General features: G+C 41.2%; 1 protein-coding gene across 4 annotated transcripts; it reads right to left on the bottom strand.

Moving 5' to 3' along the window:
- Positions 1-26,328: 26,328 nt before the first annotated feature.
- On the bottom strand, positions 26,329-94,671 carry LOC132008096 (glycerophosphocholine phosphodiesterase GPCPD1). Of its 4 annotated transcripts, none has more exons than XM_059386479.1 (20): positions 94,606-94,671; positions 74,843-74,919; positions 71,609-71,705; positions 67,357-67,441; positions 61,511-61,586; positions 59,564-59,605; positions 57,645-57,768; positions 53,505-53,736; positions 51,812-51,974; positions 51,356-51,488; positions 50,509-50,563; positions 47,411-47,503; positions 44,358-44,435; positions 43,629-43,668; positions 41,224-41,285; positions 38,636-38,701; positions 36,831-36,967; positions 36,197-36,332; positions 35,510-35,670; positions 26,329-29,751 (listed from the first exon to the last, which is right to left on the bottom strand). In XM_059386479.1, exons 2-20 carry the CDS (start codon positions 74,889-74,891, stop codon positions 29,562-29,564), a joined length of 2,019 nt encoding a protein of 672 aa, XP_059242462.1. In that variant the 5' UTR covers positions 74,892-74,919; positions 94,606-94,671; the 3' UTR covers positions 26,329-29,561. The 4 variants fall into 4 exon arrangements, with proteins under 4 accessions (XP_059242462.1, XP_059242461.1, XP_059242463.1 ...); XM_059386478.1 differs by lacking the exon at positions 94,606-94,671 and adding an exon at positions 80,157-80,355; XM_059386480.1 differs by lacking the exons at positions 38,636-38,701; positions 94,606-94,671 and adding an exon at positions 80,157-80,355.
- Positions 94,672-144,179: the final 49,508 nt, after the last annotated feature.

Below are 144,179 nucleotides of genomic sequence, written 5' to 3'. Positions count from 1 at the left end.
TCTACCCCTGACAGTCCCTCTGCGAGTCTGACCACTCGTTGCCCACAGCACAGTCAAGCACCCGCTGGGCAGAGTCAGCGAGAAGCACAGGCTCAGCTCTGAGGACAACCTGCTGCCCGGGGTGTGTGCAGTTCCCTCCCAGTGTGCCTCGAGTCCGTTTTGGCAAGCGTATCAATCGCCATCAGCGGGTTAATGGAAATTGCCATGAGTCTGGTTCCCTAGGGGACAGGAAAGCCCGTGAGCTTAAGCCTGTTGAAACTGCAGGGCCAGAGCTCAGGTGGGCTGAGTGGGGGTGGGGAGCTGGGCATCCTAGAGCAAAGCCAGGGAGGTGGGGGGAGACCAGGTACTGGATGCAGGAGAAGCAGCCCCTAGAGCCCAAGTGGGTGCCCATCTGCCCTGTGCAGCAGCCCTGGGTCGTGCTTCAGGCCTTACCTGTCACTGAAGACCTTCAGAGGAGTGGGCAGCGCAGGAGGTCCTGGAGGAAGGTGCTGGGGACCCCAGGGGCCCTGGGAGTGGGCAGAGCCTGGTGAGCGGGTCCTTCAGTCCCTTCACCTCCTCTGAGCCTCTCTGCCCCAGCTGCAGGGGCCGGTGTGGCTGACTCTTGTGGCCATGGGCCCTCGAGGAGCTGTCTGTCTGTCCTTGTCCATGCAGAGCACAGGGGTGTCGGGGGAGGGGGTGGGTCCCCTGTCCTGGTGCCCAGGGAGCCTGTCAGCCTCTCAGCCTCTCCGGTGGCCTCAGTCTGCTCTTGGGCTGCGGGGAGGAGAGCAGGGCTGTGTCTGAATGTGGGCACGTCTCAGTGGGTCTGTTATCCGTGTGCTCGTACACTTGTGTGGTGGGGGGAGGGGCGAGCTTAGCAAACACACCCCCTGAGCTGAGGGCCCGGATGATTCTTCAGCTCAGCCTCCTAAGTTTATGGCCCTGGCACTGGACCTACCATGCCCCGCGGCACACAGGGCCTCCGACCATCCTGGTTGTGCTGTTGCCCACCTCCCCCTCCCCCCCAACTCTGCCCAAAGACATTTCAAAGGGATCTCCCTGCCCACGGGACAGAGCCTCAATTCTCTGTGGCCAGGTCACCAGTGACCAGCAGGGGTCTGCCCTGCCCGCAGGGCCCTCTGTGCTCTGAACCCCTTCCGACCCACCGCTGTCCTGTGTGGGGGGCTTCCTGGGCACCTGTCCCTTCTCGGAGCCCAGGATAGGAACTACAGGCTCATGACTTCTTCCCACGCAGAAATATTCCCACCGCGCCTGCTTTGCCAAGGACGACGTGGAAGCACAGAGAAGCACAGAAAATGCTCAGGGCCACGGGGTGCCTCCATGCAGGAGCTGCTGTTGGAACCCAGCAGTCTGGCCCCGAGTGGACTCTCCCCAACCCTTCCCTTCTGTGTGGACTCTTGAAGCCACTTCAGGAGCGGAGAGAGCTCGTCTGGGTCATGTCTTTACTTCGGATAAACCTGGCAGCTGGGGCGAGGGCCTGATAGAAACACCCAGAATGGAGACTTCTCCCTCTGTCCTCCTATTCATCACCCTCCCACCCACCCGAGCCTCAGTGCACCCCCAGATCCCATGCTCAGCCCAGAGCTTCCATGTTGGGCCTGTGTGATCACGGGAGTTCCCAGAGCTGGAGGGAGGCCTTTCCCCACCCACAGTCCCCACTGGGTTGGTTTTTTGGCAGCTGGAAGAACCCATCAACGTGAGCATGTTTTCTGAGCCCACATCCTCCTCTGGTAGCTCCAAGGCCAAAGGGAACAGGCTCTGGCTGAAGCCGGAGGAGTTCGGGGAGGAAGCTCTGGGGAAGCTGTCGGAGCCCTGTGGCCTCACTGGACACTTGGACGGGCCTGTGACGTGGGCTGTCAGAGAAGAAGCAGCATCCTGCTGGGCACCATGCCAGCCCTGGGGCCCCTGAAGGATCAGCGGGGAGATGGGGTCCATCCCCCCGCCGGGACAGTCCCTCCAGGAAGAGGGGGCTCAGTGACTCAGCAGGGCATGGCCCTCAAATTCATGACGCCCCGATGGAGGGCCTACTCCTTACATCAACGCAGAGAGAGCCAGAGGTTCCAAGAGGGGTCTTGTCAGCTGCCCAGGTAGCTGTCGTCGTGTCAGAACAAGCACGTGGCCCGGGGTACCGCGGCCTCTCAGCCCACCCTCCAAGGGCACATTCTGGCCGACAGCACAGTGGGGTACTACAGGCTGCACTTGAGCTCAGCACGGGGGGCCCTCCCCATCCAGGCCACAGCTCCCAGGCCACCCTCCCCTGGACCCATGGGAATGAATTTGGTAGAGGTAAAATCAGGGTTCGCACCATTGTCTGCCACACAAAGCATGGTGGGTGCTGTTCCCCCCCCCCCCCCCACAAGTCAGATCCTGGGACCTGCCCTAATGCCTGTGTCCGAGCTCCTGCTCCCGCCCCCTCCCAGGTCCCAGTCTGTGCACAGAGTATTCTCAGCGAGGCCTGTCCTGAGGCCACAGGAGGGAGTCTGGCCCCTGGAAGTGGGCTTGAGCCCAGAGGGCTCTCCTCCTGCCCAGCCCTGCACGCTGTCCCCTCTCACAGCCACATGGAGACTTCCCCATCCTCACCTCCTCCACTCACCGCAAGCAGCAAGGTTTAAGCACTTCTCCAGGCCCAGGGCCGGCTGTATACACTGTGTGCCTGCGTGGCCTGACCCTACTGACTATGGGTCGCCGCCCCTGACCCCGAACATTCCAGTAACTGCCCTCCTGGCTGAGCCTAGACCAACGAACAATCCTGACCCACGGAGGAGTCTGAGGGAGGCTCTGTCGGTTTAACTGATTCCGTCTCCAGGGAACCAACTGCCGGACGGTGCTGATTGGCTGAGCGGCATGGCCCAGCCGGCCAACTGGTCACTGTTAGGGTCGGTTATCAAAGGAATGAGACTGAGACAAGGTGACAGTTATTTAAAACTTTATTCTATGCCAAGCATTAGAAGTCAGACTGATTGGCCAAGGGAATGAGACTGAAACAAAGTTAAGTTATGCAAAGCTTTATTCTATGCCAAGCATTAGAAGCATTAGAAATAAGATTGACCGGCCAGGGCTGCTTCAGAAGAGAGCGACCCCTCCCAGCCTCACAGACTAATTTTTATAGAGCAAAAGCCTGGCCACACATAGGCAGCAATGAGATTGTAACGCTGTAGAGTCATGTTAGGCCACGTGCAGGTGGCCAATTGAATTACAATTTGCCCTATAGTAGCTGTTTGATCCAACCTATTACTCTGGTCAGAACTGGTGCTCAAGTTTGGCGCCCAAAAGGCGGGGTTTACATTCTCTGGTGGTTAGGGAGAGAGTAAGTATGTGTGCTTTTTACTGATTGGATGTCTCCACCTGGCCCGACTCGTCCTTGTATTATGGGCTCTTGTTATTAGGAACTGGCTGACCATATTTTACTAGCTTCCCAGACTTGCTTCTAAGTAAGTTTCTCTGGTGGTGGGGTAGGGGAAGGGGGGGTCAGGGTTCCGTTTAAGTTTTACTGCACAAACATTAAAATGGCTTTTAACCGAGATGGAGTCTCTCTGGTTAAATAGGCCCTTACAGTCACCAGCTCCTGCCGGAGGGACAGACCCTGGGAGCCTGGAGGGCCTGAGAGATGGTGGTGGGACAGGAGAGAGAGGAGGCTGGGCAGGAATGCCTGGGGGCTGACCACAGGCTCTTTGAGTCACTTTCCTACTGATCTCCCTTTTCTGTTTGTTTACAGACTTATCCAGATATATTTTACATACCATACCGATCACTCTTTTTTTTTTTAAGATTTTATTTATTTGAAAGACAGAGATCACAAGCAGGCAGAGAGGCAGGCAGAGAGAGGAGGAAGCAGGCCCCCCGCTAAGCAGAGAGCCTGACGCGGGGCTTGATCCCAGGACCCTAAGATCATGACCTGAGCTGAAGGCAGAGGCTTTAACCCACTGAGCCACCCAGGTGCCCCCCTTTCACTCATTTTAAATCTACACTGGTTTTTAGTGTATTCAGAGTCATATATCCATCGCCACAAGTTAACCTTAGGACATTTTTATCATCCCAAAGAGAAACTGTACTTGTTAGCAGTCCCCTCTACTCACCACCGTCCCCCAGTCCTAGACAACTACTAACCTACTATTCTCTAGAGATTTGCCAATTTGGACACTGCATGTACACAGGATGATACAATATGTAGTTTTTTTGCAACGAACTTCTTTCACTTAGTATATTTTCAAAGTCCGTCCTTATTAAATCATGTATCAAAACTGCATTCCAGGGGCACCTAAGAGGCTCAATCGATTAAGGGTCAGACTCAGGACCTGATCTCAGGGTCATGAGATGGAGCCTCGAATGGGACTCGTGCTGGAGCCTGCTTGAGAGTCTCTCTCTCCCTCTCCCTCTGCGCTGGCCCCCGGCTCGCAAGCACTGTCACACTCTCTCAAAAACAAGAACAACTTCATTCTTTTATTGCTGAAACACAGTCTATTGTACATAGAAACCACACGGTACTCACCCACTCATAAGCAGTTTCATGCATAAGAGGCAAAAAGGGAAATAATACAAATTCTCATTCATGTATGAATTTTAACTGGTTTTTGTCTTTTTATTGCATTGTAAGAGTCCCTTGTGCATCCTAGATAAAAGTCTTTTATCAGAAAAAAGTCTCTTATCAGATATATAATTTGCAAATATTTGTCTCCATCCTGTGAGGTGTATTTTCACTTTCTTGGTGGTATCCTCTGAAGTACAAAATTTTAAATTTTCATGAAATCCAATTTATTTTTTCCTTAGTCACTTGTGCTTTGGGCATCAAATCATTGCCTCACCCAAAGTCACAAAGATTTACTCCTATGTTTCCTTCTAGAAGTTTAACAGTGTAGCCCTTACACTTAAGTCTTTGATCCATTTTGAACTACTGCTTGTATATGGTGTGAGATAGGGATCCAGGTTTATTATTTTGCCCATGGCTACCAGTTGTTCCAGCACCCTTTGCTGGAAAGACTATCCTTTCCCCATTGAATTGCTTTGGCATCTTTCTCGAAAAGCAATTCACCATAAATATAAGGGTTTCTTTTTGGATTTTTGATTCTATTCCATTGGTCTACACGTCTATCCTTAATGCTAATGCTACACTGTCTTGATTACTGTAGCTTCGTAATAAGTTTTGCAACCAGGAAATGTGAATCCTCCAACTTGGCTGTTCTTTCACCAGATTGTTTTGGCAATTCTGGGTCCCTTGATTTTCTGCATGAATTTTAGGATCAGCTTGTCAACCTCTGTAAGGAGACCAGCTGCGGTTCTGGTAGGCATTGTGCTGAATCTATAGGTCAACCTGGGGAGTTATGCTTGTCAGGGTTCACAAGACAAACAGAATAAGGTATATATATATGTGTGTGTGTGTGTGTGTGCACAGGCAGGTGGGGGCACAGAGGCACCCATGCCATTCTGTGTCTCTGGATGTCCACACGCACAACATAGCCGACACCGCGATGTGTCCCTGGGACATGAGTCCCGGTGACCTGTTTCATCACTGAAAGCTGCACACTGAGGTGGAGCCTTAGACTGCCACCACTCTCCTTGCTGAGAGCTCCTTGGGGTTCTGTCTGGCACCCTGCGGTGATCAATAACATGCCAGGAAAGGCAGGTGCCAAGCACTGTAAGGAGCAGGTCCTCTGAAACCGCAGCCACCCCCCCCAACCAAAGATCCTCACAAGGCCATAACATGGGGACCCCACATGAGAATCCTGCCCTCGCTGGCGGCTGGTACTGCTGAGAGGGGCGTCTCCTAGGGTCTTTTGCCTGGAACTTAAGGTTAGGGCCCTGCTGTAACCATGCTGTCATCCTAGTCGCCCATGAAGCCCACCCGGGAGCCTTTCCCCAGTTCTTGCCCCTGGAATCTCACCTCCCCAGCCCCCAAGACAAGTGTTTGGCATTGTGGAGTGAACATCAGGGGTTGTAAACCTCCTCCAGGCTAATGCAATGAGCAGCTGAGGTTGAAACCCTCTGTTCCAATCCTTCATCCTTCTAGCAAGTACCCCTCATTTTCACGTGGGACCTCCTTCATCAAAACACCTGTTGGGGCGCCTGGGTGGCTCAGTGGGTTAAGCGGCTGCCTTCGGCTCAGGTTATGATCTCGGGGTCCTGGGATCGAGTCCCGCATCGGGCTCTCTGCTCAGCGGGGAGCCTGCTTCCTCCTCTCTCTCTCTGCCTGCCTCTCTGCCTACTTGTGATCTCTCTCTGTCAAATAAATTTAAAAAAATAAAATAAATTTAAAAACAAAAAAACCACCTGTTGCCGGGGCACCTCGGTGGCTCAGTAGGTTAAGCCTCTGCCTTTGACTCAGGTTATGATCCCAGGGTCCGGGGATTGAACCCCACATAGGGCTTTCTGCTCAGCAGGGAGCCTGCTTCCCCCCTCTCTCTCTGCCTGCTTGTCATCTCTCTCTGTCAAGTAAATAAATAAAAATCTTTTAAAACCCCCACAAAAATCCATTGCCACCATAGTGAACAACTGTCCTGGTGTGCCTGGACACAGAAGCCCTGGGTCCCAGGGACTATGGGGGCATGGCCTAGTGGCTTACCCACTCAGCTCCTCTGCAGGGCCACCCTCGAATCCTCCCTGCTGCCTGGCGGCAGGAATGCCAGTCACCTTCCTAGAGGCGGGCAGCAAAGGCTTGCCCCCGGTGAGGGGGACAAAAGTGCCGGTCCCTGATTGAAAGACAGAACAGATAGCACAGTGCAATTCACACTCTACCGCATGCCAGGATTAGATGGAAGTTCAGTCTCACTGCACCCAACGGTGCAACAGCCCTGGTCCCTCCCTCGGTTCCTCCTGGGACCAGACTCCAAGAAGTCCTGTGTTCATAAGTCCTGTACACAGGCTCCGCTTATAGGATCCCACGTAGGACACTGGGAGGTGGGGGGAGACAATGCAGAAAAGTTACTATGCTAAGCCAGAGCTATGGGAAGGTGGTGGTGTCATTGAGGCTCGGGGAAAGAGGGGCCAAGGAGAACAGAGACGTCCACCCAGGGCGCCCTGTCCAGGGGTGGGGGTCAGATGAGGCTGGGAGACACAGTAACTGTGGGGAGAAGGCTTAGGACAGAGTGGTGGGTTCTGAGATCAGGTGGAATTGGGCTGAAACTATTCAGAATTTGTATCTGGCATCTCAAGAAATTTGCCTGTGAACAGAAGAGGGACTGGCAAATGGGTAAGAGAAGGATAATGGCCAGAAATAAGTTCCTAAACAGAGAACATAACCAGAGAGAGAGAGAAATCCAACACTTCCCAGGCAATCCTGCAGATTCCTTTTGGACTCTGGGCCTCTTCCTAAGTGTTCATGTGATTTTAAGGTTGTGCGTGTTTGAATGCTTTTACTGCAATAATTCTGATTTAGTTTGTGTTTTTATTAATTCACTTAGCAGGCGTTTGTTGAGAACCTGCTGTGTGCCTTACACATTTCTGAACCCCGAACAACGGCTTTGAAGAGGCAGATGAAATCCCTGCCCCCTCGAACTTACATATGGAGAAGGCAGGGGTGGGGGGGGGAGGGGGAGCAGCAACAAATAAACACAGAGGGTGATATGGGAGGGGCATTGCTGAGATTGAAAACACCTTGATGGAGGAGGAAGGGGAAAGTCCTCGTGAGCAGCCTTACAACCACCTGCCACTGTCAGCCGGCTGAAAAGGGAGGGGTCAGTGGGAACGCAAAAATGAATGTATTTGCAGGGAAGGAGAATGCGAGGAACTCATTGACCCTGGGTTGGGTACAACCACTTTGGAAGAGAGTTCAGCCTCATCCAGTGACGTTGAGCATGTAACTTTGACCCTGCAATCGCACCACTAGATAAAACTTCGCACCTCTGTCCTGGAGGACAGGTAACTCTTGTACAAAGGAGTGAAACTAAGAATAATAACTAAGAACAATCCCAACTGTACACGAACAGAAGAATTGTGGTAGAGCCACCGCCATGGAACCCTTAATAGAGGTAAAAACGTGCAGACAAGGAATCCAGAAAACAACATGAGGGAAAGAGACACACAAAATGCTCCATTCTTTGCAAATGTGGCTCAGTGGGTTAAGCCTCTGCCTTCGGCTCCGGTCATGGTCTCAGGGTCCTGGGATCAAGTCCAGGATTGACCAAGATCAGGCTCTCTGCTCAGTGGGGAGCCTGCTTCCCCCCCTTCTCTGCCTACTTGTGATCTCTCTCTCTTGCTCGCTTAAATAAATAAATAAAATGTTTTAAAATAAATGTGCAAAAAGAATTGTCATCCATCTACAAAAAAAGGCAATCAATTGAGAACCACGATTCTGGGTACTGGTTTCCAAGGATGTGGTTGATGGTGAGCGCCCAGAGGCTGGTTTCCAGAGCCAAGGGACAGTCACCCCGAGGGATAGTCACACAAAGGAGATTCTGTGATTTGTTCTCTTTCTGCTTCATGTATGCAATTTATGTTCTTTCCAGTTTGGCTACTACATTTCATTTTTAAAGATGGAGTAAAAGACCTATACATGGAAACCTTCATTTCAATGAAATTTATGAGTCTGGGCCACAGTGTTCAGTCTTCCTCTGGACAGACTCCCTGCTAAAAACTGATTTGGGAAAAGCTTCTTCCATTCAATAATACGTAGGATAAGAGCTGGACCGAAGGACGACAGTAATAACAACCACGACAACAACAAACTGTGAAAGAATTGGGAAGAAAAGAAAAGCCAAACAAGGCCTACTGAGAACATGCCCCAGAATGTTCGAGCAGAGACGACTATGACCCAGATTGTTGCCACCAATTACCATGCAGGCCTGGTGAGATCTAACAGCTCCCGGAACAGAAGGGGAGACAGCAGGGCGCCGAGAAGCGGAGCTGTCAGAGCTGGGGGCATGGGGAGAGGGAAGGAATAGGACAGAAGATCTTTGCAGCTCAGCTCAAAGAGCAAAAAACCGCTTTCTGGAGGGGGGCAGGCAATGGGGACAGGTCAGGGGAGGAGGTTTCCTGAAATAAAAGCTCTTTGAAGTTCTTCATTCGATCTATGTGAATAAATAAGTTTGATTAAAAAAAAAAAGGAAATAATAGAAAGCCCCTTTCTTGGCCATCAGCCAGTGCTGACCCAGAGACCCTGTGCCCTGCGGGAGTCTCAGGCATCTGCTGGCAAAGTCCCTTCCTCGACAATCGCACCAACATCAAGGTCTTCCATAAACAGAGCCTCTCCTACCTGCCGTAGTATGTCCTTCTCAGGCTGATCCTACTGCTGGCCCCCAAGGACCTGGAAACATCTAGGTGCCCTCAGCCAAACCTCTACCCATATTCCCCAAATTAAGCTGCTGAGACACTGTTTCCTGTGCTCCCTGTTGCTGCCACCCTGGTCCCCAGGTCCAGAGCCCCAGGCCGTAGTGCCTCCCCTGTCCTTTTTTGAGTCTCTTTGCAAAGCCTGATCACTCACCTGGGGGTTCTGTTCCTCTGTGTTCCTGTTCATGGCATCTGAACACCTGGTCTAGCAACCTGTAGCTGCTCTCCTGGAACCTCAGGATTTTTTTTTTCTCACGCAAACCTGGGGTGTATCATTGACTTCACTGTGGACAGAAGGGGGTGAAGTGAGGAGAGAGAACGAGGACCTGGAAGTGGGGAAGAGCCGTCACTGGGGGGCCCCTCTGAGACTGGGTGTTGGGCTGGGGCCAGCAGAGAGGCAATTCCCAGTGTCAACTAACTCCAAGAGGGGGGGGCAGGGAGGTCATGAGGGTCCCTTGGTGACCCCTACCTTCCTACCGGGGGGGAGGGAGGATTGGTTCAGGAAGACACAGGAAGTTACAGAAGGGAATAAAAAGGCTAGTCGCCCAACAACCAAACTAGAAATTCATAACAGAAAGATAATGAGAAACTCTCCAACACACTTGAGAAATAAACCACACATTCTGAATAATCTAGGCATCAAAAAGGAACTCCCGGGAAATTTCAAAAATAGAGGAAAATGAATAAAAATGTCTCGCCATCTGTTCTCCTACAGTAGAACAACTTTGAATAACTTCATGGGCAAAGTGACCCACTTCGTGAAAGTCATTTCTTGTGTGTGCAGTTATGGGTCTTGATGTGACACATGTGCTTAGGAGTGTATGTAACCCTCAGAATGGATAGAATTCAAGTCACCAAAATGCAGCAGAGACATGTTCCCTTAACTACCACAAGATGGCAGCACATGCACATAGCATTTAAAGAGCTTTCCCCTATGCCTTACCTCGCAATTAAACGATCCAGCAACACCCCTGCCCTCCGGAAAACCCTACACTTAAAAAAGTTTACAACGAAGCATATTTTAATGATAATGTGCTGCAAATGCATGAAGAATTTCTTTAGGTGGATAAGAATGACCATAGATCATGTAGTTAGACTTCACCTTTTGGTAAAGAATATGTATCTTGCACCTGAAGCCAGAAATGAACAATATTTGATAAAAGGATTTCTTAAGCACAGGTTTCCTCTTTGGATTCATGGCTTGAGACTGGCTGTGCTGGACAATTTTCCTACATCTCATTTGTTGAGTATTTAGTCAGTTGCTGGGCAAATTGCCAATACTCTACATGCATTATGCTTAAACTGTACCGCAGCTGTTTCAAGTGGCGATTACGGATAGCCTACTAAGGACTGGACCGGTTAGGAACTTTGGTAACGATGCAGAGCTAGCGACGCCCGAGGTGGCTCTAAACCCAAGCGGACGGACTCCCGGCGCTCCCCAGTACACGAGGGATCCTCTAGGTGGCGCTCATGTCTGAGTTTTTACTGAGTGATGATTCCCTGAAGCGTAAGGGGTCTTTCTCCTTTCATCAAGAATATTTTGTACTAATACCGATTGGGGATAACCCTCGTTTGGAAACGCAAGAATAGGAACTAGCAACTTATTGTCAAAAAAAGTTTCATGGGGCACCTGGGTGGTTCAGTCGGTTAAGCTTCTGACTCGATCTCAGCTCAGGTCTTGGTTTCAAGGGTCTTGAGTTCATGTCCCACGTTGAGCATGAAGCCTATTAAAAAAAAAAAAAAAAAGTCTTCATAACAGTACATGGGCACCCGATGGGTTATCTTCCACTTCCATAATTGTAGGACTAAAATTACATCAAGACCCAAAGTGCCATCTGTTGGCAAGAAGACTCACGGGAGTGGCAGATCTCAGGTAAGCATAGATGGCTGATTTCGCATAGCCCACATCCAGACGCATGGCTCCTTTGGTGATGGGCAGGGAACATTGAGGAGGCTTGACATGAATGCTTAGACCTTTTCTGGAAACTCTGGCAAGTTAGCCTTTCTCAGTTCCTATTTATGACCATGGGTGGAGGGGACCAAGATCATCCACAACCGGTAGCACTTAAGTAATTGGATGGTGAATGCATGAAAAGACAGGCAGGCAGGCATTCGGGATTCAGTCAATAGGAAATCACAAGTCCTTGTCTTTTTACTGTTGTGTGTATTGAAAATGCCAAATCCATCAAATGCTCAGCACTGTGATTATGGCTAACAAACCATTTTATCTACTTGAGTGTTGCTAAGAAACTGGGTCTTTAATGTTCTCACCATAAGAAAGAAATATAATAATTAGAACTATTCTGGTAATCATTTGGGGATATGTAAGTGTATCCCACCAGCATGTGATCTACCTAAAACTCACACAGTGCTAGATATCAATTATTTCTCAATTTCTTTAAAAAAAAGGAAAATGCCAGATCCTATCAGAACATATTTGGCCTAGCGGTTTCCTAAAACTAATGTCTCTGATTTTTTGATATGCATACTTTTGGCATATGTGACTTACATAAGTTATGTAAAGCCTTCATGTTAACCCCATAAGTTGGGCATTATGTCTTTCTTCAAATCAGGAAAACGTGGCAGCGGGTAACTTTCCTCAGTGGTCTATCTGGGGGAGAAAATGAATTTAGCTAAGTGGAAGTCTTTTGTACTTTTTGAAGGAGAGTAAACTACCGTCTAGGAGAATCAGGGACGAAGTTCAGATTGGATTTGGGTCAGCTCTGCAGACCCACTGAGGGTGGCCAGGGGTGACTATGGTGGCAGCCAGGCAGACGTGCCCTCCTCCAGCACTTTCAGCTGTGTGGGTGCAGGTGCAGACTTGGAGGTGTGGGGGACAGAGTCAGAGGGGTGTGGTGAAGCATATCTTGAAGGCACAGTTGAGCAAAGGACTCTGACAATGGACCATCCATTTAAAGCTGGGCAAGACAGGAGGGGGCTGTAGTTGAAGACGAATCAATGCACAGGTGGTTTGGTTGTGTGGAAGGCACACAAAGGCGTGAGCCATGATAGGAGAGCAGGATGCATGACATCTCGAGTTCTAAAGGGGTGTCGACAGTGGACAGACCAGGTCTAGGGTCTGACCATGGGAACAAATGGCTAAGCAGACAAGACCATTCGTGGAGAACTGAAAGCCCTTCTATTGGAAATAGTATTCAGAGATACTGATATTTCCAAGGATCGTGACTGGAGAGTGTTAAAGAAAGTGGCAGTGAGCCAGGAAGTGAGGTCTATGAGGAAAAGTGGCATCTACCCAGGCTTTGTGGTATTTCCAGGGAGAATGTCCCAGGAAAGCAGTGATGAGTGTGGAGGAAGATGTCCATCCACCTTCGGGCTCACAGATACACAAAAAGTCTAGAAAAGACCCAGCTCTTGAGAGCAGCAGGAAAAGTGAGGTTTCCCTTAGATGGACAAAGTCCAATATGGCAGCCGCCAGCCACTCGTGGCTAGAGAGCACTTTGAAATGAGGAACTGAATATTTAATTGCACTTCATTCCAATTAAGCTAAAAATTGAAATGCTGTAAATTATTCTTTCTGTTAAACATAGCCTTCATGTTTTGGTAGGACTTCATGACACTTTAACCATCAAAAAAACCAAAGCAAAATATACCCTAAGTGCAAAATGCGCACCAGATTTCAGACAGTATGAAAAAAAGATACAAAGTACCTCATTAATATTTTTATGCTTTTTGCTTGTTGGAATATATTGAGCTACATAAAATGGGTTTTTGTATGTCTGTTGTGTTTGATGAAATATATTATAAAAATTAATTTTACCTGCTTTTTTATGATAAGAGTATACTCGACATACAATGTTATATTAGTTTTACCTGCCTTTTTTCTGTTTATTTTAATGTGACAACTGGAAAATTGAGAATTACATATGCGGCTCACATTACATTTTTCTTGGGCAGTGCTGGCTTAGAGAACCATGATGAAGGGGACAGCTAGAGAAGAGGTAGAAGACGCAGGGTACTTAGCTGACCTCTGACGAAACGTTCCAGAAGACATGGTGGGTCAGGGTTGGAAGAGGCTGCCAGAAAGTGTCAGAAAGGCCAATGCGTAGGTCACATGAGGATGAGTGTTTCAGGACTGAGGACTCTCCAGGGAGTCCTGAGATGCTTGTGGTGCCAGGAGAAAGTAGATACCAAGGTCAAAAGAGGTAAGTCTTGATTTTCTCAACATAGATATGCATGGTGAAGTCATGACCTTGGAGGTGAAGGGGGTGATCCAGTTCTAGTCAGGGACTCCCATTCACTCTGTCAAAGGAGGCAGGGAAAACAAAAATATTTTGAAGGAAGCATCCAACAGGATTTACTGATGGATCGGCTATGGGGCACAAACTGTAAGAGATGTCAAGGGTGACTCTAAGATTTGGCCTGAGCAACTGAAAGAATAGAGTTGCCTTCAGTTGAAAAGGGGAGACTGCAGGTCGGTTATTGGGGGTGGTCGTCGACATCATGACTTCATATGGGGTATGGAAGGCTCAAGGACCCTGTTGAACTCTCAAGTAGAAATCTTGAAGGGGCAATTGGTTATAGGGGTCTGTGGTTCATAGGAGAGATAACGCTAGAAATATTCTGAGATCAAAGAATTCTAGATCAATCCAGTCATCGCCCCATAACTTGCTGAATAACCACAATATAAATAAGTCCCAATTCATTTTGTAAGGTGACTTTTTTTTTAACAGATGTAACTTCCTTTGACATATGGCCCAATCCTGTATTACCTCACAGCTGATAGAAAGTACAAGGTCCAGAAGCCAGATTTGTATTTCTACATTTTATAACATAGAGAATCTAGAGCTTCTCATCAAGAACTTTCTACCCTCTGCTTGCCCTGCTCACAAGTTGCTCCCATCTCCTTGCAAACTCTCCCTACACGCTTGGAATTTTGCTACAAAAAAATAAAATATTGGGTAAGAATTTGGGGGGTTGAACCAGCCACATCACCTGAGCTGAAGAAAGCCATTCCCTCTGTGTTAGGCCAACTGGTAAACAAGAAATCCTCCTGTTCCAACCCTCAGCATCGAGGTTCCCATACAGAAATTAACCAATAGTATACACTGAAAAACAAAAACACAGTTTAGAAACAAGAAAGTTGCATCAGACAAATCTGTCTTCCCTTTTGCAGTTCCTTGTCTACCTAAAACAAAACACCAGTCAACCCTTGTTTATCACCATTTAACCACGAGTTGGTTCCGCCTTCCCCTTTCTTCCCTCAGAGCCTCCCATCCCCCACTTCCTATGCAACCAATACTGCAGATGCCTCTTCACATGGACATAACCAGAAAGGCATTTAAAATTGGCTCCCGGGGCGCCTGGGTGGCTCAGTCATTAAGTGTCTGCCTTCGGCTCAGGTCATGATCCCAGCGTCTTGGGATCAAGCCCTCATCGGGCTCCCTGCTTCTCTCTTTCCCACTCCCCCTCTTTGTGTTCCCTCTCTCGCTGTCTCTGTCAAATAAATAAATAAATAAAAATCTTGGGTGGGGGGGAGGAGCAGTGCCAAACCAAAGAGAGGATAAAGAACCCCAGAAATCCAGAGCTGGAAGCTGGTTATTTCAATGAACTGATTTCACCCATAAGGAAACCAAAGCCCAGAAAGGTGAACTGACTTGCTCAAGTTTAGAGCTGGTCAGTTTCTCAAAATAGAGGATCATAGGGGAAATGGAGGGAAAAATAAAAGAAGATGAAATCATCGAGGGAGACAAACCATAAGAGACTCTTAATCATAGGAAACAAACAGGGTTGCTGGAGGGGAGGGGTGTGGGGGGATGGGGTAACTGGGTGATGGACGTTAAGGAGGGCACGTGATGTAATGAGTTCTGGGTATTATATAAGACTGATGAATCACAGAACTCTACCTCTGAAACTAATAAGACAGTACATGTTAATTTAAATTTAAAAAAAAAACTGGTCAGTTTCTGCCTTCTCTTAACTTTTTGTTAAAGAAAATTTCAAGTGTATACAAAAGTAGACAGAATAGTATAATGAAGGATGTCTTGGTGGCTCAGTGGGTTAAACATCTGCCTTTGGTTCAGGTCATGATCCCAAGGTCCTGGGATTGAGCCCCACATCTGGCTCCCTGCTCAGCAGGGAGCCTGCTTCTCCCTTTGCCCCTCCCCCGACTCGTGCTCTCCCTCTCTCTGACAAATAATAATAATAAAAAAATAGTATAATGAACTCCTAGATACTCATCACTCAGCTACAGTTATCAGCATTTTGTCGTGTTGTTTTATCTATCTCGCCTTCTGTTGGTACTGATTGTCTCAAAGCAAATGGGAGATACATCATTTTTCTTGTGCACTTTAGCATGCTTCTCGAACTCAGGTAAAAATACTTAAAAAATAAAAATAAAACCTGGGCATTTGGGTAGCTCAGTTGGTTGAGCGACTGACTCTTAATTTCAGGCTGGGTCATGATCTCAAGGTCATGGGATGGAGCCCAGCCTTGGGCTCTGTCCTTAGTGCTGTCTCATTGAGAGTCTCTCTCTCTGTCCCTCTGACCCTCCCCTGGCTCATGCTCTCTCCTTCAGATAAATAAATAAATAAACAAAATCTTTTAAAAAATGTAAAAACCCCAGACCATTAAACTTTCAAGAAAATTAATGATGATTCCTTTCATATCACCTAACATCTGCCCATATTCATTTCCCCATTTATCTCAAAGTTGTCTTAAAAGTTGGGTTGTTTGAATCAGGATTAAAAGGGTCCACACATTGCATCTGGTTGTATGTCTCTGAGGTCCCTTTTGGTCTACGGCAGTCTTCTCTTTCTTTTGGCTTTAATGCCACTGATTTCTGAGAGAGAGTGACGCATTCTAGAAGGTTCCATGTTCTAGGTTTGATTTTTTTTTTTTAATTTCCTGGGGTGTCCTCCATATCCCATGGTGCTCTCCATTACCTGTATGTCCTGTGCACTGCACGTCAGGTGTAGAGGCTGGTTCAGATTCAGATTCAGCTTTGGAGGCAAGAAAAATTGAGAGTAGGCCAGTGGAGAATTTGCTGGTGCAAATTGGGGGTCATATAATAGCTTCCAGCTACCTCTGGTTGTGCTAAGACCCTTGGGCAGGCGCAGGTGGCGCTGACCTGATCCCTCCACGGAAAAGCTCCGCATCCGCTTCCATGCGTGATTCCAACATCTTGCGATGATCTCCGTCCGCACTCATTGTTTCATGGTGCTTGAGGTTGGTGGGCTTTTGGACTCTATCATTCTTTTTGCTTCTATTAGCTGCTAAAATGGAAGACTTCCTTAGCAACTACTAGGTTTTCCTGAAATGCAGCTGATTCAATAAAGATAGGATAAATGCTCGATTCTGTCCATTTATTTATCAACTGTCAGAGAACTGGGTTGTGCCCTTGAAACGTCTAATGGTGACCAGGGCAGGATTTTCTGTTGTTTCATTTTGTTCCCCTATCATTATGACGTTTCTGTCCATTATAGATACTATATGCATGTCGGTGCTAAAACTGTTCAGTCTTAGGCGAGTGAAAGTCCTTTCAGATTGGCTCGTGTGTCCCTTTGACTTCATTCCATTAGCCTTTGACTTTCCTTGCTTCTGACTTAGTGAGATGCCCATGCATGTCTCCCTCATGCCCTGCCCAAGACCTGTTAACATCTATTTTCTGCTGGTTGAGACATTCCATTGCCTCTCTTTATACCCCCTATTCCTTTGGGCTGGTCTGCGCCTTTCCTCTGGCTAACGGTCATGGTCATTAAATACTGGTCTTAGACACCTCCATGCTCAGCAAGATACCTTGAGAGTTGTACAAAACTCTGTGAGTTTTGTATGGCTCGTTTCTTTAAGGCCTTGGAAGCCCTTTGCATGCCCAGATCTCATGCTTTGCTTTGCTTTTAGTTTTGTTTTTGGTTTTAATATGGCTGCTTCATAACCACCGAGGCAGAAACAGAGAGGAAGCGGAAGAAATCAGAACATTCTGGAGGTTTAGCTCAGCCCTTGGAAGAATCCAGTGTCGATTCGGGCATTGCTTTGTCTATCCCCTCCTCTCCGAGCACCGATGCCCTTGGCGCAAGGTGGATAAGCTCCTCTGAGGCAGGTTCTGGAATCCAACATCCAAAGAATAACTTTCTACCTCCTGTTGTTCACTTCTGACTCTTCCTCCATTTCTGAGGATTAGAGACAAGGGACAGACAGCAGAGGTAGGAGCAGCAGGAGCAGGAGGGACTGAGGCTCAGAGCTGATGTGGGGAATCAGGGAGGATGAGGGAGAGAGGGGAGGCCACAGAGGGCCAGCGGAGGCCTGAAGGTGGAGTAAAATTACCCAGTGCCTACATACTGGCTTAAAGTCCACTTGAACAAACTGTGTTTGTTTATTTAGCATGACGAATAACTTGTAAAACAATTTTGTCCTGAGATTGCTCAGGATGATGATGACATCCTTTGTCATTTGTGTATCAAAATATTCATGCCTCCAAATGGGATCAGACCATCACCCGCTCCATTCACTGTAATGGGTGGGGGCGGGGTGTGACCAGCTCCCCATGCAGGGATGGTGGGCTCGGCGTAGAGGAATGGGTGGAGCTCGGAGTTAGGCAGAGGGGGTGCCCCTGTGGCCCCTGACTGCCCAGAAGCCAGGACGGGAACATTCCAGTTGTGAGTCAGCCCGGGGCGGGTTATCAGTGAGGCCTGCTGTGGGGATGTGCGTGTTGCCGTCAGACCGTCTAGAAAACATCTGGCCCCAGACTGATAAGTTCTTTTCTCATTCCCTCCCACTGCCTTCCTATAGCCCTCACCCAGCTTTGGAGGAAAGCCCAGAACTTGTTGTGACACCATGGATGAAGCTGGCTAGATGATGGGGTCAGAACAAGCCAATGAGTGTTTGCAACAAACATGCATTTAATTTTAATATTAGCGTTAGCAGTCATCTCATTGAGGAGGGTCCTTGGTGACCATCCCGTCTCACGGTGAGCCCGGGAGCCCTCACCACCCCTAACACAGCTCCACTTTAAACTTATTTGACGGTGAAGGCCTCTTAAAATACAGATGAAATGTAGGGGCGCCTGGGTGGCTCAGTCAGTTAAGAGTCTGCTTTTGGCTCAGGTCATGATCTCAGGGGCCTGGGATCGAGTTCCACACTGGGCTCCCTGCTCAGCAGAGCCTGCTTCTTCTCCCTTTGCTGTTCCCCCTGCTTGTGTGCTCTCTCTCTCTAATAAATAAATACATAAAATCTTTAAAAAATAGGGACGCCTGGGTGGCTCAGTGGGTTAAGCAGCTGCCTTCGGCTCAGGTCATGATCCCATCGTCCTGGGATCGAGTCCCACATCGGGCTCCTTGCTCAGCAGGGAGCCTGCTTCTCCCTCTGCCTCTGCCTGCCATTCTGTCTGCCTGTGCTCGCTCTCTCTCCCTCTCTCTCTCTGATAAATAAATAACATCTTTAAAAAAAAAATATATAGATGATATGTGTTTACACTGTGATGCCTGTCATTGTAGGAAATCAGTAAAGGTTTATACAACAACTGGACGAGCAATGTCTCCCCTTGGGAGAAGCAGTTACTGGTGACAGTCCTCCTGATACCAGGACAGTGTCCCTGGACCCACCTCCCCATGTCCCCTTCGGTGTTTTAGGAAAGCCCACGCAGTACTGTTCTCCCCACCCACATGGCTTCCAAGTGCCTGCAGCCTAGTCTCAGGGGTTCGGACACAAGGGACCCAGAGAAATGGGCGGTCCCCTCCCTTCCCTTGTTGCCCTCCCCAGAGCTTGCTCCTGGCTTTCATGCCATGGCGTGACATCACCACTCCAGTGGAGATCTGTCCTGATGCCCAGGGCCATCCTCCTGCTCCCAGGAGGGGAAGCCACTCCTTCCAGGCTCCAGAGCCCGGAGTGGCCTAGAGGGTCCCAGGCTGATGTTGACTCTGTTCTCTCTCAGGGATTCTTGTGGCCTTTATTTTATTTTTTTAGTCTGTTAAACTAATTGAAAAGAAACTCTTTTCTCTTTGATGGGCTTTCACACCCTCCTCTGTTCTGTGTTTCCCTGGGCTCTTGTTCCCCACACTGTCTTGCACACCTGTATTCTGGAAGGCAGGACAAGGCCCAGATATCCTGTGCCCCAAAAGACTCCTCCTGCCCTCTTTGCTGATGAGACACATTCCCCAGCACCTGCAACTGGAAACTGACCCACTCTTAGGTACAGGACTGATTGGAGGCAAACCTTTCTATAGCTGTGTTTCCAAAAAAAGACTATACAGATAAGTGGTTTTTTAAGTTAACTATATTTCTATATTTCTGATTCCTTTATTTCTTTATTATTTATTCCTTGATTGCTGATTTCTAGATTACTGAGTCCCCAGAATTTCTGATAGGCTGTTGGTCAGAATTTCTGCAGGAGGAGAGTAGGAATGTCTCCCTAAGCTTTCACCTGCAGAGCCCCGTGTAGCACATCCAACATCCTACCTTTGGCTTCAGAATACCATTGTACACACTATGGAAACGTTATCCTGAAGTTTTTGCATTTTTGAAATAGGCCTATGACTCTAATAAACTGCTAAGTGTTGGAATTTCTGACTGTAACAAAATGCAAAGGAACTTTCCTGGCTCATTTGAGTGTGTGTGTGTGTGTTTGCACGTGCGCACACACTCGCAACATTGTGGCAGGCAGATGCTTTAACCCACTGAGCCAGGTGCCCCTGTCTCCTTATTTTAGTATGCTTTTTAAAACTCCCAAGCAAGCTGGTGCTTTGCAGAATCACATCCTGGTCCCTACTTTCCAGGAAAAGGTCCTCTGGGTTCTTTCTGCCCGAGGGAATCACCGAAGCCAGAGGGGAGAAAAAAGCTGGTTATCTTGGGCAAAGGCCCTCTGTGATTGCCGCCGCTAGCAAACACTCTTTGTAAGCCAGCGGGCCGACCCAGACAAACCTGAGCAACATCACCTCCTGCATGAATGTGATGGGTCCTCTTGAGAATCAAGGTATACTTTGCCACCTTACAGCAACACTGTGATCTAGAATCCGTTCTAACAACCTTTCTTGGGAGATCCGGCTTATCTTCCAAACACCACTAGTTTTATTTAGATGGAGCTAGGATACGAAGAATGTTTTTAAGACAAGAACTTTCAATCAATATACTGAACATGCCACTGCCCCAAATTTCCCTAAGTCTTTGTATAACCCATTTCTCCCTCCCCACTTCACCCCCATTCCTCTGCCATCACTGATTTGCTGTTTTCATATTCTAGAATTTTATGTAAGTGGATTTACATGGTATGAACTTTTGCCTTGCTTCTTATACTCAGTAAAATTTTCAGGATTCATCTATGTTGTATTAATAGTTTGTTCTTTTCTATTGGTGGAGAGCATTCTGTTGAGTGGATATACCACAATTTTTATATCCATTCGCTTTTTAACGGACACATAGGTTGTTTCCGATTTGGGACTCTCACAGCTATGCTGTGATATACATTCAAGGCTTTATGTGGGCGCAGGCTTTCACTTCTTGTGATAAACAGGAGGGAATGGCTGGCTGTATGCTAAGTACATATTAAAGAAACCATGAAAACGGCTCAAATATGAGGTCACAGGAAAATCCAGTCATTGCTCATTCTCATTTTACAGGTCGTACGAGATTTTAATGTTCCAGCTCCCTAGCCCACTAATTAACGAAGTGCCACCTGTTCATGTTTAATAACTCTCAATAGGAAACCCTTCCTGACAATATAAACCCTGTCCCAATGCTTTCCATCTTCTCTTCTTGGTTGTCTTTGGCAGGAAGCAGCCACCATTTACCATTCTCATCTTCAGAATATTAGAAATTTTTTGCAGAGACAATATATTCAGCTCAGTTCACTTCCTATAGATATTAACTGACATTAGTACAAAACAATTTCACCTGCTAGAAAAGTATTAAATATTTAAATATTACTGTACTGCTGGGCCCCTGGCCATTTGAGATTTTCAAGAGACTGTTATGACCTCTGATTGATGTTAGGCTGATTTTGGCTTTTCTTAGTTCTCAGAAATTAAAAATATCTGAGTCTCCCTGCTACCAAAACAAGAATTTCATTAGTGAAGGAAGTTCTTCATGTATGCTATAAACATTAAGGCAGCTAAATCTGTCATCAGAGGCCCAGGCTCCTGTCCTTGAGGACATGCAGGACCTTGGTCTCTCCAATTCACAACTCATAAGAAAGTTTGACAGCTCCTTAAGAACTAGAACCAGCCAGGGAAAAAAGTGACTTCAGAAGGTTTTTCTGAGGCAAAAATAGAGACAAATCTTTTTTTGGGGTGAAGGTGGTTTCTTCTTTACCTTTGGTGTTGGGTAATGAAATATATCTCCTGTATGCGTATGGGATCTGCTCACTTAATGGATGAAGTGGTGTGAACATCGTGCCGTGATGGGCACTCATAGGACAGAAGGCAAGTGTGCATGTATCAGGCACGGCGATAAGCCTCTCTGACATGCGGTCAGACAGCGTCAGGGTGTTCTTTATGTCCTGGACTCAGACAGACAAGTGACAAGGCAAGCAACTGTTAAGGGAACAGCTGTTGGCTGTTCTGGGAATTTAGGGCAGGGGGTGGGGGAAGGCACTGCACTGTCACTCGGGAGTTCAGAAAAGGCTTCAGGCCATTGAGCTGGTCTTGCAGGAAAAGGCAAAATAATAATAATAATAATAATAATAATAATAAAACAGATACCACGAAGAGTGTTTAAGTGCCTTCTGAGACACCAAGTAGAGAGGTGTGACAGGAGACTAGTGCTGGATGGCCAGAGACAAGGCTGGGAGGTGACAGGGGAAGCAGGGCACCCATGAAAATAGAGAAGTCACTCTGGCCACACTGTTCACCAGGCAGCAACAGCACAGGCTGGGGCGCTGATCCACCAAGACACTTGCCTGGCTAACTGAGATGTGGCCTACCCCGTTGTTCATCTATCCACATGCCAAGTACACGGAGTGTCTGACCTGCATGAAGAAACTGCAAACTGCCATCCTGAAAAGCAGAGTACGTAAAAATTTTTATCTAAACAATTACACACACATCTGTAAGGCTACGTGGTCCACCAGTCAAGCTTCCCTGGGTGTTAAACAACACAATTTTCCTCTAATAGTAGAAGAAAGGAGTTTACTAGAGGGATGTAGGGGACCTCACAGAAGTGAAGGGAAGGCCCGAGCGCAGGTCCAAAGGAGCAAGCAGGAAGATCCTATGGGCTTCACTGCAGGAACTAAAGTCGCTCTAGAAGGGAAACACTCTAAGTACTTATTCTATCCTTTGGCTGTTCTGATTAATATACAGTGACCCAAGACCGTCGAGGGTCCCGTTGGCCTGGCTCCGTTCATGCACCTAGTCCTTGGCCGGGGGAAGGAGGACGTGTGATTTTACGCGCCCCCAAAGACTGTACCCAACAGGGGAGAGAGCACATCCGCCACCCTCCCCAAAGTACTGCTCCCAAAAGTAGGAGTTGGGCACTGGGCAGCTAGACAACCCTAACCCTCACCACACACACCACACACATTAGCTCTGGCACCCTCTGGGAAGGAGGAACCTATACCACGGCACTCTGCGATGGCGGGAATTTTTAACACTGTATGATGACTTGGTGAGTTTGTGCCAAAACAAAACAAAACACCAAACAAATCTTTTCTCCAAAAATACAGGGAAAATGGGCAAACCACTGGCTCAATTCCCAGGTCCCTGGGATCACGACCTGAACTGAAGGCAGCCACTTCACTGAGCCACCCAGGTGCCCCCTATCTTGCATTTTTTAAAACATGTAATACCTCAACTAAATAATAAGCACGTTGAAGACAGAAGCTGCTTTATTCTCCTGACCAAGCCCTTGGCAAATATTTGGTCATGGTTATCCCTTAAAGAATTACAACATAAGGGAATTCAGTTAAATCAGACTAGCTAAAAACTAAAAAATAAGGTTCATACTTTACATGGTGCACGCTTCCATTATTATAGAAAAACAGCTCCTTATACAGATTTTTTTTCTTTTTCAAAAAGTAGTTCTTGTTCCCCTTCCACTAAAACATATTTTTCCAAGGTCAAGTCTATTATTCTGCTGTTATAGAATCAGTACTGTTTTTAGTACTGCGATAGATTCAACTCAAGGAGCAAGAAAAGGTACAAAATAAATCCAAATTAGGTAGAGTTTTACACACTAAATTTAAGAGCAGTAATTAATGAAATAGTAAAAACATTGCTCAATACCACTAAAGCCTAGTTTAAAAAAAAAGATGTTTGGCAATCTAATCAAGGATAACTTCCTACTTCATGTCAAAGAAAATATTAAAAACAAAAAAGTGATTGTATCTCAGAAGATTTTACATATATATGATATCCAGTATTTGTATGTGTGTATATGTATTACATGTTATATAATATATACACCACACGAATACAGACTACATACAACACATGGTTGTATGTAGACAAGTAATTTTTTTAAAATCTAGGAAAACTGCCTGCTTTCCCCCCCAAATATAAATTTAATAAAAAAGTAGAGAACACAAACAGGCTATGACTAAAGAAGAAACTGTGAGGGCTGAAAAGAAACACTTGAAAATATGCAGTTTTATAGCAGTGCTTATCAAACCATCAACAGAGGATACTAACATTATACACACTGTTCCACATGACAGAAAACCCTGAAAGGCTAACTCAAATGACTTTATAAAGCGATCCTGATGGTCTCTAAAACTAGACATAAATAGCAGAAGAAAACTAAGTCAATCTCATTTATGAATATAGATAAATCCTAGATGAATCAGCCAATCACTGTCAAAAGAACAAGAGGTTTTATACCAATTATTGAAGGGTAATGCAACATTAGAAAACATACCAGCATCATTCACTTCATGAAAAATTAACAGATTAAGTCAAAAGCTATGATTGCTTTCTAACTCCTCACTCACTCACTGAATAAATTCCACACCTACCCCTTGGGGGGAGAGAGGGGTTGGGAAGCGAAGAAGAGATTCTTTAGCAAATCAAGAAGAAATTTCCTTAATTTGATAGAAACCCCAGAAGCCATCATACTATTTCCCATTACAGTCAGTAAAGAAACAAGGATGCCTACAATTGTTTTTAGTTACTGAAATAAGACAAGATAAAGAAAAAGCTGTTATTTTAAAAATTAGAAAAATGTACTTGCAGATATGATTAACTAGAAAATCCCAGATACTTAAATAACAAAATATTTTGACTGAATTCAGCAGAGTAGCTACAGATGAGAGCAATAAGCAAAAACTGTGTATTATTGAAGAAGGTATGTAAAGAAAATGGGAATTAAAACTCATTAGTTCTTTTAAACGTAAGAAAAAAGTATACAACATGTAAATGGAAGAACTCATTTTCCTAGAAGATGTAAAAAATTCTGAAAAAAATTAGGAGGATAAGTTGGAGGCACACTCTGTGTTCCGGAAAAACCCTATTTTTAAAACATTAATCCTTCCCACATATTAATCTAGAAAATCAATCCAACACTGTTCAAAAAAATCCCAAGGGGATGTTTCTGGCACAAAAGATGATTCTATGCTATTAAGCAAAAGAATACATGGACGATTTCTTTTTTAATTGAAAAGAAACAGGCAACTGACCTCTCACATATCATAAAATAAAGTTCCATGAGCGCTCTCTTATGGTAACTTGTGATTAGTGTAATACTCCGGAGTGTCACTGACTGTGACATGGATCACTGGAGGAAGTGGGACAGGAACAGTTTCACAGGAAGGAAGAAGAGCGTTTGGGTGGTACACACATGTGAGGTGCCCATCACACCTCCAAGTGAAGATGCGGACACAGAGCTAGATGTGTGAATCTGAGCTTAACAGGAGAAATCTAGGCTGCAGAGACACACATTTGAAACCATGGGACAGACTTTTGCTATACACTTTTAAGCTTTCTTCCTGTGACATTACGTTAGTTTAGCTTTGCACATGTGCAAGTTAAGTTTCAGAAACTCACTTAACCCATCCGCATTTCTGTTTTTGGTCTGAGCAGGTAAGATGGATGCTTGGACCAATTTAGTAGAGGATTAGATAAACTCATCTTTGTATTTCTTTTATTATTCCTGTACCAATACTACTTTCCTCATTATTTTAAAGTACATTTCTCTGGGTGCGGTGCATAAGCGATGAATTTTGGAACACTGAAAAAAATTAAATAAAATTAAAAAAATAAAGTACATTTCTCTCATTTTCCTTTAAAATCCATTAAAAACAAAATCCTCTCCATTATCGGGATGGTTCCTTCATTCTTTCAACACTCCACAACTACTACCCTGGCCTCTGAGTTTACAAAAGCCGTACCCCAAAGAGGCTTCACAACTACCCTGACCTCCATCCACCCCACTCCGCAAGGGCTCAAGAGCCTTGCTTTAACCTATTATCTCTTCCCCTTGTCTCCAACACAAAGAAAATATAAAACACTCTTAATCATATGCTCTCTTGCATTTTAAAGATTTCAAATCCATTTCTCAAACTATATAAACTCACAGATTATATTTGAATAGACTTCCACTCAGGAACAACAAAATAATCAATGTTCTTCATATGTGCGTTTTGCTTCCTACCCCCAAAATACACAATCCAAACCTAACATGCAAAAGGAGTGAATTATATCCAAATCTAAATTAACAGGCCTCCACTGCCAACCTGGAGTACCAAACCAGTAGAAACGTGAAACAGAATGTGGTCAGCTGTGAAGAGGAAGTGCCAAGGCACAAAGGGCAGTGCCGCTCCACCAGGGCTAATGAGACAGCCGGCCCACAGGTCACCTGAGTCCGACCCGAGGCAGCACATCTCGCACTCCCAGACCACCAGCTGCGGGATTTAGGTGTATCAGCCCAGGGAGGGCCAGCCAGGCCTGCGGGAGAAACCAGACCTCACCTTCCATTGGGTCCCACAGTTGTCCTCATTCAGCACGGAGCAGAAAATTGGTTTACGGTAACCTGTCTGTGACCTTAAACAACTGGGGCAGAGAGGGAACTCCATGAGTGTACATGCAGACACACATGCACACGCATGCACACGAGCACACACACTCCAGACGACATAGCCAAGCAGGCCATACAAAACTGTATGCAGACTGTGAAACAATCTGAGTGAGGAAACTAGGATCGTTGCCACCGCCATTTATTTGTCTAGTTCATACCTAAGGAGAGAACATGATAGCAGTGCTAGAAATGCAAAGAAGTCCCTGCCCTTAAGGGGCTTACAATCTTAGGGAAATAGAACAGGCACATAAAAAGACCGTAAGAAAGCACATGCTAACAAATGCCACAAGAATTCAGAAGGCAGCGTAGTTTAAGAACAAGGGGTTAGGAATCACAAAACCCAGTTTTAGTCCCAACCTGGTCAGTCAGTTAACTTCCCTGGGTTTAGTAGCCCAGCTGCAAAATGAAGTCGTGAGATTGAGAGGCCATAAGCATTTGTTTGCATCATGATTCTGATCAAAAGCTGAGCCAAGTTTTATGGAGGTGGTGGCACCTGAGCTGGACACAGAGGGAAGACAGAGAAGGCATTTCGGACAAGGAAAGCGGTACTGAGGTAGGTGTAAGCGTGGGGTTTGGAGGGGCGAAAACACAAGGGACGGTGGGAGTGGTGAGGTAATGGGTGGCTGTGGTAGCCCTTAGGCACTACCGACACAGGAATGAACTGTATTCCTCAAATTTACATCTAGTCAGTTACAGTACATAATTCCAGAGGGTAGAAAACACCAGAGAACAACGGCGGCATTTTATCGAACATTGCACTCGATTTCCAGAAAATATAAAATGATTTTAACATTATACCTCTACATTTAAAATTGACATCAACAAACTGTTCCAACTGTCAAAAAATGTAAACCAAAGTTTACATTCTTAGTAAACATAATTAAATCTCTTAATTCAAAAGGACATTTGATACAAATTATATTATCCCAACAATTCCAACATTTATTCTCTACCGTGTTACACACACTGTGGAAATAGCGAGTAAGACGAATTCCCTGCCCTGGAAAACGCCCGCAGCCTGGTAGGTGAGCCGAACAACGCCATCTACTTAGAATGTGCTAGGACACAAGGCATGATCAAGGTACAAGCATACGGCTATGGAGTAAGAGATGGATTCACACCCTTCTGCATAACTTCCAGCAAGAACTTCAGAGAGGCTGATGGCTCAGGAGAAAGGAGTGAGTGTGGCAGGGAGTGTCTGTGGGGAGGAGAGGGCTTCCAGGCAGAGGACACATGGCCACAGACAGGGCATAGTGTAGGAGCATGGCATGGCCAGGGCCTACCATGGGTATAATGTGGCCGGAGCAGAGTGTACAGGGCAACAGTTAGTGATAAGGAAGCCTAGACTCAGTCCTATAGCAATGGGGAGCTACTGCTATGCTTTAACTGTCTGCTAACCCTGGTTTGCAAGGTTGGGAAGGGACAGGAAAGAAAGGGAGCAGTGAGGTTCTGTCTGGGGCATAAGCAGTCCTTGTAAGTTCTTTGCAGCAAATTACACTGCTCAGGAAACTCCTCCCCCTCCCCATCACCTCTCCTCTCCTTTAATGATCTGTGAGTTTTCAACATGGAAGCTGTATTGCCAGTGGATGGAAAGGCAGAGGGGAAGAGAGCAAACAAACAAGATCAGAAACGTACACCTATGGCTAATCAAGTTACCATAAGGTAATGGTCACTGTATTGTACAAAGGTCTACAAAGAAAATGAATTCCTTTTTAGTAGTTTTCTAAAACTGCCTAACTCACACCAAAGCATGGGAAAATCTCGTTCAACATGAGAAAAGTATATAGAACACTTGCAGAAGACTGCATTTCCTAAACTCTTTTCCATTAAATAATGGTGTTATAGCCCAACACCACAGGAGTTCAAAGCCTGTCTTCACACAATTAAGACTAAACCACAATTGCATTGTTTGGCTTTAAAAAAAAAAAAAGATACAACGTGTAATTCCAAGTCTTAGGTTCTCAGCTAGTACTAAAATATGAAAATGCATGAATAAGTTGCCTAGTGAAGAACATGCAGTAAAAAGTAGATGCAAATAAACCATCACTTTAGGGTAGGATTCCAATTCTTAAATTCCAATTTCTCATAATAATAGTATAGAATCAATTCTATAAAAGTAATACCTTCTTGAAATTTTGTTTTATAAGGAAGAAAATAAATCTGTATATTTTATTTAACATACATTCTTAAGTTACAGTTATGCCAAAACAATCAGCATGTAATGAAAGAAACCTTAGTATAATCCTAAAAACACGCATATACATTTAGAAGGCTCTTCTAAAATTTCTAAATAAATTACATGCTTCATATACATTAACCAATAAAGAATACCAATATGAGAATTCAGGACATTTATTTTTCTGCATGGAGATTTAACTACTGTACAACACACACACAACAAACCCACAAAGCAACGGTGTGTAATAGGTAGTGAGAGACACTTAAAATAAGCATACTGAAAATGCCTACAAACAGGCTTTTTTCTTTTTTTTTAGCGACAAAATATTTTCAGTCCTTGACACCTTCTCACACTCACCTAGCACCACAGATGCAAGGACTTACAGTAAACGCGTACAATCTCATGCTTACAACCTAAAGCATGCACTCAATAGGATTTATACATTATGATCTACTCTATTAACTATGTAGACATACTTCTACTATTTTATACATTAAATTACCCTGCAGCATTTTAACATTTATGCAAAACAATTTTTTGAAAGACTTATGAAACAAGTTTTCAAGGATCACCTCCAGGCTGTTTACACAGGCATTGGTTTGGTTAAGTGGGAGAATGGCAGCAGCCTCATGGTTCATACTGAATGGAAATGTTGTCTGTGCATGTCAATCCATGTAAAAAATACATATGTACATCGATGGCACAAAGATTTGTGCAGTTGGAATCACCAGTGCAAATGCATGCATTTGAGGTACTTATTTTTTCCATGGTCAGGTATAATTATGCATAGTCATGTTCCCCAAGTGCTAAGTGTTTCAGACCTGATCAAATGAAAGCTGTAAGAACTGTAAATATATTTATATAGTTAATTTCAAAGCACTATGCTTTTAATGAACACCTGTTTAACATTATATGTTTATATATTTCGTTTAATATGTTTGCCAACCAATAAATTTTCTCATTGGAAAGAGACTGACTGGTAATTATACCTGGCCAAGTGATTTAAATAGCATACTTGAAATTCGAGCAAGAAGTGTAGTGAAAAGAGTAAAATACTTCATTATTGCTTCAGTGGACTGAGAAACCTAGAAGGCGTAGATAAGACGATGCTCGACGATGAAAAGGGAATACCCAGAACAGTGGTGCATGCCCCCAAATGGCCTCTGTCCAATAAGAACTAAGCACTCTCAATATTATCGATGCCGTTGGCATCCACATGAATATCAGGCTCCCCACACAGAGATGAGGGAACAAAGCGGCTAACAGTGGGACACAAACAGCTCTTAAGCTCTGGCAATTCTTGCTTCAGGCGTTCCAACTGCTCCACTTGGAATATATTTGGCTGTTCAGGCATCCAATCATATATCCTATGATGAAACAAACACAAAACACAAAAAATAGTATAATTTTATGGTTTACGTAAGATCCGCCTGCCTTAACCTTTTCAGGGCAATCTGATTACAGAATGCCTGGAATATCCATTGTACAAGAGCCCACCTCCCTTTTAAAAGATGAAAGTTATCAGGTTCAGTTTAAAAATAACTTCTCTTCCATCTTTCCAACAACAAAGAATAGCAGCATTTCCTTTTTGTGCCCATAATGAAAAAGAACAGATTACAAAGCAACTGAATCAGAAAATGAAATAAACCTGTAGTTTACTAGTGATTGATTCGTCAGGTATCTTCTCTCCAAGCCAAGCACCCGGCAATGCCGCATTTTACCGATGGGAAGCCATTAAGAGGCAGGGTTGGAATTCATACCCAGGTGTGACTTCAAAGCACTGAAGATCTGGACTGTGAGAACTGTCCTAAAGTTGTGCAGCCTAGGCCAAGGTACCTCTAGTTGAAAGGCCAGAAAAAGTCCCATGTGACAACAGCAGCACTGCACTGCCCATCAGCAGAGAGAGGATGGCCTTTCAGGCCTAAATGTGAGGGCCAGGCAACTCATGCTACAACAGAGGTCGTTGTGACATCATAGTAGGAAAGAATTTCTAAGAGAGTGAGAAGTGACCTCTGGGTCAAGATATCAGACCAAAATCAGAAGCAACTATGCATTCTCTGTATATCCCATTAAAAAGAAAATAAAAGGATTTAAAAAGAATCCATGCGTATGGGGGGAAAAAAAAAGAGACATACAGCAACAAAATTTTGGAAGCTGGAAAACAGATGCATAAATAATAACAAAGTGTTTCAGTTAGCAGAACATAAAAGGCCACAAGCCAGTAGTGGAAAACATGAAAAGGCTGAGTTAAAAGCAGCACCAGATTCCCCTAGAACTGGGGAAAGAGGGGGGTGGCAACTAAAACAGGGAGGATGAGTAAAGGCTCTTGAGCAGCATTAAGCATCTCCCTTCCTTCTAACTTCCTGCCATGAAGGCTGCCTGGCACCCCGCTCCCCCACTTAGGTTGATTTGATTTCGAGAGCTTAACAGAAAACCTCTTGGAATGGAGGACTGGAGGACTAGAAGACCAGGTGAGGGTTTGGGCGTTTTACAAAAGCCACCAGCACCAGGGGAATTAGAGACAGTCCATACATATAACACATGCAAAATTCAGAGACATGCCCTCCCTTCCCCAGCTCTCTTCCCTTACCTGAATCCCAAGAACCCTGGGAGCCAGATCTGGGTCCTCTAGGTAGTTTATATAGACTCTTCTGTGAGGAATCTGGTCAGCCAAAAAGTAAAGTTCTGAATCTACTGACAGCAGAACTATGACCAAACAGGCCACCCAGATCACCCCTCAGTGAACTCCAAGTTAACAAGCCCCATTCACACATTCAGGAGCCTCCAACAAGTATTTAGATCCCAGTTTCTTACCATGAGAAGGAACCAAGGATTTCCCAACAACTGAGGAAAGCTTCTAACATGTAAGATAGTGAGTCAAAGAGAAAAAAATTCCAAAGACACAAAAGAAGTCCTTGATGCCTTCACAGAAATAGTTCACTGAACCAAAACAGGATGTTATATGTAGAAGAAAAAAGCATTCAGAGAAAAAAGACAGTTCTTAAAATTGAAGACAGAAAAAACGCAATAGAATGGTGGATGATAAGGTTGGCAAAATCTTTCCAAGTAGAGCAAAAAGACAAAGATAGGAAATAGAAAACATAAGAATTAGAAGTCTGGTCCAAGAGTGAATAGTATGTAAACTAAAGGATTTCTATAACGAGCGGGAGAGAGGGAGAACCCAGAAAAACAGAAGAGACAAAAATCAAACGATAATTCACAAAATCTCTGTGTCTTCAAAGACACATATCAACAGATTAAATGGGCTGCTGTGTGCCCAGCACAAGGGATGGAAGGAGACCCACACCAAGATCCATCTCTATGAAATTTTATAACACTAGTGACAAAAAGATGACTCTGTAAGCTTCCAGATAGGAAACAAAGAAATCACATGTGCAGGAACAAGTCAACATAGTTCACACTCCTCAATAGTAACACCGAAACTGTGAATGTGACAGAAATGCTTTTAAAATTCTAAAAGAAAATTATTCCTAACACGAAATTTTATGCCCAGCCAAAATACTTCCAGGCACACAAGACCAAACATTTACTTCCATGTCTTCCTTTCTCAAGAAGATACTAAAGGATGTGTTCCATAAAAATGACAGGAAAGGGGAAAGATCAGGACTACAGTTGATGGGAGCTCTGACACAGGAGCAGTAGGGGAGCAGTCTTCACTCAGTATGACAGCAGTACCCAAAGAAGTCAGTGAGTCTAGGAGCAGTCTGAGTAAAAGGGAAGGCGTGTGTGGGACTACCATCACTCCAAGAGGGCCAATGCCACTGGACCAGCATTGTACCCTAAGGACAGAGCGCCCTACCAGGCCTGATTCCGAATCCTACTTACACATGGCTTAACCATGTGTTGATGATAATAAACTGTCAGGCAGACAGTTTGTTATGCACTGGCCTCCTCCTGAGAACTGGTAGCAGGCTACAATGGGTACAGAACCAAGGGATACAGAACCATCCACTCGACAGGACCATAATCCTTACATACTCTTCCAATACATGACCCACAGACACCTTACAATGGAATGGGTTGGTTGCAAAACAACTTTGAAAGTTAAGACTAGCATTTAAAAACATGAAGGCCAGTGGCAAAATGGACTAGCATTTCAAAAGTACACATACAAACAGAAAATGTCCGAGGGCCATTATTTTTAAAATTCTGTTTCAGGTACTTACTTGTAGATATACCTATCAATGTGTGCACCTTGTCATAATGTAGAATGCATTTCTAGCTGGGTTGGGTCAAGAAGGTTTGAAAGTCATTGGCCTAGAGAAACTCTACATGTTTTCTAGAAGGCCTGGTTCAACAATGTTTACAGCAAACACTGCAAAAGCAAAAACCTGGCAACTCCCTAAATGTTCTCATAAAGAATAAATTGTAATAGAGACATAGCCATGAGTATTATATAACCACAAAGATGAACAAATTATAGGTATATACAACAAATAGATTAATTTTAAGAATATTACCACAAGTGAGAAAAAAGTACAAATAAAGTTTAAAGATAGTATATTATTTAGTGATAGAAACAGAATTTAAAATTTTTACAAAGAGAATAATAATCTGATAAGCAGTTTTATCTGAGGGAGGAGATAAGGAATTGGATTAGGGAGAGGTATATGGGAGACCTCAAATCTAATGATAACATTCTTTACTTTAAATGGGGGTGTTTGCTACTGGATTTATTTTTTAATCATTTGAGCACAGTAATTTTTTTAATAAAAAGAGGAAACACTGCCTAATTACTGAGGCAGTATTTTCCCCGTACCAAAATGAGACAACAACCAGTTGAGAAAGGTAAATTTAAAGGTCATCTTACTCTTTATCACAAATGCAAAAATTCCAAATATCAGCATCAAAACATAATGTACCATAAAACCATGATTAAATGTAAAATCTATATGGTACTGACTTTGGAAAGAAGAGAAAAAATCAGTTTTGATCAACTAAAACACCCACTCTCATCAACAATTTCCCCAACGTAAAAGAGATCAAAGGCTCCAAAATCATGATCGTTCAAAACCCTCCCTGTTATGTCTAGATTTGACAATAAGAAAAATAATAGCATAACCACATTATGTGCCAAAAGAAATAGCTAAAAAAAAAACCATTAGGGTGGGGCACTTGGGTGGCTCATTTGGTTAAGCGTGATTTTGGCTTAGGTCATAACCTCGGGTCATGAGACAGGTTCCACACACTGGACAAGAGTTTGCTTAAGACGTCCTCTCCCTATGCCCCCCAACTCCATGCCTGCATGTGATGCACACTCTCTCTCTCTCAGTAAAAAACATTCAGGCACAAGAACTCAGCTAAAAACAATGAAAAGGATAGGCATAGGGAACTGCTGGTTTTTATTGTAAACCTTGCATATACACACACTTCTTTAATTAAAACATTTAAAAAACCCCCAAACTTTTGCAGGTAAACACAACCCTAACAGACCGTAGCAGAAGCCCTGTCCTAGGCTATTTCCTCAACGGCTTCCACACCTTTGACACAGTCCTGCCCTGAGTCACACTATTGCTTCTGCCTAAAACTCAAATCCTGTCAAAGCAAACGGCCACTCTCAAAATCCAAATCCAGGCTTCCTCTTTGAAATTATTCTTACTGACCCAGGCCAGAAAGAGCTCACTTTCTTCAGGGCCTTTAATATCGCAAAGCATCTTCCTGTTCTCCATTACACATCACAATTTGGTTCCAACCAAGTAAGGCCCTTCAAAGGATCTGTCTCACAAACTGTTTTCTTGCCTGAATATACTTGCAATCATTCCTTCCTCTTCCTCCAAGAAAAATATTCAAAAATTTTGCTAAAGCCAGCACTTCTTTCAAATGGTTACTGCAAAAATTTTATCTTCTTTTAATTAGTTGGAAGGGTCTATCATAAGTGATATTAACTACACAGGACAAACAGTAAAGTGAACTAAATTCAGGGAAAGTATTTTTAAAAGCAGGCCTGTAAGAATTTCATCACTTATTCTTTATATGATGTTGCTCAAGTATTACAAAGCCTGCTAATCCCTTAACAGACTAAATGACATCCCTCCTAACCCAAACTTTCTTTATATTAAGAAATCTTTTAATCTCTCAGATCAGTGGCTCTCAAATTTCTATCATAAACACCTAGGGAACTTATTAAAAAAGGAAAAAACTTTTGTTCAACAAATATTTGAGCCCCTACTGCATGTCACACATTGTTCTAACTTTTGGAGATACAGAAGTGAACAAAACAGGCAAAGAGCCTGTCCTCGTGGAGCTTATGTTTGTGTGGGTATGTTGGGGTAGGAGATGGAGGAAGAAAGATGTCAATCAGCTCACGTGGGGCCTTGAAAGGACCTTGGATTTTACTCTAGGTGACAAAGAGAACTGTGGCAGTAACAGGATCTGACTTCAGTTAGAACAGGCTCCCCTCTGGCTGCCGCGCTGGGAACAGAGAGCAAGGAGGCGTAGATAAAGGAGTGGATGGTAAGCAGACAGACTTCAATAAGCCACATGAGAAATGAGCTTGTCTTAGCAGACAGTGATAGTAGTAAATATGGTGAGTGCATACATTCAGGTTATATTCTGAAGACAGAATCAAAAAGATTCTGTCCGACTGGTTTTAGAGTATGAGTTTAAGATGAGAGCCACAAAAGACTCCCAGGATTTGGAATGAGAAACCAGAAAGACAGAGTTGTCATTTATATTGAAATCGGGAAGTCTATAGAAAGGTTAGGTATTTATAGCTGGATATAAAAGTTTAGGCAGTCAGGGGAAAGACAAAAAGGTTGGAGGTTAAAAAAAAAAAAAAATTTAAAGAATAAAGGTATGAAAAGACACAGAACTGGATGAGATCCCCAAGAAAGTTGGTGCGGAGAGGTATGGGGGAGATAGCCCCCCAACCCTCAAGAGGACACTACATCTGATATAGAGCCCAGTTATCCAAATGTTTAATAAGCTTCCCACATGGCTGTGTTACACTCCAGAGTTTGAAAAATCCCACTGACAAATGTTAAGATAAACCTCAAGCTGAACTACAGAATTTTAACTTAACTAAGTTTAATATTATTTTTAATTTTATAAAACAACTATTTTTTTTCTAACAATCCATAGAAACTTTTCATGAAAAACAAATACCTATCATAAATTAGACCATTAACTCCAAGTTCCTTCAGTTTCTTTCTGTTTTCGGGATCATTGGTATCATCACCCCAGCAGAATATGACTAGTCCCTTAGCTTTTGCCTCCTGAATATAGGACGGGTTTCTGAGCAGGTCTTCAGTATGAGCATTGATCCCCTAAAAGAAGAAAAATTAGTTACTCATGAAAAAATAACTTACTAACTGCAAATGCTAAATGGTCATAATCTACATCAGTGTTCCCCAAAGTAGAGTGAGTAGAGAAAAAAAAGTTAGAACTTTAAATTTCGGAAAATAAATTGGAAGAAAAACTTCTAACATAATTTTTTCAGTCCAGCCATTTTAGATGATTCATAAAATACACTCAGAAATCTACAAAAACTCACCAAAACCCAATATTAAATGTCAACCGAACTAACCTTAAAAAAAAAAAAAGACTGAAAGAAAAAAAAAAACCTATAAAAATTTACTTGACCTAGGCCAGAAAGAAAATATTTTGTTGCTCATTTAACTGCTTTTCAGTCTGAGATCTAATATCCTTATTTAAGCTCTCAGCTTGTTATAAGAGTGTCAAAACTAACCAATTAGATGTGTAAAATAACATGAAAACATATTTACTACTGCTCTCAGACATTTCTTTAAAAAAAAAAAAGTAAAAGAAAAAAAAAAAGCAAGCATAACTTACTAGGAGGTTTTCAAACTGTGCAAAGCTCATTGCAATGGGGGTTGTCCGAGATCTGAGGTCCATGAGTTCAGGGTAAATATCAGATTTTCCTTGAGTCAGAAATAATATAGGGTATTTGTTCTGCTTCTGCCGAACCCTAAAAAAGACAATTTAAAAATACTTTTCTCATCAGAGAGATAATTCTAATATATTGTTTTAGAATTTTAGGAAACTCTAAAAATATAAAGAAACCACCTCCCCCAAAAGAGCATAATCCCATTATTGAGATATAATCACCATTAACGTGTATTACACCTGTCAATCAGAAAGAAAGATTTTAAACCATTCTATACAAGAGCTGAAAGATTCTCAGAATGGGCAATAAGAAAGCCTTTGAAGGCTTATGAGTTCATAAGGAAGATGTTACATGCCTATAAAATGAAACACAGGGTGTGAGGTACTAGGATCCAGTGGGTGTAGAGTCCATTGGAGGAGTTGGGAGGGCATCCTATACCTAAAGGGATGTGAAAACATATGTAACCTAAGAGGTCAAGTCAAGGGTGAAGTCTGGGCAACCTTCCTACCTTCAACCACAATCTTTGTACCCTAAATCCCAGCTACTATCTAAGGGTGAAAAAACTGAATTATTACTCACATTGTGCAAATATCTGCATCAAATGAAGAAAACACTATTCTCCTCTTCCCAGAATTTTCTAAGACAGTTTTCAAAATTATATCCAAAAACAGATTCATGTCAAAATACGTTGATAAGTTACCATCCCACATTCCATCCTATGTAGAAGAAATAGGAAAACAAAAGTCATTAGATACCCTAGAATCATAGTGCCAGAAAAAATTCTTGAGATCACCTAATCTAACTCTTATTTTACCTGTGGAAATCAAAGGCCTTAGAAGATTAAGTAACTTGCCCAAGACCACACAGCTACTTAGTGATTGTGCAGCTGTCGTAATTCAGGTAAAGACACATATACAAAGTGATTATACCATCAATAAACTTTTGCTTTAATAAAGTTAACAAAATAAAAGCTAAAACTCTGGAACTCTGCACTCTAATAAAATATTAGAATAAATTAATATTAAAAATATTAAAAATATTTTTATATGGGGTGCCTGGATGGCTCAGTCGGTTAAACATCTGACTTTGGCTCAGGTCATGATCTCAGGGTGCTAGGATGGAGCCCTGCATCAGGCTCTCTGCTCAGCGGGGAGTCTGCTTCTCCCAAACTATCCCCACCCATGTTCATACTCTATCTCAAATAAATAAATAACATCTTTTTAAAAAACAAAATATTTAGGTAACTTTTTTTTTTTTTTAAAGTAGGCTTCATACCCAGTGTGGAGCCCCGAAAAGGCTTATAGTCATGGCCCAGAGATCAAGATCCGAGTTGAGATCAAGAGTTGGATGCTCAACCAACTGAGCCTCCCAGGTGCCCCCCACAACAAAATCCAGGTAATTACTAATCACTAAATTAAAAGCTTCATTCTTTGGCTCTTAAAGTCATATGAAGTACCCTTAACAAATAATAAAAATATTCTCTAAATACAGCTGAGACACTAAGAGCCCTGCTGATATTCAAATATTAGATGTTTTATATACCAGTCATTAAAATAATCCTAAAAGCTCAGAAAACTAAAAATCACCTATTAAGAAAAATCACTTACAATGTTAACTGGGACCAGTTATCATAAACAGCTACTTAGAAAGCAAGATTTGAGGGCAGTTATAGAGTATTCTGACAAAGGAAATCCAGGATATTGCTCTGACTGCCTAGTCACACCTGAATTAAACCCTTTCAGCAACCCCCAGGCCCAAGAACCCTCTTCCCATGCATCCCAACCATTTATACATATCCCCATTGATATATTCAACAGTTAATTGTTTTTTTCAACTATACTGTAAGTTCCAAGAAGGTAAGGTTTATTATTTGTTCACAACTTGAACCCAGCACCCACAAAATGCCTCACTTTCAATATAAACTTTTGAACAAAAAAAAGACTAAATCTGGGAATGATTTATAACACACCTACGGAAATTTCTTTTCTTGGTTAACTATTACTATCTACTACTGCCACCTAACAGGACACTGCTTAGGGAATTATTTAAAATATATATTTAGATGGAGAATAAGAAAACAAAAACTAATCAGTTATAAAGTTAACAGCCCAGTTTTCACATTCATTTTATAAGTGTATTCAGAATAATCCATATTAATGTTCACACAAGACACATGTAAACTGAAATTTACACTATGATACATTCATCATTACTTTTAAGTACTCATATATAGTATAAGGATAAAGGATGCTTTATTGAAAAGGCCCAATAATGTTGGGAGAAGCCACAGTAAGATTTCAGCTTTACTTTTCCATTAAAACAAGGAGATGGGAATAAATGCATTTAAAGAAATGAGGGGGAGAGAGGAAGAGGGCATTACTTACCCTCTGTTGGCAGATCCATTTTATTTCTATGTTAAACCCTACATCTTCTGGCAAAGACTCTAAAACCTAGAGTTTTATTTGTTGGAGGTGAATTTTGTTTTGTTTTTGGTGAGATGAACAGAATAAGAGAAGAAAAAAAAGGAAAAGAGAATTATTACAAAATGCTACCTATAGTAAAACATATCACTAAGTATGGATAAAATGTTTTGTGCCTCCAGCAGAAACCACTATCTTTTCTCATACCCAAACTGACATCCTGGTTGATGATTAAGTCAAATAAGAAAGTCGACAGAAATTAAACAACAAAAGCAGCAATTTCGGGCAGTGTCAGTGATGGCAGATGCACTACCATCAAAAGGTGTATCTTTTACCTCAAATGCTTCCGCCAGCATAGCTCTGGGGTCTACACCAACCCACTGCATGGAAAGTACAGCACCTAAAACTGTGTACTCAATTTCATGTGGAGCTTTTTGACTTTGTTCTCTGATACCTTTAGCCTTATTTTATTTAATGTACCTATCACGTTTTTACTGGACTAATGCAACATTAGAAAAATAAGGACAATAGTATATGTTAGTGTTGAGAGTGCTAAACATCAAATTTACTAAGATTCTCCTTTAAATCGAGACTTTTAGGGGCACCCAGGTGCCTCAGTCTGTTAAGCATCCGACTCCTGATTTCAGCTCAGATCAAGACCTTAGGGTTGTGAAATTGAGCCCTGAGTAGGGCTCTATGCTGAGCCTGAGCCTGCTTAAGATTCTCTTCCTCCCTCTGCTCTTCCTCCCCCAACCCACCTTGAGCACTCTCTTTACCTCTCTTAAAAATAAACAGATTTTGGGGTGCCTGGGTGGCTCAGTGGGTAAAGCCGCTGCCTTCGGCTCAGGTCATGATCTCAGAGTCCTGGGATCGAGTCCCACATCGGGCTCTCTGCTCGGCAGGGAGCCTGCTTCCCCCCCTCTCTCTGCCTGCCTCTCTGCCTACTTGTGCTCTCTCTGTGTGTCAAATAAATTAAAAAGATAAATAAATAAATACACAGATTTTATTTGGTCTTTTTGGTTTTAAAATTTCTGTGATTAAATTATAGTGACAGTGCCAAAGTACATGAACAAAAGTGTGTTTAAGGTATTTGGCTAAGTAAATGTTAAACCGTTAATACACTTTTTTTTTTTTTTTTAAGATTTTGTTTATTTATTTGACCGACACAGATCACAAGCAGGTAGAGAGGCGGGCTGAGAGAGCGGGGGGAAGCAGGCTCCCCGCCGAGCAGAGCCCAATGTGTGGCTTGATCCCAGGACCCTGGGATCATGACCAGAGCCGAAGGCAGATGCTTTAACCCACTAAGCCACCCAGGCTCCCCAATACACATTTTTTTAAAAAGTTGTTTTTAATCACAAGTCTAGGAATCAAGAGATTTTTCAGAACCAAATGATTTCACATTTTTGAACCAGAAGGAATGATGTTACTTGGCTGGGCATCATAAAAATCTGGAAAATTATTCCAATCATGTTTTACGAGCTCTCTTACAGCTTCTTTTCTGTTGTGTAAATAATCATGATGAACTGTTGCCTAAGACATCTAGTGTACCTGACATCACCAGAAAAAGGCAATGGAGAAGAAAAGAAGTTAGAGATGGAGCCAGTAGGAAAGAAAGCAGACCCAGCATGAGCAAGGAGAGCCTGGCATCCACAGGGACTTGATTGATACTGGTCAGCGGATTCCTGTATGAATTGTGTCTAGTTTTAAAATCTTTGTAATAGTATTTGTTATACTTTTTCAAGTGAATTCTTGAAATTTGTGTCTCATTTTGAGTAATGAGGGTAGTTATTTTCTTTGGCTGGAGAATCTCATTTCTCTCTAAAAGCTAAGGAACAGTTTGTTTGTTTTCCAAGTTTTTATTTAATTAAGTAAGCTCTACACCACCCAAATGGGGCTCGAACTCACAATCCCAAAATCAAGAAATCACATGCTCCTCTGATTGAGTCAGCCAGGTGCCCCAGGGCAGTTTTAAATATTGTAAAAATGGGACGCCTGGGTGGCTCAGCTGGTTGGACAACTGCCTTCGGCTCAGGTCATGATCCCGGGGTCCCGGGATAGAGTCCTGCATCGGGCTCCCAGCTCCACGGGGAGTCTGCTTCTCTCTCTGACCTTCTCCTCACTCATGCTCTCTCTCACTGTCTCTCTCTCAAATAAATAAAATCTTTAAAAAAATAAATAAATAAATGAATGAATGAATGAATGAATAAATATTGTAAAAATGCTCTCTTACCATCACCAGTCCCTCCCACCCCTTCTTCTGTGCCCTCTATTTCTTGTTTATATACAGAAATATGTGAATTTCCCATTCTTATCAAATTAACCCATTGAGATGAAGATTTTTATTCATTTGGGCAGAGAAATTAATCTTAAAAAAAAGTAGCATACATACACCATACAAAAATATATCTTCTCTAAAAAGAATTAATGACAAGTTTATATAAATGCTATCTTTTGACACAGTCTTTTTAGTGCCCATCTAAGAAACCAAATAACTGATTCGGTTACAACAGAATTAATGAGACAGCCTTTGCTAGTTTCCCTAAGGAACTTACCATCTTAAGAGAAGGAAACGGCTGATTTTCAGAAAAAGAATTTTCTTCCTCAACCACAGATTCTGAAAATTAAAATTATAAAAACTCAGTAGATAGGATACTATTTTATCACTAAGATCTTATCCTAAACTCTCAGGACAAAAAAAAAAAAAAAAAGAGAGAGAGAGAGAGATGTAAAGGTAATTATGAGATTCCTTCATATGCAGTATTTTTGAAGGAAATAAGCATCCTTTATGAAAACTAGTTTACCACATTTCATAGTAACACCAAGTTTGAGGCCCCAACAGTTGAGTACTTTCTTACAGACACTGTAATACTACTTTTTACAAAGTAGTCACCAGCAGTAATTCATTATTTCTCAATGGAATTAAAAGCTGTGTCCTGGGGCACCTGGGTGGCTCAGTGGGTTAAAGCCTCTGCTTTTGGCTCAGGTCATGATCCCAGGGTCCTGGGATCGAGCCCCGCATCAGGCTTTCTGCTCAGCAGGGAGCCTGCTTCCTCCTCTCTCTCTGCCTGCCTCTCTGCATACTTGTGATCTCTGTCTGTCAAATGGATAAATAAAATCTTTTAAAAATAAAAAAATATTAAAAAAATAAATAAATAAAATAAAAGCTGTGTCCTTGTGCTAAGGCTTCTTTTTGAAATATTAAAATCAGCTCAGAAGTTAGAAATTAAGAGAATATAAAGAAAAGTTAAAACTGTGCTTTTGTTACACTACCATTTAATTAAAAATAGATTATATCTCAAGACACCTAAGAATTTTTTTCCAAGAGGGAAAAAAATAATTGATATCAATTTTTTTTCTTTTGTTAAGAAAAAAAAGCCCTGTGTATTACAAAGACTAAAGTCATATAAAAATTTCCAAGTAAATAAGTAAGAGTAAAAATAATAAATAACATTCATTTTGTTATTAACAGTCGTGAAATAGCTACAAAGCCTACAAAGTCCTATCAGTGCTCTGGGGATAACCCCTGGAGTCTTTAACACTTTACAATATCTTCACAAAGTCATTCCAACCACCCTGTTACCACAATTGCAGATAAATATCTAACGAGCACCTACTACATACAGAGCATTATAAGTGTCTTGGGAAATACAAAAACATGTTTTCCACCCTAGAGAGATTTATATTCTAGTTGAAGAGACAGGACATATATAGAATAAAGTGTTAAAAAAAAGGAGGAGCCATTCACAGTTGCCAAACTGTGGAAAGAACCAAGATGCCCTTCGACAAACGAACGGATGAAGAAGATATGGTCCAAATTGCAATGGAGTCCATATATACAATGGAGTATTATGCCTCCATCAGAAAAAATAAATACCCAATTTTTATATCAATGTGGATGGGACTGGAAGAGATCATGCTGAGTGAAATAAGTCAAGCAGAGGGTCAATTATCATATGGTTTCACCTATTTGTGGAGCATAAGGAATAACACAGAGGACATGGGGAGATGGGAAAGGAGAAGTGAGTTGGGGGAAATTGGAGGGGAAGATGATCCATGAGAGACTGTGGACTCTGAGAAACAAACTGAGGGTTTTGGAAGGGAGGGGGGTGGGAGGTTGGGTGAGCCTGGTGGTGGGTATTACGGAGGGCACATATTGCATGGAACACTGGGTATGGTGCATAAAGAATGAATTCTGGAACACTGAAAAGAAATTTAAAAAAAATTTAAAATTAAAAAAAAAAAAAAGGAGTCATTAAACCTCAAATGAATGGCACAAACTATGAAGTTCTATGAGAGTGCCAAGTAAAGTACAATCACAAAGGGATTTTATAGGCAGGACAAGTTTCAGGGAAACTGAGGAACAAAGTGGTTAAAGTAAAGTAACCTGCCCAAGGTCACAGCTGGTAAATGTCAGAGTTGGATTCAAACTCCTGGCTCTAGGGCCAGCTTTCATACTTTATATATCGTCCACTTTGTTCTTGGGTTAAGAATCTTTGGAAAAGGGGGGCCTGGGTGGCTCAGATGGTTAAGCCTCAGCTTTTGGCTCGGGTCATGATCCCAGGGTCCTGCTTGGCAGGGAGCCTGCTTCTTCCTCTCTCTCTACTGCTCCCCCTGCTCATGCTCTCTCTCTGTCAAATAAATAAAATCTTTAAAAATATATATTGGGGGAAAAAAAGAACATTTAGAAAAAATGATAGGTACAAAATTACAGAGAGCTTTGATCATCAAGCTAAGAAAACTCCTAAAAGTAAAAACTCGTAATTATTAAAAACATGACATAAATGCATCTGAAAATGAATATATGTAAAGACTTCATGTCTATAAAATGATTTAGACAGCCCAATATTATATTCATTAAAATGACCAAGGGTATGTTAAAAGAAAAAGAAAAAAAGAAGGAAATACCATATACATGTTAACTATGAAATGAAAATGGTGCCTCCATATTGGTACATACCTTTCAGATCTTTAGATTTTAGAGCAGTCACATGAGCGAGCTAGAAAACACACACACACAAACATAAAATGCAAGAAAAAAAGCCTTAGTTTATGAAGATATGGTTAACAGAACTATAACTTGAAAAGCTAGTAAGAAAACCATAAAATGTAGACTTAATCAGTTTAGTAAGAATAATCACTAATCACTACATATATTTTACATGTGCACACATACATCTAAGATCATGATCAAATACCCAAATAGGGAAGAATATAAAAATTCTTAAGAAACTCTTTATACTCAACCAACCATTTATATAGGTATCTAGTGAAAACAGGAAGAGTAATCGTATAAAATTACATGGTATAAAAAACATACATACAAAGATCCTAGTAATGGAAGTATAAAAACCAAGGAGAGCATAAAAGGTCAACTGTAACAGTTCTATAAAGAAGAGCTAATGCACACCAGAGGCAACCTAGGACTGGATGAGAAGGGTCAGCCCCTATGGTCTACACACAGACTTACAGCCTAGCCTCTTCACATATGCAAAATCAGTGGGGTCTGTGGAAACTGTTAAAGACAGATGGAGTAGCACAAACCCATTCTTCCTACTAGAACAGAGAACCAAGCATACAGTCTACTGATGCTGAATATATAGTCATCTCCATGCAGAAAGAGAACATAAACAAGGTATAAATCATTCTAAAACTAAAAGATCATTTTCATTTTATGTATCATTACTACCTTTAACAACTGGAGTTGGTCAAATGTTAATTCCTTTACTGGAATTTCAAATAATTCAACTGGATCAGCATCAAATTTCTAAAAAGAAAATAAAGAGAAAAATAGGCCTCAAATTATTACTGAATATTTAACCCTAGACAGGCCTAACATCCCAACATAGTGAATGATGAGAACAAATGTTCAGAGCCCACAGCAAGCCCATGCAGGGGAGCCCCCCTTAAAAAACAAACATCCAAAGGGGCATGTGTACTCGAATGTTTATAGCAGCAATGTCCACAATAGCCAAACTATGGAAAGAACCTAGATGTCCATCAACAGATGAATGGATCAAGAAGATGTGGTATATATACACAATGGAATACTATGCAGCCATCAAAAGAAATGAAATCTTGCCATTTGCGACAACATGGATGGAACTAGAGCGTATCATGCTTAGAGAAATAAGTCAAGCGGAGAAAGACAACTATCATATGATCTCCCTGATATGAGGAAGTGGTGATGCAACACGGGGGCTTAAGTGGGTACGAGAAGAATAAATGAAAGAAGATGGGATTGGGAGGGAGACAAACCATAAGTGACTCTTAATCTCACAAAACAAACTGAGGGTTGCTGGGGGGAGGGGGTTTGGGAGAAAGGGGTGGTATTATGGACATTGGGGAGGGTGTGTGTTTTGGTGAGTGCTGTGAAGTGTGTAAACCTGGTGATTCACAGACCTGTACCCCTGGGGATAAAAATATATGTTTATAAAAAATAAAAAATTATATTAAAAAAAAAAAAGAAAAAACAAACAAACAAACAAACAAACAAACAAAACACCTTCCAGCTCTTAAATTCTGGTTTTTGTTTTTGATGTAGGTGGGAGCGCCTGGAAGAAAAAAGCAGCTGGGAGGAGGCTAGGGCCCTGCAAACATATGATCCAGGAATCAGTCATTTCCCTACTTCCTGTCATACTGCTGACATTGTGACATATGCATATCCATGCTACATGACCAGGCAATCAACATGTACAAGTACTATACAAAGATTAATTTCTGTCAATAAGTTTCTAAACTTTTCTAAACCTTTTAAACTTAAGTTTGGTTTAAAAACAGCCACATTTTTTCAATGGTCGTGGAAAAAAAAAAAGTCTGTTTGACTTAAGTAGAAATACTTAACAGGAACTCTAATCTATTACAAATGTTTTCCCCATGAAAAAACCCGTTTTATGAGTTTACTACCATATCAAACATCACACTATTTAGGCACCCCTACCTTAAGGAAATGCATTAATGGACCACCAATAAATCATCAATCCAACAAATATGCTAAAATCTACTACATTTATATTCATCCACATACATATGGTATAAACCTGTACATATGGCTCTTCTAGAAGACACACAAGAAACTGTTAAGAGTAAGGGAGTGTGACCAAAGACAAAGGGGAAAGGAAGACTTATTTTTCATTTCATAATCTTCTTCAGTTTTATAATGTACATGAATTGATTTTGTTAAGGAAAATAGCAGCTTGAAAATTAAAACTAAAAATACATATAATTTTTTACTTTCATTCTCTAACTCATCCAGATTCAACTTAAAAACAAGATAAAGTCTGGTGAAAACAGGATCAGTAACACTTTTCCATTAACTCTCATAGGTTTTTTGAAATTACAGCTTGATTCATTAACCTCAATCTTGGTTATAAAGATCTTTCTGCTCCATTCCTTCCTGTCCACTTTTGCATTGATTTTTTTCCCAGGGCAAAACAATCTCCTCTTTTTCTACTAAGTTATTTTACCTCTATTATCTAAATAGGTGTATCTCCTTCCCTTTCCTAAGACTATGGACAAGAAGGGTCAGACCCTATGGTCTACCAAGAAGGACTTACAGCCTAGCCCCTTCACATATGCAAAAACAGGGGGGTCCACTTCTAGAAATGAAAGCATGCTTTTTCATACATCATAGCAATCCAAACCCCCATGACTGATTCAAATCCATGAGCAGGCAGGCACCTTACCATGTACACTACAACAATCATGCCTGGTAAAGTATTGTATGTTGGCAAACTAGCCTTAACATTAAATCACCTCAACAGAAAATAATACCCAACAGTTTAATAGAAAATGCCAAATAAACCTAGAAAGTTCTTAAGAAATCACTTGGTTACTTTATACACTAAAGTTTAAGTATTACACAATTATGTTTGAACAATAATTTTAAATTTTTAAATCTCCTTCTGGACTTTCTCCTCCATTGTGCCATTCTCCATTCTATCTCTACTCTGGGCCAGGCTTACTGTACCTTTGGCCACATTACCACTCCCCCTGCCTCTCTGTCCTCTTCAATTCCCCTGACATCAGGTACTTACATCTAGAGGTTTAGTTCTGAACATTTCCCTTCCTGACTCAAAAGTCTGTCACGTTCCCCTAGCTCCTAAATCTACACCCCTTTCCTAAGGCCCTCTTCCATTTGCTTGAAAGTGCTTTTCCACTGTGGTTCTTCTCTTCTGGCCAAATCATACTAACCTATTAATCTGAGGACAAGCTTGAGGCAAAACTAGAAGGGAGGCTAGAAAACAGACACTGTGACAGCTTCCTCTCTTGCTTTACTACAGGGAGAGTGGCAGACTGATACAGAAGCCACCTGGAAGGTTCCTTTGTTAGACAGTAAAAGAAAACAAATCAGCAATACAGAGACACTGCTCCAGGCAATTATTATTCTTATCTCTTTACTCAATGTTACAGGAACTTGACAGAGGAAAGAACTGGCATTAATTGCCCCCAAAAATGAATTGGTCAACTCTAATAAATAACTGTATGCATATATGTAAAATAAACTTCCTAGCCTTTAAACCTATCTAACGGTAAGAGTTTAAAAGGAAGGAATTTGGGGGCAACAGGGTGGCTCAGTCAATTGAGTGACCAACTCTTGATTTCAGCTCAGGTCATGATCTCAGGGTTGTGAGAGCAAACCCCGTGTCAGGCTCTGCACTGGGCACAGAGCTTAAGATTCTCTCTCCCTGTCCTCCCTCTCCGAAAAAATAAATAAAATAAAATGAAGGAATTTCAACATACCTTTTTCATTGTCAAACAACAGGTGAGATCATGATACACCACAGGCACAAAATCTTTTGAAAGATGTACATCAAATTCTACAAAGGCTGCACCCTAGAAGAAATAAAGGAAATGAGTACTTGAAAAACATTATCTAGCCCACAATACATCTAAAACTACAAGGACATTAGAAATTTACTGTTCACTATAAACTCACAGACCTGTACATAAAACAAAAAACTTCCTCATGAATTATGTTATGCTTTAAGCTTTTCTAAAAAGTAGTTTCTTCTCTTACAATGTTTTTATCATTCTTCACTGTAATAGCACAGCAATTTTTTTTTCTGGCAAAAACATGGGCACACTGATCCATCTGAACACACTCTAGGGCCACTCTATGGCAGTAGCCAGCCTGTCACCTTTGCTACTACTATAAGCATAAACAGAGCCTGCCGGAACAGGGAGCGGGGTCACCTTATGCCTTATTGCCCCTAAGTACCATAGGCAGCAGACCTTCAAAGATGAGGAGGTTAAAGGAAGAAGCCACTGTCTCAGCTCTGCACCCTGGTGCACTTGGGCGGCACACCTTACAGCCTTTCCTTGCAAAACCCCAGAAGCAGAGTAAAGAGGAAATGACAGGTGCTGCTGAAAAGACAGAAAGAAGCAAGGGGGTCAAGAATGGTGCCGCACAAGCCCAATCTCCTGACAGAGTGTCAAAAGGAAGGAGGATGATGACACGGAGTTAAGGGTGCATTCTTCCAAGTCAGAACCATTCTGACACAGGAATTAATCCAAATAAAGCTGAGAACATAAACTGACCCACAAAGGTGTGCATTCACGGAAAGAAAGCTGGCTGGGATCAAAGGAAACTAGGTCTGAGCATTCTGTACGTTACTGCAGCCTAGAGAAGTGCTTGTGTAAGGATGGATGATATGCTTCCACCCGTCCCCAAGCTTTAGGTCACGAAAAGGGTGTCCAACTTTTGAGGTCACATGGATCACAGACCAGAATCAAAGGAGCCTATTTCCTTGATGACTTCTGAAGCAGGAAATAAGTTTAGCTCCTTCCAGTGCTATAAACAAGACAGTAACACAAAGCATTTCTACTAGAGAACAAAACCTGCAATCCTTAAACAAATTATAGCTCTGTAGTTTAAATGTTTAACTTTACAGGATTACCACCCTTTAGGAAGGTAATTTTACTAAGAGATAAAATCTGATCCCTAGATCCATGTGTAAGCTTTAAGGAGTAAGATAATAACACAAAGAACCCCTTTAAGGATATGTTTTTAGTATTAAAATAAACAAGCCATTAATAACCAGCATATGGCATTCTAAAATGCGATCTATATGACTTATGAAGGATCTCAACAGAACATGGAAGAAAAAAAGCTTAATGAAATTTTCTCTCGAAAAGCACAGAGGGATGCATGGATGGCTCAGTCAATTAAGTAACCGACTCTTGATTTTGGCTCAGGTCATGATCTCAAGGATGTGAGACTAAGCCCTGTGTCAGACTCTGTGCTAGGCGTGGAGTCTGCTTAAGATTCTCTCCTTCCGCTCCCTCTCCCAACCTTCCTCTCTTTAAAAAAAAAAAAAAAAAAAAAAAAAGCATGGAGACACTGCAAGTTCGTTAACATGATCTTCATGTGTTTACAGAATAAATCAATGTATAGAATAGTTATTAGCTACCATGAAAACCAGTTCCAAATAATGAAGTAGAGCCCAACACTCATAGATTTAATATCCTTTCAACAAAAAGGCAAAGAAATCCACTATTCATATTTTTAAACACTAAAATAATTAATGTAAAATGTCATGAATTATAAAATGCTTCATATACCACTAGAAAGAGGAAAAAATGCTGCCCATGATACCAGGATGCAAGGCTAAGAAAGTAGTAAAACCCTTACCAATTGTAGAGATGCTTTAATATGAAAAAAGTATGTCTTGGAATAGATGTTTGCTCATATAAGTGATAAGATTAAACATCACACTAATCAAGTTTATTTGCTGAACTATTTTATAAAGAGGCAAAAGCTTAAGGCATGCGGAGCACACTGTGGAAAAAATGAAAATAAAAGAATGAGTTGTTCCTCCATTTCCTCCCTAGTTTAACTTCAGGGCATGAAGCTTTTCAGTCAGGTACAAGGCAGCAGGGGGAGACCTGGAAATCTCAGGTTCTTGATTAAAAATGTCAAGTTGGGGGCGGCTGGGTGGCTCAGTGGGTTAAGCCTCTGCCTTCAACTCAGGTCATAATCCCAGGGTCCTGGGATGGAGCCCTGCATCGAGCTCTCCGCTCAGCAGGCAGCTGGCCTCCACTTCTCTCTCTGCCTGCCTCTCTGCCTACTTGTGATCTCTGTCTGTCAAATAAATAAATAAAATCTTAAAAAAATAATAAAAATGTCAAGTTGTAGTTGCTGAAAAAAACTAAAAGCTAAAAAATAGACTCTAACCTTTAATAAATGGTTAAAAGGAATTAAGAAATTTAATATAATCAAGTTGGTATGCAGGAGATAAACTGACAGACTTAAGTGTTATATAAAACCACCATCAAATCCTTCTGTAATCATTATTTCCAAAGTATCTGAATGAGACAATATTCAGTTAATGAAAACCAGTGCTTAATGGGGAATGTTTTTCTTGTCCCAATCACTCAAAATTTGTAAACTCAGGGGCTCCTGGGTGGCTCAGTCGGTTGAATGTTTGCCTACACCAGGGATCATGATCTCTGGGTTCTGGGATTGAGGCCCACATTGGGCTTCCTGCTGAGTGGGGAGCCTGCTTTTCTCTCTCTCTCTGTCCCTCCCCCTGCTTATGCTCTCTTGCTCTCTCTCAATAAATAAAATCTTTTAAAACAAACAACAAAAAAACCCTTGTAATCTCAAACAAAGATGCTAATGATTCTATAGTTTTCATCACAATCCTAATCAAGAATCTAAAAACAAATGCTCAAAGATACTTTACCTTCGCTTAGAATCATATTCAGAAGAATGCATTTTTAACCTACTTAACCTTTATAAGCTTTTAATGGAACAGACTACCCAGGCCCACATTTCTCTACTTTGCTACCTTTGGACCAACAGTCCCAAGTTTTCAAAAAAAGAGAGGGTCACTTACATGACTAGCAGCATTTCTTAAAGAAGCAATAGTATTTTCTTGAACTTTAGCAAGCCTGAAAGAGAAGAAATAGCTGACATCAGGCTCTGTGCTTGGAGTCGGAGGGATAAGTCTGTTTGTCCCTCCCTGTGCTCTTGCTGTCTCTCTCTAATAAATAAGTAAAATCTTAAAAAAATAAAAATAAGGAAGCCAACTATGTCTCTAACAATGGAACCAGTTCAAAATTCTCTATTCTGAAGCTACTTCTGCCATCCCCAAATTAAGACTGTGACCATCACTTGGTGATGCATTTATTCCATAAAAACAAGCTCTAATGACAAGTACGTATAAGCCAAATATAAACATATCCCACAGCCACACATACCTCCCCCAGTAAGGTGGCCAGTCAAGGAAAACCACCTTTTGCAGTTGCATAAAGTAGAACACAAAGACTTGCTCCTTGCAATGGTGCCTCAGAGGATTTAATCCTGGCAGACCGGGAGAACTGGAAAGGCTGAGACCCGGCAGGACAGCAGTATGGAAATGATACCAAGAAGTACGGGTGAGGAAACTGAGACCCAGAAAGGGGAGCACGCGAAAAGTTGGGACCACAACACACACACTGAGATTCAGATTGCTTCCTGCATCGAGCTTTTCCTCCTGGCTTTCTGTTTTAATGTCCCTCTTTGCATCAGTTTAGTAGATTTTAGACAGACTGTCCAGAGTCTTATGAGAGAGTTTCTACTTAATTTGAATTACATTAAATCCCAGGTAATAAAGGATCCCTGACCTTCAGTGGGCCAACCCAACGGAGCCTTATCATGCACAAGCTACCAAGCACTAGATGCTGCTCAAATATTCAACCTACTGAGCAGTTGTTGTCGAATTCCCTGCACCTCGGTGTCCAACGTCCAATGGTGTTCTCGGCTTCCAATACTTGGAAAATGAAGATTTCATGTCACAACTGTATCCTGGTAATGGCTTAATAATTATATAGTCAACTTCCATAGAAAAAAGGGGGAGAAATAAAGATAAAGCCGATTAAAAAGGCCACAATGAGCATCTAAGTAGTATTAACATTTAAGTACTTGAACCAACTTTATCAATCTCTATCAAACAGAAAACAAGTAACACGCCAAAACCGGTTCAAAGCAAAGCTTCCAGAAAATTTCACAGATGCCCCTTATTGCTACTATAGTAGATAATATTCTATAAACAAATAATTTAACACCATTCCCAAAAGCTCAATTTGAAATTAACTAACCAAAATTCAAATCTAATCTTTGCTCATTTATAAAGGGCCCCTCTGTTTCTCCCAGCTTACCTCTCACTTTGCCTATTGTTTTTCTGGAATTTCTGCTCATTATGGGAAGAGTGAGAATTCCAGCGCTCTTCCCACTCTCAGCAATGGTAGATGATAAGAGGCATGCTGTCCCTACATGTCCAGGAAGGGCATCACCCTGAACTACATGTTCACTGAGATCTTCCTGAAATAAAAAATGAGGTTTAAAATAATCCATATTCTTACACTTCAGTATTTCCCATTTGAAAGTAAAAAAACTCCCTTAAAATTAATCCAAAATCTATTGAAGAAGATCAGTAATAAATAGGAATCAAATTTATATTCAGGTAATTTAGATAGAGTATTTATAAAATAAATGATACATTTTCTTTTAGTATATAATATTTGAAAATTTTATATAGTACTTCATTAGTCATAACTCTGGTGATTGGCACTTCTGATTCTCTAACATGTATCAGATGAATTTCAAACACTGACAAAGTTTCTAAGTATCTTTATATTCAAAAACTAACAAACACCTGTAGTTAGCCGTTAATGTGTATTATATTCTCTAAAAATGCTTTCCAACAGAGGACATAAAGAGATAGTTAACTCTCCAGGAAACTGAATACTCATTTGGACATTACACTGGATATTTTATCAGCCCAGTCTACAAATAAAATAGTATTTCCAAAATTGCTAAACAAATGAAAAGCAAGTTAGGACATTTAAGAGTATTAAAAGGTACATCCTTAAGAAATAAGGAAATGTTCAAAATTTCATACAATGCAAAGCAGCCAAAAAGCCAGTAGCAAAGGCGATGCATAAAGGCATCATCAAATTAAATAATTCAAAGAGTATAATAATTTTAATTGACAAGTGTAACATATGTTACTTGTGGGGTTAAATCCATTCTGTCTTCTGCTATTTTCACAAAACTGTGGTTGGGTGCCCTCATCTAAAGGAAATGGGAGTGGAAGTACCAAAGATCAAGAATCTAAGGAAAGCAATAACCACTAGCTGGGCACAATCAAGCAAGGACCTTCATTACCAAGGACCCAGCAAAACTTGTGAAGACGAGAGCACTTGTATAGCCACCAAGTCAGAGGGCTCTAGTGTTAGGAGTCATGAGTAACTCTGGAAGGCTAGCAGCAGATTCTGAACAATTTTCACAGCAACTCTTTTTTGCTACATATTTACAATATCAAGTGAAGTTGCAAAAATGAGTCCACTGTTAAGAATTCTTATAATAAAATGCCTCAATAAGCTACACACTTTAGTCATGAGGAGGCCTCAATCATATTGAGTCCTGGGTTGCCTATCAAGAGTTACACAGTCTGCTCATCCCTCTGTTTATCCTTGGAGGCTCCTTTGTATATTATTCATTTATACTTAGAATAGGCACAAGGGCGCCTGGTTGGCTCAGTCAGCAGAGCACACAACTTTTGATCTCAGGATTGTGAGTTCAAGACCCATGTTGGTTTAAAAAAAAAGAACAGGCATAAACATTAAGACATCTGGTCTTGATGTAAAACATCAATTCAACTGAGACTTTTTTTAATAGTACTTGAGTCTATCAACTCCAAGTTTTTTAAGCCTGCTAAAATGTATAGAAAAATAAACATCTAAAAGGATGCATGAATCATGGATTTACACTCAGACTAAAATCAAAACATTTAAAAATAAGCCCATGCCTGCATTCTTTCTCAACTCTCTCCATGAAATAATTACTCACCTCAAAAAAATCAAATATTAGCTCCAGGTTATCTGGTTCCATTGTCTGTATGCTGTACTCTGTCCAACGATCGGGCTGCAAGCCATACCCACATTCTGGCTGGGAATGCCTGCACTTGAACTCATTGTCGCTTATTAAGGATATCTCGAGGCTGTTGGACATTTTGTGAAGAACGGTGGGAGACACCCTATCATCATCATCTTCTTCCAGGCCCTCTAATGTCAGCTTTACCCTACACCGTTGGAAAAAATAATGAAATGTAAAAAAAAAAAAAAAATGGAAAAGGAAAACTCATACAAATGTTACCTGAACACCAACTTTAAAAGTGCACCCTGAATATGCTAATCCTTCAAGTAACAAAAATATGGTATTATATGAGACTACACGTATTACTGGTTAAGGCGTTAGTTATGTTTTATAAGATATTGATGTCTTTATCTACATGTATTTCTGCAAAGAATTAAAACAAGATAAATGCTCATTGTATCTAAGGTTATCAGTAATTCTTTTTCTATAGAGGCATTTACTATTATCTCATTTATATATGGCTATCTCAATTTCTTTTGAAAAGTCTCACAAAAGAATATATGTATAAAAACAAGCATAATACTGAAACCATATTCTGTTAGTGTACATTACAAGACTAGAGTAGGAGGCTGTAAATTAAAAATTTTCTCGGGGCGCCTGGGTGGCTCAGTGGGTTAAGCCACTGCCTTCAGCTTAGGTCATGATCTCAGGGTCCTGGGATCGAGTCCCGCATCGGGCTCTCTGCCTCTCTGCCTACTTGTGATCTCTCTCTGTCAAATAAATAAATAAAATCTTAAAAAAAAAACAAAACAAAAACAAAAAAAATTTTCTCCTTTCGGGTGCCTGGGTGGCTCAGTGGTTAAGCATTTGCCTTCAGCTCAGGTCTTCATCCCATCAGGCCCTGCACAGGGCTCTTTGCTCAGTGGGGAGCCTGCTTCTCCCTCTCCCACTCCCTTGCTTGTGTTCCCTCTCTTGTTGTAGTGTTCTGTGTCAAATAAAAAAATAAAATCTTTTAAAAATAGGGAGAGGGTGGTTGGGTTATGAACATTGGGGAGGGTATGTGCTATGGTGAGTGTTGTAAAATGTGTAAATCTGATGATTCACAGACCTGTACCCCTGGGACAAGTAACACATTATATGTTAATAAAAATAATTAAAAAATATATTTTTAAAGAAATTTCCCCTTTCTTCTACCTTACCACAGTGTGTCCAGGTATTCTGTGAAAAGTACATTATTTTTAAAAAATAGTACACTAAATGTTTATTTGTATGCATGCACATTTTTTACATGTGTGTATGTACTTCCATATAACTACTTTTTAAATGAAACAAACAGGGCACCTGGGTGGCTCAGTCAGTTAAGCATCTGCCTTCAGTTCAGGTCATCATCTCAGGGTCCTGGCTTTGAGCCCCACATGGGGCTCCCTGCCCTTCCACCCCACTTGAGCAGTCTCTTACTCTCTCAAAAAATAAAAAAAATTTAAAAATTACATAAAGAATAGTTCTGGATAACTGATTCTATTAGTGAACCTCAAGGAACATTCTCTACCAGGATATATGAAGAGAGACCACATTTGGACAGTAATAAATAAGCAAGAACGGTACAAAGATAAAAATAACTATTCTGAAAACAGCAATGTTACTAGAAAAATTTTGTAAATTTTATTTTACAAAAAAATAAATAAATTCAAGTTTAAAGGAATTTATGAAAAAATTTCAGTCATTTATATTAAATGTTTTCTTCAAACAGCTCTATAATGGTTATAATCTCTTTCCACTTACAGAGAGAGTAAACTGAATGAGAAGCTTGTTTAAAACTTAGTGGTAATGAAAAAAATTTTTTTAAAAACTTGCTGATAATGAGAAAGAACAGCATGTCTAGCATTTTATTTAAAATGCATAAGCTGTTGCTAAGTTTTTAAAGTCCTGATATTCTTGCAGACCGATTTATCTCCTACCCCATAAAGGTTTAGTTTATCATTAAATACTAGTTTGGGAGGAAAAGGTGGTCAGAACACAAATTTCTAGTTATACACAAATTTTAATAAAGTTTACCACTTTTTTTTTTTAAAGTAATTTCTCCATCCAACATGGGGCTCATATTCACGACCCTGAGATCAAGAGTCACATACTCTTCAGACTGAGCCAGCCAGGTACTCCATACACAATTATTTCAACAGCAATCAGTTATTTAATTTGCAGAGCCCACCGAAGTTTGGTTATACAAAAATATTCCAATTTAAGCCTGATTAACACAATAATATATACTAACACTCAAAATAACTTCTATATAAACAAGAATGGTATAGGACTCAGCATGCATTTGCAATCAGAAATCTGTAAGCAGAACCCCAACCATTAATTATCTATTAATTTCTTAACTTAAGTCAAGGAAAGAAAAAAATCCTCGTAAGCCCAACCAACCATCTGGTTTATCTTCTACAGTTATTTCAAGGTCTTACTCTCTCTCTCTCTCTTTTTTTTTTTTTTTAAGATTTTATTTATCTATTTGACATAGCGAGAGAGCACAAGCAGTAGAAATGGCAGAGGGAGAGGGAGAAGCAGGCTCCCCACTGAGCAGGGAGCCAGATGACCCTGGGATCACACCCTAAGCTAAAGACAGATGCCCAACCATCTGAGCCACCCAGGCAGCCCTCAAGGTTTTATTCTTATTTTAAGAAGACCCTTTATAGTTGTAACACGATTTATTTCTTCTCCCATGTAAATAAAAGATTCAATTATGTAAACACTCCACCCCAAGCACAGAGCCAAATCTCACCACCAAGTGAGATCAATACAGGAGCCAAATGCAAGAGGCTTTACTGACTGAGCCACCCAGCCTGCCCCTCCGCCCTAGGTGGGGGGTCAGGGTGGGTCTCACATGGGTGCATTGGAGCTCTCCTGCAAAAAAAATCCCTAAATAAATAAAGTTTAAAAGAAAAAAGGATTCAATTATGTATGAAAAAGGCCTAGAAGCACTATGAACAAAGATAAGATACACCCAAAACCTTTCACTTCTCAGAATAGCTAATGCAAAGGACTTCGAAATGCTACCCACTCTGTTCCTTTTTAATTTTATGACTGGAATAAGTACTACAGTATTTAAGCGGTTATTACAAAACATTTATGAGTTATTACCTACAGTATTTTTAAGTCTTTTTATAAAGACACTAAGTACTGTATTACTCATTACTTCAGTTGCTGAAAATGGCCCTTTCAACCCAACCCTGACATTTTGTCAGAAAAGGATGCATTACATACCAAAACTTACAACTCTCAGTCCCTAAGTTATAAAAACTCAAATGATAGGGCTGCCTGGGTCACTGAGAAGCCAGCTCACTTAAAGGTATATATGATGGACATTACAGAAAAATCAAGTTACCCACTATGTAGCTATTTACACAAAGCTTGAAATCTACTCCTAATACAGAATTAGGAAGAAACGAATCTGGAACTGCCATGATCACTGTTAACTTTCTTCATGAAAAAATTTTCATTTTCAAGCCACAGGAACACTTTAGATCACTGAAGGATATTCCCAATAGTCATTTTTCTCTGTTTATACCATTATCCCCTCATTTAGCACAAATTCATTTCTGTCATATCAATTTTAAGACAAAATATCGCCACACTAAGAAATTTTAAATGGGGGCACCTAGGTGGCTCAGTTGGTTAAATGTCCAACTCCTAGTTTCAGCTAAGGTCATGATCTCAGGATCATGGGATCTCTGCACAGTCAGCTTGCCCCTTTCCCTCTGCTCCCCCAGCTCACATTCATGTTTTCTTTCTCTAATAAATACACAAAATCCTTAAAAAAAAAAAATTCTGAATGCTAGAAACCACAAAGGTATATACATTTGGAAAAAACTTACCTAGATAGAAAAATTTTCTGCTTCCAAATTTAGCAATTAATATTAACAATCTGAGTCAGGGAACAATCTGAGTCAGGGAAGCAGTTCACTCTCACAAGACCCTTCAATAAGAAAATGTAACCTTATCTATATGTGTGCTATGTTCTTAGTATATACACTTAAAGGCTAAAAACAAATAGGTCAGAAATCTACAGCATTAGTAAAAATGAACAGGTTAAGTAACAAATTCACATGGTCATACCTAAATCTAGATTTTTTTAATTTTTTCTTTGTTATTGAGACAGGAGGTTTTTCAGAATAATGCAAACGTAATCGTATTTCAGTCTGACATGTCAGCCATCCAGAATCCAGAGTCTCAACACCATCTGGCAGAGTAAGTATGAAGAACAGTAATTATTATACACACTTTTTCAAACAATCTGGTAAGTACAACACACCTTTGACAATTCTAGTTCATGTTCACATTTGCATACACTCAGTTTATATATCACTGGAACTTCTCTCCAAAGCAAACACACATGTAGTTTTAAATTTGTTCCTCAAAAACTTTTATATGAAGTCAGGGGAAAAAAGTTAAATGTTAACAATTAGCCATATTTAACCACTTAAGTAAATTAAAATTTCTTACTGAATCCATTATCGAGGTAACAGCATCTATTTCTGAGAGAATACCACATTCCTCACTGGTTCTAACCTAATAGTGTTTCACTGAGGACCACTATCACACTTCCAAAGGGTCACATGAGCTACCCAGCTGGAACAAGTTCTACCACTAATGCTGGAGCTTGAGACAGAAGGTTGAAACCAAAACTGTGAGTCAATTCTGTATTCTTGCATTTAGAAATTCGGACATAAATAAATGGCAGGATTGTGATAACACTGTATTAGTATTATTTAACTTGAAGTTTCCTGTTAAAATAGGTCATAAAATTTTTATAAATACCAGAGAGCTGTCAGCCATTTTGGACCTAAGTTTTTTATCAATAAGACTTAAAAAAAAAAAAAAAAAAAAGAAGTTTTTCTCTTTAGGTATAACTTAGGTTCAATAATTACTAAATTTTAAAAGTAAAGAGAAACCACTATCCTCTCTTAATTTTAAACTGTTCTCAGAAATGGACAAATTTGGAAAGACAGTCTTCCATCCTGACAGCTAACTTAAGCTGAGTTTAAGAGAACAACTACAAAAGAGCAAAGAAATACCTGCATTTGTAACTCTGCAGAAATATTAACATACAGTAGAGGGACATGTCCTGCCTTACAGTTAGGGACATGAGAAAGCTACTTCTCCATCCAGCAAGCTCTCTAAAACATGTAGCATAAATATCTTTTGTAAATAAAGAGAACAAGACTCTAAAATACTAAAACTAAAGCTATGCAAGTATTTTAGACTACCTTACAATGTAATATAAGTCATCCCAAATAAAATTAAGGAAAAGAAGTAAAATTTCTATCCAAACACTGCCAAAGCATGTGTACATTTCTCAAGTGTATAAACATAGGCGCCTAGTATCAGCAATTTATCTCTGGTTCACGGCCAGTGCAAGTACACCTTCTGCTCACCCCCTCTGTATCTTTGACCAGTTTAGGATCTAAAACAAAAATGCAGCTTAGCATCGTAACACTATTCTACTGTGAGAACCCCAGTCACCAAAGACAACTTGAACCTTAGTGAAGCACAAAAATATATGAATGCATGAAATTTTCAACATATTCAGAAGTAAAAGGATCATCTACTCCACCATAAATTAATTTTTAAAGTCTCAGGAGAATTACTGGAACATTTTGTTTAATCTGGATTTTACTGTAAGTGCATATACACACAAACTGCACAAACCTCACTTAAGAGTCTAGAATGCTTGGAAACATTAATACCAAACACAGGGGTTAAAAGGGGATGATATATTAACAGTTAAGTATAATACTCTTAAATTAAGCATAGTAATTCATACATCTAAGTCACCAGTCAAAAACCAAAAGGATAAAATTTTAAAGCTTAAGAATTATACTGGAAACTACTATTTAACACAATGTGGTTGTTTCTTGGATCTAGCCTCTATTTTCAGTATCATACTGTAACATTTCCCTGTGCTGTTTCTAATGAAAAGAAAGGTAACATCTCAGTGGTATCAGTAAAGACTGTCAAAATTCAGTCTCACTTACTGTGGATTCCAAATTGTCCATCGTCAATAATAATTTCAGTTTCTAGAATTGAAGGAAAATAAAAAAAACACCTAGTTAAAATTCATGATTTATACAGAATGCATAACTGAGAAATTACCCACCTTAAGGATTTTTAAAATATGAAATCTAAAATTTAAAAGCAGCCCCAAATGAATAAGCATATTTATTGTAGCCCTCAATAAAGAATTCCCTTTTAAGGAGGTACTCAAACAGTAGAAGTTCTTACAAACTTGGTGATGATTTGTGGTGTTACAAGGAAGGGAAAGAAAACTCCTCAGAGAGGCCCTCTAGAGGCACTGGGACAAACCTCTACACCCACCAATTTATATGACAGGCTGCTGGACAACAGTATCTCCTGGGTGATTTTTTAAACCAAAGGTCTTGGCACAATTAAAATGCTTATTCTTATGTAGTGCATATTCTGAACTTATCTAAAACGTAACTCTCCTCGAATCCCAACTATTCTCTAGAGCCAGCTACAAGCTTCAAAAACAGCACATACTTACCTGCATATACAGAGCTGTGAGGAACTACCAAAAGAATAAGTGCTAGCACATTCCTTTCTAACAGAAATTTCAGCTAAATAAGAAAAGCTGGTAAGCCCCACCCTCTTCAGTAAAACACTAATGATCTTCCCTGCTACTTCCTTTCCCAGTTTAACTTTAAACGTTAAGTTTGAAATATTTGTCAAAATAGGTGTGATAGTTCCCAATAAAGATTCTTGGTAGATTTCACGCAGCTCTTAAGTTTAGAGATTATGCTTTGCAAAAGTATAAAATTAATTTTTAAAAGATCAGAAACAAACATCCCATTTCTTATAATAAGGAAATATATTTAACTGCAAGATGCTTCCAAATGCAATTATTTTTCAAATGTTTAATACCTAATAATTTCCAACCTCAGTATGGGACTATTATAATTCTATAGTATGCTGTTCATGAAAACTTTAAATATATGATCAAAAATGTATTAAAACATAAAAGAAAATCCAATAAAGAGGATGGAATGAAGTATCTGTTTAAACAAGACATGTCCTTGCCACAGGGTAAAGCAGGATCTCTCACTACTTTCTAATCTAAGATAGCTACTAGCAAGCCATTATTATCTTTAAATTCTAATTTTCTCTAGAAAATAAAAGATACAGTTCTCAGCACGAGTGAATCTACAGATGAATCCAAGTGGGTAATTTATGCATATGATATGAACTTCAAATTTTAATCTCAGTAAGGAAAAGGAAATTCAAAAATACTTGTATGAAGAGAATTGCCATTTTTTGGCACAAAAAAACGGAATGATGTTTTAGGGGGGGGAAAAAAAACAAGAACAAAATAAAATCAACTATCTGAATATCAATTTTAACATAGCCAGCAGGTATTTAAGTAAATCAGGAGGAAAATATGTCTGCTACAACCAAGAAATCTGAATGCATTCATACAAGTTTATTCAAGTATTTACTAGTTTAAAAAAACAACAACACAGAATAAATAGGATAACTTATTCAATTGCTCCTACTATTCAAAGTTAAAAATTTAAGAATTTTTGTTTTGGATTAACTCTTTCCTCAAATGTTCTCTAAGCTCTCTGAGCAAGTAATCAAATAAAGCCATGGATGCTCAGTCAAGAAGAATGTTATTTTGCAAACTTTGTTAAATATTCCAAATGAAAATAAATATTCCACAATAAATTAATCAAATCCCCCCAAATAAAAATAACCTGGCAAGCATTTCTAACAAAGTTTATAAAGAAAGGCAATTAAGAACTGTTTAGTTTTAAAAGATCCATGATATGCTAAGTGAAATTTGCAGTACTGATAATGCATTGACCTTAAACTTTAGAATAAAAATTTATTAAATCCCACTAAGCCATTGTGCAGCATATTAGTAACTTTATGCATATGCCTCAAACAGATGCAGTTAATGCCCATACCTAAAGGGGTTATTGATCGTGGTTGTAGATGAGTCTCCCACTTGTGAACTATGACTTGGCATGGACCACCGATAGTCTGCAATTTAAAAGTTAAACGTCTGCAATAATTTCTTATATCTTATTTTCTACCCATGACTCCATTAGATGTTTGTGGCCTAAGTCTTATACTAAATATGAAACCAAAAGATTCATCTTGTTATTTATCAATATTATATGCCAAAAATCAGGATGTACCAGGTCACAAAACATGAGTGCTGGAAGAAAAGGACGGTGAGGCAGTAAACAAGAAAAAGGAGATGAAACTGGCACATAAAACCATCTTAAATCCTTTCTTAAATCTGCCTACAGTACTCCTAATTAGTTGGTAAACTCCCATAAATTAAAGTTAACACCAAATATACTTTATGCCTGGTTGTCAGTGGTCAATGAGGTATTACTGAATAAAGTTATCTCAAGTAACTCTCCAAGTGTTTGGGAAAAGCCTATACTCTGTGATAGTAGGAATAGTAGGTACAAGTACTAGATCAGTGATCACAAGGAACTAGAGGGCATAAAAGGTTCTTTATTATAGTAAGTAAATAACAGGAAGAACATCAGATTTCTTGTATTATAGTAACCATTGTTTCTAAAGAGTACAGGAAAACCCTAAAAGAAAATACATGTGCATGAGTAAATTCGAAGAATAAGTCTGACAAAAAGGGAACTACCATCTAGTTTTTCTCTTTATGCCCTACAGTTCAAAAACTCATACAGAGTGAAAACTAATACTGTCTTCTGTTATCAAATTCTCTTACTAAAAGGGAAAATAGAGCTTTATGCGTTAACATCTACAGCGATTTAAAAATAAAAATAAACTGTCGACTAAGATTCTCTATGTATACCTAAAGGATTGAACTACTAACTAAATGCTTCCTAATTTTAATTATTTAAAAAAAAATCAACTTAACTTGTGTGCCAAAATAAAACTATTAAATACATAATTTAGAAGCAAAATTTCAAACTGTAACATTACAAGGTATTTTATATTTCTCTTCACATCTTCAGAAGACATTTAATAAAATACAAAGAAGCAAAAAGAAAACACAAAAGTCATTCATTATCACACCACTTAGGGATAATCACTACTGATATTTTCATACATAAATCTTCAACCCCTTTCCTAGGCATATATTACATACTCTTAAAAAGCACAGAACATATAAGCTCTCTATATACACTGTGTATGCCTTTAGATGGTATTAAATACTCTTCTATATCATTTTATAGCTTTCAGTATTAATAATAATGTGCTAAATGATAATCATGTATGAGAAAAATTAAGCACATTAAGTAATTAAATGCAAGAGATATTCTACTTAAAAATAACCAGAGGTTGAAATTCTTTTTAAAACTTGCAAACTTCTGAACTTTGAAAACTAATATAGCATTTGCTATTCATTCAAATCATAAAGCAAATAGGATAATTATCAAATCCTCATTTTCTCTTGCTGAATAACTCCTTGTTTTAAGGGTTCAACTTAGAAGTTGGTAAACTGGGCAGATGTTTTTAAAATTTTTTTACTGTGAAACTGCTCATCTTAAATATAATGAATTTCATTTCCTTTACACTAAAACATGGAGATAGTTTTATTCCTATATCTGTTAGATGTTTTTTTATCATGACTTTCCTGTCACATTTTTTTGAATTTCTTAAACATCAAACTTTCTGATCCTCAAAAGATACAATATATATGTTAAAAAAGGAACAATGTTTCTTAGCAATAGACAGTATCCAGAAAGATCTAACCTATAATCTTCCCCCATTCCTCTCATGTCCCCTGCACATCCTCCTTCCCAAAAAAATAATCCTCTTTGTTACAAAGATGGTATAGCTAGCTCTACATTGTTACAGAAGTTACTAAACAAAGGTGACTTTAAAAGGTGCCAGGAACATAGTATTAAATACCAACAACGATAAGAAGTGGACAGAAGAAAGGAGAGTTTATTTTTGTTTTTGTATCAATTCAGTGTCAGGGGATCTTTACAAACTGTTGACTACAATATCTACATCTAATGTCAGAATAGCCCTGTGGCTAAAATATTCGGCAGGAAATATATTTTAATAGTATTTTAATAACTCTACCCTCATCTGTTTTAGTAGCAAACCCACTCACAGCATAAAACCACCTAGGCTTGAACTGAATGGGGCATTCGAGGAGCAATCCAAAGAGCTGATTCAACAGATGACTTCTAACTGGGTATATAAGCGTTCACATTACAAATCATGTTTATTCGTACAACAAAGTGTTAAAATAAAAAAAAATTAACCAAGTTTTAAAATACAGTTATCTTTCAAAATGGTACTACTTTGTCAAACTTTAGAAGGTAATCTTAAATTTTAGCTTACTGAACTTCTTAAAAAATATTTAAGCCCTGAGCACTGGGAAATTTAAAATCTCAGTAATGACTCCAAAACCTGCAATCCTTTTTAACAAGCTAAATGTAATAAACTCATTCTTCAAGATCTTAGAAAAAAGAACAGTTTCATTCCATAAAAGGCTGCCACAATTTTAAGCACTTTGGAGTCAAGTGCAAGGTGGATCTTTGAAGAAAAAAGTAACATCATCAGTCTAAGACATTATTCCATTAATAGTATTGATAGAGTTGTTTCACAATTTAACATATATTAAATCAGTTGATTGCTAAAATGTATGTTAAATTGTGAAACAACTCTATCAATACTATTAAGCATATTAAAAAAAATACAAAATAATCTATTTCTGCAAAGAAAGAAAAGTATAATGACTGCTTTCGTAAGCAGTGATCAACATCACTGAGCTAGCTATATCAAGCCCTGAGAGAAACAACATGTAGACCGAGGTTTTTGGTCTGTTTTGTTTTGAACAAAACATGTAGCAAAATCATCAACTAGTCAAGTTGTATCACTGCTTTCAAATATCATGAAAAATAAAACTTCTAAAATTTTACTGTTGTCTTTCCACATTTTGAAAAAAGGGGGGGCATGTAAAAGGGGCTCTGAGGAATTTGCATCTATGATGGTAAGGCCACACCAACACTCATTTAAAAATAACGATTTTGAATAAGACTAATAAGAAAAATAGTCACTTATGGGTAACTAAATTTGGAGGTGAAGAAAGCTAGGCAGACAGATATCTGTGAGATGGTTCAAGTCTGAGGTCAACAGCTGAGGGTATTTAGCATCCAGAAGAATTTCATTAAGAAAACCACTCAGCAAAATAAGATACCTGGGCTATTCTATAAATAAACAATGATCTGCCTATCACAGATGACTGATTCTTTTGTTAAAGGATTTAAACAAAAATCAAGGGAGATTAAGAACAAAATAAGGGTTTATAACAAATCTAATTATGAGTGAATGTGAACACCTATAAAAATTAGAAACAGAAGTTACTAAAAAATAAAGAACTATTTCCACTGAAATGAAGGGAAATCAAAGACAACATTATTATAAATTGGCTAACATTTCATCAGGTTACATCACTAATTCTGCCCACAAGTATAGAAGGATGGACATGGACTAAAAAAAAAAAAATGTTTTAATTGATGTTCACACTGAAAAATTTTCTCTGGTGAAGATGTGAAACTAAGGGACCATCTGCAGCTCCCATCTGTGTTTTCATTCCAAGATTACCTACAACCTTTGTTTGCTATGTTCAAGATAGTATTTGATTTGTCACCTGTAAAATTATTTTAAAATCAACATATTAACACCTCATTCTAATTCTACAGAGTGGAAGACAACAGTTAGTTATAAAAAGTTAAGTAAAGGGACTCTTATAAGCTAAAAAGAATATGCCAGAAAGAGCAAAAAATGAGAAAATACAAATGGTAAAATTTTATTTATTTGCAATAAAATTTTCACAATGGAAGGGACCTAAGAAATCCATGGTCCAAGCCCTTCATTTTATAGGTAAAAAAACTAGAATATGAAGGTCAATTGACAAGACCTAAGATTTTTAGCTTAAGCTCTACTAATGCGTGGGTAGACTACCTCAGCAAAATTAATCTTATTACTCATTTCAGGCTTTTCACTGTTTCATAATTACTTTGCTTTCCTATCATTCTTTATATTTATAAAATATATATTCCAATAATTTCATTTTACAATTTAAGATTCTTTGCACATTAGTTTTATCATTTGACAATGCACAACTGAGACAAAGTTTCATAATTATTTCTATTTAAAATTGTCATTTAAAGAGCGCCACCAACTTTTAAAAGAAAAGAAGTGTCACTTTAAGCTGGCATGTGGAAAAAAAAAACCTCTAGCTATATGCATGGGATTTTATGTATCTATTTACTCTAGTCCATGAAAAACATACTTACCATGGCAGCCCCTGCATCACACGGTACATGTGTACACGATACAGAGCACCTACTTAAAGAAACACACTCACCAACACATACTGTAAACTTTTGCAAGTATTACAAGGGGAAAAACTTGTTTTTTACTGTAAGCAGACTTCTTGCCAATTTTTTCAGAAGGCAGTTTGGACTGATTTGCTGCTTTTGGTTACACTTTAATGAAGAGGGAAAATACTGTAGGTTGGCTTAATTTATCTATGTTGACAATAGTCTTACTTTAGAAAACTATGCCCAAAGGATTCATTATGATTTGTCTTGTCCAAATGCCCCTTTACGTAAAATTTAGTTGACTTCACGTATTACAAATTTCACATACCAGGATCCTCAAATTAACTTTCAATGTCATGAGTGCTATGACCTATTTATCACTGCACAACTGTTCAATTTAAACTGAAAAACTCTGCCACAATGCACAACCCTTAAGCCAAATAAATGATATTAAGTCATTAAAATGAGACTATTGTCAAGACAAGCCAACACAACGATCAACCATAATGTAATTTTAATTACTGAGTATTTACAATATATTGTTGGAATAAGAAACGTAATAGGTGCAAAAGACAGCTGAAGTGGCTTTGTCAGTTTTTTCTTTTCTATAATGGTGGCTAAGAGCATGAGGTAACAGTGGCTGGTTGCATTTTTCACATGTAACAAGTATTCAATGATCCCAAAGGGAAATAAAAATTTTAAAACGGTTTAATCCACGTTTTGCTTCCTAGATGCCTGCCTAAACCCCTGCTCACATGCAGCCTAAGTGTACTCAAAGATAAAAATCTGAAGGAAAAGAATCCTTTCAGGAAATAAGCATCTTTAAAATAAGAGGGAAAGAATCAACTTTTTTCTTTTCCAAATATGAAAACAATCCCAAAATAATAAATCATTGTGAGCAAGCAGATTAGATTTAACAGATACTCCAAAGGCCTTCAGAAAAGATCCTACTCTATCAACACCATGGTTGAAAAAAAAAATCTAATAAGAGGAATTACTTCAGTTCTGATAGGAGTTAAACTCAGCCACTAAGAGATGGCTTTTATGAAATAATTTTTTAAAAATAATTACTCACTTAAAGCTGGCTATATACTCCTTCAAATGTATTTATACCACATAAGAATTAAAAAATGAAACAAAAAGAAAACCCTTTTAACTGGTTACTTTACAAAAGTTAGAGAAAAAGCACAGCTACTGAGAACACTCGTTTATCATTAAAACCAATCTCATAACAAGAATACTGCAGAATATACTTACTATTAGTCTTAAAAATTCCACTGCAGACATCGTCTGCCTCTGAAGTGGCTACTTGCTTGCTTTTTAGCACTAAAATATCATTAATCTAGAGTTCGGTTTCCCTTATTTGATCAAAACAAACTCACATTACTTTCAATGTTTCCAAACTTAAATTAGTTGCTTTTGAAAGAAGTAAGTTTGTTAAAGAAACTGGAAACGAGATAAAGAAAACATACCTTTGGTTCTAGAAAGCACCCTTTGAAGTAGCGATACTGAACTGATACTCCTCTAGTGAGTACAATGGTTGCTTTCCACAACATGCTGTGAGGAAAAGAGCAGAAGCATTAATATCAAAGTACAATGCATAGACTTCATAATGCATAAAACCCCTCCAGCAAGGTCTGTGACCAATACCACTTGTTTATTCCTACACAGAGTTATACTCCAGGGCGACCCTGCATCAGGCACTGGGAACACAGTGAAGAGTAAAGCAGAAAGAGCCCTATCTTCAAGTAAATTGCTTTCTGGTGAAGGGAGACAAATAACCAAACATACATAGAAAGGGCTATTTGACCTTTCTGACGTGACAGCAAGTTTTGGAGGAGAGCCTCAATGAGGAAGAACAGTCTGAGCGGAGTCCTATGTAATGAGAAGGAACCAGCCACACAAAGACAAGGAGAAGTATTTTAAACAGAAAAAGTAACACAAAGGTGGAAGTGAGAGTCAGAATCTTTTCTGACTTTCCACTTAGAGATGTTACAGGGCTGCTAAGAGGCTTTGGGGCTGAGGCAAGTGAGTTATATTCACGTTCCCAAGTGTCCCTTGTCCTGATTTCTTCCCCAGCTTCTGGCTAATCCCCTGGCCAAACAATTGGGATCTATACCTTACTTGTTTCAACTCAATGTCTTGCTCTGAACTATGCTATGCTAACATAGTCTACTGCTATTCTAAAGCTTTGACTCAAGTGAAAGCAGTGACTACAACTCATGATTGTAACTGATTTTTATTACCTTCTAATCACACACCAGTGGTATCCAAAGTATAATCCAAGGACCATGAATATCACCCTGGGAGACTGTTAGAAATCCAAATTTTCAGGCCACACCTAGACTTACTATAGAAACTCTGGGGGAAGAGTCCAGCAATCCGTAATTTAACAAGCCTCCAGGTGACTCTGATGATGAACACTAAAGTTTGAGAGCCGCTGTCATAGACCATTACCCAAACATTAATTCAGCATGAATAGTTTAGTGAATAAACATCAGCTCCAAATGTTCTTCCATGATACCAGATGGCTAGCACTGTTTCCCACCTGGCTCTGCCAAGGCAGGCTTTAGGGCATTATTTTCACTCGGACTCAATCCTGGGTTCCCAACAAAATACCCACAACCACCTGTCACCCCTGGTCAACAATTAGATTAATCTAGTAGTAATAAAATACATATGCCCTGGTTCCACGCTGAGAAACTATGATTCCAGAGGTCTGGGTGGAGCCCCGTCATGTGGAGTTTGCATAGGATAGGTGAAGAGGGAAGACTGGCTGAGGGCCACTGCTGTAAAGCAAGACCAGCAAATGCTCAACACAGGCGCCTGTACTACTTTTCTCTGTTAAGACTCAGAGTCCTTTTCAACACAGCATTCCAGGCACACTCTACCAACTCTAAGGTGAAATTATTTCCCATCTCTGCTACAAAAAATGGCAAATTTCTAGTACTATTTCATTTATAAATCGTTCAGCCAGATACTGTGAAGCCAACCTCAGATGTGACCAGCAGAATTAGCAGGAAGCTCTGAAAATGTATGGGATCCCTCTCTCATGCACTATTCCTCATTCCCCAGGGGTAGGATCTAGACATGTGTATTTGTTAAATCCCTCACAAGTGAGTCTAAGTGAGCCCTTGGTTAAAAGAGATGTAGAGAGCAAAGCAATGAGTTTTTTATTTTACCTTCCTAAGTAAATGCTGCAAAGTTAAAAATGAACCGGAACTGTTCAATGACATCAAAAATGAATATAATATGATGAAATTCAAGAAAAGTCAGGAAAGAGGGGCAACAAGGCTTAGTACACCTGCTTTATTTTGAATGCCCTCATATCCTCCCCCAAAATACCATAAAATCTACAAGAGCAAATAAAACCACAAGTGACCCACATTTTCTGCATTACTAGGAAACAATACCACGACTTTCAAATTATCTGTAAGTTGAAAAAAAAAAAAATCCTAACAGAGCTCTTGTCACTATAAGCCTACAGGTATGGAGAAGCTTAAGAGACTCTGAAAAAGAGCTCTGTACAAAGGGCTTAGATGCACAAGACACTGAAATCCAAATAGACACAATTTTAAAACACAAGAACTGTGTCCAAGGCAAATGTTTTTTGTATCCTCTTGTATCATCTACTTCCTTTCTCCATGTGAAACACTGTTTATCTGCCATATGTCAATCAATTACATTTCAGTGCATGTCAGCAAGGTAAAGTGGCTGGTCCCTTCAAGTTATGTAGTTAAGTGTTATCTCATCTGTTCACATAACTTTGATCAGGCTAGCTGAAATGGACTTAAGACAGGTGACAGTGCAGCTCAAACGTTCACAGCAAGGTGTGTTTTAGGAACAAGTTCAGAAAGGCATAAGGTTTTACTTCAGACAGCAGTGGCTGAACTGAAAATGAAGGAAAAAAATAGCCACTTGAAGGGAATAAACATTTCATTCCTCTGTGATTCCAGTATTATCAACTTCACTTATAAAAACAGCTGCGAACTGGCTGAGAAAATATGTCCCAATCATGGCAAGGAGGAAAAGGATGTTCTATAGACTTTTTTTTTTAAGATTTTATTTATATTGTGAGAGAGAGGGAAAGAGCACAAGCAGGGAGAGCAGCAGGCAGAGGGAGAAGCAGGCTCCCTGCTAAGTAGGGAGCCCAGTGAGGTACTTGAGCCAAAGGCAAATGACTGAGTCACCCAGGTGTCCGTTTTCCTTTTCCTTGATTTGTGTTATGGTACTGTATTTGTTATTTTCTTTTGCTCTGTCATCAGTGCTCCTCAAGCTATCTGCTGCAAAGGACCAGTTTTTGTTTGCTTGTCTGTCCTGTAACCAACACGTCTGATCTATGTATCTAGCACAACAAGAGATGAGTCCACGGTGACATACATGAATGCCCTAACGATCTCAAAGTGCTATAAACATTTCTAAATGCTTGCTCTTAATTTATTTTTCATATTATGCACTGATTATTAGAAAAACTAAAGTTGTTTTTTTTTTTTTTTCCCTAGCACTGGCCCACAGGCCACATTTTCAGTAGCCATGCTCTACATGGAAAACAAGTTGAGCTTAATAATATGTAATCTGGTGTTTCTCCCTAGGGGCACTGCATGTATCTGTATACTGTTTAAGATATCCTCTCTCCTTACCTCCCACATATACATCTTGACAACCCATAATGCCCCAAATATCCCTAATATTCACTGATTTTGTCCTAACCCCTTTACAATGCAGATGAGGTAACCCAGGCCTAGAGAAATCAGATCTGCCCAAGACTGCAGTTAACTGTGGAACTGAAACCTGCACCCAGGCCCTTCTTTCAACAGTGCAATGCACCAATACACCCACACTAACTTTAGCATTCTATTTAATGTCAGTTGCAAACTCATTTCAGTAGATTAGCTAAAATACCTGTTTCACACTCTGCTCTAGAAAAATATTTTATAGGCTAAAGAAAAAATCAGATATTTTATTAAGAATATGTATGGAGAGGGGCTCAGGCAGTTAAGCAACTGCTTTCGGCTCAGGTCATGATCCCTGGGATAGAGCACCACATTGGGCTCCCTGATAGGCAGGGACCCTGCTTCTCACTCTCCCTATGCCCCTCCCCCTGCTTTCTCAAATAAATAAAATCTTAAAGAAAAAAAAAAAAAAATAGAATTTGTGCCGAAAGGCACCTGGGTGGCTCAGTTAGTAAAGTGTCTGCCTTCAGCTCAGTTCATGATCTCAGGATCCTGGGATCCAGCCCTGTATCAGAGTCCCTGCCCAGCAGGGAGCCTGCTCCTCCTTCTCCCTTTGCCTCTCCCCCACCACCGCTGGTGTGCTCTCTCTCTCTCTTGATCTCTCAAATAAATAAAATTAAAAAAATAAATATATATACCTATAGATAGATAGATGTATCCATATATATAAATATATATTGAAAGCTAAAAGACAATACCTTAAAAAAGCTTAAAAAAATAAAAAATAGCAATATAATCCTGTTATTCAGAAATATAGTGGTAACTACCAAAAGAACCAGCCAAAAGTTGAAATGGTTGAAGTGGGAAACTGAGAAACAGAGAAACTTTTTTTTTTAAACAACCAACTTTGTACAACTACTTCATTCTATGCACAAGCAAGAACTATCATAAAAATTAAAAGAGAAAAACTACATGAAGGTATCTTAGAAACCCTCCACGTTTCTAATCTGGGTGTCACAATCATTCTGTAACCTTTTATTACCCTTCTTACCTTTCACCTGTCTCATTTTCTGGAAGAAGAGCCACAGCATTCTGAGGACTCCAGTTTCCCAAAGCATCACAGCTCCCACATATGGCATAAACTTCTCCTAAAGAAAGAGAACAACCAGTTATAGTGGGCTAAGTGAGGAAATTTCAGACTGTAGTTTTAGGAAGCCAAAAAAGAGCAGTCAGTTGCACTAGTTCACCTAGATGCAGAGCCCCCACTAGCAGAGATGGAGGCGCCTCACTGAGACATGTTTCAGACCTAGGTACCACACCAATACCTGACTTCTTAACTTGACCTAACTCTACAGAACCAAAACCAAAGAAAAGGAGGGATGGATAGGGATGAACTTACTTCATTTGTTCAACCACTTAAGTGAGCTAATAACAAGCACCAAGAAGACAAAGTGATCATGCCACAGTTCCTGCCTTCAAGGCAGCTTCTGATTTTTTTTTTTTTTTAAGATTTTATTTATTTGAGGGCGCCTGGGTGGCTCAGTGGGTTAAGCCCCTGCCTTCAGCTCAGGTCATGATCTCAGGGTCCTGGGATCGAGTCCCGCATCGGGCTCTCTGCTCAGCAGAGAGCCTGCTTCTCTCTCTCTCTCTCTGCCTGTCTCTCCATCTACTTGTGATTTCTCTCTGTCAAATAAATAAATAAAATCTTTAAAAAAAAAAAAAAAGATTTTATTTATTTGACAGACAGAGATTACAAGTAGGCAGAGAGGCAATCAGAGAGATGAGGAAGCAGGCTCCCTGCTGAGCAGAGAGCCCAATGTGGGGCTCAATCCCAGGACCCTGGGATCATGACCTGAGCCGAAGGCAGAGGCTTTAACCCACTGAGTTACCCAGGCGCACCAGGCAGCTTCTGATTTAAAAAGGCACACACTAGGGGTGCCTGGGTCTCTCAATGGGTTAAAGCCTCTGCCTTCGGCTCAGGTTGTGATTCCGGGGTCCTGGGATCGAGCCCCGAATCAGGCTCTCTGCTTGGCAGGGAGCCTGCTTCCTCCTCTCTCTCCGCCTGCCTCTCTGCCTACTTGTGATCTCTGTCAAATAAATAAATAAAATCTTAAAAAAAAAAAAAAAAAGGCCCACACTAAATGCAAAGAAGCATTCTAGAGAAATAGTAACCAATATTTTCCAGGAACTCAAACAGTGGCTATTAAAACAAACTAAAGATTAAGAAAATTATCAATGGGACAACAACAACAACAACAAAACTTCTTCCAAAGACTTACTGAAAAATCAGTTCTCCTTACTAAATAATGACTATTGTTTTATCTGAACGCTTCTCATCAATAGACAAACCAAAATACAACTGTCACCTGTATTTGCTGAATTATACGCATTCAGCAAAAGTCTACAAGGTGCCTGGGTCGTTTAGTCAGTTGAGCATCTCACTCTTGGTTTTGGCTAGGTTCATGTTTGGGTCATGGGATTGAGCCCTGTTTTGGGTTCCACACTGAGCAGGGAGTCTCCTTGAGGTTCTCTCTCACCCGGTCCCCCGAGCCCCCACCCCAGCTTGCACATGCTCTCTCTAAAATGAATAAATCTTTAAAAAAAATTCTTGGATAGAAGTATGGAGAAGTCTTTGACTTACACAGTGATATATTCTGAATTACTATTATTAAAATTCGTGGAGAAAAAGATAATGAACTGATGCCAAGTGAACAGTGCAAGAAAAACTCCTCCACATTCTGAGTGGCTTTTACGCACTACTCTAGTAAAGCCAAAATTGTAGTTGGCTTTAACTGCCCTCATGAGCATTTTTTAAGGTTGGACTATCTAAAATTTAACTGAAATTTCAAATGCAATAATCACTCAGGAGTTTGGGGGGTTCTAAATACATGTTTGTCAAGAATGGAGTGGTTATATAGAGAGATTTCACGTTAAAATATTCACCAATCCTTTAGAGCAACCAGATTTTGTTTTGTAATTAAGTTATCACTACCTTCTCTGATTAAAAAGAAAGATAAAGGCTGTTGCTAAATACAAATATTCATTCCCAGAGTCAAACACACTGCTGTGCACACAGTCCTCTCTTACATTCACGTCCACCACTATCTTCCCTCTAGTCCTTGAGAGTAAGACCTTGCCAAGCTCACCCTTTTGGGCTAATTTTGTGGTTGGTCCATATGCCTGACATGGCCAGCTCCTTCTACCTTAGGTTGTCTATGTACAATTCCCTGAAAGGGTATGATACAGCTCTGCAGTCTTCTCTCCACAGAGAAGGCTACACACTGGACTAGAGGTGAGCTCTGGACCTCAGTGAGTCAACTTATCAGCTGACTAGCAATTTTCAATCTGCAGAATCCTGCCCAGAAATGAGAGCTCTCTACCAGATCATCTTGGCTAAGAATTTGAATTGGGACAAATATACACTCCGTCAGCCACTCTGATGGCTGCTAGGCCAAAGACGTTGGACATACAGAGTTAATCATTTATTTATTCCTTGAACATGTATTTACTCCTGCTCTGAGTCAGGCACTGTGTTAGGTGCATGCACTCAGCATGAAAAAATAGTCACATTTTCACAGAACTGACAATCTATCCATAAACACAATTACTCAAATAATTCCATAAAATCTGTAGGTACTACAAAAAGTCCTAGAACCCTTAATTTCACCGGAATCCTAACCTAGCTAAATGCAGGGCTGGAGTGAAGCAGAGTTAAAGGGAAGAAGGGAGGCCACAGATCTAGACAGAGGAAACAATTTTAAGAAAGGCCCAAAAGAGAGAAAGAATGTAGCAGATTTGAGGAACTGGCCAGTTGGTGAGTATATTAAATAAGGAGATACATGCCTCAGGCCTGATACTATTTTGATATGCTATTTACCCTAAAATTACTTCACACTGTGTTAGCAGACAGCAAAAAATACAATCAGCCAAAAAATTTACAAATAGGGAACAAAATTATCTTAACCAAATATTTCACCAACTTCTTGCACTGGCAAAATTTCCCTCATTTTCATGGTACTTAAAAATCATAGCCCATAGTCTTCATCCTGTGCAAAATTAAATACATTCACAGCCTTCTTGGAAAATATGAGACTAAGACATTTACTGTTTGGGGAAGTATGTTTTTCCTTCTTATTATACTCCAAGCACATTTCTGAAATCAGAGAAGTCCTAAAGATATTTTCATCTAAAAATGAGGCCTACTGTAATAACAAATAGCATATTTAAGACAAGGTGGGGAAAATACTCATTTAAAATTTTGTTTTAAACTAAAACTTTACAATACCTGGTAAAAGAGTTCCTCTTATCTCAAAGGTAACCTGAGAAGGTGTCATTCTGATGGATTTATTTTACAATGTTGAGCTAGGAAGAAAAAGAGAAGATGTCATTTAAAATACATAAAAAACTTAGCTCTAGATAGCTGCCACCAAGAAACAAATTAAAAAATGAAACAAAAAAACAAAAAGAAATAAATCAAAACTATGAACAAAAGATTTCAGAAAACTTACATAAAGGTTGAGTTATTTAGGAAATACCTAGAAATATTTAAGACCTAATATTAAAACCTATTCTGTGTGTACGGACCAGAAAAAATGCAAAACAAGTGTGTCCAAACACTTTTTTTAAAGGATTTAAGATTTTGTTACAAACTTTCTCTTCTGATAAGCAGCTGTTCCAAATTCGACCTATCTTTCACAACCAGGTTCATGTTATGATGGAGGGGGAAAAAAAAGCCAAACAAAAACAAAAGCAAAAAACAACTGCAGATAGAAAAAACTTGGCTCAAGAGTCTACTTCAGTAAGGTTACAAATTTAATAACAAGGAAACAACTGAAGAACTTAAGTACCATTCACTGAAACAAACTAGTCATGTTCTGCAACAAGATGCAGGTTCTGCTTCTAAGTAATGTAACTAATAACTTACAAAAAAAATCCTCCCCCATAAACCACTCTTTTCAAATTTTCTCTGTATTAACCATAGGACTTTCATTGCTCTAGTTCTGTAGACTCATATTTAAAGTCTCAACTCCGTGATCTATTACCGAACCCTGTTGATTCTAATTGATCCTACATACATGACTTTCTTTGTACGGTCTGAATTTCATTCAAAATCCTAAGTATTCTAAGCTATGTTTTGGATTCTGTATTCCTAATAATACATTTTATATCAGTTAGAATATTCTTCCTCAGGGGCACCTGGGTGGCTCAGTCAGTTAAGCGCCTGCCTTCTGCTCAGGTCCTGATCCCAGGGTCCAGGGATCCAGCCCTGCACTCAGCAAGGAGCCTGCTTCTCTGTCTGCCTGCTGCTCCCCCTACTAGTGCACTCTCCCTCTCTGTCAAATAAATAAAATCTTAAAAAAAAAAAAAAATTCTTCCTCATGTCTCTGACTTGGAATTACTTCCATTACTAACAGAAATCTAAACCCTTAATCCTTGATTTCTTATTCACATTATCTCCATAGCTGATTTTTCTGTTTCTTGGTTGTTTTCCCAGCCAAAACAATCTGTTTACCACTCCCTAATTTAAGTACCTGAGGGAAGATAACAGATTTTCTTAAAAACATGTACAGTATCAATTCGAAAGAGTGCTATATAACTTATATATAGGAAGAACACATACTTGACACAAAGAGCAGATTCTACATAACTTCTCCAAACCCTCCCCCAAATTTTGTGCCCCAATTCACCAATATTCCTAAACCAATTCCAATGTCTTTACCCTGCATTTCATTAAGTTACCAGCTTAAAGGTTATTTGTATTTCTACATTATTTTAAAAACCATAAAGTAATTTTTATAGCTATTCATTCTTCTATTTCCCCTTTGCTCCCTTTCCCTCTCCATGAACACATACCCAACTCCGCAATGACCATTCAACCAACACTGCTGCTCAGGTAACTACACTTCCAAGTCAAGGTAATATACAGCAGCAGTTCTCACTGGAGACAATTCTGCCCTCCAAGGGATATTTGGCAATGTCAAGAGACCTTTTCGGTTGTCGCAACTGGGAGTGATACTGCTGGTATCTAGTGGGTAGAGGTCAACAGAGCTGTTAAACACCATGTAATGCACAGAACAGCTCTTCACAAATAACTGTCCAGCTCCAAATATCATTAGGGCTAAGACTGAGAAACCTGATCCACAGGGACTGCTATGAGGGCCAAGAATCCAGACTCAATGTTTGCTATGAACTATTTATCATCCCCCTCACATCAGTGATAAAATGTAAATGTTGAATATTCATATTAAACAAGACCACCAGTCAATGTGGTTTCATATCACCTGAATACAGAATTCCCTATTTGTAACTCTACCATTTCAGTTAGAAAACCTAAGACTGTGCACTAGAGAAAATCCTGTCCTTGATCAAAATAATTTGTGTCTAAGAATAAACATGATCTATTTAAAGCATATACATCCAGTTCTAGCACTGCCAAAGAATGTTCTAAATCTAAAAATAGCTGTAGACTATCAACCCCCTCATTAAGCAATCATTATCCAAGTATCTTATTAGCTCTCCTTTAATATGACATCTGATAGGAATCAGAGTACTAATTCTAAGAAAAGGAATTATTTCCCTTCTAATAATTAAATAGTTCACTTAAACACCACACTCTAACATTTATTTTATGTTATATGAAGAAACCTCAAGACTAGCAAAAGAGCTTGGCTTTTACATAACTGAATTAATTTTGAGACACAGCAAAAAGCCCCATCATCTAGCAAAACTGCTGAATAACCAAGCTTAATCTCAACCTACAACTTCTACTTTCACCCAGTATTTACAGTTACAGTTTTCAGCAAAGGACTACATAATCTCATCTGCATAATTACACAGTTGCTACAACTATTTTATGATCAATTTTAAATATCTATTTTAGCCAATTTTAGGGAAATCAAATGTAATTATTCCTATGTATTAAAATCAACAACTGGCACAAAATTACCTCTAAATTTCTACTGCATTAAATGGGAAACTTTTACAAATTCAATTGATTATTAAAATTGACTTTCATTCTTAAGTTTGCTTGTAAAAGTGGCTATTGTAACTTGGTAACAGCTATAGTAACAACTGCAGTAAATGTACTGTACAAACTACATACACAAGCACAAAAATACCTCCCCCCACCACCACCAAAAAACCTTCCTGGATGTCAACAAAGCATCATTTTCCACTTGAATTGCCAAAAGTCCTATATTCTGGCTTAATTTCCTGCCGTCTTCCTCCCACAATTTAATACCATACCAAATAAAAGCCTGGGGGCTGCTCCTACACCAGTTTACTTGATTGTGGACAGAGGCCAAAATTCTGGTGCAGGATTGGCATGCATAATTTTGGCACCCAGCTACCACCAAGACAGTAGTGACAAAGTAAAATACTGTCCTGTTGTGGAATGCAAAGTTTACACACCAACACTTCCTCTTCTTTCAAACAAGCCAAAAAAATCATCATCATCATCATCCCAACTTGGACTGGGGAGGTCTTCCAGATATAAACAAAACAAGAGTCAGATGAAAAAATCTAGCCATTTTCATGTACATGAGCTGATAGTAAATGTAATTCAACCAACTCAATTTGTTTTATATATAACTTCCATTTTGTGCTTTTTGAAGATAAATATCAAACAGGATTCTCATCTGAGATTTTGAGTAGCATCTAACTGTATTTTAGCACTTTTTTTTTAAAGAATTAAGCAATCAGTAAAGTGTGACATTGTAATTTACATTCAAGAAATATTTCAGAGTTCACACTACCTGCTGAAATAAATTCTACTTTATTTTTGTGGTCAGAGAAACTATCCCAACACATGACCTTACTGGTTTACCAGCTTGAGGAACAAACGGGGTATTTAAGCAAACCAAGGTACAGGAACATTTAGTTTAGAGCTAAATTGAGAGCACAGATATTTTTAGCTAAAATGTGTTTTTCTGGCCAAAAAGAACATCTCTGTCTTCCTTCAAATTTTTTCAAAGAAAAAAGCCATTTCCAAGTCTTGCTTTTTCCTAGACTCCAGCAGCTTTGGTTCTCATAACTGGCTGGCTATAAGGAATATATGAAATGCCTACGTTTTCCTGAGTTAATTTCTGGTCATCCTTTTGGAGGATCGTTATGACCCCACTATTCTGACCTCAGTATACTTGAGCCAGTATTTTAAACAAATGTATGCAAAAATGAATGGATTTTCATAAAGAAAGCATTTCTGGAGATTTCACTATTCCTGGTTCAACTTTCTAAGCAATGCTGTAAAAGTTTTCCAAATGTTTTCCATTTCACTTGGTCTTGATATTACTTCATGTATAGTTCATATACTTTCCCTGGTTAGGTTACATACAAGGATTTGATTCATCAACCTACTTTTTGTAGGTATCAGATTTTACTCAGTCACTATGAGATTTCTTTTGTGGTCATTATTTTTCTCAACAGAACTTTCCTAAGTCTTATTTTGTCCAGAATACTGGTTCTCCCTAGTTCTTAAGTCCAGAACAGATTAGGCTGTGTGCAGTTTTACCTGTATGCTTTATCCTGAATTATTTGTATCCAGACCATCAGGAGTTGAAAAAAGGACTGTATTTACTTGTATTTACTTCTTAACTAAGTCACAACTGTCAAAAATGTAGCAAGAGGGAGAACATGAAGAGGTAGAGGAAAGGGTAGTTACGCGGCATGAATAGGGAGCGTCAGAGAACACCATGAAGAAAACATCAAGTCTAAACATCCTGCTTGGTTCCTCTCTTTTTCTATGTCGGCACTACACGGACTTCACAGCTGCCTCAAAATGAAAGAATTCTCTACAAAAAATTCATGACTGAATTCATGAACGACTTCCTTTATAACCGGGCAGTGGGGCGAGAGGGGACTGATGAAGCCCCTAACTGATCGAGGCTTTCCCCCAGCAGTCACCAAGGCTATCTGCAGAGCCTTGGGCCAAGTGCAGTTTGGGAGAGAAGATGCAGATTTCCCAAAATTGCATGGAGAGCAAAGATGTCTATGGCTGGGACCTCTCCTTAGGATAAGAAGGGACTTCGGGTTTTTTTGTTTTTTTTTTTTTTTTTTTAAGAATAACTGAATTATACAAGCATGCCTTCAACTATGTGGTTAGGCAATTTCAGAAAATAAGCAGTTGCCAAAACACTATGAATTACGCATGGACAGAGCGAGTAGGGGTAGGCGAGGGGCCAGCTGCGGGCCAGGGGTGCACGAACCACTTCAGTGGCAATTTTTGTTTCTTCGTTCCCGAAGTTCGCGTACTCGTGGCGGTCGTACGCTCTCTGCATTCTGGCACAGGGAGAATCCCGCACTTGACAAATCTTTCGGAGGGGAACTAAGCATCAGGCAGCCCAACGGGATCGTGGCAGCAAACAATAAAAGTGGAAACAGGTAGAGACTGCCCACCGACGGACCGGCTCGAACGTCCAGGCCGCTGTTTCCCGGCGGGGGGGGGGGGGGGGGGGGGCCGTGCCCCCGGGGGCCGGGGCACGCTGCCCACCCCTCGCCCCGCTGCGTCCCCGGCCCGGCCGCCCTGACAGCTCGGCCGCCACGTGAGCTGTCGCCGCGGCCTCCGCACCGAGCGCCGGACCAGGCCTGGCGGCCCGCCTCACCTGCCGGGTCCGCGGGTCCGCGCCGTCGTCGTCGTCGCCGCCGCCGCGCTCGAGAGCGAGGGCCGCGGGCCGAGAAGCCGGGCACCCGCCGTCAGCGCCTCGCCAGCGCTCCCCCAGGCAGCCCGCGGCGGCGCCGAGCGGCAGGAAGCGGCTCCGCTCAAACCGGTTTCAGCTGCTCCAGACCAAACCGCCAGGCCACCCCGCGGGGCGGGGTCGGAGGGGAGAGAGGGCGGGGCCTGACGTCACGCCGGCGCCTCCCGGCCAATCGGCGGCCGCGCGCAGGGGGCGGGCCCGCGCGTTCCTGGAAAGGGCTAGCGTCGGCGACCGGGGGCGGTAGGGCATCCCCGGGGTCTCCCCCGCCCGTGAGTGTTTTCCGCAGACCCGGAGCCCGGCTAGATGTAGCGCCAACACCCGGACTGGGGTATTAGACGCATTCCTTGGTCCCCAAAGCCGCCTTAGGACGACCAAACGTGGAGGCCCCAGCTGCAGTTTTGAATCACATGTTTTGCCGTTCAAAAGTGAGGGAAGATAGCAGGCTTAGTGTTTTCTGGGAACTTACTTTCGTTACAAAACAGCAAGCACATTTGGACCAAATCTTTTAAGTCGAAAACGAAAATTGAGTGACGTAAGATGTTGGAGCGTTTATACTTTTGCTACGCAGACTCTTACAACGCGGGCAGCACCACCTGGGAGCTGTCAAAATTGCACTCCTAGGACCTTTTCAGACCTGCCTAACCTAATTTGCATTTAACAGGACGCCCGCATTGTTTGTATGCAAACTGAAGTTTGAAGGAACTTTTCCGAAAGCAAGACAGACCCTCACAGACCCTCTCTGCAAATGTACTTTATGATTTTGTGAAAAATCAACCATACCAAAAAAAAATTTTTTTCTCTCTTTTGAAGGTCCCAGAAAATTAATCAGCATTTACCACTTACCTAACTTCAAGTGTTACCTTCCCAGCGTCAAAGTTAACGTCTGGTTAACCTCTAATATAAAATTACGTTATCAATATTTCATTTAAGTGAGATCCCGAAAATTAAAGAGCCACCTTTTTAGTGGGTGTCAAAGAACTCTTGCAGTAAGAGATAGCTCCCAATTGCGAATTGGTTGAAATGGGCCTACTAAAAAAAGCATTTGTATTAGATAAACACTAGATTTAGAAAGAGTTTCTAGTTTTATAAATCAAAGCACTCACAACCACTCACGACTCACAGCTTGATATTTCAGCTTGGATGAGATCCCACAGCATTTCTGACACTGTCACCCATTCAGTTACTAAATAATTATTAAGTGTATGCTTTGTGCCAGGCATAGGATGCAATGGTTTTTTGATGGCACTCCTTTTAATCCCAAATTTCTTTTTTTTTTTTTTTTAAAGATTTTATTTATTTACTTGAGAGAGAGACAGTGAGAGAGAGCATGAATGAGGAGAAGGTCAGAGAGAGAAGCGGACTCCCCATGGAGCTGGGAGTCCGACGCGGGACTCGATCCCGGGACTCCAGGATCATGACCTGAGCCGAAGGCAGTCGTCCAACCAACTGAGCCACCCAGGCGTCCCATAATCCCAAATTTCTTAAAGAATTAAAATTTCCTCCTAATTATGTACCATTATCTGCTCAAGCCTGCTGTTGTACATTTCCTAATAGCTTGGAGTTTCATTTCACTATTGTTAGTCATACTTCAGTGATGGATTTCTTCCCTGCCAGTTTGCTTCCCTTAAATATTTATAATAGATCTTTATTTTCCTGTGATCACCACTTAGTCAAGCCATTATTTGTCTGATGTTCATAGTTCAAGTTGATGGACCAAATCCATGTTCTTTCCTTAAATCCTATTGAAATTATAGAAGAATTATACATATTTGAGAGATGTCATCAGTGGGTTGGAAGCTGAGGAACTTCTTCAAGATTTAAAATGAACCAGTAGCATTAGATGATAGGAAGAATAATGAGAACAGAGAAACATGGACCCATACAGGGGAAGAAGATACTCCGGGAAATGCCATTTTACAAAACTTTGCTTAGAAACTCTTTAATAGTGCAACATGCAGATAAGTGGCTGCCTTCAGCTCAGGTCACGATTCTGGAGTCCCAGAATCCAGTCCCACATCAGGCTCCACACTCAGCAGGGAGTCTGCTTCTTCTTCTGATCCTCCTTCCTCATGCTCTCTCTCTCTCTCTTAAATAAATAAAATTTTCAAAAAAATTAGTGCAACATATTTAGATTACAACTTATATGAGATATTGAGATACTGAAATAGAATATAGAGAATATATTCTTTCCTCCTGTCACTTCTGTGGAATGTTACAATTTTTCAAAAACATGGTTAATGAGGTTAATTAACTCGTAATTTCCAGAGGGGCTCCATATGTATTGAATTTTACAAAAGATTAACATCTTATTTGATTACATAATGAAATAGGTTATCTCATTTGCCTAAAATCAACACGGCATGATCTCACTTTATACCTTAATTTTTTTGAAGGTGGTAATGTCCCCAGCTAGACTTCAAGATCTGATCTATACAGCCTACCTGCTTGTACTTGTTTTCGTCTTATATTTTCCCTTAAGTTCTTCCTTCCAGCTTTCCTCTCAACTCAGGCAAATGAAAACCTGAAACCACGCCTTAGGTGATAGCAACCGCCTTAACAAGTCTTCCCTGGCCCAGAACACTCAGACCCTTTGAGCTAAATCCCAACTTTACCCTGTGCAGAGGTACCATGGAGTGATCGATGGAATGACCTACCATTACTTTTACCTCATTATAATATTAAAATGTCTGGCCAAGGAGGAGCCTCAGCCCCATTTACAGGACATAACAATGTGCCTATAGGCATGTTTCTTTAAGGCCCATATTCTACCTTACGCCTGACCCTATACATGCTGACAAGGCGTCCCTATCTAAATATTCATCCTAACCCTAAACATAAGGTACCCATTCACCCATTCTTAGGGAGTCATGACTTTGGAAGGTGTCCTATATCATCTCCTTATTTGCTGCAAATGAAGTTTTTTTTTTTCTTTGTGCAACAACTCACGTGGTGTAGTTTCTGTGGGTCACCAAGAAACAAACTAACACAAGCTTGGTTACAATAATGATATCGATGGAAAAGCTCCATATTTCGAGGCCAGACCTAGACTTGAATTCTGCCCCTCCCCATCTCTGACATTTTGAGTATAAATAATCGTTTTTCATAATGGGGACATCTTCAATTTGATTTTGACTACAGTAAGTTTTCATCTATAAATAAGGTATCTGTGGGTCCCATTGTGGGTCACTAACCATCCCCACAGAGGTGTTAGCTCAAGTTTTCATATTTAGAGTAATAGGATACTATCTGTAAATGACCAATACATTGGTAAAACCCGATATGATGAAACAGTCTCTGAAGAAAAATGACCACGTGTAACATAAACATAATTACAACTCTGGAAGGCATCTGTCTTATGGGCTCTAGGAATGAAGACGTTGTAAAACTAAGAAGTACGAGTTACATCAGAAAATACTGAACTGAGCCATTTTGTTTTTAGCCTTTTCCACTTATTATTTTTTGTCTTTCCAAATGCCTCTCAGTCTCATACATTCTGCATTAAAATGGACTCCCCAAGGGAATTCCCATTACGGCTCAAATTGTCCAACAGCGACTGGCTACCATTTTATTATTTTAGTGAAACTATTGATGACTGTCCACAGAATGAGCTGTTGTCCTCTGGGCATATCCTTACTTTGAACAAAAGGACTCTAACAGCACCACTACCACACAGCGGCCTCAAAATCCCAGCTGCTCCCTCCTGGCTGGCAGAGCGCCAGGGAGCTGGGAGTGAAGTCAGGAAGGCAGAGGTTCTTGGCAATAGTGGTGCATTTATTATGTGAATGATTTAGATGGGGGAGATTAGAGGCAATGATTCTGCTCTCTGTTGTACTCCCAACTTGTTGGCTTACGCCGTACCATTGTTATTTTTCCTATAAAACAAAAATGAGAGTGAGAACTAACACTTGATTGCCTTAATCTGTTATGTCTCTACTTTGTTCTCCTATCATTAGGCTCTCAAGGGCAAGGACTCTGTATTATTGATCTGCACATCCCAGCACAGTGCTTGGCACAGAGCAGGTATAAACATGCTTATAGAAATTACTGAAAATTTCAGGAAAAAGTATGAAGCAAGTGTGTCAATTCCAGATGTGAACATTTAATACTAAGCAATGTTGTGTCTACCCACTGGGGAAGCAGGGACTCATGCTATGGGTTCTGTGGTATGGCTTCCCCTTGCACTCACATCACTTCATCTTAGGAGAGTACTGCTCTGGCTATCAACACTGACATTGAGTTAGATGACATTCTAACCTGCAGTCATGGATGTGTGGCTCACATATCAGTGTTGTTGTTTTAAATTTAGTTGTGAATACACACCCTCATCCAGCATAGACCCCGCCACTCCCTGTTACTCATCCATTGTACTAATCATACATTTCACATGTCCTTCCTGGCCCAGATAGGCCTCTGAGTTTGGATTCCAAGGCAACAGAACAAACTGATTATCCTAGTCCAGCCAGGCTAAAGAGAACCTTGTCTTCTTTTCATGAAAATAAGTGTATGCTGTGGCTACGCTCCTTATTGCATTTCCTCCTGAAAAAGCAATTGTAAGTCCCAACCCAAGGGGCACGGAGAGAGGGTGAGAATCATCCAAATCACTTGGGATTCATCCACCTTATGCAATCAATTAATGTGACTATACATAAAAATGCTAAGCCCTCAAAAATTAAAATAATCAAAATATTTTCCTAAAGAAGAGGAAAAAGACACCAAGGACCTATGAAAGTGATGGCAGTTAGAATTTGGGGGCCATCTTTTTTTTCTGAATATCTAACTACTAAGCTGGGTTTTTAAAATCTGATTAAGAGGGGCACCTGCATGGCTCAGCAGGTTAAGCCTCTGCCTTCAGCTCAGGTCATAATCTCAGAGTCCTGGGATAGAGCCCTGTATCAGGCTCTCTATTCAGGAGGAAGCCTGCTTCCCCCTCTCTCTGCCTGCCTCTCTGCCTACTTGTGATCTCTCTCTCTCTCTCTGTCAAATAACTAAATAAAATCTTATAAAAAATTTTAAAAATCTGATTAAGTGGCCTTCCTTTATTTAATACAGACATCATATCTATGATTCATGGTTAGAGGACTAAATTCTAGCATGTGTAGTCAACCAAAGTCCATCAGAAATGGAAATCATCTCCCTGATGATTTTCTTACCCAGCTAACAGCAGAAATGAGCATTGATAAATTCAACTATTTGGCTTTAGAGATGTTTACTTTACTGAGTCTGAGGAAAGAAGACAGATATTATAGTTTATTATAGAAAAATTCTATAAAAAAAATGGCCTCTGAGCCTGAGAAAGCTTGTCATTAAAATCAGTGGTTATTTCCTTAGGTTTCAGGTCAGGGCCCAGAGAAGCCACTGCAGAGTCACCAAGTCACCATTCAAATCGTAGAATTATGGTCAAAGCAGCACCCATTGTGTGAGGCAAACAATCTGAATTGTTCTGTAGATAAAAACTCATTTTGGAAATTTTAAGGAACTCAAAGACCTAAGAATCCTGCAATAGCCAAAAATCTCTTTTTGTCCCCAAAATAGTGCTGACTTCACTGTGTGCTAAACTCAGCCAAACCAAAATTCCCTCCAGGATATCTATTCATCTATTTAAATATTGTTGGCATATGTTGTCTGGGTTGTATAGGCCAAGTTGTGTCAGAAACTGTATTATTAGGAATCTATGGTTTTAGAAGTCTTCCCCTTTGCTTGCACAAAGTAATTCTCCAATTATATGACCTAAATGCAAGATGGTGATGGTGATGATGATGATGATGATAAGGAGGAGGTGGAAGGAAAGGAGGAGAAAGAGGACAAGGAGAGGAAGAAGAATTCTTAGAAGAAAATGGCTAAGAAGGAGAAAGGGAGGAGGTCAGAAGATTTATTCTCCATAGTCTGCTTCTCGGAATTAGATTCCACCACCTCCCCCAATTTATCCCTTCTCTTTTTAGTACCCCAATGGCTCTCCACCATTAGATAGTTTTTCTTTAGCTAGTTCCCACTACCTCTCCAGTTTTGTTTCTGACCCAAGCCACTTCTTTCATTCCCAGTCATTCTAAAGGATTCAGGGCCTCCTCAATCTAGATCTTTGGCATTCAAGGTTCAATGTGTGGTTTTTGAGCCAGCGGCACGGACATTCCTTGGGAGCCTATTAGAAATGCTGAATCTCGGGCCTTACCCCAGACGTGCCAATTCAAAATTTCCATTTTAACAAGGACTCTAAGGATTCGTATGAACAGAAAATTTGAGAAGATCCCTTAAAAAACCCTTCTTCACTGGCCACCCACCAACCTACCCACTTGAACCAAGGTGAAAATTATCTCCAAGAAGCAATCAAGTGATCTGGTGCTCATCCTGGAAGCATTTCTTTGTAACCACCCTCCTCCCTTCTTCTTAGTTCTTCCATTATGGATGTGCCAAAACTTTCTGTGGGTAAATCTGCCTAAGTAAATGTCCCTCACAACCCGACTGAACTCTATGGAAGGTATTAGTTTCTGGTTTTCAATCTTTTCTGCCCTCCCCCACAGAGACTGTAACCTCCTTGAAGTCAAAAACCTTATTTTATTTTTATTTTGAAGTCCCAGTGCCAAGAACAATGCCTAGAAGATGGCCTTGATGAATTCTGTTGCCTGAGGAAGTGAAAGATTGACTTTTAGAGCCCATCCTATCTTATAATTAGACTCAGCCACTTAAAGGATCATCTAATCTTTAGTAGAGTTTTAAGGGATTTCAGAATCACAAATCTTGAATCTCACATGACTATTTAAATTTGGCACAGGGTTGAGCACTAAACTCTTCTCCATCCTGTTTTCCCCGTACCAATTAGCTCCTGATCCTGTTTCCAGTACAAGAGATGCCCTGAGCCAAAATGAAGCGATCTGTCACCCTACTATGCTACTGTATTGCCACAACAGGCTTACACTGTGTGCGGTGCGTTGGTCTTTGAGGTTTGAGGCCAAATACAACTCTCTTCCTCCCAGGCCTCAGGAGAGTCCCATTTGACTCTGGGTCCAAAGACTTCTCCTAGCAGCCCATGGAGCAGTACACCCAGTCTCTAGTTCTGTGGCCTTCAACCACTTCAGTTTCCAAGAATCCTTAAAAAGGAGGCAATCACGGAAGTCATCTGTTTCTGTGATAAGGGTTTATAGTACCCATTGCTGGAAGGATGTGAGGAAATGAGTGCTCTGGCATGTTAATCCTTATTGAATTCATTGATAACACTTTTTTTTTTTGGAGACTATGTGGATCACAGCTATGAAAAATTTAAGCGTGCATCGTTTTCAACCCAGGAATTGCACGTCTAGAAATGTATATTTACAGAAATACTAATTCAGGCACATAAAGATATACAAAGAATATTCATGTAGCATAGTTTGAAATTGCCTAAAACAAACACCCTCCCAAACACAAAAAACCAGAAACAAAAACCAAAAGTGAACAGTAAAGCAAGGTAAACATCTGGCAATGGGAAGGGTGACAATGGATACTTAAGTGATGCTTATTTATTTGCACATGAAAGACACAGCCACTGAAAGGATCTGATTACTCCTCATGCACCCACTTAGAAAGACGTTCACAGTCTATTTTTAAGTTTAAAAAAAAAATTGTAGCGTGCATATGATGCCACTTTTTAAAAAAGTATATGTTGATAGACAGATAGGTGGGTAGATACACTTATAGCAATGGATGTTGCTATCATACTTTTTAAAAGGCTGAAGAAATGCACAAAAAGGCAGTAGGGCTATAATATTGTGGCTTTTTTGCATTTTTCTCAGTTTTTCAAAGATTCGATGTGAATAAGTGTTAATTTTTTAAAAAAAATATTTTATTTATTTATTTGACAGAGATCACAAGCAGGCAGAGAGGCAGGCAGAGAGAGAGGAGGAAGCAGCCTCCCCTCTGAGCAGAGAGCCTGACACGGGGCTCGATCCCAGCACCCCAGGATCACAACCTGAGCGAAAGGCAGACATTTTAACCCACTGAGCCACCCAGGCACCCCTGTAAGTGTTAATTTTTTTATTGTGCCTGAGAACAATAGGAAAGATTTTTCATATATAAGCACTCTAAACTACAAGCCCATCTTCTAAATACTGAATTATGGTAACAAAGGAAACAAAAATAAAACGAGAATATAAAATTTGGGGAACAAAAGAAAAGTATCACTTCTTGTTTCCACTGAAAATCCTCAGTCAAATCAGGCAGAGAAATGCCATCTACCAAAAATAGCACATCCTTGGCATGCAAACCGCAAGCGCCCCTCCTCTGTCCACAGTAAGCATTATGCACACATAGCCCTGCTGTACCCCTCAGAGGAGAGGCCCTGCTCTCCTTTGCAACAGAGCATACAACATAGGGAACACTTACCAATGACTGGGCTTGGAAGAAACACATTAGCTTTCCCTAATAATAATTTGTCTGACTTTGTTTTCTCCCCATCTCTCTTGCAACATTCATGGGGGGTATAATTTTTAGCCACTATGTGTTTCCATGGGTGTCCTGACTCTGGGCCTTGGTAGCATCTCCTTTCTTAGGACTCACAATCCAGAAAAAAAACATCATAGCACACTCGAATTGACAATGACATTATTATTCCTCTAATTTATTTTAAAAAGTCATTTGCATACATCGGTATGCAACCTAAGCTCCCATCATGATTCAAACAAAATTGCACTCAACCATTGCTCAAATACTTCATCACTGGTAAAGTATTTCATATGCTCAGTCTGCCCTATCCAACTCATGGTTCTGCAGAACCAGAATTTTGTACCAAGGTTGTTCGCAGCTAATGTTTTTTTTTTAATTTTTAAAGATTTTATTTATTTATTTGACAGACAGAGATCACAAGCAGGCAGAGAGGGAGGAGGAAGCAGACTCCCCGCTGAACAGAGAGCCCAATGCGGGGCTCGATCCCAGGACCCTGGGATCATGACCTGAGCTGAAGGCAGAGGCTTTAACCCACTGAGCCACCCAGGCGCCCCCGCAGTTAATATTTTAAATTAAATTTTAAATTTTCTTCTTTTTTGCCGATTGGTACTTTCTAATGTTCTACAATGAATATTTATTGCATTTGAAATAGGGAAGAACTGCATACCAGACAATGTGCTAAGAATTTTACATGCATTATTTTATTAAACCGTCCCAACCATCTTGGGATACTCATATTAGACCACTTTTCAGCAAAGGAAACAAAGGCCCTTGAGTTGAAATAACTTGCTGAGTTCAGCTCCGCTACCTGGCTTTATATGAACGCCTCATTCTTTTAGGCACTCAATTTTATGGCCTATAAACCTAAGATATCTTCAACCTCATCAAGTGTAAAGATGAAAAAGAATGTCGAATGTGAAGGAGTTCTTATGTGCAACACTCAGTCCAAAGAACACATCATTTTAAAATTTCTCTACAGGTGTCAAGTTTAAGTATTAAAATAAATTCCTAAGCAATAGCAGGGAGGAGCTAGCTCGTGAGTGGGTTGTGCACACCTTTTCCCGTCTTCAAGTTCACTGTCTTTAAGGTTGGCAACTTGAAATGAGCCACGGTGGGAGTCGGAAACCAGCACGCACTGCGGATCAGAGCTTTTCCCTCCCAAGAGTTGGTTGTTGGATATTTACTAGCAAGCCACAACGCCTAGATTGAAAGATAATGGATTTACTGGTTTGGCTCAAATTCAGGTTTTATTTATGTATTTAGGGAGAATGATTCATCACTTGGCTCTGCATGTCATGAGGTCTATTTTCCCAGTGCAATGTGAAGGAATTTCAAGAATGGAAAAAAGCCCCAGAAAAAGATTTTTCCTATTTCAGCTGTTTCAATCTGATTAGAGAAACAATACACCACATACAGTATCTTTGGATGTTGATGTGGGCTTTTTTTTTTTTTTCTTCTGACTCTCTATCCTGCTTGTTGTTGCCATAAAGGGCCCAGATTAATATTTTTATGAATAGCCTCCCCCCTTTTTTTGTGGCATACTTGTGCCTTGGAATAAGCAAGCTCATTAATCAGACCATATTTCTGGGCGCCTGGGTGGCTCAGTGGGTTAAGCCGCTGCCTTCGGCTCAGGTCATGATCTCAGGGTCCTGGGATTGAGTCCCGCATCGGGCTCTCTGCTCAGCAGGGAGCCTGCTTCCTCCTCTCTCTCTGTCTGCCTCTCTGCCTGCTTGTCATCTCTCTCTGTCAAATAAATAAATAAATAAATAAAATCTTTAAAAAAAATAAAAATCAGACCATATTTCTTCTCCCATGGACCCATATCTTGCAAGAATGCCTGCCACGGAGAAATTAAGATAGTTTATCAAAATAAGACAGTATTGGTCAACACTATTTTAACGGTTGGTATTCAAACCTAGAAAGCTTCCCTCTCCTCCATGATAAAAGTTCAAGAGCTTCTCAGTATGGCTGCAGAAGTGAGAAATTTTGGGGTTCATTGCCCTCTCCTGAAAGCAAAGTTGCAAGCCAACAAAGACAGAGAGTTAGAGTCCTACTTCCTTGTCTGTGTCTTCAAGCCACTGGCCACACTCCCTGGCCTTTCTCCAAGTGGGTCCTACACTGCCAGCCTTCCTATATTAGACATGTAGGTCAGACGGCCCCACTCACAGTTACTCAGGCTGGGAAGCAAAGCTGACCTCTAACCGGACCAGGGTTAGACAGCCAAGCAGCTTCGCTCAGCGACTTTAGCTGGGACACTGTGATAATTTCCTAGGACTCCTGTAACCAAGGACCACAATGTCAGTGGCTAAAAACATCCGAGACTTACTGTCATAGTTCTAAACACCAGAAGAGCAAAATCAAGTTCCAAGGACCATGCTGTCTCTGAAGGCCCTAGGAGAATCTAGTCTATGTTTTCCTCTTCTGGTGTTGTAGCAATCCTCAACATTCCTCGACTTGTAGCTGGATTGCTCACTCCAGTCTCTGCCTCAATCCTCACATAGCATTCTCCCTGTCTGTCTGTCTTGGAGACATCTTCCCTCTGTGTGTGTCTGTTTCTGTGTTTCTTCTCTTTCTCTGAGGACACCAGTTACATTGGATTCATGCCAACCTTCATGACCTCATCCTAACCTGATTATGTCTGCAAAGACCCTTATTTCCAAGTAAGGTCACATTCACAGGGATGGGGGTTGGGTTTGAACTTGTCTTTGGTGGGTCACAGTTCCTCCCATAACAGACACTGAGAAGGAAGTTCTCTGTAAGTGCTATGTATTTAGGCCAGTAGGTTGTAAATAATCAGGGCAAGTCCAAGATGAGTCAACAGGGGAAGGCAATAGGAAGAGGAAATGACAAGCAGAGTAGATGTACAGAGGGAAGCAGAAAGAAGAGTCTATGAAAGATGGATGGTGTGATCTCCATGCTTCCTTGCCATGAAAACATTCATTTTTTTTATTTTCGTTCACTTCAGAGACTCTTTGGATACTGAAAAACCATTAGAACTCTACGCAGAAGAGTGATTTCCCCAAAGTCAGTGTGGACAAGTAATGATTCCTTGGAGCCATGTGCACTAGCCAGAAGAGAAATGAGAAATACAGAGGAAATGCCATAAATTCCCCCATGAAGCCAAATTTATCACATAAAAAGAGATCCTGTAATAAATACTATCTGTGTTACTTGTTAAAGGTTAAAATAGTCATTAAAACTGAAATGAGGGGTGCCTGGGTGGCTTAGTGGGTTAAGCCTCTGCCTTTGGCTCAAGTCATGATCTCAGGGTCCTGGGATGAAGCCCCGCATCGGGCTCTCTGCTTGGCAGGGAGTCTGCTTCTCCCTCTCTCTCTGCCTACCTGTGATCTCTGCCTGGCAGATGGGTGAATAAAATCTTTAAAAATTAATAATAATAATAACATGTGTTCTTGGGCTGGATCCTGCTTCAGTAAAAAGTTCCTATACAAGACATTTGGGGGCAATTGATGAAACTGGAATATGGACTACATTAGGGAATAGTATTCTACCAACGTTAAATTTCTGTGATTTCATAAAAGAATATTGTTTTTAAGAAATATACTCTGAAGTATTACGAGTAGAGAAACAGGACTAAGTGTTGGTTCCCAGGGGTTGGGGGATGTGGGAAACTGTGAGGTATTAGTCAAAGGGAGCAAACTCCCAATTATAAGGTCTAATGCACATGGGGACCTAATGTACAGCAGGGTGATTAAAGCCAACAACACTGTATCTTGTACTTGAAAGTGGCTAAGAGAGTAGATCTTACCAAAGAAATGATATTTTTGCATGGAATAGAGGTGTGAGAGCCAATGCTATTTTGACGATCATTTTGCAGTATAGAAATGTATCAAATCAACAAGTTGTACACCTTAAATGTACACAAGGTTGTATGTCAGTTATCTCAATAAAGCTGGGGGAAGAAAAACCAACTCCACACAAACTCAAACCCAAAAGGTGGTTAGCTCTTGTCAGTTCTCCCCATGATATGTAAAAAAAAATTACACAAAAAAATGATTGGAAAGATAGCTTAAAATCTGGCTATTTGTTCTCAAGGATGATGGAATATCTAAGCAGGCATAGAGGAAAAACCAAACAAAATCCTAATTAACTCTAAGATTGGAATTCATGGACAAGGCAAGATTTTAATACTGCAAACTTTGAATTTCTTTTTTCTTGTTAAGCAATCAGTATAAATAATCTCCAAAATCTAAAACTCAAATCATGAGCCTAAGAAAATAAGATATGATCCTTACCGACCCTACATTAAAAAAAGGGTGGGGTGGGGGTAAGGGATAAAATAGATACAGCCTTCTGAGCTAATAATTCATGAGTGTGTGTACATATATGTACAAAGAGACAGAGAGCTAGCAAATATTGTCAAATGTTAAAAATGATGAATCTGGGGGGCACCTGGCTGGCTCAGTCAGTAGGGCATCTGGCTCTTAATCTTGGGGTTGTAAGTTCAAGCGCCATGTTGGGGGTAGGGTAGAGCTTACTTTACAAAAAAAAAAAAAAAAAAGGCGAATCTGGATAAAGGATATACAGAATGTCCTTGCATTATTTTTGCAATTTTCTTGAAGTGTGAAATTCTTTCAAAATAAAACAGTAACAAAAGAAAAGGGGCAGAATCTTGATGCCTTGCCTCCTGTTCAGCAACTTCAGTAAGTGATGAGATCTCAGTGACTGACCGCAGGCTAGCAGAGGAGGGAGGCAAAACTCACACCTTTCCACATCCATCCACATCCACCTGTGTCTCCCCTCCTGGCTCTGCTCCAACTCAGTGGAGAGACCCATCACCACCACCTTTCGATACTCCTCTTTCAGCTCCTTTATAGATTCATGCTCCTTGTGGTTGGAATTATTTGGCTTTGCGAATACACATAAAAATGCATGAGTTGAAGATCTCTATTTCCCTGGCATATGTTCTAGAGGGGGAGAGAGGAGAAAAAGCAGAGAGGGAGGGAGGAAGGAAGAGAGAGAGAGAGAGAAAGAGACTAAGAAGTAGGAGGAGGAGGAAGAAAGAGAACAGAGGAGAAATGGATGGAAGGAAGTGGGAGAGAGGTTGTCCTGGGTCTTTTGGATAATTCAGGAAAATCAAATACAATAATGGGATACCCTAGAATCTAGGACCTAAATCATGGCCTCTCAAAGTCCAACTTAACCCTTGAATCACCAAGGATGTTGTTAAAGTGCAGATTCTAATTCATTATTAAAGTGCAGCTTCTAATTCAGCGGGTCTGGGGCCTGAAATTCTGAATTTCTAACAAAGGAGGAGGGTGGGGAGGGGGTGGCTGATGCTATCAACCTCTTTGAGCAAGAAAGTACTCTGAGTTGCAAGACTTTGAGTAGAGAGTCTTACCGCAGTCTAGCCACAGCGGAATACGTCTTGCTGTAGGCCTTTCGTGTCTGTGATTCGTCTCTCACCTGATGTTCTTGGGTTATGTCATGTATTTTCAGGAGCTCCAGATGGCGGACCACCATCTAGACCTCAAGGTGATGCCAATATGAGTCATCAAAACACGATATGGACACCTACAATCAGAGGGTTGCCTCTTGAACGAAAGCACTCATCACTCACTGCACGTGACCTGATACTGTGATCCCGAGTTTAAATTGCCTCCCCTGTAAAGGCTGCTTTTAGGCAGCAGGCTTGAACAATGGAGACCTGAGTAAGGTAGACGTTTCCACAGGGACCAGCAGACCGAATACAACAGGCCCATTAGACGGCCCACCTCAAAACATCCACATGTCCTGGTTGAACAATGGGGTACTTACAACTGGGCACAGGTACCCAAAAAGGAAACTTCCATACTTCCCATACCTCCTCTCGTTCCCCCTAAAAACAGCTCCCTTCCTCCCACCCCTTACTGCTTTCTGGGCTCTTCTTGGATGTCCTGCCCCACCTCCACTCCCTTGTAGTGTATTCAGTAAACTTGTATCTTACCTCCTTTGTCGTGCTTTAGGCGAATCCTTTCACTGCTGCATCATAGGCCTCCTCTACCAGACTAGCTCGGTTCCACACCCGCCGCCTCCGGCAGACACCAGCTAATAATTTACACCCTGCCCTTGTGTGGTTGCTTTTACATAATGACTCATGAAAGCAAACCAAAAGCGCGGAAAATATTTGCATAGAAGGTAAATAACGAACATCAAGACTATATCCAATATCCTTGGCTCCAATTTCATTTACCTTTTCCAACAACACATTTGCCAAGAACTTTGATAAATCCCTGAACTTCTTCGGCTATTTCCACAGCCAGTAAGCAGTGGCAATATATTTACAACCCATGAGGGATGTTGTGAAAACGTTTGGGTTTGGTGATCTCTCTAAAAAAAAAAAAAAACAACAAAAAACAAAAAACAGAGATAAACTCTACAAATTTCCCAAGTCAAGTAGAAGTTAGGCTGAGCTAAAGGATACCATGTCCCTTTCACCTACAGAGATCTTTCTTTGGGGCTTAAAAATTCTATATGACTTGGTTATTTGGGAAAAATGTCCTTCCTCGAAGAGTATCCTTGCTCAAAGGATAGCAATTTGTATTAAATGTGAATCATAGCTTAGAATGTAAACAATTGCAATATGACGTACTAAAAATACTATCAGGGGACACCTGGGTGGCTCAGTTGGTTAAGCATCTGCCTTCAGCTCAGGTCATGATCTCAGGGTCCTGGGATTGAGTCCCTCATTGGGCTCCTTGCTCAGCAGGGAGCCTGCTTCTCCCTCTGTCTGCCACTCTTCTTGCTTGTGCATGCTTTCTTTCTCTCTCTGACAAACAGATAAATAAAATCTTTTTTTTAAAAAAAGGTGCTATTGATCAAATAAATGGAAAGATAATTAGGTAAAAGTTTATTTAAATACTTAGTCCATAACTTTTTTTTTTTAAGTTGGCTCCATGCCTGGTGTGGAGCCCAGTGTGGGGCTTGAACTCACGACTCTGAGATCAAGACCTGAGCTGACATCAAGAGTCCGATGCTTAACTGACTGAGGCACCTGGGCGCCGCTATACTTAGCTCATAACTTTTAAAATTTATTTAACTTAATAAAGATTTTTGCATTCCAAAGGTATTTACCCATATTGTGTTTATTACTATAAAAATCTACCCACTTTAATTTCACAATGCCACTTTTTTCAGTAACAAAAGGATTAAAGCTCTCCACCCCTAAAGTGTTCTTTAAGTGACCAAAAAAAAAGTATTCTAAGTTAAATGATACATTCATAAAATATCCTACTTATTCATTTGATACGGTGAGATTATAGAATTCTAGCTGCTTTGGTTGCCAAAATATTAAGTCATCTAAAAATTTTCCCAAGGTATATAGTAAATAACCTTTGTCTTTTACTTTTTTAGGGAAATGAAAGCCAGTGTTTCCTATCCCTGAATTCTCGGGCTTTGGTAGACATAGTAGGGTATGTACTAATCACAATACAGTAGGATAGGTACTAATTGCATTTAATTGTCTCTGCGCAAAAGATTTTGAGCCTTTCTGGATATGGAGATTAAAAACCCAACTCCGTAGATACCGGTGTATTTCCTATCCTACGCCCAGTCACCGCAGTCTTGGGTTGAAATCTTGGGCTCCAACTGCATTTACTCTTCTCACTTTTTTTTGGTGAAGTATCAGCAACTTACCAGACAGGATGGGTTCAGACCTGTTTTAATGGCTTGGGAGTGGTTGTTGTAGAGTCTGTAACTTATCAGCAACCATCGAGACAACTTCTATGGAAAACTGCAGATGATGATTCTCACATTTTGTTCTTCAAGTAGAATAGCCTCGGAATAGCAGGTATACAAGGCAAGAGAGAAAACTTTCATCCCATTTACTCTCTTAATAGCATGTACCTCCTTTCTGAAAATAAATCCTTCTTTCTTGACGGTCTAGAACAAACCATCCACTTGATAAGCCTGGGAACACTCAGTTCCTAAATCCTTTCTCTAATGTCTCAAATATTGTTTTGTTGCCAGCCGAAGGCCCTGCCAAAGGCTTATATTGGAAAAAAAAAAAAACAACACAAAATACAAACCCCAAAACCAAAACAAACATCCTACCTTAGCCTACCTCCCCTGAAGAATAAGCATTTTCATTATTAAATGGTCAACACATAATAGCTGAGTCTGAAGTATTTGTTACTGGAAGCCTTACCAAAGTCAAGAGCCAGCCCAAGATTGAGGAGGTTGACCTGACCAAAAGAAGTAATCAAAGTGACCAAAAACAATGATAGGAAGTATATTTCCAGTGTTTTGTTTGTTTGTTCTAAGTAGACTCCATGACCAACATGGGGTTCAAACTTACAACCTTGAGATCAAGAGTCACAGGCTCCACTGACTGAGTCAGCCAGTTGCCACTCTAGTGGTTTTTTAAACTTAAATTCAATTGGCCAACATATAGTTCATCATTAGTTTCAGATATCAAGTTCAATAATTCATCAATTGCATATAACGCCCAGCACCTCATCACATCACGTGCCCTCCTTAATGCCCGTCACCCAATTACTCCATCCTCCCACTACCTCCCCTCCAGCAACCCTCAGTTTCCTATAGTTAAGAGTCTGTCATGGTTTGCCTCCCTCTCTGATTTCTTTCCATTCCATTTTCCCTCCCTTCCCCTATGCTCCTCTCTGCCATTTCTTGTATTCCACATGTGAATGAAACTATATGATAATTATTTCTGATTGATTTACTTAGCTTAGTATAATACCATCCAGTTCCCTCCACATCTATTGAAATGGCAAGTATTCATCCTTTCTGATGGCTGAGTAATATTTCAGTGTGTGTGTGTGTGTGCATGCACATGTGTGTGTGTGTGTCTCACATCTTCTTTATCCATTTATCTGTCAATGGACATTTCGGCTCTTTCCATAGTTTGGCTATTGTAGACATTCCTGCTATGAACATTGGGGTGCATGTGACTCTTCAAATCATTACATCTATACTTTTTGGGGAAATACCAAGTAGTGCAATTGCTGGGTTGTAGGGTAGCTCTATTTTGAACTTCTTGAGGAACCTCCATACTGTTTTCCAGAGTGGCTGTATCAGCTTACATTCCTACCAGCAGTGTAAGAGGGTTCCCCTTTCTCTACATGCTTGCCAAAAGCTGTCATTTCCTGACATGTTAATTGTAGCCATTCTGACTGGAATGAGGTGGTATCTCATCGTGGTTTTGATTTGTATTTCCCTGATGCCAAACGATGTTGAGCATGTTTTCATGTGTATTGGGCATTTGTATGTCTTCTTTGGAGAAGTGTCTGTTCATGTATTCTACCCATTTCTTGACTGGATTCTTTGTTTATTGGGTGTTGAGTTTGATAAGTTCTTTATAGATCTTGGATACTAGTCCTTTATCTGACATGTTGTTTCTCCCATTTCTGTAGGTTACCTTTTAGTTTTGTTGACTGTTTCCTTTACTGTGCAGAGGCTTTTTATCTTGATGAAGTCCCAATAGTTCATTTTTGCTTTTGTTTCTCTTGCTTTTGAAGTCGTTTCTAGCAATAAGTCATTGTGACTGAGGTTGTAGAGGTTGCTGCCTGTGTTCTCCTCTAGGACTTTGATGGATTTCAGTCTCACATTTTGAGTTTGTCTTTGTGTATGGTGTAAGAAAATGGTCCAGTTTCATTTCTCTGTATGTGGCTGTCCAATATTTCCAGCACTATTTGTTGAAGATACTGTCCTTTTTCCCTTAGATATTCTTTCCTGATTTGTTGAAGATTAGTTGACCATAGAGTTGAGGGTCCATTTCTGGGTTCTCTAATCTGTTCCATTGATCTATGTGTCTATTTTGGTGCCAGTACCATAAGCTTCCAGCACTCTGCTTCATGATCAAGAAAAATGTTAACAATAAGAGGATGTTGATGTTTCTTCTTAAAAACTAAATAACTAACAGCACGACAAACCTTCATTGAAGGCCTGTTTGAAGCACAAGGCAGGGGGCTACCAGGATGTTCAAAAGAACAAGATGGCCATTGCCCTATGAACTGTCATCACATCATAGCTGGGAATAACTCAGTGCCTAAGTTATTACAGTGGAAGACAGAAAAGGGTGATGAAATGATGTGGCCAAGAGTTCACAAGGAAAATGCTAATGGTCAACTATTAGCTGTGGGCTTTTTTAACAGGTTAATTTTGGGAGCAACACTGGCCCTAGACAACAAGACTTTGGGAGCCATATCTCCATTTTCTGGATTCTTTGCCTCCTTTTTAAATCAAATTTAGTTTCATTACATGCCCATTTATCACCCCTTGGTTTGCTGTCTCTTCATGTCATGTGGCAAAATAATAATCTTTCCCAGACCTGCTAGCTATTCCTCTCTTCCTGAACTTGAGAGGCTGAGCTGGAAGAAGTCACACCATTAGACAATAGCTACATTGCAAACTAGTGAGCACCTCTGCATTAATACATCCTAGTGTTCTCTGATCAATTCCCTCTTTCATTGTTACAATTATTTTGCTGCAGTACAAACCATTCTACAACTTGGTGTCTTGAAACAACCATGTTATTATCTCCCTCTTTCTGTTGGCTGGCTGGGCTCAGCTGGAAGGATCTTGCTCCGGTTTCTTATATAGTTGCAGTGAGATGGCAGCTAGGGCTGGAATTGGCTGATTGACTGGACCAGATGTCCAATATGGCTTCTCTACTTGCAAGTCCTGCACCTTAGCTGGGATAGCTGGACCAAGTAGGGGCTGGTCAGGCATCTCTCTCTTTTCTAGTAGCTCTCCAGATGGCTGGCTTGGGTTTCCTCCCAGCCTGGTGGTCTATGGTCTAACTGGCTTCCCCCAGAAGTGGTTATTTTTAATCTAACATGATAGTTTGCTGCAGTGAATATTTTTTTTAAAGAAGCTCTGTCAAGAAGTATAGACTTAGGAGAAGTTTGATCTGAAGCCAGGTTATATAGGACCTATTTACTATATATTAGCATCTTCTGCCCTCTCCTCCTTTCCAAAATACACATATGTGCAGGAAAATGATCTCATGTCCTTACCCCTGCCTTGAATCCTTCAGTGCATTTTTTCTGTGTCATGAAATTTATCAGTTACGGATTTGAATTTAAAACAATCTTCTTCTTTTTAAAAAATATTATTAAAGTATAATAAAACAATCTTCTTTAGAATGTAAATGTTATGCCCCAATAATGGGTCCGTGATTAAAGGAGCAAGACTGATATAAAGCGAAGGTCAAGCAAAGCTTTATTTCGTGCCAAGCATCAAGAATCTAACCGAACGTTCGGGAATGCACCTCTTACAAGAGAGGGTGACCCTTCTCTGTTTCACAGACTAGCTTTTCAGGGCAAAGGCCATGCGGTTGGGCCTGGCCATGCACAGGTGGCCAATGAGATTGTGACACACACAGGAAACTCCACAGTGATGCTAGGTGACCAACTGAGTTACAATTTACCCTAGTAGACATTTGAGCCAGCCTATTACACCTTGATTGGGATTGGCACCCAAAAGGCTCCCAAAGGGTGGAGCCCATACTCCTTGGTAACCAGGGAGACAGTATGCATTCCCCCACTGATGGATGTCTCCACCTGGCCTGACCCACCTTTGTATCTGGGCTTTGTTACCTGAAGCTGGTTTCCGGGACTTGTCTCCAAGTAAATCCCCTGGGGGAAGGGGAGCAGGGACAGTTTCTAAATAGGTCCTTACAGTAAACTCTTCTGGCAAGTTTTGGAGCTGTTTCCAATATCAATCTCAGTGATGTACTGTCATCTATTACTTTATAAGGCTCAAATTTAGTGTTATAAAACAATAAGCATTTTATATCACAGTTTCCATGGGTCATGAATTCAGTAGCAGCCTACCTGAGTGATCTGACTCCAGGTCTTAGAGTAGGCTGCAGCTAGGTGTTGGCTGGGGCTGTAGTCATCTGAAGTCTTGACTTGGGCTGGAAGACCCATTTCCAAGATGGCACACTCACATAGTCCTGGGTTATAGACAGGAACCTTCAGGTCTTCTCCATGAGGGCCTCTCAGTGAACTGCTTTACTGTTCTCATGACCCAGTGGCTGCCTTTTCCCAGAGTAAGTAGTCCAAGAGAAAGCAAGATGGAAGCCATTATGTTTTTTGTGACCTAGCCCCAGAAGTTGTCCTCTGTCATTTCTGTACTGTCGTATTGGTTACAGACATTGACGAAGAAGCAGAAGGCAAGCTGAGGACAAAGCACAGGCTGACACCCCACATCCCAGGACCATGGGTGATATATGTGCGACATTCTTGCAGGAAACTTCTATATTCGCATTAGTGCTTTGCTGGAGGGAAAAACACAATTCTTTTGATAATAGCAAGACCTCCAATATCCTGAGGGTCTTCTTTAGCATATGAAAGTCTTTTGGAACACCTCCCTTTTTCCTTACCTCCCTCAAACTTACCTCCTCCCAAGTATGTCATCAATTGCTCCTCACAACCCTAGTGAAGAAGCTCTTTAATAAAGAGCTTTAATAAAACCATGTTTTTGCATCAAAGACATCTTAAGAACTCCTTCTCGACAATTGGTTTCGAACCTCAATGTCTTTCCCTACATCAAGCATCAATCAGCCCTTTTCAGTGAGAGAGGGGACTACATAAGGGCATGAGGACTAGGAGGTGGGATCATTGGGAGCCATCTTAGAAACTGAGCTCAGTTAATTAAGGAAAAGATAGTTGAGAGAAGAAAAGACACAAGGAATGTACATAATATGGAAGCCAGGAGCATTTTAAGGATAACTCAAGCAAAGATTTTTGTCTAGGAGCTGGGAAAGGGGTAGAGAGTCTTTAGGGCTGGTAGTTCCTGACATATCTTGCCAAAGCAAAGAGGTGGAACAGAAGTGAGCATGACAGACCAATTTCTCCTCTTCCAAAGTTATTATTGCACTAACAATAGGAGACAAGCTGTCCCTGCCCTCAAAGGTCATTTTCAATTTCTTGGCTGAACTATAAAGGGGATTATTTCTTCTGAATAATTTTTTGGTTTTATGAAGATAAATATTTTCAGCTTCTAACAAGAAATCAGGGCTGCCTAAATGATATCTTTATTCAGCAAGGACACAGTCATTCAGGAAGTTTACTTTTGCCAATGTAATTAGTAGTTACTTTACAGGACAATAATGTCCAGGTTTCGTGCTGGGATGAAAGGAGGTGATTTTCCAGTTAGTGCTAATTGAAAATTGAAGCAAAGAGGACTTTGCAATCAAAACAGGAAGGGAAAACCAGACTAATAAGAAAAGAATCTTAGAGCTTTGTTTTTGCACAACATGTATAGAAGCAAAGATCTTTTTAACTTACTTTCATCAGAGCCAAATTTCTTGGAAGAACGCCCTCCACATGCTGTCTCAATCTCGTTCCCTCCCCCATTCCCTCTGGCCTGGTTTTTGGCCCCATCATTTCATCGAACCTGCTTTCATCATGGTTAACAACAACCTCCTTGTTGCCCAATCTGATGGACATTTTTCTGTTTTTGTATTAACTGATCTCTAAGCATCACTGACCCAGCTGACCACCCACTGTTTTTGGAAATATTCTCCTCCTGGTCCCCGGGAGACTGATTTCTCCTTGTTTGCCATCTAGGTAAATTTTTTTTTCAATATCCAACCTCCAAATTTGGTAATTCCTCTCTTGTCTTTCCACATAACTTTTTCCAATCCCATGGCTCTGATACCATGTGGATACCAACAATGTCAATTTTAATACCTCCAGCCTTGATCTCTTCCTGGAACTCAAGACTCCTATATCCAATTGCCTTCTTGATATTCCCACTAGAGAATTTCACAGAAACCACAATGTGTCTCCTGCTGCTCTTGTTTCCTTACCTCCCAAACCTGTTGTCCTACCCCTAAGTCTTACCTGTCTTGTAAATGGTACCACCCCTGCTTAATCTCCCTGGTGAGAAACTTCAATATATCTTGAATCATCCTTTCCCTTTCTCTCTGTATCCAATTCATTAGAAGGGCTGTTGATTTTATCACCAAAGTCCGTTTCACACCTCTCCATCTCCCTTACCATCCAGTCTCCTTGCCCTATCCAACCATTCTCTACATTGAGAACAGGTTGGTTTTATAAAGCAGATTGTGCCATCATTTATTTAACATCCTTCAATAGATTTCTACCACGCTTGGAATTAAAAATAAACTTGCTGTGCCCTCTAAGCTGCTGTAGTACCTACGCACCTTCCCAAACTCATTTCATACCCCTGTCCCTCAGGCTCATTATCCTGGCCCTTTCCAGCCACAGGGCCTTTGCTTATGCTATTCCTTCTTCAGGAAAGCTCTTCCCATGCTTTTCTTACACTAGCTCTTTCTTCCTTTGGATCTTAGCTTAATTATTATCCACTCAGAGAAGCCTCCCCAACTATCCTGTCTGAAATAAGCCTCTTTGTTCCTCTTATTCTCTTCTTAGCTCTGTCCCCTGCCCCCGCCCCCAATCATCACAGTTATACCCATGGTTAAACTGACAATTTTTCCACAAATGACAACATTGGGAAAACTTTTAAGGAAACTATTGGATTTTTTTTAAGATTATATTTATTTATGTGAGAGAGAGAGAGAGAGAGAAAGAGAAAGAGAGAGCACGAGCGTGGGTCGGAGGGACAGTGGGAGAAGCAGACTCCCCAGTGAGCAGGGAGGGTGTGTAGGGAAGGGCAAGAGGGTGCTTGGTCTCAGGACCAGGGGATTATGACCTAAGCCACACGTAGACGCTTACCAACTGAGCCACCCAGGTGCCCCAGAGACTTGTTAGATTTGAAACAAATCCAAGGCAACATAAACAATGAACTACTTCTGTCCTAACTGGGGATCCTGCTGGATGTGGCCAGTCACACCCAATAGAATCTGTATCTAAAAACTGACAATGGGATTCAGCATCTGAAGCCAAAAATAAGGACATTCTTGAGACCACTTCAGTGGAAAGTGCTTAGCTAAGCAGTTCCTGTTTTGCTGTGGTCTTGGCCCTCAGTGACACAGCCGCACACAACTTCAGATGCAGAGACTGAGAGAATTTTCTCACGAGTCTCATTTCCTGTGTTTTTCATTGGAGTTTACTGTTCTCTTTTTTCCTCCTCTGAGATCCAAGTATTGTGAGATGGGGTAAGAGAATAAGGTTTCAGCTCAGCTTAAAGGTTTTATTTATTTGACAGACAGAGATCACAAGCAGGCAGAGAGGCAGGCAGAGAGAGGAGGAAGCAGGTTCCCTGCTGAGCAGAGAGCTCTACGTGGTGCTCGATCCCAGGACCGTGGGATCATGACCTGAGCCAAAGGCAGAGGCTTTAACCCATTAAGCCACCCAGGTACCCCTCAGCTCAGCTTAAATTCTTCTGGGTGAGAGCACGAGTGAAACTCCAGACAAGCTTCTGGTAGTTTAATATTCTTATATTCGTAGAAGACATTGACATTAAGGAAATAGACCCTTTAAAGCATAACATCTCACTTTGATGTCTATGACAAGACTTTGTGTAAAGTGCATGGCGCTGACAACAGATCTCCTAATAATTACGTAACTGGGAGTTGTCATTCACTTGGCTACAACTGACTCAGGATTTGAATTCTGCTCTAATACCTTAAACAGCTCCTCTTCTGTTTTGTTAATAAATCACTAAATGTTGGTTACAAATCACCAGCAAGTTATCAGTGGAGTTTAACCCACGGAAGCTCCTACTTTCCAGCACTTGGAAAAGCCATAAATCCCCTTTGTCAGTTCATGGATCTGGAAAGTCTAGCCTACCCTCTGTTATGTGAATTCAGAACATCTCCCCACAGAGCCAAAAAATGTCTCAAGCGCCTCAGAATAAATCATAAAAAGTGAGTGGGTAAATAAAATTCTCTGGGAAGAAATCTGTTTTGCAGAGAATAGGGCTGTATTGTCTAATCTTCTGACAATTAGAAAGTTTTTTTACATATAGAGAGTGAGTCACCAGACACATGGAGGTCAAAGGTTCCAGTTCCATCTGTCCTTGAGGAAACCCTGCAGAGGAAATGTGCCCAGTTGTTCGTATTTGTTTATTTCTGGACAAAAACGTCACTTTTGTATTTTCTCCTGCCACTTTGTTAGACTCCCTATATTATTCAGGACCCAATTTTTTCAAAAAAAGGTTTTTTAAAGACGTATTTATTTATTTGAGAGAGAGAGAGCGCGCGCACACACATGCAAGTGTGAGCACAGGGAGGGGAAGGAGCAGAGGGACAGGGAGAGAGAGAATCTCAAGGAGACTGTGGACTGAGCACAGAACCTGACGTGGGACGCGGTCGCATCACCCTGTGATCATGACCTGAGCCGAAATCAAGAGTCAGATGCTTAACTCATGGAGCCACCCAGGCGCTCCAAGACCCAATTAGAAATCTTCGGTAATATCAAAAGAAGCATTTTTGTTTTGTTTTGTGAACTGTAAGGATCAGACGATCGGATGAAGAAATTGTCCTAAACTATCCAAGCATGCTATATTTGTTAAGACCCTTTTCTTGGCTGCTTCTAAAGGGAGTTGTTTATACCGAGCCCTGCACTGAGCCGACCAACTGAACTTATCTGTAGAAAAATCACAGAGTTTCATCTCTACTTCACAGTATCTGCTGAGCTTCTGGGAGAAATGAGAAGACGCCCCAAGCCGCAAGACACAGATCGTTTTTTAAATTTATTTTTATTTATGCATTTGTTTATTTGTTTTACAGCTCTCTTTTATTGCTCTACCAATACGGACAGAGTGCAGTTTCTGCTCCCAGTCAATCAGCCAAATTGGTCAGTTTTGAGCACGGTGCATTCCTTCTCCTTTAATTGGTTCCTGTGGGTATGGGCCTCTTTCAAACACCTCCATTCTCTGGATGCAAGGCAAGACACACAAACAAAATAGTTCAGAGCTGGAAGGAGCTGAAGGGATTTTCACCCACTCTGAGGCCACCTTTTTTTTTTTTTTTTCTTTTTAAATCATTAACTAACCTTTTGTTTTGGAGTCGATAAAACAGAGAAGTTTCCTACATTCTCAGCAAATGATTTCATTAGAAAGGAATGACCACCAGACATACATTTGTGGGGAAAACGGAAAGAAAGGACTTCATTCTCTCACTGAAGGACAGCCACCAGGCCGTTACACCGGATTCTCACAAGAAACCCAAGGATGATGATTTGGCACTTTGGGTTTTCACCAGCATGGCCATCAACTGTCTAACAGTGGAACAAATATTTAGTCAACCCCAGTTCTTACTGGGGTGACATGCGTGGAGGGTCTACTTCCCTCTCACTTTGACAAGGTGACGTTGTCCAAGCCTCATTTTTCTTCTTAGCGCTCATTAAAAACATAGGCTGGCCTGTCTGGCCTCTCCCTTCCATGCTCTTTCTCCAACTCAGTGACCTCCTCCAGCACTCCCTTCTTGTCTGTCAAAGCCTGTTCTTGAATAAATTCACGTTAGCATAAATACCTGATTATGGTTTCTGACAACACTCTCAGGGCTATGTGTATTTGAGCAGGAGGAAACACTAGAGGTAAAAAAAAAAAAAAAAAAAAAGAATCTCTAATTGTGGAATTTGCAAACCTCTCATTTTACTTTATTTTTTAAAAATGATTTTATTTATTTATTTGACACAGAGAGAAGACACAAGCAGGGGGAGTGGGAGAGGAAGAAGCAGGCTTCCCGCCGAGCAGGGAACCTGATGCGGGGCTCAATCTGGGACCCTGGGATCATGATCTGAGCTGAAGGCAGATGCTTAATGACTGAGCCACCTAGGCCCTTTTCAGATCTCCCACTTTAAAGAAGAGACAGCTGAGGCTCTAAGAGGCCAATGAGATGGGCCAGAGGTTACTTTGCTGGCTAACGGCGGGTTGAAGCTGGAGCTCTTGGCTTCCCATCCCATGCTGCTCTCTTTTCTTGCTACCCAGATGTCCTAGTATCTACCCGAAAATGTGCCTGTATCTCATGGACCTGGGTACTTGCATAAGGAATCCTCCATAGATAGTGATATGAGGTCCCATGGTACCGAATTTCTCTCTTTAAGAAATGCACAGTCCCCACAACTTCTCTGATCATTCACTAACATAATCTCACATTTCCAATACAGGAAATGTTGAATAAATATTTTCAGTTCTGCAGAGAAATGTTTGGAATGGATTTTGATTACTCTCTGCTAAGAAAAAAAGCATATTTACCCTACTTGTAACTCAAGAGTCAGTCTTCTGGACCCATTAGGATCTACACATTCTTATAGGACACAAAAGTTTTCTGACATTCATCATGGACCCCACCCACCCCCAGTCTTGATGGGCCCTTCCCTCCTTTCTTTGCTTTGGATGGAGATGGACACCCTTGTACAGGTCTCCCCAGGTCCCATGGCCCTTGTTGCCATGGCTCACAAGGTATGCGGCCGTGTCAAATTTCACCATACTCTTGAGGAAAACCCAGATCACTATGATAGGAGAGACCTGGTTTCAGATGAGTCTGTGCAAGAATTCCCCTCTAGTTTAAGGGAACCCTTTCCCAACAGTCCAGCTGCTCATTGAGACTTCTTGTTGGCACACCCCAGTTCTGAAATATGCCCCCGCCAACTCATCTCCCACTCTGTGAAAGGCTCTCTAGCTCCTCTGCTTATTCAAACCTGACATAGTCTGTCTCTCCCTGAGCAGTTCATGAGCCTGAGGCTGATTTATCTGGTCCTGGTCAACACTTTATGGGCATGGGTGTCAAGATTGCTCTTGAAGGTATTGGTATTCCAAGTCCCTTCCAAGAGTACAGCAGAGACGGGGGTCCTTAAATCCCAGTCCTGAAATCTCCCTACCAGTAGAGTTGCAGATAAAATACTTTATTCTCTAATTGCCTATCAGGGAGCTGAAGACTCTCTCTTTCTCTCTCTCTCTCTCTCTCTCACACACACACACACACACACACACACACCCCAACACACAAACACACACACACAGTCTCCCAAGGACAGATGTAAATTCTTAGTCTAAATCCAAAAGGAGGAAATGAAACATTTTCCTATATACCCTATAACTGACATATTTCCTCTTCCCAGTGAATATAGAATTTCACATTTCTATATAAGGTTATATTCCTTCCTTTCCTTAATCTGCCTTCCTTTCTCCTTCCCCCTTACAGATTGTTTTCTCAGGCCTGTTTGGAATAGTTTTGAAATATGAGCTTTGTGACTGAGCTGTTATGTTTCTCACAACAGCTCTCAGCCCCACAGAGACCCAGCTAAAGTTCTGAAATAAGTGCGTGTGTGTGTGTGCACGCACCCTTATGCGCAGATGCAGCTATTATTTTAAGCTATTTTTGCTACATATTTCTGCTACATATATTCTATTTCCTGGTTTAAAAAAAAAGTCTTGTGACCCCAAAACTGCATTCACAGTGTCCATTACTCAGACTAAATAGTGATGATACTCCTCAAATTCCACCATTCTCTGTATCATTGTGAATATATTCATGAAGTTTTCCAGGAAGTACAAGCGACAATAATAGGGTTGTTGGGAGGGGTCAGTGAATTCATACGTAACACAAGTACACGCAAATAAGCTAAAAGTAAAATGCATGGTACCTGACATGCAGAAAGCGCCGTCACATTTGGGAGATTATCACGTATATATGTATCTATGGGTTTCCACACGAGATCTCAGTTTTAAAAATGCCACTATGTGAAGGCTAAAAATCCTAGCTCTGGATTAAGGTTTGAACTACAGGTTGAAGGGAAGCCCAGATGTTGTCCAGTACAGACCTTTGTACCTTTGAGGAACCCTTGTTTCCATTAGATAAATCAGCTGTGGGTTTTGAAATCCTTATGGATCACTAACATCCATGGGATACTTCTGATGTGCTGTGTCCACTGAAAATTTACTCTCCAAAACCTCCACGTGAAGAAGATTCTAGAGTCATCAATGTCATTTTATAGTTGGGGAAGTTGAAATGGACTTAGACAATAGAATGAATTAATTGGTTCACAGGTTGAGAAGTGCACAGGTAGGCTGACTGCAGATGTGATTGGTGCAGATATGGTTTGAGTCAGTCGTTTGAATCTCGTGATTACTTCTCACCTCCACTTTCCCGTGTTGCCTGTGATCTCTGCAAGCGTCTCTTATCATCTTTAGATGCCCGTCAACAACTCAAAGGCTACATGCTGCCTTGTTCACATCCAATGACAGAGAACATGTCTTCTGGTAGACCTTGCGGAAAATTAGGAAATCTTCATTTTCAGGAGTCTTCATCAGACCTCTTCTCATGGTTTCATTGTCCTAATTCAGACACTAGTTGTGGCCTGGGAATGGAGGAGCACATGGGCCTTTCCAATTGCCCTAAACCCAAGGTTGAGTATGGAACAAACCACTCCAAGCTTGTACTGTAAAAATAAGAGAAGGGACTTCTCAAAGGAAGTTTAGGTCTGTTGCAGATTTTTATCCCAGGAGCAGATTCCGAGATGGACATTCAAGTATCCATTTATGAGGGTGTATCCTTGTGAGCAGCACTCTTGAATGGGAAAGGAAAGAAGCAGGGTTGAGCAGAGGGAAAAGTTGGACTGCAAAGACATCTCAACAAGGACTTTGGCCAACTCGAGAGGAGGCTCTCTGTTGCTGGGATGACCTTCCAGGGGGATCTGGAGTTGGAGTACGGTGAGTGGGAATGAGGGGCCTAGGCCCTCATACCACCTCCATCTTCACCCCCTGTAAACCAATTGTTTGTGGGATGTCCAGGGAGGAAGCAGGGCCCCGTGGGAGCCAGCTCTTTTCAGGAGAAGGCAATTCCTGGAGAGAGATCGCTGTCAGCTGACAACACTTCCAGCAGCTGGGAGAATAAATCCTTCTGGCCCCAAAAGCAATCTGGGCAGTGCATTCCAGTGATCATCGAGCTGTTGTGGGAGAGGAAGCAAGTCACCCGGTTTCTGGAAGCAAAGCCCAGATCTGCACACAGGTCTTTGAGATGGCCTTGCCCCAGCTCTCACCTGTTGCTGACTGTCCGCTATGTGCTGATTTCTACACACTGACCACAGCAGAGTCTCTCTGGAAAGAATCCCAGATACACAGCATCTAAGTGTCAGTGGCCCATGCACGTGTGTCATGTGAGTAACTAAGAGGGCAGGATGTGAGGAGGAAACCAGGGATGCTACACCTCATTGGGTGGTTAGGGAGACAAGATGTCTGGCCAGACTAGTACCGGACAACAGTGCAGTCTGAAAACAAATGAGGAATGTGAAGCATCTGGAAAGATTACAAAGAAGCCACTACAACAACGAATGTTTTTTTCTGAACCAGCACAATCAGGGAAGAGAAGACTGCGAATCAGGGACGGCTTTGGTGATCTCGCAGAGCTGTCTACACTGGGATGCAAAAAATGCAGCATGGACATATCTAAAATTTTATGACGACAGCGTCTCCAGACAAATATGCCAAGTTATGTCACTCCTGACAAGCTAATCAGACACTACTAATCTTAGGTTCGTGCTTTGGTCATTTTATTTCAAAGGTTTGGGTGTTCGTGGGCGGTGAAATTAAAAACGTACCAATCAGAAGAAAACTCCCTGGTGGCTTTGTAACACCTGGCATGGGGATGAAAACCTGACCCAGCTTTAGAATGTTGGTCCACGGAAGCTGCATTCAATAAACTACTTAATCATGTCTGGTTGTCATGGCAACAGGCACGGAGGCAGCCTCGCTGAATAAGACCGAATGTGATCAACTGCCAACATGGAAATAGAAATCCTCCCCTATTTCCTCTCTGTTTCCCAGCATTTCTCTCTGGGACACGTCCAGTGTTACAAAGCAGCACTGGGAACACCGTCTGTAGCTCTCTCCTCCTAACACTCCCAAAATTGCAATGGTGAAGCCCCCATCCTCTCTGTGTTCAGCACTGGTCGCAGAAATGGGGGCAGAGAGCATTACGTGTGTCCTAAAAGGCAAGGGAGGTAATTCTAGATAGTACATTACCCATCCATGGTCCTCACTAAGAGCCCTGTTTTTGGTGGTTTTTTTCTTTTGTGTGTGTGTGTATGTGGGGGGGTTGTTTGTTTTGGGGTTTTGTTGTTGTTGTTTTGCTTTTTTTTTTCTTTCAGGCAGTAATCTCTTTTTTTCTGTTGGAATCAAATCAAAGCATGTTTGTGCTCAGGAGCAACACAGATTTCCTAAGTAACACAGAAGCTATTTTTAGAGGATCTTGGGAGGGGGAAGATCTTGGGATCCACCTAAACTTAGATCCAGCCTATGGCGTGGTCTCTCTCACAAGGATCGCTTGTATATTTCATCCCGCTTGTTATGAAGGGCCTGAGATGCCCTGCAGGGCTGTGCCCCGTAAGCCTGGAGCTGCCCATTGCAGCATCACACAGTCTTTCCCTTCTTCTCCTTTAAAGCACACTGCTTTTCACCTCTTGGAGAACCCTGCGATGAGGCCAATTTGTGCTGACCGTGACATATTAGTGGTACAGCTGGACTGTCTGTCGGTGCATTTGGGTAAGTTGTTTCGAGGGGACAAAGTCAGTAGCAGTGTGTGGTTGGGGTTAGCTCTGCAAATATGAAGATGAACCGGGAGTCTGCATCTCAGGTATGTGGCCTGGAGTGTATGCAGGCACAGACGACACTGTGTGGTTCAAACAATGTGGTAAGGGATGTGCAGTCAACGCATATATAATATAGATCTTAACTCAGTGAAAAAACTTAAGGGTTATTTTGTAAAGTGTGAACTCGGGATCTTGATTCAAACAAACAATTTAAATGATTCATGAGACAATGAAGGGAATTTGAACACTGATGGAATATTTGATGCTATGCCATTATCCGGTGATGCTGAGTGATGGCTGAGAGGGAGTTCATGGTATTGTTTTTACTACTGTGAAGTACAGTAAACAGGAAAACCACATAACCAGCCTTGGGGAGGGTAATCTGAGGTTTTCTGGAGGAAGTGTCTTCAAAACTGAGATATCAAGAATGGGAGAAGCTAGCAGGCAGAAACTGAAGGTAAGGGGATGAGAATGAGGTATTAGGTGGGTCAGTCTTTCTCGTAGAGGGAACTACACTGACACAGCCTTGGGGATGAAGGGGCATTTCCTGGAAAGAAACTTAAGAGGATTGCATCACAGTGTGGCAAGAGAAGAGGCTTGGAAGTGGAATTGGGGTCTGCTTTCTGTGTATTTTTTACGGAGCGGTTGGGAGCCATTGCATAAGGAAGTACCAGATTGGATTCAGGGTTTAGGAAATCTGCTGTTAGGCTTGCTGGTCCCAAGAGAGTCCCAGCTTTAGAAAGTCTATTTTGAGTACTCTAGCCTGCCTCTTTTTGAGCTATGGATTCCACACTCCTTACCAGTTGGCGCTGCTTCGTGCATCACAAGCTCCAAGTTGAGGGGAGGGATGGACTCTGTATTCTTTGCTTAAGAGTGAATTGTATCACCCACAATGCAGAAGTTGGAATCCAGAATCCTACTATGACTGTATTTAGAGATGGGCTATTAGGGGATAATTAAATTTAAATGAGGTCATAAGGGTAGAGTCCTGATCTCACAGAATTGGTCCCGATGTAATAGAATTATAAGAAGAGGAAGAAAGAGAGAGATGGCTCTTTATCCACGCGCAAGCCCTGAGGAAGGCGTTGTCAGGATCCAGTGAAAAGGCGGCAGTTTGCAAGCCAGGTGGAGAGCTCTCACCGGAACCTGACCATGTTGGTATCCTGATCTTAGACTTCCAGACTCAAGAACTGTGAGAAAATAGAGCTGTGGAAGACTGTTGGGGAAGTCACCCGGTCTATGGTCTTTTGTTATGGCAGCCCAAGCCGTCTAAGATATTCTTCAAAGTCCCCCTCTATCCACATAGACTATCCTGGGCTGGAACAAACCTTAGACATTTCAAAAACTCTTTTTTTTTTTTTTTAATTTTGATTTATTTGTGAGAGATTGAGAGAGAGAGAGAGAGAGCGAGAGAGAGCCCACACACAAGATCACAAGCAGGGGGAGCAGCAGGCAGAGGGAGAAGCAGGCTGCCCACTGAGCAGGAAGCCAGATGTGGGACTCCATCCCAGGACCCTGGAATCATGACCTGAGCTGAAGGCAGATGCTTAACCAACTGAGCCACCCAGGCATCCTCATTTCAAAAACTCTTAATCCACTGATCTTAATCTTTAAAGATCCTCAACATTATACTCACAGTTTCATATTTATCTATGCAAGTGCCTTTCTCAACTATCATGAAGCCAAGCTATTACATAAGGAGATGGTTCTCCTGAAGTCATAAATATGTATAAGATGTTAACATAATCATCTATCTTTCTGGTTTACCTTGAAAACACACCTTTAGTGTTGGTGGGGTTCTTCCCTAATTGAAACTAGCAACCGTCACATTAGCAGGCAGCTGCTAACTCCCAAGGTCGGGTGAGCAGCCCATGGTATTTAGGGCATGTGTTTATAAGAGGAGAGACTTTATTTATGTTGATGTGATACTGTGTTATCTTCTGCTGGCTGCCTTTCATAGACAAGGCAACTCTTCCAAACAAATTGTCTGGCAAGTGATGGTCTTTGCAAGTTAGGACAGGGTGCTCAAACTGACTTTCCACTTCCTTACATGGCAGACCACCCAAGTACGTGTCCCTGAAAAGTCTCTAAGCCCAAGTAAATGAGTCTTTTTAAGAAAGCAGGGTGAGAAACATGAGCCTCTAGTAAGATCTCAGTGGAGCTAGAGCCCTGCTGCTGCCAAGGCATTCTCCCACCACCTCTCTCAGTGCCAAAACCACCTTTAGTCGCCCTTTTCTTTGAATATTCCGTTTTCCCTAACAGCCCTCTATTAATATGATTTTATGTTCATGTGTATGAATCTGTATGAATATGTTCCATGAGAATCAAACTTAGGAACTTTCACCTTCCTTTATGCTCCTAAATGAAACTAAATCAGACTCAACTTGTATTGGCTTTGTAGTGGAGAAACCCAACCCCAAGACTTCTGATGAACAGTTCCCTGCCTACATCCTTAGGATTCTAACAACACTCAGGGTTTGCTCAGAACTGGTATCTCAGCTCTCTGATCTGCTGGAAGAGATAGAGTTCTACTTAATCCCTCTATTGTCCCCTATCTTCATTTGGGTGAGGGCTCTTTGCCAAGGTCTCTGGGTACCACCTAGGTTCCCAAACCCTTTGAGTACTTGTAGCCACGCCACACATAAGCCCTATCTCTGCAGACCTTCCTTATCCATTTTTAGAATTAACACCTCCACTCTGACCCCACCTCTTATCCTCGTGCACTGTAGCTCAACTCTCAGACAAAGAGTGTGTGTGTGTGTGTGTGTGTGTGTTTTAATTTAAAGAAATATTTATTTCTTTATTTGAGAGAGAGAGAAAGATTGAATGGTGGGGAGGGGCAGAGGGAGAGAGACAAAATCCCAACCAGACTCCCTGCCAAGCATGGAGCCCGATTTGGGGCTTGACCGAACTACCCCAAGATCATGACCTGAGCTGAAATCAAGAGTCAGACACTTAATAGACTGAGACACCCATGTGCCCCATCTGACAAAAAGTTTAATTGCCACTCCAATCAAGATACAGACCATTTCCACTACCCCAGAACATTCTGGCCTTTCCCTTTCCCTGACCCCAGCCCTTCATCGACCACTAGTTAGTTTTCTGTCTTTACAGTTTTGCCTATTCTAAAATTTCTAATAAAGGGACTCATACTGTGTATACTCCTCTGTGTCTGGGTTAATTCATTTGGCATAATGCTTTTGAGATTTATCTGTGTTGTATTAGCAGTTCACTCATTTTTATTGCTGAATATTGCTCCATAATAAGGATATACCATACTATCGATTCCTACTTGGTTGACATCTGGGTTGTTCCTAGTTTTTAGCTCTTATGAATTGTGCTGCTAGAAACATTCCCACATAGGTTTTTTTGTGAACACATGTTTTTCTTTCTCTTGAGCTGTTACTTAGGAATAGGAATATAAATCACAGGGTAGCTGTGGTTCACCATGATAAGTTTTCATTCAACTGTATAAAAAACTGCCTAACTCTTTTCTATAGTGGCTGTTCCATTTTGCATTCCTACCAGCAATGTATGAGAGTTCCAATTGCTTTATATTCTTGCCAGTAATTGGTTTTGTCAGCCTTTGTAATCTTAACTCTTCTAGTGGGCATGTACTAAATAAAATTTAAAAATAAATCTCCATTCTAAATATACATAGAAATAACTGATTACAATGTCAATGCCTCTGAGAAGGATATAATTTAAGGTACTACCACCAAATATCTTAGCTAGTATTTGCTCATAGAGTCATTCCCACATAGGGCCCTTGGAATTCAGTGACCTCCCTAGAGGCTGTAACAATGGTTCTTAAACTATTTGCATTCCAGAAATAGAAAAATGAATTATTATCATTACTAGAGAAGACAGACTCTTTTCACACATGCAAAGGGATTCTTTTCTGGGAAAATCATTAGAGATCATAAAGGTGAGAACTGGTAGCGGGTAAAATCTGGAGGAAAAGATTTACCTTGTGACTATTTTGGAATTACTGTGCTTATTAGACCCATCGCTACACCTTATTGCTGAATGTGTTAACGTGGAAGCAGGTATGTTATTATATCACAAACTTGTTTTCTTAATATTTTGATTTCTCTCTTCTACTATAAGAGAGTTCCTTTGTAAATGTATGGATTTAATTTTGTGCTTTATAAAAATGCTATTCTGAGAAGGAGTCCATCGGTTTCTCCTAAGGCCACAAGGTCCATGGCATATAAAAATTTCCAGTGTATGGGCCTAGTTAGTTGATCTTGGGTGATATCAGCATCTGTCTATTTTTACAAAGCTACTTCCATGCCAGGGTGGGATCTTGCAGGGTTGACAAAAGGGGTAGGAACCAATTTTACAGTGTCATACAGAATGGCCTTATTAGGGAAAGGAAAAACCAGCAAACAGAAAGGCAGGCAGTACTACCTACCTCCTTTCATATCTCAAGGAAGGAATGTGAGGTCAGGTCATTTATGGACATGCCATAGGTTCTATTCAAATGGAGAAACTCCCCTCCCTCCTATGGCATAGATTGGTGCCAAGTAGTCTGGATTTGGGATGTCAGGTGTTGAGAGTGAAGCTGTCAGGGGATGCCAAGTGCTTTGCATCGGGGAGATTTGGGGATTTTGCAGTCCAAGAGCTGTTGTATTTGCCCTGCTAGCCAAATAGCCCAATATCCCAATGGGTCACAAGTTTGGGTACTGTTCCTTCACTGGAATGAGCCCACACTGGGTCCGGCCACTGTCCTGACTCTGGCAGATCACTCTTTGATTTAATGAGAAATTGAAGATCGTGTGTGAAACTGTCTTGCTCACCTTGGCCTTGTGGGTTTTGCCTTTTCACAGGAAAGCCTTCTTTTCAACCAATGCTGTACAAAGTAGTGAAATGTGACCAACTCTTTGCAGGACGAATGGCAGCCCTGAGGGGACCCATCTGGCACCATGGCTGATTTTCAGCATGCAGCTAGAAGTGACTTAACCAGAAAAGCTTGGCACTTGGGTAGATATTCAATGATCACTTGGGGTCCAACTGCTGCATTTTACTGATAACATACTTTGAGAATCCATTGGGTTCTCAAGATTTATCACCCACATCCCATTTTCAGGAAGGGTTGAACAGCAATAAGATTGGGATAGGACTCTGAGCCCAAAGAACTTTGAGAGTTTTCAAGTCTTGAGGGACCACTTTGGAATCCAAGAGCACAAGAATTTTTGAGTGCATATTCTAAAGGCACTCTTTTTTTTTTTTTTTTTTTTGACAGCTAGAGATCACAAGTAGGCAGAGAGGCAGGCAGAGAGAGAGGGAGGAGGAAGCAGGCTCCCCGCTGAGCAGAGAGCCTGATGCAGGGCTCAATCCCAGGACCCTAGGATCATGACCTGAGCCGAAGGCAGAGGCTTTAACCCACTGAGCCACCCAGGCGACCCTTTTTTTGTTTTGTTTTTAATGATAAGATGTTATCATATGTAGGATTTATCAGTTCACTATTGCTGCATTAGCAAACTACCTTTTGATTTGCTGATAATTCTGTAGGTCATCTTTTGGATTTTAGCCAGGTGGTTCTTCTGATGCTCCCATCTGGCGTCACTATGGCAAGTAAAATAACGCCCCTCCTCCAAAAATGCCTATGCTCCAATCCCTGGCATTAGAGCTATGTGTTACACTGTACAGTAAAAGGGACATTGTAGATGGGATTAAATTCATGGACTTCTGGATAAGGATTTTATCCTGGATTGTCTGGGTGGATCCAATGTTGTCACATGGGCCCTTAAAAATGGAAGAGCAAGGCAGGAGAGTCAGGCAGAGAGATGCTATGGAAGAAGAGACATGAGAAACTTGAATATGAAAGACATTTGACTCATCACTGCTGACTTTGAATCTAGAGGAAGGGGGCCATGAATCCAAGAATGCAGGAACAGCCCTCACTAACAGCCAGCAAGGGTATAGGAACTTCAATCCTACAACTGCAAGGGACAGCAACAGCCATCTGAATGAGCAAAGAAATAGATTCTCTTCTAGAGCCTCCATAAAGGAGCACAGCCCTGCTGACAGCTTGATGTTAGCCTGTCGAGCCCACATGGGATATAGAGAATTGTGAGATGATAAACGTGTGTTGTTTAAGCTGCTAAGATTGTGGTGATTTGTTATACAGCAATAGAAAGCCAATAGAGTCACACATATTGCTGCAATCAGGCATGACTGGGTCTGGGTGACCTGAAAGCCCCATTTGCAGGTCTGGTGGTTGGTGCCAGGTATCGACTGAACCGCTCTGTCCACATGGTCTCTCGTTCTCAAGGGTGCGAGCCTGGGCTACTTTACCTGGCATCTTCAGGGTTCCAAGCAGATGTGAACACAGCTGCAAGGGTCCTTGAAACATTGCTCAGAACCCCTTCCTCCCCCATCTCAATCCAGCAACTTAGAAGGTCTGTCCAGATTCAAAGGGGTAGAGAAATCGTTTCCACCCCTGATGGGAAGAGATGAAAAGCCACAGTGGGAAGAAGCAGGCAATGTATGGATTAGAAGGATTTGTGGCCATTTTTTAGAACCTGCTATCTCATGAAAGTCTTGTGCAATAAGATATTAAGAGGGACTTTCCATGTTGCTACCTTGGGAACACTAGTATACACTGTTGACAACATCAAACACAAACACCTCACTTTTTTTTTTTTTTAATTTGACAGAGAGATCACAAGTAGGCAGAAAGGCAGGCAGAGAGAGAGGCAGAGGTGGGGGGGGGCAGGCTTCCTGCTGAGCAGAGAGCCCGATGCGATGTGGGGCCAGATCCCAGGACCCTGAGATCATGACCAAAGCTGAAGGCAGAGGCTTAACCCACGGAGCCACTCAGGCGCCCCCAAACATTCTTAAGAGGTCTGCCAACCTGGGGGACAAGATATTTCCTTCTCAGGCTTCTGTCAGCCACACCCCATCTCTTCACTTCTCCCCCACTTCTTGATCTACATGGAAGAATATTAAGGAGGGGCGCCTCAGTGGCTCAGTGGGTTAAAGCCTCTGCCTTTGGCTCAGGTCACGATCTCAGGGTCCTGGGATCGAACCCCGCATCAGGCTCTCTGCTCAGCAGGGAGCCTGCTTTCCCTCTCTCTCTGTCTGTCTCTCTGCCTACTTGTGATTTATGTCTGTCAAATAAATAAATAAAATATTTTAAAAAAGAATATTAAGGAGTGGTGTTGGAGGTGACTGGTTTAATGAGGAGTGGAGTAAATTAGAGTTGCCTTTCATTTCTCCTTGCATCAAATAACTGGGGAGACTCCAAGGTAATCACTTAAAGAAAACAGTTGGGTTTGCAAGAAGGGGAGACCAATCCTGGCTGCCCAAATTAGAAATCTGCAGGAGAACCTGAAGGTGGGAGTTCATCCATTTAATAAACAAACATTTCTTGGGCACAGTAATGGTTAATTTTATGTCAACCTGAGTCACAGGATGCCCCCATAGCTAGTTAAACATTATTCTGAGTGTGTCTGTGAGGATGTTTTAGGATGAGATTAGTGTCTGTGCTGGGGAGCTGAGGAAAGTTCTCATGAGGTTGGGCTTTGTCTAGTCTTTGGAAGATCTGAATAGAACAAAAAGGTGAGTAAGGAGAATTTGTTCTCTCTCTGCCTAATTGTATTTGAGCTGGGACATTGGTCTTCTCCTGGTTTTTTTGGACTCACACTTGGACTGAAACTTACACGATTGGAGCTCCTGGTGTTCAGGTCTTTGGTTTTGGACTGGAACTCTACCATTGGCCCTCTTGTCTCTGGTTTACCAACTGCAGATCTTAGGATTTCTCAGCCTCAATAATCACATGAGCCAATGTCTTATGAAAAATTTCTTTACATATGTTATGGCTTGAATCTTTGCCTCCCCTCAAAAGTAATATGCTGAAATCCTAACCCTCAAAATGGTGGTTTTAGGGGATGGGACCTTTTGGAGGTGAATAGGTCATGAGGGTAGAAGCTTCAGGAATATATATATGTATTTATTTTTATTTTTTAATTTTATTTATTTGTCAGAGAGAGAGAGAGAGCACAAGCAGGGGGAACAGCATGTGGAGGGAGAGGGAGAAGCAGACTCCCAGCTAAGGAGGTAGCCAGCTGTGGGACTCCATCCCACCACCCTGGGATCATGACCTGAGCCAAAGGCAGATGCCTAACTGACTGAGACACCCAGGCGTCCCAGGATTAGTGTCCTTTTAAAAGAGAGCCCTAGAAAGCTCCCTTGCCCCTTGTGCCATATTGGGGCTCAGCGAGAAGACAGATGCCTATGAATCAGGAAGTGGGTTCTCTCCAGACACCAAATATGCCAGCACCTTGGTCGTTTACTTCTCAGCCTCTAGAACTGTGAGAAATGAATTTCTGTTGTTTGTAAGACATCCAGTCTAGGTAATTTGGTTTAGCAGCAGCCCCAAAGGACTAAGGTAGATACTGATACAGATAAAGTATAGGTCTAGATATAAGTATAGGTGCAAATATATAGATCATTTTTTTAAAAGTATTTTTATTTATTTATTTTTGTGAGCGAAAGAGAGAGAGAGAAAGAGCATGAGCAGGGTGGGGAGAAGCAGGCAGAGGGAGAAGCAGGCTCCCCAGTGAGCAGGGAGTCCAATGAGAGACTTGATCCCACGGCCCTGAGATCATGACCTGAGCTGAAGGCAGACACTTAACTGACTGAGCCACGCAGGTGCCCCATAAATATATAGAGTCTACATATTCTCTTTCTCTGGAGAACCTTGATGAATACAGGTTTCTACTAGTTCCTGATGTCATGTTTTCAACTCTCAGAATTCAACAGTTAAAAACAAAAACAGAAAAACCCAAACAGACAATTATCCCTGCCCTCAGGGAATTCCTGCCTGCCTGGATGTCTACTGGGGAAAATAAGATAAGACAGTAAGTAAAATGTATGGAATGTTAGATGGAAATAAAGGTTAGCGGGGAAGGCAGGGGCTGACGTTTTAGATAAAGAGTTCCGGGTAAGACTTGCCAAGAAGGTGACATTTGAGAAGACCTGAAGTAGGTGAAGGAGTGAGCCATGCAGTTATCTAGAGCAAGAGCATTCCGGGCATGGAGCATTCCAGGCACGTGCCTGCCTCTGGACTGTTGGCCCAGCCCAGGAACCATGAGGAGGGAGTGTGGGAAAGCAGTGCTCAGGAAGGAGATGGTGCATGTGGTATAAGAAGGCTAAGGAAAGGGCTCTGGTGTCGCAGGAGGGTCTGTGTTTTGTGGTGGTAATGTTCACATAACATGGCATTCACCTTGTGACCATTTTCAGACGTAGAGAGCAGCAGTGTTAACATGTTCACATCGTTGAGTAACCAACCTTCAGAACTCTTTCATCTTACAGAACAAACTCTCTACTTCCCACGGGCCCCTCCCCTCCGGCTTCTACTTTCTGTTTCTGTCATTTTGATGACTCCGTGTATCTCATAGAAGTTGAATCATACAGTATTTCTTTTTTTGTGTCTGGCTGATTTCACCGAGCATATCCTCAAGTTTTAACTTGATACATGGTAGCGTGAATATCATCCCATTGTACGGAGACAGTGTATTACGTTCATATCTTCACTGATGGACATGTAGGTTGCTTCCATCTTTTGTCTTTTGTAAATAACACTGCTATGAACATGGATGTACAGATCTCTTCTCAAGACCCCACATTCAATTCTTTTGCCTGTATACTCAGAAGTGGAATTGCTAGATCATATGGTAATTCTGTTTAATTTTTTTTTTTTTTTAGAAACCATCGTACTGTTTTCCACACTGACTGCATTATTTTACATTCCCGCTAACAATGCACAAGTGTTCCAATTTTCCTACATCCTTGCCAACGCTCGTTATTTTCTGGGGTTTGGTTGTGTTTCCATAGCCATCCTAATGGGTATAAGGCAGTATCTCACTGTGGTTTGATTTGCGTCTTCCCAGTGATAGCTGATGTTGAGCATCTTTTTCATATCATTGGCCATTTGTGTATTTTCTTTGGAGAAATGTTTATTCAAGTCCTTTGCCCTTTTGTGAGCTGGGTTGTTTGTTCTCTTGCTGTTGAGTTCAAGGGTTCTTTATATATTCTGAAATGCTAACCTCTTGCCAGATATATATGACTTGCAAATATTTTCTCTCCTTGCATAGGTTGCCTTTTCACTCTGTTCATGGTGTCCTTTGCTGCCCAGACGTCTTTAATCTTGATGGAGTCCAAGTTATTTATTTTTACTGTTGCTGCCTGCACTTTTGGTGTCGTATTTAAAAAATCATTACCAAACCCAATGACATGAAGCTTTTCCTCTGATTTTCCAAGAGTTTTATAACCGTGAGAGGGTTTTCAGCAGAGAAGTGATGTGTCAATGTAATATTCCCAAGGCATATGTGGGATGTGGGAGGTTGAGTGTATGAAAGACCCCAGTTCTTCACTTCTTCTCTCATCCACACCCTTTGCCATGTCAAGCTGCTCCCAACAAGAGACACCATGCATTTCCCTGCCACTTGATTTGATCTAAGCACAGAACTTGGCTCTGACTGAGCTTAATCCTATCACTTGCTTCTGCCGACAGAAAGAGCCCAAAGGGATGGCAGTCAACCCAACCAGCAAACCCCCAGGCATGAATTCGAGCCACCCCACTGATCCCTACTGAGCCCTACGTGCATCATTATTGTCTGCTACTACCAAGGTTTTGTGGCTGATTCTTAAGGCATCTTCGTGATGGCAGTGGATAACTGATACAGGGAGCAAGCTGGACGCAGGGAGATGGGTTAGAAGAACATTACAGTAATTTAGGCAAGAGATGATGATAGCAGGGAAAGTGGTTGGATTCTGGATATATATCTTGAAGGTAGAAGTGACAAGATTTTCTCTCAGATTGGCTATGCGGTATGGGGAAAAGAGAAGAAGAATCAGGAAGGGTTTTGGTCCATTGGAATGAGGGAGCTGCTATTGGAATGAGGGAACTGCTATTAGCTGAAATGAGAAGAGGAACAGTTTTGGGGAGGGTGTCTGAGAATCAGTTTTAGACATTTGTGATTCTTGGGAGAGTTGACATATGACTCCTATCATAGGTCAGTAAGAGTTCCTGTGAACTTAGAGATCAACAGTGCTTCTTGAATAGGTAATTCTGACACAGGGAGGCCTCACAAGGCCGCCTATACTAGCTAAGCTGTGACCATACTGTAATGTGATCCAAAAGGATAAGATGAGGAGACTTTTACTCACCCTGTTTCTCTTAGCTTGAAGGCATGAAAGAGAACCTCAAGGGGACCCAAGGCTCCTCCTAAGGGAACACAGAATAGGTTAGAGGTCTAGACTAAGGGGCTTCCCAAGTAGTTGTTCAACAAAGAGATGTTTCACCCAGAGAGAGTCTAGGACCTGGAGGCTGAGGGGAGCTGTGACTGCCCCGTCTGAGGTCAGTCTTCAGTGGCAAAAAGGGTCCGGATGAAGTTAAGCAGCACTCCAGAATTACCACATATGCCCTCTCAGCAAGAGCCCCACCTATGTGGGGCCCACCAGGGGCAGACCCCGCCTGAAGGAGTCCTCCCAGGAAGCGGTCACACAGGAGGAGGTCAGAGATCAGCGACAACTCTTCTCAGGAGTCCCAACAGCAGAGAATGAGGCTGGGAAGGGTGGAGGTTTGAGGAGGCAGAGAGTTCTAGAACATAGATTTCCAGCTCTGTGAGAGGGTGGGTCTAACTTTTTGATGACCTTCTGTGTCAGCCCACTGTTTGGTAGTTTATAACAAGTTATTTGAGCTACTTGGAGAGAAGAGGGGGGATTTCTTATACCTATGTAGACATAATTCACAGACTAGGATGTAGGAGGGCTGTAGGAAGGGAGGTAGCCTGGAGCAGGAAGCCATCTCTTATCTCTGATTCTCTTGCCTATCCTCTTCTCTCTCTCTCATCTCTTCACTCCCACTCCACAGACTGGCTTTCTTTGCTTCTACACGTGTGTGTGATACACTATGACCCCGCAAAGCTCCTGAGTTCACATGTGAAAGCCCCAGCCTCCTGCAGACACTAGAAAATATCCTCTATGAAAATCCTAAAAAGAGAGTCCAATTGGCACAGTCAGGTGCCCACCCAGCAAGCTACAGCTAGGTGCTGAGAATGAATTGTATGAATATTGCTGTAGGCTTCCCCTAGAAGCAGACCAAAACACAAGGTTATGCACACAAGCAGTTTATTTGGGAGAGGATCCCAGGAAACTCCTGTAGGGGAGTACAGAAGCAATATGGAGAGTGGAGAGAAGCCATGGATATGTTAGTAAAGAATGGGAAACTGGCCCTCATCTGCACAGGGACTTCTTGGAGAACATGAAGAGCACACCTCAGACTTGTCCTGCCTGAAGAAAAAGACCCCGGGGTATTCATCCACTTACTCCCATCTGTCACTGGTTGAGGGTTGCTTTCAGAGATGTTAGTTTCCTGCCCTCCCAGGAGGTCACTCAGGTGGAAATTACAAAGACTTGCATCAAAAAGCACTTGGTGTAAAAGGTGAGAGCCCTATGATCAAGGTACTGATAGCATTTGCTGTAGATATCATTCAGAAACTGAGAAGGATATTCAAAAGAACATGGTTGAAAATCTGGAGAGAAAAGAACTCTCTTTTTTTAAGATTTTCTTAAATTTAGAGAGAGAGAGAGAGAGTGCATGATTGGGGTGAGGGGCTGAGGGGGAGAGAGAAACCCAAGCAGGCGCCACACCAAACATGTAGACCAATGTGGGACTCAATTCCAGGACACTGCGATCATGAATTGAGCCAAAATCAAGAGTTGGCTGGTCAATGAACTGAGCTACCCAGGTGTCCTGAAAATAAAGTTTTCAATTCCCCTCTGCTAGACTTCCCAGTGAATCGACAATATACATGAATTAAACTAGGGATGGCTTAATAGCCAGAGAGAGATCACAATAGCCAGAGAGAGATGACAAGCATAGACAGAAATGAACATATGTATATTGTAATTAAAGTGCTTAACACACACCGACGAAATTCACCAGCAGAGAATTTGTCTTGTACTATGAGTGATTTTAGGGGAGAAGAAGGAAATAAAATTGTTCCTTTAAACATGCTGTTTTTGCTGGACGGCATCAAAAATGTGAAAACAGGTGGTAATGGGGCAATGAATTTTTTTTTCTTTTATCTTGTTATAATGATGTTTGTGCACTAATAGGACTTGAGAGAGAAATGATACTTCTAAAATATATTTTCCCCCTAAAAAATGTCCCCCATTTCCTAGTGTTACAAAGTCCTATATTTTTCTAACAGCCTCAGGAGCTCAGTTAGTGCAAGTCCCCTTTGAAAACAGTGGAAACTGTGCTCAGTCAGCCTCTTTAGTGCCTGGAGCAAGGTAGCAAATGAGACTCATGAGAATTTGGGGCTCAGAGAGTTTCAGATGACATATGGGGCTTAAGTGCTCAGATGGGGCCTGTGATGGAGGGAGGGAGGGTTGGTCTCTAGGGGCCTTGGTTACCCACTTAGAATGCAAGGGGTAACCAGAGATGTTTGGGGGTAGAGGGTCCTACGGGAGGCAGAGTCATCTTTCCAACATATGGAGCTGTCTGTGTTTCTCCAGGTAGCTTCCCCTCACCTTGGAAATAAAAGAGATAAATTCTACAAACTGGTGGGAAATGTCCCCTTCACATTTCTCCATCCCAGATTGGGAAGGACCCAGTGCTTTCCTTGGTTTGTAATCATTACCCTACAGTCAAGTGTCTTAAAAGAGTATACCAAATATTAAAAGATAGTAACACCAGAACATTTTTATTTAAAGAAAAGTACTGTTTTTCTTAAAAAAAAAAAAAAAACACGTCTATAATAGGGACTCCTGGGTGGCTCAGTCTGTTAAGTGTCTGCTTTTGGCTTAGATCGTGATCCTAGGTTCCTGGGTTCGAGTCCCACATCAGCCTCCTTTCTCAGTGGGGAGCCTGCTTCTCCTTCTACCTGTTTTGCCTGCGGCTCGCCCTGCTTGTGCTTGCTCGCTCTCTCTCTGACAAATAAATAAAAGTCTTTAAAAAAAACACTTTATAATATTAACGGGGGTATTGATTTAAAATACCTAAATATTTATAACAAAATATTTAATTTATAATATTAATAGGAAATAACTAAAACATTAACCTGACTTTTACTTTTACTTTTGGTTTATTGGTAATACAGTACTATGCATTACATATTTTTTTTCCCTAAAAGTCAGGAATGAGAAAGTCTCAATCTCAGAAACCAAAAAGAAGACTGATTAACTTGTCTTTTTTTAAAAATATTTTATTTATTTCTTTGACAGACAGACATCACAAGCAGGCAGAGAGGCAGGCAGAGAGAGAGAGAATGGGGAGTAGACTCCCCGCCGAGCAGAGAGCCTGATGCGGGGCTCCATCCCAGGACCCTGAGATCATGACCTGAGCCGAAAGCAGAGGCCCTAACCCATTGAGCCACCCAGGTACCCCCTGAACTTGTCTTTATAAATACTAAATACTTCTTGAGTCAAGAGACACCAAAAATAAATGTAAAAGACAAAGGATAGGCTGGGAGAAAAAAATCACAGTATGTATAGCAGGACAAGAATTTTAATTCTTACATATATCATACAAATCAATAAGAAAAAGAAAATGACACAATAAAAAATTGGACAAAAGATAACAGCAGGGATGCCAGGGTGCCTGGGTGGCTTAGTCGGCTGAGTTCAACTCTTGGTTTCTGCTCAGGCCCTGATCTCAGGGTCATGAGCCCCGGATGGGCTCTGTGCTCAGCATGGAACCTGCTTAAGACTCTCTCCCTCTTCCCCTGCCCCTCCCCCGACCCAAGTGCACTGTCTCCTTGCCTCTCTTTCTGAAATAAGTAAATATATATTTTTAAAAAGATATTAGCAACTTGGGGAAGGTCAAAATTAAAATGTCCAATAAACATATAAAAAGATCTTAATCTCATTAAAAACGAAGGAAATAGAAGCTATGACCACTAGTGAAATGTCATTTTTGCCTATCATTTTAGGAAACATGTTAAAAATTGGTAGTACCAGAGTTTGTGAGGGTATGAATTCTCTTAAAAATTTTAAAAGGCTAATAGTGCCAGTGTCTATGAGGATATGTACTTGTAAAATTGGCAGCATGCCCTCTTCCACACATGGTGTTGGGGAAACTGGATAGCTCAATGCAAAAGAATGAAACTAGACCACCTTCTAACACTATACACAAAAATAAACTCAAAATGGATTGAAGACCTTATTGTGAGACCTGGAACTATAAAAATCCTAAAAAAGAGAACAGGCAGTAATCTCTCTGACATCGTCTGTAGCAATATTTTTCTAGATATGTCTCCTGGGGCAAGGGAAACAAAACAAAAATAAACCACTGGAACTACACCCAAATAAAAAGCTTCTGCACAGCAAAGGAAATCATCAACAAAACTAAAAGACAATCTACTAAATGGGAGAAGGTATTTGCAAATGACATATCTGATAAAGGGTTAATATCCAAATTATATAAAGAACTTATACAACTCAACACCGGAAAAACAAATAGTCCAGTTAAAAAATGGACAGAAGATATGAACAGACATTTCTCCAAAAAAAGACATATAAATGGCCAACAGACACATGAAAATATGTGCAATATCACTCATCATTAAAGAAATGCAAATCAAAACCACCACAATGAGGTAGTACCTCATAGCTGTCAGAATGGCTAAAATCAAAAACACAAGAAACAACAAGAGTTGAAGAAGATGTGGGGAAAAGGGAACCCTTGTGCACTGTTAGTGGGAATGCAAACAGGAGCAGCCCCTGTGGAAAACAGTATGGAGTTTCCTCAAAAAGCTAAAAATAGAACTACTCTATGATCCAGCAATCCCACTACTGGGGTATCTACACAAAGAGCACAAAAACACTAATTTGAAAAGATACATGCACTCTTATGCTTATTGCAGCATTATCTACAATAGCCAAAGTGCCCATTGATAGATGAATGGATAAAGAAAATGAGGCATATATATACAATGGAATGTTTTTCAGCCATAAAAAGAATAAAGTCTTGTCATTTGCAACAAACATGGGTAAAACATGAGAATGTAATGTTAAGCAAAATAAATCAGTCAGAGAAAGACAAATACCATATGATTTCATTCATCTGTGGAATTTAGGAAACAAAAGAAACAAAGGGAAAAAAAGAAGAGAGAGACAAACCAAGAAATAGTTTCTTTTTTTTTTTTTTTTTTAAAGATTTATTTATTTGACAGAGAGAAATCACAAGTAGACAGAGAGGCAGCCAGAGAGAGAGAGAGAGGGAAGCAAGCTCCCTGCTGAGCAGAGAGCCCGATGCGGGACTCGATCCCAGGACCCTGAGATCATGACCCGAGCCGAAGGCAGCGGCTTAATCCACTGAGCCACCCAGGTGCCCCAAGAAATAGTTTCTTAAGTAGAGAAAACAAACTGACATTTACCAGAAGGGAAGTGGGTTGGGGGAATGTCTGAAATAGGTAATGGGGATAAAAGAGTACACTTACCACGATATAAATAAATAAATAAGTAAATAGATAGCACTTTCTGAAGAGAATTTAGTGACATATGTCAAAACATTAAGGAGGGCATGTATTGAATGGAGCACTGGGTGTTATATGTAAACAACGAATCTTGGAACACTACATCAAAAACTAATGACGCACTGTATGGTGACTAACATAACATAATAAAAAAAAGATGGTAGATTTAAATCAGTGTTGATAATCATATTACATGTAAATGATCTAAACACCCAAATTAAAGGCAGAGATTATCAAACTGAATGTAAAAACAATTAAGTGTACATACCCTGTTTCCAGTTCTAGCCTGAAGAAATATTTATGCATGTACAGACAAGACTAGACACGAATCATGAAACACTGGAAACAATCCAAGTGTTCAACATCAGAGAATGGTTACATAAACTACAGTTAACCCATTCTATCAGAAACCATGTCGCACCTAAAAAGACTAAAGAAAACCTACATGGAATGACATGACAAGATCTTATAAAGATGAAGGCAGGGGTGCCAGGGTGGAACAGTCAGTTAAGCATCTGCCTTTGGCTTATGTCAGGATCCCAGGGTCCTGGGATCAAGCCCCCCACTGGGCTCCCAGCTCAGGGGAATCTTATTCTTCCTCTCCCTCTGCTGCTCCCCCTGCTTGTGCACTCTTTCTCTTTCTGTCTCGATCTCTGCCAAAAGGATAAATAAAATCCCAAAAAGAAAGAAAGAAAGAAAGAAAGCAAGCAAGCAAGCAGTATAACACAGAGTTACCCAATGAGGGTTTTAACACCAGCTGCCTGGGCTCCAATCCTGGTACTCGCATTTCCTGGCTGGCTGAGTTCAGGTACGCTCTATTTGCTTCCACTTCCCCTTTTGTAAAAATGGGGAAAGTGATGGTATATGCCTCTTAGAGTTCTTTATTTTCTTTTAATAAGAATTAAGGAAAGCATTTGAATTACACCTGTCTCGTATCAACAAATGCTAGTAGCTCTTATCTATTAGATGAGAAAATCAAGTTGTAAAACACTGAGAATGGTATCAAAGCTTTGATATTAGAAAAGTATCTCCATGTGCACATGCCTATACACACATGGAAAATGGCCCAAGAGAAAAAAAAACAGCACATTATCATCAGTGTTTATTTCTGAGGAGGGGAGGGGCTTGGGTGGAGCTGGAACAGCCCAGCGGACTTGTCCTGTCAACTCCACACTTCATGTTTACTTATTCAGAACAATAAATGTAACTTGTATAAATACCATAGAAAGCAATACAAATATTTAAAAAATCTTAAAACAACAACCAGCTGGACCTAAAGACAAGGCAACACAGGCTTCAACTCTAAGCTCTAAACTTTAGAAAGTTACAAATGCATTAAATACTCAGGGAAGATGAACAATTGTGCAACTTTTGATACTGTCTTGTGTCTATTTTGGCTATACAAGCAACTTCCTTAGCAACAAGAGTTCAGGCCGTGGTTAACAATACTTTGTAGAGGGAAGCCTGGGTGGCTCAGTGGGTTAAGCTGCTGCCTTCAGCTCAGGTCATGATCTCAGGGTCCTGGGATCGAGTCCCGCATCGGACTCTCTGTTCAGCAGGGAGCCTGCTTCCCTCTCTCTCTCTGCCTGCCTCTCCATCTACTTGTGATTTCTCTCTGTCAAATAAATAAATAAAATCTTTAAAAAAACAAAAAAACACAATACTTTGTAGAAATAGAAAGATAGAAATGACATCTATTTTTAAGATTTTATTTACTTCTTTTTAGAGAGAGAAGATGAGAGAGAAAGAAAGAGCACGTGGCGGGGCAGGGAGGGGTAGAGGGAGAGGTAGCGGGAGAAGCAGACTCCTGGCTAAGTAGGGAGCCCAACACAGAGCTCTATCTCACAACACTGAGACCATGACCTGAACCATTATTAAGAATCAGACACTCAATAGATTATGCCACCCAGGCACCCCTTAAGATTTTATTTAATTTTTAATTTTTAGAAGATTTTATTTATTTGACAGAGAGAGAGTGTACTTGAAAGAGCACAAGTAGGGGGAGCAACAGAGGGAGAGGGAGAAGCAGGCTCCCCACTGAGCAAGGAGCCCAATGTAGGACTCAATCCCAGGATGCTGGGATCATGAACCTGAGACAGAGGCAGATTCTTAACTGACTGAGCCACCTAGGTGCCCTAAGCCCCCAACCTGGGGCTGGAACTCACAACCCTGAGATTAACACTTTACATGTTCTACCCACTGAGCCAACCAGGTGCCCCCAAATGATCTGTTATGTTAACCCGCTGGCTGTCACCCACCATGATTCCTTCCAGAGTTGAACAGGGGCCAGTTTTATCCTGTTTTCATCATGTGTGTTAGTTTTCATTGCACGTCTGTGCTGTCTCATAATCTCTAAGCAAAGAGGATGTAATGTCATCTGATTGTGCAGAATTTATCTTGAGCCCTTGGAAGAAATGCTGGTGAAGAGAGATTCCTGGGCAAGGTTGAAGAACTTTCCATCAGGTGCAAATGTGTCTTGGGCTTCATGTTACACTCTTGTGCCGATCTGGATGAAGAAACATTTCACTTTCTAAAATTTGTTATTAAAAGAAAACATTTTTAGAAATAATTAAATCAAAGCATCATACAACACCCATGTATTAATGCAACCATGTATTAATCACTCAGATTTAACTGATTTAAGTACTTTTACATAATAGCTTCTGCTGTGATTTTCAAAATTTTATTAAAAAAAAAAACACTTTGTAAATATAGCACAGCTAAAGTTCTCCCCTCTACTCCCTGATGTTGATTTTATTCTCCTTGGCAGGGGTGACCAGTCTCCTGAACTGAATGTATAACTTTAGAAGGCACAGTTTTAAATTTTCCCACACAAATATGTCCTTCATTCAGGATTATGGCAGGCACATGCGAATGAGCTGAGGTAGTCTAATAAAGGTTCTATTTGCAAATGTGTAGACTGTGATGAGGAAACTCACAAGAGATGGTGAAGCACCTTGGGGGAAGCAAATGAAGGGAGTCATCATCACATCGAGGCTTGGAAGGACTTGTTGGAAGTACCTGCTATAGACCCAGATAGACCTGCCTCCCTGGGAGCCCTGCTACCTGATAGCAGCTCTGGTGTTCAATGAACAAATGTAGCCCCACAAGGAGGCGGTAGGCAGGTAGGGGGAGGAGTTAATCTCCAGCCTCCCTCTCCTCCTACTGGTGCCTCCAATTGGATGAGCCCAACTCCAGCCACAGGAAGAGAACTCCTTAATGAAATTCTTTTCTCTTTTTAAGATTTTATTCACTTATTTGAGAGAGATGGAGAGAGAACCAGCAGGGGGAGAGGTAAAGGGAGAGGGAGAAGCAGACTCCCTGCTGAGCAGGGAGACAGGTTCAGGGCTCCATCCCAGGACCCTGGGATCATGACCTGAGCCGAAGGCAGAGGCTTTAACCCACTGAGCCACCCAGGGGCCCCGGTATCAGATTTTTACTTGTGCTTTTGCAGCTTGATTTTTTTCATTCATCGTTATATTTTTGCTATTTTATCCATGCTGAACAGATGTAGCTCTAATTCATTCAATCATTTTCACTGCTCTGTAGTATCCCATTATTTTACTATCACAACCAATGCTGCAATGAACAGGCTTACTTACAGATGGCCGACCCACATATGCAAAAACCTCACTTGGGGAAATACATAAAAGTGTGAGTGTCGAGTTGAGACGATGTACACATGAACATTACTAAGTATTACAAAACTGCCCCCTATCGAAATGACTCCAGGATCCATGCCCACAGGCTGAAAATGAAAGCCCCCACTTCTGATTTTCCACTCTTACCACAGTGGATCAGACTTGAAAACGTCGCCAACCTAATGGCTCTGACATCATAGCTCCTTGTTGTCTTAGTCTGCATTTTTCTGTTAAAGAGCACTGTTTACTTTGCTATGCCTCATAATCCTCAACAGTGACACCGAAGACGGGACAGAACAGTAATACCAGGAAGCACCTGCTAATGCTATTATTAATGTTCACAGTCAATGGTCATGACAAAGGATGCCTTCGGTCGATTCCTCACGTCTTCCATTCTTTGAGTTTTCTACACATACAGCTCATGAACGCCAGAGTACAGGTGGGTGCTTTCATGAACCAACACTTGCTAACCAATTTACTCATGAGAAAAGCATTTCAAAACAGTCTTGGTTTCTCGTGTTTTCTGACACTTTTGAGAGATTATGTTGAAGGGCAAATCACTAGAAAATGAGCTCCAAGATTTTTTTTTTTTTCTACATGAGAAAGAATGGGTATTTTTAAAAAGAAGGAAGAGGGACACCTGGGTGGCTCAGTCGGTTGAGCAGCTGCCTTTGGCTCAGGTCATGATCCCTGCATCTTGGGATCAAGTCCCACATCAGGCTCCCTGTTTGGCAGAGAGCCTGCTTTTCCCTCTGCCTCTGCCTGCCACTCTGCCTGCCTGTGCTCGCTCTCTCTCTCTCTCTCTGACAAATAAATAAACAAAATCTTAAAAAAAAAAAAAAGAAGGAAGAAAGAATATTTGGAAAAAAGAGGCTATGGAACAATAGTGTTAGAAAGTCTGTGTTTGGTTAATATTTTTATTTTTATTTATTTATTTTGTTGAATATTTTAAAAGTTATAACATGCTTATATGTGCATGGGATATTTTAGGAATGATTTTCTAGAAGCAAGAAATGGTTGCCTCTTGGGAGGGAGGAGACTGAGAATTTCAGGCTTGGGGTGAGAAATAGATTCATTTTCGATTATAGAGTTCTCAGCATTCTTGGGGTGCTTGGCTGACTCAGGCAGGAGAGCATGTGACTCTTGACCTTGGGGTTGTGAGTTTGAGCCCCACATTGGGTGTAGAGATAACTTAAAAAAATAAATTTTTTAAAAAGATTATAGAATTCTTGGCATTCTTGGCTTTTGTTTTACTACCTCAAACAAATCAGAGAATATGTCTTGATTAAAATACAAATTCGTGGCTTTTTCATCCCAAATATTTTTTTTAAACTAGCCATTAAATTGACTATGAAGTACAGAGCTATATGAAAGGGCAATTAACATCCTATAATTGTAAACCAGAAATGTCAATACTTTGACCTTATATTTTCACCATCACAGATTTCCCTCTCACAAACAGTACCCATTATGCTTTCAATTTGAAAGTCAGTAATGGATGGAGACCAGTTTAACATCCTGGAAAATATGGCAAATGGCTGTCAAAGTATTGCAAAACTACTTAGAAAACTTTAGGCCAGTTTCATGTTTTTACCTTAGGAAAGTGAGAACATTTACTGTTCCATACATAAAACGGATGATAATGTGACGGTGCTATGTTGGATTTATCTTTTTATTTTTTTTTTAAGATTTTTAAATTTTTTTATATATTTGACAGAGACAGAGAGACACAGAGAGAGTGCAAGCAGAGGGAGCAGCAGAGGGAGAGGGGGAAGCAGGCTCTCTGCTGAGCAGGGGGTCTGATGCGGGGCTTGATCCAGGACCATGGGACCAGGACTTGAGCCAAAGGCAGACACTTAATTGAATGAGCTGCCCAGGCATCCCGTACTTATTTTTTTTCCTTTGAGAAAAGATTCCAAGGTACATTCCTCTCCTATCTCTGACACATTTACCAAGGTAGATCGCAAGTTGTTTTGTCATCCTGGGTAGCCTCACGGGTGGCTACTTTATTCTCTGCAGCTGCCTCAAGGCAACCCCTTCGTATTGCTCTTGTTCTTTGCCCTCATGGAGCTTGGGTCCTCAGAGAAGGGACACACACTTCCTGAATAAGTGACAGCATTTTCCTCAGAGCAAGCAACTATCCAGATCAATCAAATCCCTTTTCCCATGGAAAATAAATAATTAAAGAATTCTTTAATTAAATAAAAATTAAATAAAAAAATAAAGAATTTCTACCTACTGAATATTAAAACAAAACAAAACAAAAACAACTTTTTTTTGATCGATCAATACCTGAAAAAGTTGTTTTGATTTGGGGGTAAGTTGTGTGTTGGCTGACTGGTTTTCTGGGAAATGATGTAAAAAGCGATCTTATAATAGTAAATATACTAGTTATGATGATTATTTTATACACTAGTTCAGTGTACGTATAATCACATAATAATTTCTAGAGTGTTTAAAATTTGAAAGAAGTTTTATAAACTTTCTGCCCTTCTTTCTGTATCACAAGTTCTTTTGGAACTTCAAGGACAATTTTAAAGTCAAAATCCATGCAGAGAAGTCCATCCAGGGGTGCCTGGCGGGCTTTGTCCATAGAGCATGTGACTCTTGATCTCAAGGTTGTGAGTTCAAGCCCCATGTTGTGTGTAGAGAGTACTTAAAAATAAAATTTTAAAAAAGTCCATCTGGGGACACCTGGGTGGCTCGGTTGGTGAAGCAGCTGCCTTCAGCTCGGGTCATGATCCCAGCGTCCTGGGATCGAGTCCCGCATCGGGCTCTTTGCTCAGCGGGGAGCCTGCTTCTCCCTCTGCCTCTGCCTGCCATTCTGTCTGCCTGTGCTCTCTCTCTTCCCCTCTCTCTCTCTGATAAATAAATAAAATTAAAAAAAATAAAGTCCATCTGTTCACTCATTCCTTCAACTATTCATTTATTTAATAAGTAAGTACACATCAAGTGTGCACTCTGTAACAGGTACAGGTTAGGTGCTGAGGAAAAAAAAAATGAAAAAGTAAACCCCTACCTGCTCAGTGGGATAGAGGAGATATGACATATGGATAACTAAGGGCAATAAAGAACAATCAGGGCTATGAGAGTCAGCTGTATCCAACACAATGTGTCAGTTAGCTTGTTGCTGTGTAACAAACAGCTCCCACATCTTTATGTGATACAGCACTGATTATTTATTTGCTCAAGGGTCTAAGACTTATCTGGCTGGGTAACTTGACTCAGCTCCATGTAGTTCTCTTCTTTCTCCTGGAACCCATCGGCTAGCTTGCACATGTTCTCTTCATTCTTTCGGTAGAGGAACAAACAGAAACACACATGGCTTAAGGCCTAGACAGAACTGGCACACTGTCACTCCTTTCCAGATCCCATTATCCAAAGTAAGTCATATGGTTAAACCCAAAGTCAAAGAGCTGGGAAATGGTATATCATTCCTTTTTGGTAATGTCTGTTGCCATCTGTAATCACAATACTCAAGACCACTGTCCCTGACAGATAGGTGATGAATTAGAGCCCGTGACCATTTTATGGTTTAGAGGGGATCTAGATACACTTTCAGCTTCTCAGCTTTATCTTTTCCCGGTTAACACCTGTAGCAAATGCTGTTGTTGCCCTCCCACGCTCCCTCGCATTGACTCCTTCAGGGAACAAGCCTTACTTCTAGCTGCCAGGGCCTCCTCTGGCTGCTTGAGCCTACTCTGCCCACCCATGGGACAGGGCAGAGTGCCCAGGAATTGTCACTACCCCTCAGTGGCCCTTGATACCTGACTGATGGGAAGTGGCAGTGGGACACTCTTAGGGGTGTTCTGCTCTGGCTTCAGAGATCCCCTGCAGACACAGCTCTAGCTCTCTGAGCTGTGGCTTAATTCACCCTGATTGACTGTTTGCCCGTAGCCTCCCACTGGTCCTCCCTCTGGGCTTTCTGCTATTATCTCTCTCATAGATGACTACTCTCTGAGTCTCTGTCTCAGAGTCAGCTTTTAGGGTTTCCAAGTTAAGGAATGACTGGTGCATTGGGTCATCCCAGGAATTAGAGGCCCTCAATAGTCACTGAATGACCAGATGGCCTCAGCTCAACCACTTTGGAAATGGAATTGGCTGGTCAGGCTAAGATAGCATTTTTTTTTTCAGATAAGGTATTAAACAGGCTGATTGGATAATTACTTTTTTAAAAGAAATCTCTTTATTTTTCCTCTGACTCTAAAGGTAAAACATGACCTTTGAAAATTTCAAGAAATACAGAAAGTAAAATGAAAACAATGTAATCAGCCATAATGTTTCACTCAGTGATTTATTATTATTATTATTAAGGAATGTATTCATTTGTTTATTAAAAAGTGTTATTTATTTTGGAAGGGAGGGGCAGAGAGAGAGAATCTCAAGCAGACTCCCCACTGAATGTGGAGCCTGACTCCGGAGCTTGATCTCAAAACCCTGAGATCATGACCTGAGCCGAAATCCAGAATTGGCCACTCAACCGATCAAGCCATCCCAGGTGCTCCTATTTATTTATTTTTAAATTTTAATTTCAGTGTAGTTACCATACAGTGTTACATTAGTCTCAGGTGTACAATATAGTGATTCAATGCTTCCATACATCACCCAGTGCTCATCAGAACAAGTGTGCTCCCTAATCCTCATCACCTATTTCACCCACGCCCCCCTTAAGGATTTAAATCATGGCTCCTTAAATCCTACCATTTTGTCTTTATTTATCTCCCTCTGGTTTTATTGAGATATAATTGAGATAACATTGAGATATAATAATAACATACAACACTGTATAAGTTTAAAGTGTACAACATACTAATTTGACTTACACATATTGCGAAATAATTACCGAAAAAGTTTAGCTAACATCCATCGCCTCATATAGGCACCAAAAAATTGTTTTTTTGCTCTTGGTGAGAATTCTTAGGATTTAGTTTCTTGCCAGCTTTCCTGTGTACCATACAGCAGTGTTAACTACGGTCACCATGTTGCCCATTACATCCCCAGTACTTACTTATCTTATACCGGGAAATTTGCACCTTTTGGCCACCTTCTGCAAAGCTCCCTTCCTCCCCCAGCCAAACCCCTCCTGTCAGGACCACAAATCTGATCTTTTTTTCTGTAAGGTTGGTTGGTTTTTTGTTTGTTTGTTTGTTTGTTTTGTTTCTTCTTGGATTTCACACATAAGCGATGGCATTCTGTGCTTAGATTCTGGCTGTGCCCAGGGACTCTGATCCTAAGTTGCTTTACACAGACACAGTTCCATGTAAACTGCTTGTACGGCATGAGGAAGAAGTGGCTGCCGGAGCCTTATGTAACAGAAAAGGAAACTGGCTCTGTAAACAAGGCTTTCTTCATCGAGAAACAGAAATTACCAAAGCTGAGGGGGAAGAAAAGGAAGTTATAGGATGTAGTAGAGAAAAGTAGGAAATGAAAGTCTATAGCCTCAGCATGAAGTTTATTTAGGTGATGGGGCTATTTTTCTCAAGCTGTGAGGAAATAGATGGCTGAAGCAGGACAGATGGAGTTAGTAAGGCTGACTTTTGATTGTAAGGGGGCCTGGGGTCTGGGCCATCAAGTAGGGCAGGAATGGGGTCTGGTTATTTTTTGGATTTTTTTTTTAAGATTATTTATTTATTTATTTATTTGATAGAGAGAGAGAGAGAGAGAGAGAGATCACAAGTAGACAGAGAGGCAGGCAGAGAGAGAGAGAGAGAGAGAGAGGGAAGCAGGCTCCCTGCTGAGCAGAGAGCCCTAAGCAGGACTCTATCCCAAGACCCTGAGATCATGACCTGAGCCAAAGGCAGTGGCTTAACCCACTGAGCCACCCAGGCACCCTGGTTATGTTTTTAATAAGAACAGAAAACACTTTGCAAAGGTGACATACTTAGAGATAGATGGAGACCAGGGAGAAACACTGTGAGAAGCGCATGCCAGGAAGTAACAGGAATAATAAGGAAAATCTTGTCTGTAAGGGTAACAGCTCTAAGTTAAGCCCTTTTTTGGGGAGGGGAATCACAGAAAGCCCAAGGGAGGAAGTGAGAAAGGTGAGCCAGAGAGGGAGGAGAGGAAGACTTCTCAGCAGGACTTGTTGTGGGAAACTGAGGCTTAGTTTCAGTGGCACTGCAGCAGAAGAAATGTCAAGCCAAACTCAGCCCCAGCTGTGGAATCATGAGGACACAAAATGGTGGTTGGTGGAAGCCACTGCTTTTTCTTTAAGAACTAAGTAACTGACAGAGTAGGGGAAGACGATGTGGTAAGCAGAACGGCCCCCCAAAGAGGTCCACTTCCCAATCCCTAGAACCTGAAAATTATATCGCATTACATGATCAAAGGGACTTGGCAGATGGGATTAAGGTGAAGGATCTTAAAACGGGATTATTTGGATCATCTGAGCCTAAACTGATCATGTAAAGCCTTATAAGCAGAGAACTTTCTCCAGCTGGACTCAGAGGGACATGGCAGAAGAAGAGTAGGAGAGGTTGAAGCTACAAGGAAGATCCGACCTACTTTCCTGGGGTGCAGGAACATGGAAACCCTAAGTACCCCGGAAAGCCTCTCAAAGGAACAGAGACCGGCTCTAGGCTGACAACCAGAAAGGAAACTGGGACCCCAGTCCTACCACCATGAGAAACTGAACTTGGCTAACAGCCCAAATGGGCTTAGAAGCCAACCCATCCCCAGGCTCTCCAGGAGGGCACAGAGCCCTGCCAGCGCCATGATTGCAGCCTCGTGAGACTTCAAGGAAGGGACCCAGCTGAGCTATGCTATGCCTGGACTTCTGACCTACAGAACAATGAGATAAGAAATGGGTGTTGTTTTTAGCCTCTGTGTGGCAATTCATTACAGCGCAATAGAAAACCTATACCTGATGTGTAAACTGACCACTGGCAGGCAATGTGAGCCCCATGACCTTCAAGGAGTGCGCCCTAGGCCATGGGCAGAGGAGAGTGAAGAAGGCTTCTTGGAGAAGGAGTTTGAGCAACTCTTTGAAGGAGCAGTGTCTTATATCAGACTTCCCTGGAAGCTTGCCCCGAAGCCAAGATTTGAGGACAAGTAGTTGTTTTAGGTGATAATCCCAGAAGATTCCAGCAGAGGAATGAGAAAGTGAGGCAGGGAAAGGAAAGAAAAAAATAAAAATGAATCATTGAGCAAGTGAAAGGTTGCAGGCAAAGAGCACTCAATCCTTTAGGGGAGAGGGGTACAGGGAAATAATGTAGACAATGCCTCAGAACGGCCATATTGGAGGGACAATAGGACAGGAGGATGACCAACCCCTCTCATCATTGGCTGAGAGCCTTTTCTGGGGCCATTCAGTTCCTGGCACTTCTGGGTCTGTTGTGTGTGCCCAACAGCCACCAGCAACTTCAAAAACCTCCCAGGCAGAAAGTTGCAGGTGTTGGCAGTTGTAAGTCTGGGTGACATGAACTGAACCGCAAGGGTACCCAGAGGTATGGGTGGGACACCTACAACATCTGCTTCGAGGGGGGAGGGTTTGCCAGGCCCAGACCAGAGAAGCCCTTCCCAGGAGAGGTATGAAACATTCCCCAAAGAGGGCTGTAAAGTGGGTAATGGAGTTGGGTCTGGAGTCAGAAAAGCAGGGTTGGATTCTGATTCCACCCCCTCACTAGTTGTGCCTTGTTGGGCAAGTGACTTCACTGCCCTTTGTGTTATCTATACCTCAGGGATTATCTATAGTACCTACCTGACCAGGTTGTCACAAGGACGAAATTAGATAATGTTTTAAAAAGATAGGGTAGATCCTTACCTAACAGCGGAGACAAAAGCTAACTCAAAATGGATCAAAGATCTAAATGTAAGAGCATTCAAAGAAACCCTTCAAAGAAAACATAGGACAAAATCTTTCATGCCATCGGATCTGGCAAAGATTTCTTGAATATGACGCCAAAGACATAGGCAGCTACACCAAAAAATAGACAAATTTGACTCCATAAAAGTTAGAAGCTTTGGCACATCAAGGAATATATCAAGTGAGTGAAAAGACAACCTCACAAAGGGAGAAAATATTTGCAAATCAGCTATATGATAGGGGTTAATATCCAGAATATAAAAAGAGCCCCTATAATTCAATAACAAGAAAACAAGCAATCTAATTAAAAATGAACAAAGGACTTGAGTGGACATTTCTCAAAGAAATATGAATGACCAATGAGCATATAAAAAGATGCTTAACATTACTGATCATTAAGTAAAGTGCCTATCAAAACCACAATGAGATACCATCTCATACTCATTTAGGACGGGTACTATAAAAAACAAAAAAAAAAACCCCACCACCATCACCACCACCACCACCACCAACAACAACAACAATAAAAACCCAGAAAATAGCAAGGTGTGGAGAGGACATGATGGAATTGGAATCCTTACGCACTGCTGATGGAAATGTAAAATGGCACAGCCCCTGTGGAAAATAATGTGGAGGTTCCTCAAAAAAAAATGAGATAGAATTACCATATAATCCAGCAAATCTACTTCTGGCTATTTACCCTCCAAAGAGCTGAAAGCAGAATCTGAAAGAGATACGCATATATCTATAGTCATAGCAGGATTATTCACAATAGCCAAACAGTGGAAGCAACCCAAATGCCCATTGACAGAAGAATGGATAAGTAAATTGTGATATATACATACAATTGAATATTATCCAGCCTTACAGAGGAAGGAAAATCTAACACCTGCTACAATATGAATGAATCTTGAGGACATTATGGTAAATGAAATAAGTTAGTCAAAAAAAGACCAATCCTGTATGATTCCACTTATATGAGGTACCTATCATCAAAATCATAAGGAAGGAAAGTAAAATTGCGGTTGCCAGGAGATGAGGGAAGGTGATAGTGGGTATTATGGTACAATAGGTAGAGAGTTTTGATTCTGCAAGATGAAAAATGCTGTGAAGATTTATGGTGGTGATGCTTGCACAATGACATGTATATACTTAATACCACAGAACTGTACATGTAAAAATGGTGAAGATGGTACATTTTGTGATACATATTTTACTGCAGTAAAAAAAAAAAAAATTGAAAAAAAAAACTTAAAAGAGGGTTGGTGCCTGGCCACCCCCTAGTAGTGATACAACTAGCATGGGTGAATGTTGATTCTTGTACCCAAGAATAGAGTGTCTGGGAAACATGGGTCCAGTGTGCCTATCGGACCAGAAAGGTGAGGAGGAGTTACTACCTCTGTTGTCTGTGTTTAAAAATGTGGGCTTACTTTTGGGGACGATGGAACCATAATCTAGGATTTCTGAATCCATAGGCTCCTTGGAAACCATGGATAAATTCAGGAGGTCCATCAGCTTGGATAGGAAAAGAATTATCTTTAATTTCGTGAGCTTCTAACTGAAATTCACCCTTCCTTTTAATGATGAATGTGGGAAACAAATCACAGTGCTGTTGGCAGGAATTAGAACTTTGTCACTAGTAAAATACACAGGTATTTCTGGATTGCGAACTCATCACTACTCCAAAATCTTGGTTTTTAGATCTGCTGCTAAATTTTGACATTTTATGCATTAACAAAGAAGCATTTGGGACACCTCGGTGGTGCAGTCAGTTAAGCGTCTGACTCTTGGTTTTGGCTCAGCTTGTGGTCTTGGGGTCATGGGATCGAGCCCTGATTGGGCTCTGCTTAGCTTGGAGTCTGCTTGAGACTGTCTCTTCCTTTCTTCCTTTCCCTCTGCCCTGCCCCAATGAATAAATCTTTTTTTTTTTTTTAAGACTTTATTTATTTACTTGACAGAGATCACAAGTAAGCAGAGAGAGAGGAGGAAGCAGGCTCCCCACTGAGCAGAGAGCCTGATGCAGGGCTTGATCCCAGGACACTGGGATCATGACCTGAGTCGAAGGCAGAGGCTTTAACCCACTGAGTCACCCAGGTGCCCCTGAATAAATCTTTTTTTTAAAAAAAGAAGCATATATAACAAACATTTGTTTATTTTTAAATATTTGGGTAACTGCATTTCAATATAATTGGTTTTCTTTGTGTCCTTATGTATTTTGTTTTATGAATTTTGAAACATTGTTCTAAGAAGGAGGTCCACACACTTCACCAGCTCTGCAATAAGTCTATGCAAAAATTTAAAATGCAGGGCAGGGGCACCTGGGTGGCTCAGTCAGTTAAACCTCTGATTCTTGGTTTTTTTTTTTTATTTCGGTTTTGGTTTTTTAAGATTTTATTTATTTATTGGCCAGAGAGAGAGGGGGAGAGCACAAGCAGGAGAGCGCATGCAGAGGAAGAGGGAGAGAAGCAGGCTTCCCGAGGCACAGGGAGCCTGATGACAGACTCAATCCCAGGACCCTGGGATTATGACATGAGCTGGAGGTAGATGCCCAACTGACCGAGCCACCCAGGCGTCCCCCTGACTCTTGGTTTTAGCTCAGGTCATGATCTCCAGGTCCTGGGGTCCAGCCCTGTGCCAGGCTCTGGCCTCAGTACAGAGTCTGCTTGTCCCTCTCCCTCCCCATCTGTTCCTCCCTCTCCGCTCCTTCATGCATGTACAAGCGTGCTGCCTCCCTCCTCTCTCTTAAATAAATAAATAAACACATAAAGGGTAACAAATATAATCTGACACATTGTTGCATGATAGCTGGCTTAATTGAATGTGGCTATGTTCTAGGGGCCATGATCTGATTTGTGACATTAGACACAATTATCGGATCGTAAATTCATACAAGTAAAAGTTCTGACCGTATTTGCAGGCTTGGGTACATCTGTGGTCCTCAGTCCCTCTTCTACCCCACACATCGCTGTCAATAGCTATAGCTCATGCTGGCACTGAGCCTCACGGAGCCAGAGCCAGGTTTCCTTGGGGAAAGATATGCTATCTGTGGGGGATAGGGGGTATATGTGTGTGTGGGTAGAAAAAAATCCCTTGGGTTTTCGAATAGCACTCTCTTAGCCTCAGCAGCTGCCCTTTCTTTCCTCCTTGATAAACCCTGTGAAAACAAAAATACTGACACCCAATACTCTAGGTCTGAAGGGAAGGTGGTCACCATGGACTCTTTCTGGAAAAGTAGAATTTGAACAGACATATTGAAATAAGTGATTATGTTCATGGTGAATCTCTGGGGATAAATACAAATTCCAGTTAGATTAGAAAGGGTGAGATTTCAGAGGTGAACTTACGAGGCAGAAATGCCTACCTGTTCTTGAAATACTTTTCTGCTTCCTCCCAGAGCTTCCGGACCACATTTCCCAGCCTCCCTTACCACGGGGCATGGGAGGGGCATGGCCACAGGATTGTGCCCTGGTGAATGGAAGCTTAGCAGATGAGAAGGGCACCGCTTCCATGATAGGCTCTTGAAAACTTCCCACAAGCAGACATCCCCCATCCTTCTATTCCTTTTGCTGCAATGTTGGTGGACTGCATATAATCAGAAGGATCTTTACGGGTGGCAGGACAATGGAGGCCACAGCATATCCCATTAAGGGGCCTGGTCCTCCCTACATCATGTGCTTGTTCTTGCATGAATCACTGTAGCCCGGGAGGTGGATGACTATGTCATGATCTCACCCCTGGGGTGACAAATTGGACCAGTCAGCCTCATCAAAGGAGATGGAGTATATTAGTCTCTCATCGCTGCTATAATAATCTACCACAAATTTAGTGGCTTAAAATAACACAAACTCATTATCTTATAGTTCTGGAGGTCAGAAGTCTAAAATGGGAAACCCTGAACATAGATCAGGCTGTTGGCCAGTCTGCCTTCCTTTTGGAGGCTCTAGAGGAGAATCCATTTCCTTGCTTTCTCCACTTGATAGAGACCTCTTGCATGTCATGGCTTGTTCCCAATTTCTCCAATGTTGAAGCCAGGAACATCCATGTCACGCTATCATCTTTCTGTTCATCTTGTGTTCAAGTTCTGTCTCCCTCTCCCACTTATAAGAACCCTGGTGATGACATTGGGCCCACTGGATAATTCAGGAGATTATAATCCCACTGGATTATCTTCCTTATTGAAGTCACATGACCAGCAATCTTTATTCCTTCTACAAATTTAATTTCCTTTTTGCCACATAATTTAACATATTTATGGGTCCCAGGGATTGTGACATGGATATCTCTGGGGCACCATTATTCTGTACACCACATAGAATAAACACAGTTTCAATGAGATGGAGAGAAGGGTGATTTCCTGAAGGAAGAAATTTTAGGTAGACTAAAAGCATATGTCCTCTCCCATACTTTTAGATTTAGAGGGATGTGGGCTCCTATCTTAGTGCACTTCATCTGTGTCTTTATTAAGCATTTGTAGCAGATGTTCATGATGTCCTATATCACACATTCTCAACTCACCTGATTTTAGAGCACCTTGGATGGTTAGTTTGCACGCTTTGCTAACATCTTTTATAAAGCTTCCATGGAAACTACTCTCTGCTTTTACTAAGACAAATTTGGGCAAATTCGGGTAACTGGAAAGTGCAAGAGGGAGAGATGTTCATCTAATGGGAGATGGAATCAACAGTTAAATGCCATAGCCTCCATCCTACAGTGGAACACTCCTCATGTGCTTTGTCCATGGTTCTCCAGAAAGTCCCAGTGGGATTGAGCTTCTGTTGCTTACAGGAGTAACCTGCTTATTAACACACTTCATTGGCTTTTTTCCCTTTCCTGTCTCCTTCTCTCCACTCCTCCTCCTGCTTCCTGGGATCATCTCCCCAACAGACAACCCACACCCATGTCCTTCTTTCAGATTGTGCTTTTTGGAGGAAACCAACTAAAATAGCACTTACCCCTCCTGTTTTATGAAGAGCCAGTGATGCAGGGCTCTAGAGGGTAGACCCAGCACAGCTTGTTTATGGGCGTCTGTTCTGACTGGATGACATCCAGTCAGTTGGTCTGTGCCCAAGTCATACAGGTCATTTCCCACTTACGAGATCTGTCAGCACCATAATATAAATCACTGTCCCTGCCATGTCCTTCTTGGCTGA

This window comes from Mustela nigripes, unplaced genomic scaffold, assembly GCF_022355385.1.
Source record: "Mustela nigripes isolate SB6536 unplaced genomic scaffold, MUSNIG.SB6536 HiC_scaffold_75, whole genome shotgun sequence".
NCBI classification, from domain to species: domain Eukaryota; kingdom Metazoa; phylum Chordata; class Mammalia; order Carnivora; family Mustelidae; genus Mustela; species Mustela nigripes.
This window is presented reverse-complemented; position numbering and strand designations above follow the sequence as displayed.

Bases quoted from the DNA above. Each gene is read 5' to 3' on its own strand.
- LOC132008096 (XM_059386479.1), bottom strand. From the start codon at position 74,891: ATGACACCTTCTCAGGTTACCTTTGAGATAAGAGGAACTCTTTTACCA. The intron at 53,737-57,644 runs GTATGACCATGT...CCAACGGTGTAG, and splicing joins TTAAAAAAATCTAGATTTAG to GGTAAAGCTGACATTAGAGG. The intron at 47,504-50,508 runs GTAAGTGACCCT...TATTTCTTCTAG, and splicing joins TAAGAAATGCTGCTAGTCAT to GGTGCAGCCTTTGTAGAATT.